We start from the raw sequence: 114,025 nt of genomic DNA on the forward strand, positions 1-114,025 counted from the left end.
TTTATCTCATCAACCGTTTTTGTAGAGGTATGATTACAATTTTCAAAAATGCTCAAAATGCGTTCAAAAATTACACTGTACCATTAATGAGAGTGAAAATACAGTGCGTCACCTAATAAATAAATCAAAATTTTTATACGGTCCCTTTGTCCTCTAACTTTCAATTAGAAAATTGTTGCCCTGTGTTTTCTGAGTACAACAAAAAGGGATTCTATGTTTTTACCTGCAATATTCACAAAGATATTCGAATTCCAATATTCAAAAGAAAAGTTGGGAAAGGACAGTTTAAATGAGGGACAAGAGCGCTTGTGTCCGTTAGTTTTTGCCGTAATTTCCCAACTTTCTCCGAATTGAATTGAAATAGCTTAGCGAATAATGATTGCACTTGGAAACATGAAATTTTCTTTGTTTGTATCAACAGATACAGGGCAACAACTTCTTTTTTGGAAGTTAGAGGACAAGGGGACCGTACAGAAAATTCGATTTTTTTTTGTTTTTTGACACAATGTATTTTCTCTCTCAAAACTGGTACAGAATAATTTTTTAATACATTTTGGGCATTTTTCAAATTGAAACCATACCGCTACGACAAACTGTTAATGAGATAAAGGCCGCATAAGCACTTATAGGACACCCTGTATGCAAAGAGCATGATAATTATTCGCATCGAAATACATAAAAGACATCAAAAATACAACCCAGAAAAGTATATAACAGGGGTCTTCAACGCATGGCCCGTAGGAAACATGTTATCCTTGGCAGTTTTTGTCTTTGTCTGTCGACCATTTCTAGAAAATGGTTGGAAACATTGAAAGACTATTAATTCTAGAATTAATAAAATATATAATTACAGAATATTACCGAAAGCAATAATTTCGGATTATAGTGTTGAAAATTCAGAGTTATTAAAGAAATTATTCTGGAATTGGTCAGAATTCATAATTTCTGAAATAAATAATTTCGGAATATTTGAAAGAAATTATTTCAGAATTAGTGAAAAAAACAAAATTATTACATATTCTTTTTTTTTAAATAACGTGATCATCACGTATTCTCAAGAGATCTTTACGATCTGTGCAGGGAAGAATTATTTCATAATTAATAAAATAATTGTTGCATAAATATCGAAAGAAATGATTTTAAGACCTATTGAGAAGGAAATAATTTCAGAATTTGTAAAAGAGATAATTTCAAAATTTGTAAAAGAGATCATTTCAAAATTTGTAAAAGAGATAATTTCAGAATTTGTAAAAGAGGTAATTTCAGAATTTGTAAAAGAAATAATTACAAAATCATCCAAAGGGATTTCAGATCAAAATTAATCAGACACTCTCTCAGAAAAATTAGTAAAAAAAAGATTATTTCAGAACTAATCAAAATTGATAATTATTACAAATAAATAATTTCAGAACAAATAAAAGTCTTAAATTATTTCTGCCCATGTTTGACTCGATGACTCATTGGCCTCTTCTGTTAAGATGTCATTGTAAATTACACGTATATGCCTTTCTAAATCTGGATTCTTCTTCTCCTCCAACAACAATTCAAATGATTTCTAGGATTGAGGGGAAAAAACCATGGGGGAACACTCTTAGCCGAAAAAAAGCAGAATGGTTCAGTTTTTCCTCACTAGATGATGTTTTGGTGATTTATACATCAGTGGTTCTTCACCTTTTTTCCCATCCCGTACCCACAGTGCATTACGATTTATCTTCTCGTACCCAACGCTGGATACATTTTTTAATTTGTTACTACAATCAATTATTACATTAATCATTAATTATTTTATTTTTATCAATTATTTTATATACAGTATTATTTAATTCCCTTTTTGGCATTATTAGTATAGTCGAGTACACTTATAATATACCCTGGATGTAATATATATACCGTGTATATAACATATGGTTGTCCAATCTTTAAAATTCTGCCCATTCACGCTTATATATTTTTAACTTCGCTATAATACATACCCTGCTTAAAACATACACTTTGGCTATAACGTACCAAAAGAATGGTCCTAACCACAAAAATAATTAAGATATTACTGCTGCAAAAAAAAAAAAAAAAAAAATCTAGAAGAATACCGTCAGAAGCAGTATTTTTTATGGAACATCCATTGCATGTGGCCGATGTTTCGACGTTTTCTCATAAAAAGGAGCTAAATTTCTGCAATAAACGGGAAATTTGCGTTGCCAAAATAGTTACATTTCTTATCAACAGAATTTAAAACTCGAAATTTTATCGCCACTTGTTGGTGAGAAATGTGTGTGTAACTATTTTGACAATAAAATTTATTTTGACATTTACTGAAATCCTGTCTTTCTGTGCAAACTGCATCGTCTTTTTGAATTATTAAATTGATATTTGACATGATTGATTTTTGCTTTTGTTACTTTGTGATCACTTTATGAATGACGGTGAGAAAAGAACAATTGTTGTAAATCCACTCACTATTGAAAAGATATGCTAATTTAAGTGTTATTATTGATTAATAATAACGTATATATAAGATTTATAAATATTAGTAGGCTTTTATTTTTCCGAAAAAATTGTACAATACTGTTAACTTCAAATGTAAAACCATTAGCATAAACTCAAAAAAATAATTTAACATTTCCAAAAATATCTGTATGTTGTTGTATATGTTGTTTTCTAATAAATTTTATTCATGCTTTATTAGATTTCAATTATGTGCTGCAAAAGCTTATTTGTGTTCGCACAATCTTAACAATGCATTTTATGCATACGTCCTCTTGCTGCGTAAGTTAATTTCAAAACCTCGCTTATGACATTCACACGTCGGTTATAACCACTGAGCTATATAGAAACCTTTCCTTATTAATCAAGCTTTCCTTATAGCTCAATGGTTATAACTAGAGCCCGGATTATATGCAAGTGCATATGCTTTTGCATATTTTGGCCTTTTCTAGCATTAATGCATAAAATCAAAGAATTTTCAGCATAAGTGCATATTTTTGAAGGTTTATTTCTAGAGAAATGTCAAAGTGTAGAATTTTTTCTAGAAATGTCGAAATTTTTTGTTACTGGTATTTTCGTTATTGAGCAGCTACAACAAACTGAAAATTAAAAAATATGTAGAATTAATTAATAAGTTAATTTCAAAACCTCGCTTATGACATTCACACGTCGGTTATAACCACTGAGCTATATAGAAACCTTTCCTTATTAATCAAGCTTTCCTTATAGCTCAATGGTTATAACTAGAGCCTCATATTCATATATATATATATATATATATATATATATATATATGCATATGAGGGAATATTTCTTTTTATAAATGAATACATATGCACTACGAAATAGAAAAAAAGATGTATTTTAAAGCACATCTTTTTTTTGCATGGTAATTTTTTTAATACATATTTTCTCATTTTTTGTACATACTTCGGAATTTTTGACTTTTTCAAAATTTCTATTGCATATTCTGGAGTATTTAACGCATATTTTGCGATTTTCAGTGCATATTTTGGCATTTTAACTGCACATTTTGTATTTTAAGTGCTTATTTTTGCAATTTTCAGTGCATATTTTTACATTTTTCAGTGCATATTTTTACATTTTTCAGTGCATATTTTTGCATTTTTAAGTGCTTATTTGCATATTTTTAGAGCATATTTTACCACTTTTTTAGTGCATATAATCCGAGCTCTAGTTATAACATACACTTCTGGAATCACCCACGGGGTACGTTGCAACCGAACTCGACTATAGATAATTTTGGTTTCTTCCTTTTTTTTCTGCCTTGAAAAAATTAGGGCTTTACTACACTAAAAATAAAAATATTTTTTGTGAACATTTCTCGTAACTTAAATAATAAAGATTCCCTGCATTGCTCTAAACTTATTGATTCTAGCCAGAATAATAATAAATATATGTTTTTGTGATACTTGATTACGTTTTTTTTTTTTATCAAGCATGATACTTACGAGGGCAGCAAACTACTTTGAGTATTAATGGTATTTTTCCTCGTTGAAATCGAAAAACATCGTTAACCGAAAAAGAAACTTTTGCAACACACGAGACATTTCTGCAGGCGATAATTTAAAAATCAGGTGTCTAGATGTCAATGTGACCTATATTTTTTGAATAATTGAGAAATTCAATATTTCCCAGCATCTCAATTTTCATGAATAATCAGTCAACAAGTTTATAATTTCTTTTTTTCCATCTCGCTCCCCCCGAAAATGTCTTGCCGCACCCCCGGCTAAGAATCACTATTATACATGTGCAGTGAAACCTCGATATAACGATACTCCGAGGATCAAGAAAAAATATCGTTGTAGAGGGGTTATCGTTATATCAAGAGGCAGCAGTTTACCATTAGAGTATAGACATTTCTTAACAAGACTTGAAAAACGAGCGTGGGAAGAGGAGTTATCGTTATGTCGAGTATCGCTGCAGCGAGGTTTCACTGTGTGTGTGTGTGTTCATTTTTAGAATTCTGCCCAACACTTCATCACGACGGCTTATTAAACTGCTCAAAGCTGATTTTGTTTTCATAGATTTTTTCCAGTGATTTTAGGCTGATTTTGGGCAGCTGATTCCGAATCTGTATTGGTTTTGTAAGATTGGATACAGTTTTTGCTATGAAGTGAATATTAGATTTTTCAGTACTAATATATAAGCAGCATTCAAATCACATTGAGACTGGAGTTATAAATAAACACAGCAAATAATTGGCAAAGATATTTCAGTGATTTTAACAGTGATTTTCAGTGACTTTGGGACGCCGATTTGAAACTGGCATTGGTTTTGTCAGATTGGCTCTTGGGAGCATTAAATTTCAATGACTTAAATTGCATAAGCAACATACAAATCACATTCGAACTGTGCAGAATATAAATCAACAGTAAACTTAATATGAATAAATAAAGACAACTGATATCTGATCATGATATAAATGTTACATTTATACGTTGCTACGTTAATACTTCGAATAAAATAGAAAAATAATGAAGAGATATTGAGAGAGAAAGTGAAAATTCTCTCGACGCAAAACTTAATGGCTGCCGACTATGTTGAAATGTGGAGAGAGAGGGTGGATCTTCATTATCTCAAAAACTAGAGCTATAATTCAGCAAAATCAACACCAGTTTTGAAATCAGCAGCCCCGATATATTCTAACTAAAATCATTAAAATTCCTTGGAAACATGAATTTTTAAATTTTTTTATGAGCAGTGTTATTATTAGCTTTCAATTAATTAAAACGGCTGGAGGGACCCATTCGTTCTCCCTTCCACATGATATCCACCAATGTTTGTATGTGTGAATCTCAGACATCCCAGGACTACGGAGGCCATAGTCCGAGAACCACTGCCTTAAACCAAGTAAAAACCCCGAAAATAAAACGTTGTGAAGAACTCCAGATAAGGCCACTTGTTCCTCTTTACTACATATGTTACGGTGAAAGCCCGAAGATTAGTAAAACCTAGGCTCCACCGGTAAGGCCCGGGTTTTACAAAGGCGAGTTGGTAGAAGCCCTAAATAAGTTTGTAAACGTTTTCATTTCAGACATTTACCAACTCGAAGCCCGTTTTTAATGAATAAATCAACTATCATGAACTCATTAGTTCCTTATTAATTAATAATTATAATTATTTAATGAATGTAAATAATTAATCATAAATAAATAAATTAACTGCCATGAACTTATTCATCATTATTATTATATTATTTATTCCTGACGCCGATTAAGCAATTATCAGTTTTTATTAATTACCTAATTTATTTACTCCGATTATTAGTGATCATCATAACCATCGATGGTCAATCCGTTCATTGAAAACGGGTTTTGACTGTTCAAATTAATTAATTTTCATAATCAATCAATTAATTGATTAATGATAATTGGTTAATTAATGGTGACGAATTGGCGAAGAGTTTTGGGCAAAGTCGGAATAGCACAAATGATTCAGACGTTGGCCGGCCATCTCGTGAAGTGGCCGGAGATCCCTCGCGAAAGCTCGATATTTTGATATATGATTTGTTGGCAGGAGCCAAATATATTTTTTAATCACCAACGTGTTATACTTATCAATATAAAGCAGCTATATTGGATTGGATCCATGTGACAAGAGAAAAAAAAACTATAAAAATAATTATTCAAATTGTTTTTTCTGCCAAATTTTGGAGAAAAAAAATGATTACCGCATCGTGACAGCCGTTTGATGGGTTTCCATAACTAACATGGACATAATTATCACGAAAAAATACGCCAACTCGACGATGATCCCGAATCATGTCTTTTGTTTCGGACTTTCGCTAGAGATCACCGGCCACTTCGTGAACTGGTGAGTCGGGTCAATATTTAACGAAATTGGTCAATTCGCGAAATTGTCAGTTTCGGGCTTTAGCAGTAACACGCATATATATATATAATATGCGGCAAAAAATGTGAACTATTTCATTTCCTTTCACCAATTGCGTCTCCATTGTCCTTTCAACTCGCGTGTCAAATTCCGTGCTGAAATTTTGGGTACGATTTTCTTAAGAGTGCTACGTAGGTACAGGGTCGCTTAAGTGATAAATCACCCTGCATATATGTTGAGATGAATGCAATAAACAAACGATGCTTAGGTACTATGCATAATCACCTGTAAAAAAGGAAGTTTAAACAAGCGAATTGCTTTAGGCCCTGTTGGAAGTACTTTTCAATCCCCACAGACTAAGGAGCGTTTGTTGCATTATGCGTGTGCACTTGTATATTACATTTGTGTATTATATGCTTGCATTTGTGTATTATATGCTTGCATTTGTGTATTATATGCTTGCATTTGTGTATTATATGCTTGCATTTGTGTATTATATGCTTGCATTTGTGAAAGAATAAGAAAAAAAAGTAAATTTATGAGAGAATTGACCACTTATCAAAATGCTCGGAGATTATGCATAATGACCGGTTTATTATGTAAAATAATAACCGGATTTTTCACATTCACCGTAACATATATAAAAATAATTACCATACTTCACCCTTGCTGATTCTTAAAGCTCTAATAGGATTTTAAAGATGAAACATAGAAAAGACAAAATTGTTTCTTATGGCTCTTTATATAGACAAAAAATATTCCATGCTCATTTTGTATTAGTCCTCTGCGTGCTTTGGTTGTCGATATGGGCGTGGATCTCAACCTAATAAGTTACACCATTCATATTATTTACCACTTGTTGAGACAGTGGAAACGGGTGTTGTCATCGTGGTAGTCCCTGCTGTTAGATTTCCAGATGATTCAGTCTTTATCGAGTTAGAACTAGTTGCTGCATCTGTAGTGAGTCTGGATGATTCGGTATTTGCTGACGAAGAAGTTGCCACCGTTGTATTGGTTGTAACAGTTTCGGCTGGTTCTTTGATTGCGGGAGAAGATCCGTTTGGTTTTGATGTCATCGCAGGAAGGGCTGATGTTGCGCTTGATGTCGAAGCATTTATCGAGGAAGACGCAATAGTAGTTATGCGACTCTGATGGTTTTCATCTCCATTAATACTTTGTTCATTATTTGTTGGCATAGGATTCGACATTGACGGGGACGGGCTACTCATCAGAGGTGGATCGTTTTGCACATCATTTAAAATTGAAGAGTCAACAGCGGGCAATGAATTCGTTTTGTCTGTAGTCGTTTCATTTGGTACAATTGGTGGTAGGTTAGCACCCATGATATCCCGAATTATTTTCTCAATAAAAGTGGCTAGCTCTTTGTATTGCTGTTCGGTTAGGGTAAATGATTTACCATCAACAACTGGTTTGATGCTTGTAGGTAAATTTGGAATATCTCCGGTCGAGCTGGGAGGAATGGGAGAAGTAATTGATATGCCGTCATCAATTGGATTTGACGTCTCTGCGGTTTTATTATTCGTATTCGTCTCTAGTATTTTCAATATCTGTGAAAGTACCGTAGCGTTTGTTGTTGTTCGAGTTGTTTCTGCTGTCGTCGTGGATTCTACTGTTGAGGGAGTCTTGGATGTTGGTGTGCTGGTCTCTTGACTTGCATTAGAAGTGCTTTCGGTCGTAATGCCACTTATTGGTTCTTCAGCTAATGTTTGTATAATAGAACCAGTGGGTTTGTGTTCAGTGGTTTTAACGTTATTAGGATTAAGCTGCTGATTAGGTTGCATGGTCAAAATTTGCAATGCGGTGTTTACCACTTGAAGCGCTTCGTTCACAATAGAAAAGAACTCTTTCTCAGAATTTTTTGTCGGACTCGATTCAGGTTTTGTTGTTTGGATATTGGTTGGAATAGTTGTCGTTTGAGGTTCAATGGGCTTTGAGGCTGTTTCATTTATGACAGAAACGTTAGTAGAAAGATCATCCATAACCGTGATGTCTGCTTCGTTCACTTCACTTTTCAAAGTTGTTACGGCACTTGTTGGCATCACATCCATTATGGTTGTTGAGGTATCATTATCCGAAGTGGGAAGAGGCTTCTCCGATGAGGACGATCTATTGTGGGAATGAAGTGACTCCAGAAGCATATTCAGAATTGAATCGACGATCTCTTTACGGTAGGTGTTGCTGTCGTCCTCGGTGCGTTCTTGGACAGAAGCTGGGCTGTGTGTTACTACCGCAGGCGTTAAATTTTGAGTTACGGGTACTGCTGTTACTGAAATCGGTGGAGAAATTGCGGTATCAACTTGCGTAGTATTAACGCTGCCACGGTCACCACTCCTTTCGATTATACCTGCTGCAATTGTGAATAATGTATGCATTGGCGAAACGGTAGATGGTGCATGAACTTTTGATACGCTTGGTGGTGTACTTACTGGTTGTGGTTTATCGATTTCGGTAGAGATTGGAGCTGGTTTTAATGTAGATGAACCATTATTTCCTTCTTGGAGGATTTTTGGATAAAGGCCATCTGTAAAATAGTGCGACCATAAGAAAAATTATTATTTTTTGTAGCAATAATGAAAGAACTATAACTAATGTCTTATTAATAGGCCACACAGAATATAGTAAATAAATAAAAATCATTTAAATACTACAATGTCTACACATTTTCTCCCATGCTTTGAAAGATGTTATCGTAAGGGTTTTAATGAGTTCAAAACTTCATTGCTTAACATTTTAACTTCATAAATAGTTGGTGATAATTTTCCCAAGTGAGGGAAAAACTTTTTACCTTAGCAACATTATAGAAATTATTTATATACCCCCCCCCCCCACGTATCTCCGCCCATGACCATGAGAGAGAAAAATTACTGAAGAAGGGGGCGATGGAATAGAAAGTTTGAGAAACTATGGTATAGATCGAATAGAATCCGAAAACGGGTATGGGGAGTATGCATGACCCTCGGACCGCTTGCCAAATGCGGCCTCTGTGAAGTTTCATCCTGCCCGTGAAAGTTGTTTGATTAGAAAAATATCATTTTGAATAAATGAACACCAGAACTCTCTGCCGCGGACTTGGCAGAGATCTCTTCCTACCCAGCTTCGTTGGTAGGAAAGTATCAATGCATATCACTCGATAGATACTTAGGCCGACCACATATCTTCCACATAAATATGGGATATTGTCGAAAAAAAAGTAAAGTTGCCAATAACAACCACAAAAATTGTCAAAGGATAATTAAGTTGCCAGTTACAGCCAACAAATCAGTCAAAGGCAAGTGAAGTTGCAAATAGCAGCCAAAGAAATTGCCAAAGCCAAGTTGGAAACTATCGCTAAAATTGCTGAAAAATCACCAATCACTTAAAAGGATGGGTACCGATAAGGGAACTTTTTGGAGTAAAACATTTTCTCGCATTTCTAGAAAAATAATGGGCAAATCAATCGGAAATTTTTCGGTCGCGCACACTCTATGTCTTTACTTACAATTTCCAGGGAAAATTCAGTTACAAGTGTAATTAGGGCACCGACAAAAAAGTTAAATAAGAAAAAAAAAGGTATTGACCAGTATCAGAGAAAGCTGCAAATGGCGTCGTGAACATTCAGAAGGATATGCGCAATACCGTCATTTATAATTTGAGTTACTGGCTCAGACTACCTTGATTCCACAAATTCGTAGGCACTTTGATTATTTTCTGTAATTTGATAATTTCGTCCAGTTTCTTCATTTTGACATCATCACACATGTTTTCGCTCGTTCGCATAGAGGTGTTGGTCTTTTTTTGAAATAATCAAATTATATAAATAAATCAAAATACCAATTTGTGGAAAATTTCCACAGGTAGAAAATTTCATATAGGTAGACCCTCACCAGGTAACTTGGATTACATCTCACGATATCGCGTATATCTTCCTGAATTTTTAGCACATTGAAGTGAAATTTTCATATAATTCGCACTTTATATCTGGTGACCAAATATTTTTGCGCATGCGCAAATAAATATTTTTTACTAAAAAGAGCTCATATCTCCTTAAATAACGAATTATCACATTTTAAATTCCTACACCAGGTTTCGCATGCGTAGCATCAATTTTTCTGTAAATTTCACAAAAATTGGTTAAAAAAATCCGCACATTATAAGCAACAAAAATTGGAATTTTTGCAGAAAACATAAACATCATTCTCCCGAAAATGCACATAAGTATTGAACAAAATGAGTGCAATATTCTGTGCAAGTTTGAAACAATTTGCAGCAGTTTCTGCCACACAGGGGTTGATCAGAAAACTGTTTTTCTTCTTTCCTCTTTCTTGATTTTTGTCGGTCCCTAAAAATGCACTTGTGACTAAATTTTCACTGGAAATTTCGAGTACAAGCACAGGGTTCACGTGACAGAAATTTTAGAACGATTTGCCCTGTATCTCTCTAGAAATTCGAGAAAACGTCTGGAGTCCAAAAAGGACACAGACGTTTAGAAACATAGTGCATATTCGTACGCCATCTATATGTCATTTTTTAAATTCCTCTCAAAAAAAGTTATTAAAATGAACGGACGATGATTGAGGGATGTACACAAAGACCATCAGCGAGCAGTTTAAGGGTTAAGGTTCCTGCCAGTGCGTATTGAACGCAACGGTTCTCAAAATCAATGGGAAGTTGTAGATAAGGTGAGAAATACTAGGAAGTTTTTTCAAATGTTTTCAAGTATATTATAAAACTCCAGGTTCGATTTCCGCTCAGTAATGGCAGCCTGAAGTTGGTTTTCTTTAGTTCCCCATTTTTGAGGCCATAATGCGAGCTCTTCCTCTTTGAAAGAATCTCTTTCCAACGAACAAAAAAAAACCTTACAACATTTAAATTTCACTCAAGAATGCTCTTTCATTGCCCCTGAGTTTCTCTTTTCAATCTTCCATTAAGACAGAAGGCAGATGGCAGCACCTAAGCCCGAAAGTGCATGAAACTTAGATAAATGCGCGGTCAGGTATCATAATAAGTAATAGCGACACAGAAATCCTTTTCGTGGGAGTGAGTACTACCCCTACTACTAAACCATACACGCACCTCATCCATATTCCTTTGCGGAACCTCTAAAGAATTGGTAAGTCGGAATGCGTGTGGGTGTGTTGTGAACCTGACGTGAAGTTTTGTTTCTGTTGTAATACTTGTTATGTGTAGTGCTGCCATCTGCCACCAAGTTTTTCTCACTATGATTGAAGCGTGGGGCTGTTGCTCTCTGTGGTGAGACTTTTTAACAGGGAGATCCGGGGGGGGGGTGAGCACTGATAAATTCCGTCTATAGACCAGAACTGCTTCACCGCATACCAACTCCGGCCATATATCGCCCTATGGCAATTTCCAACCAGTGGAGTTAAAAGGGAAATGAAGGCGCCACCTTTCGGTGGTCATCCTAGGCTCGCTAGGTAAAGGACTTGTTCCTGATGTACTCCAGGATTCGAACCTGTGAACCAAACCTTCATAGTGGAAGACGAGCATCTGACCTCTGCGCCACTCGGGTGCTGTAGACTAGATTCGCTTATGATCAGTAAAGTAAAACGCACGCAAACCATACGATTACTGTTCACAATGCCGGCCAAGCACTCACCTATACTGAGTCGACCCGTGGACCTTCACGTTAAAAGAGGACCCTCATGATAATAAGATGTAATTGAGAAAAATTCCGAGAGTAAGTAGACAAACTGGTAGCCAGGCATTTCCAGTCAGGTTAGAAAAATTAGGTACAAAAAATCAAATATGTCCAGAAAAATCCCTTTGAAGGAGGGCCATGTTGCTACTTTAAGAAGGTCTGGAGTCTTGATTGTGCAAGTAGCACCTACCACAACCCCCCCCCCTCCCGCCCAACCACTGAAAGCTATTCCTGCACCTCCAACGGACGCTTCTTTCTGAAAGTCTTCCTGACACCCGTTTGAAATATCGTTCCTTTGCTGAGAAACTAGTCTCAACGAAATTGATTCTATAACATATGTTTCGGCATGAATGCATGATAAAGAACATGATAAATACATAATAAAGAACGTGATAAATACATGGTAAAGAATAACATCCATCTTCCTGCACGCATTTCCCGTCAAATGTTCTGTAGAGATTCTGACGACAGAAGCAACCAGGTTTGCAATCGTCGGTATCGCAAAATATTGTTGGATCGAGTACATTATCACACGAATGTTGGCATAATGGCATACAAGCGTAGTGTATTTCATTCCGATTCCTGCATGTCTCTGAAACAATTAAAATTTTGCGATGTAATAAAATACAACAAATAATGTATACGCATCTTGCAACAATGCATGGAATTCAATATCACAAACTGCACCGGTGTTTCCGCTGCAAAAGATTAAGAAGTGATTGGTTCTTGTAACAAGACCTCTTTGAAGCGTTCTGATTCTAGAAAGTACCTTGAGGCCAAATGGAGAAATGTCGAGCAAAGACCAGGGAGTGGCCAACTTCTCACTGTTTAAGGGCCAACATAATGGGCATCTGCAACGTCGCAGGCCTCACCAGGAACAACACTCCGATGTATAAGCCGCAACAGTAAAATAACCCATAAAACTCGCGGATTTGTGTCCGCTATAAGTAATACGCTGAAAACGGGCAATTTAGTCATTGAAATTTTACCCTGCTCCACTTCGTCATAACCATTGTTTTTCTGGTTCCCATCAGTTTCCGGTTCCAGTAGATGCAATGAATCGAAAATTACCGTTCCTTTTGCAAATTTAGTCCATTCAATTACATTCATAGTTTGAATTTTACAGGTGGAACATTTTTTCCTAGTTTCTTGCAATTACAGTCAAACCTCGTTAATGAGTCACTCTTGCGAGAGCAAAAATATGACTTAGTAAGCGGAGTGACTCGTTAAACGGAGTAAGCCATAGCTGTGCCAATTCCTGCCTTCCTACGGATGTATTCATGCAGGAAAAGCCAAATTTTAGTTATTTAAACGTGCTCAATCAAGAAAATTGATTACTCAAGTTTCTTAATTAATTAATGTTTATTTGCTACATAATTACGCGTTTGAAAACACAAAAATAGTACCTTTTCGATTTTTCAGAATTCGAAAATTTTTCCACATATTTATGGTAACCAAAATATTGTCTTCTTGTATAGCAGTTTACTTTTTCTGGAACATTATAAATTGGAAGGCATCTTTTCAGGAGGTAATTCTTCGCCTCTCTCATCGGATATGTTTTTACTTTCCGAATCTCGAAATCTTTTGCGCTTTGTAACCCCATCGTGAGCTGCCGAAATAATCAACTCCTCAGGTGCCAGGATACTGTTCAAACTTGTACGGGGTATTCCCTTCATCTTAGCGAATGCAACTTTTGTCATTCCCGATTTTTCATACTCAACCACTAACGCTGCTTTGTTTTCAATGGTGAACGAATTTTTTTTTAATTTTGAGAACATTCTGACAGTAGGACGAGAGCGGATACAGAAAACTATGTTGTGTATGTCTGGTGAAAACTAGAAAAATAAACCTCATGATTTTTTTTCTGTAATGAACACCAGGGTTAATAGATGCTCTACAATCGTCTAGCCAAGATTTGTTTCAAACGTCAAAAAACAGCCAAAAATATTGAATTCGCCCTATAAACTAAACGTTTTTTACCCTTAAAAAAAAACCCTGGCGAATTTCTGCCATGGATACTGCTTTTTCAGCTAATGCTGCCCAAAAACCGCAACTTTATAAAAAAAAAAAATTCTTGCTGAACCATTCCCAAATAAGAAATAGCCTAATGTTGACAGAAGGATTCTGTTAACAAGCCTGTAGTAAAAGGTATGGATGTGGGAATGGAGACGGCTTCACTGGCTTCTGCTTGAGAAATGCTATAGGTATAATAAATCTTTGACACAGCAAGAGTGAACGACGAACTTCCGTGTATATTGTACGCAGTTTCGGATTTGAATGGTAATTTTCGAAAGGGTGCTTTCGCAAAAGTGACTTATTAAGCGGAGTAGAGTGACGCGTTATCAGGAGTTCAATAACATTAGTACCCCATAGAGGACAACTGAGACTTCCAAAAAGTGACCCGGTAAGCGGAGTGACGGGTTAACCGGGTGACGCACTAACGAGGTTTGACTGTATTTTCAAAAAAAAATTATCGTGTCTGGGTACGTAACTCTTTTGATCAACAGCACAATATGAACCCGACCATCCTCGATGATGCATTTTTGCTTTTTGCAATTATTAAAGTCTGCTCAACCTAGTCGGTTGTCATTTCGAGGTGTCATCAAGAGGTGGCATCAACTTCGAAAGAAGTTTCGTCACTGTGAGCAGAACATACACTCGTGCGCAAAATTAACAGATTTAGCACATTATGTCGAATTTCTGAAAAACTTGTGGGCAGATTTTAATGAAATTCGGTACGAATACGCACTTATAACACAGAGATCATCATTATTATCATCGTTATTATCACAACACAGAAAGGGATGTACCATACAAAACTCATAGTACGCACGCAATATTGTCAGTAAAGCTCATCATTGCAGGAATGTCCAAAATCCACGTGGCGAGATCGAACCGGAAATTAGTCTAATGTGGGGTATGGTCCCCATAAGCGGGTCGTCTGGCATAAAACCCTCTCTCATGAAGCCTTCGGGCAATAGTAATCCGTGAAACTCGAGATCCAGTGGATCCAGATCCATCCGTCATGCAGTTCACGTGAGAACTGTGATGCTGTAGCAGTCCTGTGGCACCGCGCCGGAAGTGCCAAATAACGATCCCCGTTGGTCATCGTGACTCTTCGACGACCTTGTCCAGGTCGTCTCGATATGGATCCGGTGTCCTGAAGCTGTTTCCACAAATTGCAGACGACACTTCGAGCTCTGTAGCCACCTGCACTTGTGATTGCCCTTCCTCCAATCTACCGAAGATTCTCCATCTCATTCCGTCATCCATACGTTTGTGACCACTCATTTTACCTGATAGCATATAAAATATACCAAACTATTGCGAGAAACACAGCGAATGTCGCACAGGAGTACGAGCACACGAATCGTGGAAAACGCCTAGTGCCCTTATCATCCCGTCCGTGGTCACAGTTCTGCTCACATGCACATGTACGCTTACGTATTCGACTCTGCATATTTGAATACTTCTTTGGTGGCATTATTAGCACCTTTGGTTCAGTACTTTTTTGTGAAAATAGACACACGCAATGTGCAAATTCTCTTAATTTTACACACGAGTGTACATTCAGCTACAAATACAGAGGTCACAGAAAGGCAACTTATCCAACGAGGTGGCAAAAAAGAAATGGAATGAAAATGCCCCATTACAAACTTTAATAAGAACAATACATTTGTACGAAAAAAGTAGTGTGATGAGAAAACCATAGGTGGCCACTAATTACTATCGTCTCTAGAAATAACGAATGTAAATATTCTATTAATTATGTCTGATGGGGAAAATTATGGCTTAAATAATGATAATGGGAGCAATTCAATACACAGTAATTTTACCTAGTCGTGAGCAGCACAAAATCACTTCACGGGCCAGCTGTTGGCCCCCACGAGCTAGACCAAAGGTTTGCCGCTGTGGTGGTCGAGTGGTTATAGTGACGGACTGGCGATGCGAGGATCCGGGTTCGAACCCCACAGTGGTGGTCGGCTGAAGTTGGTTTTCTGTGGTTCCCAACTTCAAGGCGCAAATGCGAACCGAACTCCCCGTTAAAAAGTCTCGCCACAGAAAGCAACAGTCCTACAACGATGAATCATTCAATCATAACACTTCACTCATAGTTAGAAAAACTGGTGGCAGATGGCAGCACTACACATAACAACCATTACAGAGAAACAAAAAACTTCACGTCAGGTTTCACTACACGTACACGCACATTCCCGCATGTACCGATTCGTTGGGGGTTCCGCGGGGAAAGGGGGGGGTGTGTGGTGTAGTAGTAGTAGTAGGTAGGGCCTCCAAAAATGGCTCGGGGATCCATGATGTTCTTAAGTCAGCCACCTCGTTGGGCAATTTGCCTGTTTTGGCTTTGTATTTGCTCAACATTTTTGATAATCTGGGCCACTTCACTACTGGTTTGAAAACGTCGTGGGCAGCTTAAGTGATCTGTAAAGGTTCCACGGGCTGATTAAGTGGCCGGTAAATCTGCCACGGTCACTAAATTACATTACTGAAGTGATCTAGAAATGTTCCGCGTTCACACGAATTTCTATTTTTAAATGGTAACAATCTTTAGTACGCATGTTTCTTGATGCCAGTTTCTTTTTCCTTTCAATTACGCAAAATTAGTCAACACCACGAAACATATATATGTATATACATATACACATCATCATTACTTCACTAATTAATACATCACTTACTGGGCCTTTCTGGTTCAACCACTTTTGGACAATCATCCTCTTCTACGCATTTACCATCACTTGTTTTGAATAGACCAGGACGACAAAAGCATCCGGGTTTGCAGTCGCTCTGGCACCTGCGTTTTTCCAACTTTTTGTTCAAAGCATCGCACGTGTTCAAACATTCGGGCATACACGAATAGAAATTTTCGTTCATCTTGCATTCCGCTGAAAATTCAAAGAAACAATTGTAAATATTTTCTTACTGTCACCTTGAAATATACGGGTCGTCCCAGAACTCTACCGCTAGAATGAGAGGAATGATAGTGCACATCAAGACAAACAATTTTTGTAATGAAGAATAGGGTTATAAATGACTTTTCAATTGCATATTAATTTGCAGTTTGAGCCACTGGCGTATTTCACGGCTAAAATTACCAGTTGGTGATGAAACCGGGACCTTGTAAACACCCACCTTAAATAATATTCAAACTGTAGGAGGTGTTGGTCTCGTTCAGTGTCGGATTGCAAACCTGCAATACAATATAAATATTGTGCAATTACTTTGCATAAACGTCAAGTCATTGAAAATATTGGGAGGTGGGCTGTATTGTATAGTTTGGAGACAAATCCAAAGATATACCATATTTTTAATACGTGTTAGAAGTTTGGGCAGGGCAAACCGTAAAAGTATACGACAGGTGCAGCGGCACTCACTGTAATAGCAAATAGTGATTGAGAAATTAATATTGTACAGCAAAACAGGAGAGGGGGGCGGGGAACGCGAATTTTTTTCGTACTGAGCGCCAGGTCTGGTGAGGGTGGCTATGAGTTTGTGCACCAAGTTGGCTACTCTGTACCGTTACGATGTTTACGGTAACATACGCATTATGTCCGAACTTGCTGCTGTGTTGATGACACGCAATTTCAATCCACATATCTGCTGGCATCGGTTGCGGATTTATCAATCACTCGATCACTTCCGTGATTCTTGCGTTCAGTTCCTTGATGTCGGTTGCACGTGAGGTGTAAACTTTATCTTTGAAATATCCCCAAAAAAAGAAACTAAGGAAAGGGCTAAATATGACGACTGAAAGGGAATACCGTGAAAAAAAAGGGACAGTACATTTCCCCTCCACAATCAACTGTGATTGAAAGGGTTTCCCCCCTCTCACACAGTGTTTGAAATTTAGCTGTGGCTAGATTGCATATTTTGGTGATTTCAGAAATTTCGTGGAAGTACAGGGGTTGGAAAAAATAATATGAACACCTGCGAAATGAGACGGAATCTTTATTAATAAGCTGTCGGCCCCCCTTTTTCATTAATTACAGTTTGTATTCGTCGTTGGATGGACAAATACAAGTCATGCACCATAGTCACGGGGATACGTAGCCACTCCTCCTGCAAAAAAGTCAACAATTCAGAACGTGTCATTGGAGGTAGAAACCTACAACGCAGTTTGGCCTACAAAATACCCCACAAAGGTTCAATTATATTAAGATCAGGGGACTGAGCGGACCACACGAAGTGTGGCAGTTCATCATCGTGTTCATCAAGCCAGTCTCCGACAATTCCAGCAGTGTGAACGGGCGAATTATCTTCTTGGAACACAGGTCGAGCATCAGGGAACAAATATTGCACCATTGGATGAAGATGGTCGGCCAGAATACTGACATAAATCGCTGCATTAACCCGCTCATCCAGGACAACAAGTGGGCCGTTACCACGGTGAGACATCGCGCCCCACAGCATTACTGATCCCCCCCCCTCCATGTTAACAGCAGGAAGGAGACAAACAACGCCATAGGCTTGTGCTGGCGTTCTCCAAACGTAAACACGTCTGTTAGTCTGGAATAATGTGAACGACGATTCGTCTGACCAGATGACATTCTCCCATTGTTGTTGTTTCCGATTCTTATGTTCGTGACACCATGTTCGCCGTTTCAAGGCATTGAATGGTGTCACCAATGTTTTTGGATTAGTCGCTCTACCTTGTATGTTTGCTGCATGCAGTTCACGGCGGATAGTTTTTGTCGATACACCTTCCTGTAGATGTGTTGTTGATGCTGTTGTGTCATGTGCTTTCTGGCCACAATCCGCTTCAAAACCCTTCCGTCTCTATCAGTCATCTTTGACTTTCGGCCACTAATATGCTTGGCAGATGATGTCTTTCCTTGTTTGCTATAGGCTGTCATTGGGGCCATTCAAGTATCACGTCAGCATCGGGGGGGGGGGGTTCGGATTTGCTGACTTTTGATGACAGGGGGGAGGGGGACTAAAGGTTGCTTACGTCATCAACCACCCTCTTTTGAAGATATGAAATATTCTAAGCTGCTGACGAAATTTTGCTGGCGGGGGGGGGGGTGGTCAAAAATGGCTGAAAATCTGCTTACGTAATACTTGAATGGTCCCATCACCATCGACACAGTACTTCTCCCGACACCAACAAGGGTGGCCGTTTTCATTACTGTGGCCCCGGAAAGACGGGCTACAACAATCATGCCTCTTTCGAAATCTGCGAGGTCAGTCATACCGAAGTTTTAACTCCCCAATATACATCGCATCCAAACGCTATCGCTGCTACGACTAGACCGATGTGTGCACATCAGTCGCCCACTTATCGCCCTCTTATCGCCCACTAAGTGGAACTCTTCCACACTAGAAGGTGGGCGTATACGACAGGTTCCCTCGAGTGTTGTTTTTTGCCCAAGTATTCACATTATTTTGTCCAATCCCTTCATGTATCCCCCCAGATAAGTGGGTTGCTACTTTAGATTGCATTGTAAAAATCGTTTGACTTCATGCGTACTGTTATCCTTCTCATTTTTCAGCATCCATTATGTGTCCATACAAGAATAACATCAAATATTTCACATTATTAATACGCTTGAAACAATGGTAGATATGCTTACTCTCACTGCTTTCAGGCGGCATCATTGGTTCATCAATTAGTTCATCGTCAGTTACGCAATTCTCTATCGGAACACACATTCCATCGTCTCTTTTATAAAGATCGTCTTTGCAGAAGCAACCAGGAGTACATTCGAAGTCATGGCATTTAGGTGGTTTCGATGATAAGAAAGCGCAGTCTCTCTGGCATTTTGGAATACACTTGTAGTGACGTTTGTTAATTCCGCACAGCGCTAAATGTATAATAAAATGTTAAAAATGGCGAATTATTGCCAAAAAGAAACTCCAATGGGTGAAAAATAAAAGGGCTATTTCAAATCGCTCAATAATTGTTGTCATGTAGTTTATAATGTTTAAATATAATCGTATTCCTTGATTTTAGTGAAAGAAAAGTTAAAAAATAAGCTTCGTCAAAGAGCGGGAAGAACGTGACAATTTAACAGTTTTATAAATATGTCGGGGTGGCCGAAAATATGACAATGTTACGTAAAATATATGCCATGCGATCACCTGGATCGAAGGGAAAATGTACGTCATTAGCTTTCTGTGTATTTTTGAACTTATTTTCAACATGGAACATTTCTAATTTTGCTAAATTTACAGTAAAAGTAAAAAAATCAGCCGAATGGCGCAGTGGTAATGTTGCCGCCAAGGTTCACGGGTTCGAATCCGGGTCACAAAGAACACCTGAAACAAGTTCTTTACCTATCGATCCTGGTGCGATCAGCGGTATATATGACGCCTTCATAACCCGCTCAACTCCACTGGTTGCAAATCGCCTATCGTATATGCATATATTCAAATGCATATATCGCCATATATGAAAGGAGTTACTGTGCTGTAAAAAAAAAGAGTATTCCTCCGAGTGTATAGGTGGCATATGGCAAAAGAATATTATTATGCTTTTTGATAAACATTCAAAGGTTGTTATCCGCATATGAATTTTCGAAATGTTCCGTTTTGTAAGAAAACTAGTGGAAAATCGATCGTGGCCTTTCGATTAAAATTAGGGCTGGTCAAGTCTGAAAAATGGGAAATTTCTACGTCACCTGTTCATGCCAGAAAGTATTACTTAGACCAGGAAGGTACTCTTACTACCATGAGAAACACGATCATTCTACAGTGGAACCTTCCATAACGGACACTTCCATTAGCGAACACCTCAACTAATGGACAATTTTTCGAATCATGTCGACGGGATTCAATGCATTTTATTATGTTAATGAACAGCGGACAATATTTCAAGTCCCGTGAGTGACCGTTATCGAGAGGTTCTACCAAAAATTACCGAAATGAATGTGAACTAGGTGGATATGTTTTTTAACAAAAATTTCCCATTGGAATAAACCTTGTTGCATAATCAGATAGAGCTCATATCAAAGATTTTTAAACCGTTAAAAATAATTCCGAAAAAAAACCACAAAAAACCCGGAAATATTTCCCTTTGAAAATAATAATAAGCTCCTCATTTGCCTTACAAGCGCAGACTTACTGACAATACTCAGAGTTATTACATTAGAACCTTCCATAATGAATACCCCCAAGGAACTAAATTTTCTGTCCCATAGATGTCCGATACCCAGAGGTTCCACTACGTCACTCATTGCCACCCTCCATTCATGGTAGTAAAAACGAAAATTCAGGAATCTGCCACTTTCACTTGTAGCATGGATGATATGTGGCCGATCTTTCTTATTCTATTACTAAATGACAAGTTTCGTCTATGAGAGGAGGGGTGTGTGATCAGGGTTGATCACCTCCCCAAGAAAAATTCGAGTACGATAATATTGAATTCAATAATGAAAATTACTCGTTATCAGTGTTTTTGATTAAATAACAATTTCAAGAAATCGACCAAAAAAAAAAAAAAAATGGAGAAAACTGGGCCATTTTTTTTCAAAAAACTTGGACGGAGGAAAAACAAGAGTAATCAGGACTGTCCCGGAAAATGCCAGACAAAATGCGGTTCTTATGGTCACCCTATCAACAACAATGTGGTGGGGGGGGGGAATCACCCTATCAACAACAATGTGGTGGGGGGGGGGGAATCACCCCTATCAACAACAATGTGGTGGGGGGGGGAATCACCCCTATCAACAACAATGTGGTGGGGGGGGGGGAATCACCCCTATCAACAACAATGTGGTGGGGGGGGGAATCACCCCTCCCAACAGCGCACTCTTGAACCGCCTCTGCTAAATGGACAAAGCCTCTTGGAGAGCCAAAACTTTCCCGTCAATATGCTGAAAACCACAATGTCCTCTCTGACATTATGGAATCAGTGTTGCCGCAGTTTTATATTTCCAGTCCTCTTGTATATTCAAACAATGGAGTGCGATTTTTCTTAAAAAAATTCAAGTATACTGACCGATAGGATGACTATCGTTGAGAGGCGCATGATGAGCATCTGCTTGAAGATTTCTGCACTCTTCTGGCGTAACGCATCTCCCGTCGGCACTTCTGTAAAACCCGTTTTGGCAAAAGCAACCAGATTTGCATGATGTTGGTATTATGCAACTAGTCGAATAAGCATATAAGTCAGTACACGTTTGTTCGCACGATTCAAAACAACTGACTGCCATTTCGTTCATCTTACATTTCCCTGAAGAGAGCAAATAAAATTTTAATTCATATTATAATGTTTAGTTACTCCAGAAGTGCAGGGTGTCTAAAATTTAAGGTAGTGTGTTCCGAGCTGTCTTCAGCCTCTACAGGAGAATTATGAAAGTTTAGCAAAGTAGCATTGTTTCTAGATCTGAAAAATATATCCCACCCACGTGGATATTTCGCTAGCTATCTTGAGATTTCAAATGATTGCCAATAATGATGGTCGAACATGGTTTTTCTCGGAGTACAGGACAGAACCGACAATATCGAACCTCGGATAAAACAGTATCGTTCTAGCGGTGAATTTAGGAACTTGTTCTGCCGTACAGTTAACCCTCGGTTTACGAACGACTTGTTTCGAAAGGCTTGGTTTGCGAACAGTTTGGTGTGAACAATGAAAAATGATTCGGTTTACGAACGCACAAAAATAATTTAATCTCGCGGGAAGGATGATATTTCAGAAGTCTGTGGTATCGTGGCTCTTATTTGAGAGAACAGTTAGGTAGGGAATTGAATTTCATTTGCATAACGCCGCCTGGCAGTCAGTGGTTAGGGACCTAGCCTCCGACTAAGCAAGTGTGGGCTGGAATCCTGGTTCGGGGATGGATGTCTACTAACACTAACGAATTCCCTGGACGGATCATGCTGATCCCTTGGGGATACGTGTGAGGATCACGTTAGTTATCTAATAAAAAATAAATAAATAAAAATGTTCCCGTCCCCCCAAATACGACTCCTATTATCGACTCTGTGAACCATTGGCCAGCAGGTCATTTCATACTTCAAGATGCTCAACACATCGGAGAACTTTTTCAAAAATGCTTTACTATGATTTTTGGCATAAAACTAACACTCTCCTCAATGACTTCTCAAAACATTATTTTAATATTTTACATCGCATATCGCAAATTGCGCATTGCATTTACTATCGCTAACGAAACTTAACAGCAAATATTTCACAGAACTATGAATTTGGCTTGGAGAATATTGTGACTAGATTTTGTTGCGGGAAAAGATTTTGAGGGCTTTGACACTGGGATTATAGATGATATTAATGAAAAACTTCCCTGATACACGGTACAACAGAAACGGTGACATGACCGCAGAAAAAATTGTTACCGCAGGGAATCCCCCCTATCGAGGGGTTAGCGCATCAATCTCTTGATGAGTATAAAAACAAGCCTGATGTTCGGAATCGGCAATAAATTGTAGGTCACGGTCTAATTAGCCCTCGTGTGAAGAAAATGACCGTCGTGCGACAAAAATGATCAAATGATATTAATGAAACCGGACATTGCCCTGTAGCATCGTTTTCATTTCGTCTCTTCCATGCTATGTTTATTTTTCGGTATCTTATTATTTTAATGATTTTCATCAGTTTCACGTTATGCACAAGAGCTGCTGCAAAAAATTCCCACTAGAAGACTCCGGGTTGACAGGAAAGGTTTAATTGATTTTGAGTTGATTATTACGGAGAAAGTTGTTTCGGTATTCGAACGATTCGGCTTACGAATTCATTTCAGGAACGCATTAAGTTCGTAAGCAGAGGATTGACTGTATTTTACTTCCTTCCATTCGAGAAAGATCATGATGAAGGCAGCTCAGGATAGCACTTTTCTTCAGGCAACCTGCATGTTTTGTTTAAGAAATTTCCAAATATATCGTAAAAAAAGGTTGGAAACTCTCTCACTTTCATTTGGTTGGCATTTATCATAAGTAACACATTGCCCATACTGATCTTTCAGCAACCCTTCTTTACAGAAGCATCCTGCATGGCACTCCATTGGACAATTCATTTTGTCATTGAAAAAGTTTTCGCAAGTGTTTTTGCAGTACGGCATGCAAGTGTAGAATTCTTCTAACTCGTTACACAACGGCACGGCGGGATCACCTGCAAGACAATCACAATAACATCCTATTTTAATCTATATTATAGTCTTATGATATAGAGTGCCCTAACGGGTACGCAGAGAGAGAGAGGGGGGGGGGGTTAGGTGGGGTGTCTCTGGATGCAGCGTCAAAATATATTAATGGCTGTAGTTATCTATGATTCAAATACCTCCACCCCCATGTTACGTATCAAAGTACTCGTTTCGTTGATCTCCGTAGGGACCTGTGTAAATCTGACACTGCAAACCGACTGAGGGTAGCCTGGAATTATGGTTTCATTTAATAAACCCGGTAATTACCTAAGTAATACAGATAACATCCCTGTAATTATCAAAAACTTATCGATGTTACAATAATGAATAACATCTTATCTGTATATTTTTGGCTATTCACGGCCGTCGTTCCAGGCCCTCGAGACATATCAGTTTTATAATCAGGGCAGAGTGGTACAATGGAAATGTTATTGCCCAGAAACACCTTTTAACTTGAGATTGTTTATCTTAGGGAAAATTGATGGCATTAGTGGATGAGTTCCGATGCCCAAGATTCTCGGCCGTGAATTGGTTCATTTATTGCTACGTTGACATTAGCATGATAATATGTTGAAAATTATATATTATAAGTTTATTGTTGTTGGTTTTAGGAAAGTTTCTAACTTTGTTCAATGACGTTAACTGGAATCTGAATGTTTTTATTCCGGCATTCAGCAGTGGACTGAAAATGATTGATGATGATGATCAAGGCCAAGATGTTGATGACATTTGCATTTTATTGGCATTTTTTGCATTTTTCAATACTTTTTCACTTTTAGGGCATTTTTTTTACTTTTTTAAGACTTTTTTTCAGTTTATAATTTTTAAAAAAAAATAAAAAATTGAGTAAATTGACTGATGAAATTTAAAAAAAATGCATTACTTAACTTGTATCTTCCTTTATAGATGACAAACAAAGTTTTTGTAGAATCAATTTCAGGTAAAAATTTAGTATTCAGCTCATATTCCACAAGCTACACTTAACAATAAATGAAAGCGAGTTGAAGAAATTCTGATCCTATACGGGTTGTCGAAACAGAGGAATTTTCATTGTATAAAAATGCCAACATGATATAGTATTTGCATGTACGTAATTTTGAGATCTGCAAATTCGTGTTGGATGATTCTGATCCATAAGAAAATGCTGCATGCAGTAGGATTTCGTAAGCTGTTTTACCTTGGGAATATCGAAGAACTGATGACGTACATAAGATCAATCTTCAGCATTCTGGTTTCTACCATTCAGTCCTTGCAGAAAATTATGGAGCTTATTGAGATGCTATTGGTGAAGTCAGTGTGCTAAAAGTGAGGTAGGATAATTTGCTATCATGAAATTTGAAAAAAAAATCATTTGAGAAAAATGGATTTATTGCCTATGGAAAATTTTTTTGATGTCTTACGGGAACGTCTAAAGTTTTGAAATTGAATAGAAATTAACACTGTGAGTAGATCAGACCCTGCCCCAGTCCCCAAATATCCCCAATAACACATGTTGACGCTGAGAGAAATTTATCCTTTCTTTTCTATTTTGTATTATAGTAGATTTGCTAACCCATTCATAAATTATGAATTGTTTATTTGTCAATTCCATTGGCAGTTTTTGATGAAATATAGTGTTGAGAATGAATGCGATTTTCAATAGATACAATAATTGTTTTTTCTTCGACCTGCATCGATATAATGACTGGTTCTGTTTTTAAAGAAATTAGTTTTGTTACAAGCATTTTTTTGTTATTTTGCAAATTTTTTTTTAGGTTTTAAGGCATTTTTTCGAGTTTTTGAGCCATTGGTCATTCTTGAGGTCATTTCATTTTATGGTCATGAATTACGTTCAGGATTTTTTGGTCAACAACGTCCAGGCCTTGATGATGACATTCAGATGTTATGAGTGGAAGTACGTCTCAGATGTCACAGTATCTTACCAGGTCATCACTGGTTACGTGTGAGGTCTGAGGACTCTACAGCTTCTAATTTGTAACAAATATCAAGAACGTAGAAAAAACAACCGTGTATAGACTAGAGTATGCAACAATATTTCTTACCGACAGGGCATTCGTGGATAGGTATACACCTGCCATAATCATCTCTTGTATAGCCCGCGATGCATTCACAGCTGCTCCTATCACAAGTGATTTCTCTGCAATTAGTAACTCGTTTCGTACAAGTATTGCATGCATCGCTGCAGCTCTGGAGCGATTCGTTCGGACCACAAGCTTAAAGAAGAACGGAGAAATTCACAAATAATATAGAATTTGATTTCTTCTCTCGAACCTACTATACAACTATATAACACTATCAAAATCATTATTAGAGTTGGTATAAAAATATAATACAATTGGTTCTCAGCAGCATTTTATATGAGCAATTTCACGAATAGTACCGGAAAAAATGAAATTTCTATGGTTGATTGTAAAATTAAAGAATGAAAAATTATCAGCAACTAGAGAATATGGTGATGGGAGTTCAGCAGAATCGAAAATTATGGAAATTGAGAATTTTACACTATATTATACAAGAAATGCCAATTGGTTAACGACGTCTCTGTCTATCATATCCAAAGGAAATCCACCCATAAAAAATGAATGAAAGTTGGAATAAATTTTTTACTGCCACTCTAAGTTTGGCAAAAAAGTGGAAATATTTCCTTTTAAAAACAAGCTCCTCGTATATTTTTTGAGCATTTTAGAACAGCAATGTTAATGACAAGGAACTTACGGCTTTTGCATGAGCTTATTGGCACGCACATGCCGTCTTCAATTCTTCTGACGTAATCTTTTATACATGTGCAACCTGGTATGCATTCGACCATAACGCATTCTTCTGAAGAGTTGAAGTTCTCGCATGTGTTGCGGCATGTCGGTATGCATGGGTTGAACACCTCGTTGGGATTCGGGCAGTCTATAGATTTGAGAGTGAACATTAAATAAAAATATCTTGATTGACCAATGTGTCAGTTATAATATACCTAACTCGAAGAATCAGGTGCACTCACCAGTAGCAGAACGGCAGACCGGCATCTGCACGATGCCGGTCCAACGTCGGAACGTCGAATGTATATCGAACGTTGGAAAGAGGTCGGAAATTTTTACGTGTTTGATATCGTTAATAGTTGTACAGCTTGCTTTGAGAAATACCAACACGCAATAACTTATGTAAGTGATGTTACGGGGGTATGTTATATAAAAAAATGTTGATGACTAATTTAAAGTACCGTCAGTACTGATAAGGTTAAACACACAGTCCAAAAAATTCAAAATTTTGTAAAACTTTATAATTGGTTTTTTATTTTCCATGCTTACCCATGCTACAGCTTTCTTCAGGAACGCATTGACCAGTAATGTCACGGTGGAAGCCTTGGTAGCAATCGCATCCAGGTGTGCATGAATAAACCTGGCAATCACCTTTGCTGTAGCAATCGTTGCAAGGATTAACGCAATGAGTTTTACCTTCATTTGGCGGACATACAACTGGAATTGAATTTGATTTCAATTACATTTGGCTTTCAGAAGATCAGTAATTAATATATTTAGAAAGAATACGGTTAATAAGTAAATAAGTTATTATACTCCTGAATATTTCCACGCTCAACTGTTTGCATTCAGTTAGCTCATTGATATCAACCGACTTGGAAGGTAAAAAAGATTCAAAATGATAATAATATATACAACTTTATTCAGCATTATAAATCATCAACAAAAATAACCAGGATGGTCAAAATATGATCTCACCTTCTTCGCAGTGCTCCTGAGGAATGCACGTGTTGTCTTTATTCCGGAAATATCCATCGATGCAGTCACATCCACTATAGCAGGGTGGACGTTCATACAGACAATGTCCTCTTTGAACGCACGTGTTACAAGGATTGACGCATTCCGAAAACTGTTCGAAGTATGATTCGCAGTATGATTCTGGAAATTAATAAAATTCATTTTGAAAGACACGTCTTTTTGTATCAAATTAAATGAATGTATGGAATCTCCTGTATTTGATAAACACAAAATGGCGATTCTCTGTTCAATTAAGCTTGAACAGGGCACACATCATATTCCACACAACCTTCATCAAACAAACTCAAATCCTCATTCACCATTCATTAACACCATTCCTGATACTGTACCTATAGAGCAGGCATCTGCAACCCGTTTCTCGCGAACACCACGGTGCTCCCTGAAGCAACCAGAGTGCTAGCTGCTCGTATCCGATTTCATGCTCGCGAGCACTTTATCAATTTTCCAACTAAACACCTTGTACAAATTGCATTCAAGGACTGAAATCATCCGGATTTCATGTATTCGTAAGCCAAACTTGCTATCAGGGTGCTCTTCTTCTAATGATGGGCACAAGCAGTGCTCGCGAGTAGAAAAAAGTTGAAGACCTCTGCTATAGAGTGTGAATGTTGGAGTGGTGTTCGAAATTCGTTGGTGTCCTCATCCTCCTAAGCAGATCACGGCCCACCGCTCTGTCTCAATGAAGAGATACAATATGAGCAGGTGATCGGAGAAGACTCGGGGGTATGCTGAAAATGTGCGTGTGGGTTGTGAACCTAACATGAAGTTTGTTACTGTGTGATACTTGTTATAGTGCCGCCATCTTCCGTTAATTTTTCTAACTATGAGTGAAGTGTGACGATTGAATAGATGTACCGTTGTAGGCCCGTTGCTGTCTATGACGAGACTTTTTAACGAGGAGCTTCGTTGGTCTTATGAGGCTCATGTTAAGTAATAGTTGTTCAATGAAATTGTCGTAATTGCGTTTGTTGGATGCACTAGAATCCACACATTCATATGGACAGAAATTATAGCGAAAAAAAATAATCAACAGTTTCACGAAAGCCGTTCAGGTGATTGCTCACCATTATCCTCATTGTTTCGCCACCAAAGTTGAGTGACCGTACAAGTAAAGGCCTAATCCTATACAGGCCCGGGAGCGAATGTTCACTTCCGCCCTCCCACCTTTGCTAATAACATCATTTTTTCATTGAACGGTGAGGCAATCTTCCCTGGTGCTGCCCTCCCCCTAGTATCAGCCAATGGATAAAGGCATATCATTATGGTTTCTTATAATCCGTATTTGACGTCTGGTTTATACAGCCGACGCTCTTTATAACGACACTTGTCGTTTCATGGAAAACGTATGTTGAAGTATATTGTATTGCATCGAATTCATCAAAAATACAACCCGGGAAAGTACATATAGTGTATATAACAGGCAAATGTGAAAAATGGTTGTTCAAAACCTTTTGAGCATTTCTTAAATTGAAACTACGCCTCTACGATGGACGGTTTATGACATAAAGGCCGCATTAGCATATACAGGACACCCTGTATAGTAGAAAGATACATCATATGAGTGGGGGAAAAACATTAACAGGAATATAGAAAGAAATTTGTGAAAGAAACAAGCAACACTACTACACTACACTAGCGAAGGGAGAGGAAAGAAAACACAGATAATTTGTTTGAATTTATTCTACGGGTAAATACGCAATATTACGTCCGTGATCGTAAAGGGGGGGGGGGAAGGTTAAAACGAAAAGTTGCAATTAAAAAATTCCGTTATTATACCAATTTAAATTTTATCACGTGCATATAATGAAATACGATCTCGATCAAAGAAACTATCATACCTGGAAAAGGATTAGCCGAAACAGAGGCAAGGACGATTCCTATACATGCGGCGTATAGAGTATGACTGTAATTTGGCCCGAATATATTGGCTCCATACATTTCGATTCTAACTTCAGAGGGACAATTATCTACATTAAGCAACGTTTACAACGGGAAATGTATCGGTGGATTGATTCGATAGCGGAAAAAACGCCACATTCTCTTGTTATGTGTATATGTTATTTTCTATTAAACTGACAAAGCGGAATTTATCGCTGACTTTAGCGATTTTATCCGGTGACCAAGGAGAGAAAAAAAATCTAAAATCTAAAAACAATTTTTTCCTCTACTTTTCATTATCACCCGTGAAATTTACGTCATTTCTAGACACCACTGTTAATGAAATGGCATCGTGACTATCCAGACGTAAACTCATTTCATTTTCGGAACTCAATTTATCGTTTTATACAACTATCCACTAGAGTTTGAGAGGAGTGTTCTATGCATGGGTATTTCCACATATAATTATATGGATTTTAACTGTCAGGAGAGGAACATACGAAAATTCTATTGTGGCATTAATAAATCGTTTATATGATTTTGATGTGAACAATAATATTTTCTCGCAATGCAATGTATCACTTATTCATTTTTACGTATTTATTTATTTATACAATATTGTTGATCCAAGGCCTATATACGAGGACGCGGTAGATTACACATATGCTTTGAAACATTAGGCAAGAAATCGGAGATCGTGAGGGAGTTAACAATAGTGAGGGGAGTTTGTTCCATTCAACTATGGTATTGGGAAAGAAACTGAATTTAAAACAATCTGTAGAGGCAAAAATAGGTTTTAATTTTTTGGGGTGGTTAAGTCTATTGGAAACATAGGAAAGCCTAGACAAAATACCGGACGTATCGAAATTTAAATTACCATGAATAAGAAAGGAAGGAAAACATCTAAAAGAAAATAAATATCTTCACGACATCCAGTTTTCTGTATATCTTGCGTTAACAAGTGGAGAGCGACATCATGCCATATGTTCAAGTATTATTTACTAACATTTAAAATGCTGCCATTTCCTAAATGCTCACTAGGAGTGCTGCTGTGACGAGTTTTGTTAAGCATGTACCATCATAGTCCAATCTATAGCCTCTGGAAAGACCAGATTTAGCTGGCAGTGGAGTCGACCATATCACCCACCCCGTTTTACTGTGGTTGACGATTATCCGGCCTAATATGGCGGAAGGGCAGGCTGGATAACAGAAAAGCCGGATAGGCTGGAGTTCTATAAATAAAGTAGTACTCACTTCCTAACCCACCCATTTTATCATCGTAACCATCTTTTTAAAAAAAAAATACTAAAACCCTCTCTTATTTATATTTTCTGAACTCGAAGTACACAGGCGAGTACTTAATATATGTTTGTTATGTACTTCTGAGCTGTTTAAAAAAATCACGACAGAAAAAGGAAATCCAAGAATAAATATGTTGCACGTTTCTAGATAAACCTAATAATTATCTAACTTAACTGCACGAAACAAAATCATTTAACACTGTACGGCCGTGCTTTTCAACGGACCCCGTATATAGAAACATTTTCGGTTACTATTATTGCATGAAGGACGTATTTAGTGCTGTGAAATTGTAATTTACCTTTTTAATTTTCCATGATATGCAAATTTAAAAAAAAATAACTCATTTTGAATTTCATGGGGAGGCAAAGTGGAAATTGACTTCTGCTGCAGGGAGTCCGTGGTGCCTTGACCTTCACTAAAGGGGGTACACTACATCAAAATGGTTGGGCAACACTGCTGTACAATACAAATACACACACTTTCAAAATGAACAAAACATAGACATACAGCAAACGTAGGCTAAGTTCTTAACAAAAATCATTTGAATTTATTCTACTGTTCATTGATAAATGATTGCAAAAATGTGAGAAGGTAATATATATTGTAATTCATTAATGCATTATTTATTATATTGTTTTGCCGCTGTGGTGGTCGAGTGGTTATAGTGCCGGACTCGTGATGCGAGGATCCGGGTTCGAACCCCACAGTGGTGGTCGGCTGAAGTTGGTTTTCTGTGGTTCCCAACTTCAAGGCGCAAATGCGAGCCGATCTCCCCGTTAAAAAGTCTCGCCACAGAGAGCAACAGTCCTACAACGGTAAATCATTCAACCATAACACTTCACTCATAGTTAGTAAAACTGGGGGCAGATGACAGCACTAAACATAACAAGCATTACACAGAAACAAACTTTACGTCAGGTTGCACTACACGTACACGCACATTCCCGCATGTACCGATTCGTTGGGGGGTTCCGCGGAGGGGGGGGGGTGCATGTGTGGTGTAGCAGTAGGGGCTCGGGGATCCATATGTTCTTAAGTCAGCCACCTCGTTGGGCAATTTGCCTGTTGTGGCGTTGTATTTGTATTTGTAAACTAGGCTGGATAGTACGGAGGCCGAATAGTCGAGAGTCTACTGCACTCCCAAATGAATTATTATACGTAAAAAAGATGAAAAATCAGTTTTATTTTTGTCTCTCTACGACATGGGTTCTCAACATTTTGCGTTTCATGGACAATTTGCGACAGTAAGATAAAGGTCCCTGGACCTCTTATTGAAATAATATTAGGTAAATAGTAATGTAAAAACAATAAATTAATTATTTTTCGGATGCAAGCTAACGGACTCCTCGTAATCTCTTCAAGGGCGCGTTGTCTAAGGTTCCCCCCTCTCTACCAGTTATTATTTTTATTCTTGATAATTTTTTAATCTATTGTTATAAACAAAATTGTTTTGTAGCGATAAATTCCTTTACGACATTTTTCGCACACACGTAAATCTCAATTGTTAATGACAATTTAGTCCACATTTAATAGCACCAACATTCGAGAAGCTATCCTCACTTAGATAACACAACCATAAGCTTTTATGGGCAGTGCATTTTATCATAATGATTTGTTTTATTCGTTTTATTTTAGCGTGTATTTGTTTTCTCGTGATAATTGCCATTTTGGGTTGCTATATATTTTTTTATGTCATCCATCGGCATCTTTTTTCAGCCACCTTGTTGTGGCCTTTTAATTTGTTTCAAGGAATGAATGCCTAAATTGTACCTCGCCAGAATAACTGAAATGCTATATAATACTACTTGCATTATGCGGATCTACAATGTATTATTATTTATGAAATCAGAAATTTAATATTAATAATGACAATTTATTATTATTGATGGCAATCATGAATTTATTATTTATGACACTCATGGATTTATTATTATTTACTGCAATCGTGAATTTATTATTACATATTACTGGGGATCTCCCCCCCCCCCCCCCCGACTAATAGTCATGTTTGCATTTTTGTGCTGAAGTAGGAGGGGCGACGGGGGCAATTGGCCCGGTTGGCAATCTTGCGGAAGCGGCGCATTATAAGCGAAATAAAAAACACTTGGGAAAGGGGTGGCAAATTTCCTACCTAAAAATCCTAGTTACGATCCTGATGTGTCTGGAATCATATCACATTGCTATTACATTGATGATTCATTGAATGCCAACTGGAACATTACTGTCACATCTGCCACACGATATTTAATTTTTGTATTTTTCGCCGTAAATATTTAATCGAAATATTATTTCGACATGGTAAATTCGGTTGCTCGATTGAATATCGGCGTAATAAGTAAGACAGATGACCATTCAGATTGAATACAGTTTATTTAGACTATTAAATATTGTTGATAATATACATAAGCATAAGAAATAATTAATTAGTGTCTTTGGATTAGGTTGCTTTGCAAGTTTTGCCCTTGTCGTAACCTTCTTCAACGCATTCGTCCGGCCTGACGCATTCATCGTAGTCATTTCTCACAAAGCCGTGTTTGCAATCACATCCAGGTAGGCATACGTCAGGGCACTTCTCGTTCTTTTTGTTGTAATTGTCGCACGTGTTCATGCAGGTCGGCTTGCATTTATAGTATTTCTCGTTCTTTCGGCAAACTTCTGCGGGGGAAAAAAAAATTCAATACATCAATTAAAACGTCATGGTCGCAATACTACCCCCCCCCCCACCCTCTAGAAAATTCATTCTAAAAACCCCACTTTAAAAAACCTTAACATTATATTAGAGAATTCAAATATATTAACATTATATTATTTCATCAGTCCAGCTTCATATCGCTTTGTGAGGAATTTAAATAAACTGATACTACCTCATGCATATTACTACAAGTATTGCTGCAAAAAGTAGGTGTCCTAGCGTATGGTACAGAATTCAAACGTGAAACATCTAACACGAAAAGTGCTGAAGCTGTGAACTTCTTGAAATCGAGAGGTTAGTTGGTTTGATAATGGCCAAAATGTATGTAATTATTATTTTAAACTTAGAACGCGCGATAATTATAACGGAATTATAAGAAAGCTTCAATTAAAAGTTTGACATCAGTATAATATATTCAAAGGTAAAATGTTGAAGTTTAGTCTCTCATGATTGTATCAAAATAATATCTAAAGTATATCGAATAATTAAATAAAAACTAAAAATGATAAATTTAACACCAAATCTTCAATTAAGGGGTCTCGTACCTTTTAACATTGTGGAAAACTATTCTCTAATAGAAATATCATTAAAAATACTATTTAACCATCGATTTATTCCCAATTCTTTACACATGTTCTTTATTGTATGTGCTATCCTATGCTGGTATAAAATTTTACATATCTTAGATACTTAATTTTTTGTGAATTTTCCAAAAAAATTGCATTAGAACAGCTTGCATGCATGATAAAATACCATGGCATCAATGTAGTTGATTAAAAATAAAGAAAACTGTTCAATTCATGAAATAAAGCAAAAGATTGAGATTTCATTGACTCAATCTTATTTAAAATTAAATTTTAATTGTAAAAATTTTTGGAATTTGAAAGTTAAGTTTTAAAATTTAATTTTAAATAAGATTGCGTCAATGAAATCTCAACCTTTTGCTTCATTTCATGAATTGAAAAGTTTCCTTTATTTTTAATCGATTTTTATTCAATTACATTGATGTATTTTATCATGCGCGCAAGCTGTTTTTAATAATTTTTTGTAAACTTTCAAAAAGAAAAAAAATTCAAGTATCTAAGATACGTAAAACTTTATACCAGCATAGGATAGCACATATAATCAAGAGCATATAAAAAAATTTAGAATAAATCGATGGTTAAATAGTATTTATAATATTTCTATTAGAGTATAGTTTTTGCCATGCTAAAAGATATGACACCTTTCAAAAGAACTCTTCGATTAAAAGAAACTTGCTCCTATAAAACAATTTTAATTGCAATGAATAGTTAATTTTTTAAATTTGAAGTATTTCCAAAAAAAGTGTCTATGTGCATTTTGAGTAGACATGTGAAAAAATGTTTTGCATTTTTCAGGAGTCTTTTTAATTCTGAAACTTAATATTTAAAAAAAAAAACATTGATCCCACGTTAACATTTTATTTTCGGAATTTTAGTTGAAAATATTTATTTCTACGTGTTCACAATTCACCATTTAAAATTAGAAACTAAAATTTATTTTATGGAAATTTTATAAATGAGTGCACAACAAGAGACTTTTCATAATGTGAAATCGCATCAGAATTTTTATAAGTTTTCGAAGTTTCCCTCATAGATTTTAATAAATATGAAAATTTACAAAAATTTTATGTTTACAGCAGCAACTAGTTTCGATTTGAATTAGAATTGATAATATGAATGTAGCTCAGTGAATAAAAAATATTTTAATGACATTGTTCTTTTAATTTTTGTACATTGCCTGTGTACCCTTTTATGTTAAATACAGATTCTAATAAGTCATATAAATAAAAAAATGAAAAAAGTCACTGAAAAGTCAAATATATATTTCCTCATTTTTCAAAAATATTTGCTTGGGAGAAAAAAAAAATACCTAGAAATATGTGTTGGTAGAGAATTTGTGAAACCTCTATCTTTTTTATAATTATTAAATTACCTCTTTTTTTTAATTTTAATATTCATTAATTTAACATTCAGTGTTTTCCGTATACCATACTAGGTAATAATTGCTTAGGTGATAATAATAAGTCAATTTTTCTTTCCAATTGTCAAAAAATACATGTTGGTTGCGTGTTTTAAATGCGAAACGCGTACGCGGTTAGGACCCGGGTTGTGACGTCACGAAAATATGTTTCAGGCTTGTAGTATCTAGGAGGCTTTGCCCCTACCCTAAATCAGAAGATAACATTCTCTAGGTTCCTTTCCCACGCTTAGAAATCCCACAACGCACTCATGTTACTCATAACAGATATAATCAAGTTACCAATCAAGTATAACCAATCAAGTTCTAACATAACGTGGCACATTTGATGTATACCAAAAAAGATTTCATAAAAGATCTTCCAAATGCATCTTTTGTGAGAAAGCAGCAAGTGATGTTAAACACATTATATATAAATGCGAGGCTTGGAAGAAAAACAGAGAGGATATCAATTTTAAGAATGAAATCATCACCATTGACTTCACTCTTATGAAATAGTAAATAAAATACTAATAAAAAACTAAAAGACTGCATCTCTTATAAAGCAAATAATGGAAAAAAGTGTAGAATACTATATGCTTAATTCATAGCTACACACACATCGTTCATTGGTAGTAGTGCGCTGACAATATGCTAATGTAACAATATGCTGACAATATTCTAGTGTAATAATATGCTGATTATATTAGCATGTTGTCAGCATATGCTAATCTTTTTCTTTAATGCAAATTTCTTATTGTGAGCCCGAGAGGAACCAAATTGCTGCTGGCGGGGACATGTTAATAGTGCTCTCTGGGGTTGGATGTTTATATATATGTTTTTTCAATGTTTTTTTTTACACTGATAAAATAAATGCTCCCTCCGGGGAACCCCCGTATAGCGAATCATATTCGCCGGGCCGGGGTAAGTTACTCATAGCAGATATAACTTGCTACGACGCAGTCAAGCAGTCAAGTTTCAACCATCGCTTACTTGACATTAAAGACGCCCCACCATAACATGCTCAAAACACTTTTTTGATTTCTTAACTTTTGAATCTATCTTGAAGAGGGGTAACCGTATCAGAGATTGGGGGAAGGGGGGGGGGGAGGGTTCTTGTTCAAATCGCGTTAGATTGTACGTATTAACAATACTTGAAATGAATCTTTATTTGCATATGAATAAAATTCTAGCATTATGCGGTTTAAAGTCGTGCAAATACACGATTACTGCATAAATATGCAATTAGAATTGCAAAACAAATGTTATAAAAAGTTTATATACTGAATTTACATCTTTTGGACAGACTGGAAAGTCCATTGTAATTGAGCATTGCGTTCATTTTTAATTATAATTTGTCGTATATCACGGCCCGCGACAAAAATCATCGGTGACATAGTTTTTCGAGAGAAAAGAAAAAAAATCCACCATTGTTACGTCACATTAACAATAATTTTGTGTAATTAAGAAAAAAAAAAAGGCTTCTTTTTTTTACCGTTTTTGCATTTCGCCATTCTGACGCATCGGCCTTCTCTGTCCCTGCAGAATGAAGGTTTACAATCACAACCAGCAGTGCACGGCTGAGACAGATCACAATCAGTGTCGTTCCTGCAGCTTCGACATGGTTTCACGCATAGTGTTGGAAGTTCGTGTATACCGCAAACCTCTGAATTATAATGATATCAACAATATTGTTAGAAGCAAAACAGAAAAATATATATATATTCAAATTTATATTCCGTACTTTTTTTTTGTTCAGATGTCAGAACCGTTGATAATGCAGTGAAAGTCCGTTATAACGATAACGGCTTATAACGAGAAACTCGCTATTACGGGTACGTAATTCGAAAGGGATCGTCAAAGAGCTAAAACATACAAAAAATATATTCGCTTATAGCAAGTTAAATAAAAATTATAACACATTCGCTATAGTGACAACGGAAATTATCCGAAAGCATGTTTTCCTTTCCCTTTATGCAAGTATTATACATATACTTTTATAGCACATATTTTTTAAATCTCTAAACCTTATGCATGGGTGTTTATAAATGGGGTATGTCAGTACCTCCTCATAGATAAGACCACATGCTGTATCTTATCTTCTTGTTATCTACAGTATATAAGGGGGGGGGGTAGGATTTTATCTGTAGGTGTGTTGGTTGGCCACGTTGGGCTCTGGCTTTGACATTGATGTTATTTCGACTTGAAAAATCCTTCCCATCCCCCTACACGCCCCCTCTCCCCTTTCTTGGAATCTTCCAAAACTGTACACAGGACAAACAGGTCTTAATCGTTTTCTCTGCCTAAAATGCTATTGGACACTGTAGAAATCGCTGCATTCCAGCAAGTGTAAAATCTTGTAGCAAAATCAACATTGTATGTGTATAAGCATTTAACATTTTAGATGCATATTTCAGCAAAGGTAGTTCAAAATGAAAGGAACGATAAAGGTAGATTTATCTACAAGTCGATCCAACTTGAAACATTTTTCAAAAAATCGTTATGAAACAACGTTGCAAGCGCGAAAACGCTTTAAACGGGAAATCTCGATGAGTATTATTAATAAGAATTTGGACCACGGAAGTAAGTCGTACTGCGCGGGAAAACATTCTATGTTGGAACGCTTTAAGTGGGATACACTGTATTTTTTCCCCCCATTTAAGTTTCTACAGTGCAAAAACTAAAGTTCATTTATAATGAGAAGCCCGTTATAACGGCAATTTTCCCTCTGATTGTGAACTATCGTTATAACGGACGTTTACTGCATTTAACTTCTGCAGTATATCGTTTCAAAGATATTTGCACAGGGAAAGCGAAAATATTATTAACATTTTCAGAGGCATCTGGAGTTGCGTTATATCGCTTTAAACAACACAAAATTATTCCAGAATTTACGCTTGACATATCGACGGCCCGGTTCAAAAGGCAATACCTCAAAATTCCCTGTTTTGAAATATCTCTATTGTAAAGATTCACTTAGCAATTAGCAATATGTAGAGGCATCTTCTATGTTCTCATGGCGTGCATAATAATAAAAAAAAAATTCTCTACTTGTTGCTTTTTTGAACTGGACTGTCAGCATATTTATCAGAAGGATTTCGCATCCAAGTGTCAAAAATACGAATGGATGGCCTTCGAATTATGGGTTTCAGTGTATCTGGTGTTCAAATTTTGTCTCGGTCAGAGCATTATAACGCACTCTGTAGCCACGTGAAAGTTTTCTTTCAACCACGTACATCGAGAAATGACACATACCAGGGTTGCATTGGTCATACGGTACGCATTTTCCGTCTTTCCTCATAACCAGGCCTTCTTTGCAGTAGCAGCCCGGTACGCATATCAACGGGCAGAGTATTGATGACCTCTTGCCGTAGTTTTCGCATGTATTCGTGCAAGTCGGCATGCACCCGTAGTACCGTTCATCTTTGTTTTTGCAGACTGGCTTGGTGTCTATCGCTGTTAATGATAACAAAATGAATAATTACCACCACAAGGAATACGTTGGAGCAAAGTGAAACTGAACTAGGACCACAAATAGCACTTACCGGTTTCACATCGATCGGGTCTAACACATTTACCGTCTTTCCTTCTGACAAAACCCAGTTTACATTCACACCCGGGTCTGCACACCAGCGGGCAAGCTGTCGATAACCTGTAGTTTTCGCAGGTGTTCTTGCATGTTGGAACGCAATTGTAATACTGTTCGTCTTTGCTACATTTGGGACCATCTGGGGAGTGGAAAAAAGGCAATTCATCACTTAAGAAATGACAAACATTGAAGCCTAATTGGGAAAAAGTATGATTTGGTAACGATTCGTGCGGGTTGAATAAAAATTGAGCAAATATTCACCATCGTTATCATCACAGTCATCTGGTAAGACGCATTCGCCCTTGTTGTTTCTCACGTAGCCATCGGCACAGAAGCAGCCTGGAACACATTGTAGGGTGCAGGCGATCCTCTTCCAGTAATTTCCGCATGTTTCAGGACAAGCTGTTCCACAATGCAGGTACACTTCGTTCTTCCTACTACAGGTAGGCTGACCTGTACATAACAAAGTGATTATCATAGAATGCCATTATTAAATTTAAAAATAAATCTATCTCTATATATGCATATATATAATTAATTATTTTAAGATATATAAATACCAAAATGTCCGCGACAGATTTTATAAATTATCATGAAAAATAATATGTCAGTGTGTGAGAGAGTTTGCTTTTCTGTAAAATAAATAATTGTTACTATCCCAAGTAATTTTTAAAAATTATTTATTTCAAACTTTTACGTATAGATGGGTTACAGTTACAGTGCATAATGGGATTTAGAACCATTTTTTAGCTACTTCCCGAATTTAATATCGGCAGTTTTTGCTCCTTAAGCTTCATTTAAAACGATACTAAATTTCAGCTCATCAGTTGCTGAGATGAAATGTGGTTGACCCTTTTTGGGGTCATTCAAGTATTACGTCAGAAATAAGGGGGGGGGGGTTTCCGATATGCTGACTTTTGATGACAAGGAGGGGGTGGTTTGGATAATGGTAACGTAATCAACTACCTTTTATGAAAATATGAAATATTCTTAATTGCATCTTACCCGGGCGCCAAAAACGAGAAAAACCTTTCGTTTGTGGGAACCTGAACTAACATTCTTCTTATTGACAAACTCTCTATAAGGCCACTTTAGTTTAGTGATCTCTCTCTCTCTCTCTCTCTCTTCAAATGTTCCACAGATTCTTCAATGGATCTGGAAATGTGGCCAAGCCGCTCAAGTACTCTGGAACTGTGTCATGCATCATTCAAGTGATCCGTAATTATGCCGCGAATCACTTAAGTAATTTGGGAATGGGCCGCGGGCAACTTGAGTGAGATGTAGAACCGCACTGGATGCCGCTTAAGTGCTCTAAAACAGTGCCACATCTCACTCGAGATCTCTAAATGTGCCACGTATCGCTTAAGTGTTCTGGAACTGTGTCGCGGGTCACTTAAGTGATCTATGAATGTGCCACGGGCTTACTTGAGTGCTCTGAAAATGTGGCAGTTCATTTTTAAAAAATTAGGTTCAGGGGGCAGGCTACATACTATAATTCACAGTAAACGTTGATTGAATTTTTGGTTTAAAAGTTTACTCTTCTCTCTCTCTCTCCAGACCAGATAGCATCTGTCTGAGTGGTGCAGTGTTAAGATGCTCGTTTTTCATTATGAAGGTTACCGTCATGAGTTCGAATCCGCGGGCAATGAACAACAGAAAAAAGTTCTTTACAACCTAGAGAAGAAGGTTATTTCACCTATAGCTACTGGATATAACAGCCCGACGCATGCGCCATCTTTATCCCTTTCTGTAGTACATCCAATGGTTACAGGTGAGATGGCCTACCCGAGTGGCGTCGCGAGCTTCACGCGAAGGCCTTCTTGTCTAGCTGGAGTTTGCTTGAGGTTACCACCGATAGATGGCACCTTCATTTCTCACCCAACTTCATTGGTTGGAAATTTCCGGCATGACGATATATTACCGCAGTTGGTGTGCAGTAAAGTAGACCAGATATTAGCTGTAAACAAATATTTACGGATATCATTGAAAAATTGATGGAATGGACTGTGAAACCAAATGTACGTACCGACTTCACATTTCGGGTAAGGAACGCATTTTCCGTCTTTTCTCATGACCAATCCCTCTTTACAGTAGCATCCTGGCTTGCAGATGGCAGGGCATCGCTTTTTCTTACCGTAGTTCTCGCAAGTATTCGTGCAACTTGGAATGCAGCCATAGTATCGCTCGTCTTTACCGCATTTCGGCGTGGATTCTAGATCAATGCATGGAACGGAAATAAGATTTTTAATGAGAGAAGAGATTATCATTATGAACGAAATGAAAAGTGGCATTTGCCAATTTTGCGCCGTTCCAAGTTTCAAATCGGAAGGGGGGTGGTGGAGAACAAAGATTTTCTCATTGCGAGCATCGATTTTTGCACAAATTACCCACTTTCGTTTGGCGTTAGTTGAAAACGGTGGTTCTTTTTTAACAACGAGTGCTTTCATTCCAAGGGACGTGAGCTTGTAATAAAATGGGGCGGGGACGCGAGCTTCTCTAGAACACATTCCAAAAATAACTACTACTATTAGTACATTTTGTAAATATTCTTCTAGAGCACACAGGGGTTTTCCAAAATTTTTTATCCTCGGTGCTCCTTTCCATAATCAACGCTTATTAACGGTTCCCCGGAGTTAAACAAAGAATCTCTTCAAAACATATTTGCACGACCGCGGTGGCCCCTCACAAAGGTCGGACGTGCACGAAGAAACCGCCGAACACAGTTTGAGAACCCTTGTTCCAGAGAATTTCTAAACGAGTTTGGCGCATGACGGAAAATGTTGTGTGCGCGCGTATACATGCATTATCTGGTATTTATGATGACAGAGATTAAATGTTCAATGCCTTCAGGCAAGTTTGCCAGATAGTTTTTCAGACTGCAGTGCCGCTGTTCCATAGGTATCGTTATAGGCTTACAGTGGAATGGTCCCGTGTTCGATCCTGGTATTTCAGGGGTATGAGAACGTGAGTTGAAGTGTACTTGTGGTGAAGTGAAATTATTAAGAATCACTGTATTATAAAGATCACTGTTTAGTTAATCTTCTAACAACCTGATCTTTTTTTGTCTTTTAAACCGAGCGCAACTCCTCTCTATCGCCATGGGCAATTTACTACCGATTGAGTTGTGCCGAAGGTGTGAGTATGCATACCTAACAATCTGAGTGCGTATAAAGTATTGTGTGTGAATTTTTAGCGGTGCCATCTATTTATATCGAAAATTCGTAGTGAATTGTTATGTTTGAATATTAGTAATGTTGTAGGCCTGTTGCTCTCTGTGGTGAGAGTTTCTAAATGGGTGATTGATCACGCATGATTCGCGCTTCGAAGTTGGGAGCTACAGAAAACCCAATACAAACTGATCTGATAATATCACTGTACATAAAAATTCTTTGTGGCTGCATGAAGCAGTGGGGGCAATGTACTCACTTCTTTCGCAGTACTTAGGTCTAACGCATCTGCCATCATTTCTCCTGACAAAACCTAATCTACAGGCACAACCCGGCCTGCATTCCATCGAGCATGGAGCTTTAGGATCGTTGAAATTCTCACAGGTGTTGTTGCAGGTCGGTACACAACTGTAGTACATTTCACCTCGGCTACAGAATGGGCCACCTGGAAATAAAATGATAAACAACATTGACAAGCCAATGATAACATCGATTCTGACTCAATATAATTTAGTTTCTATCCAGAAACTGCAAATTAATGCTTTTTAGAAAAACCGATAATAGGTACATACCGTCTTCGTCACATTGGGCTGGCAGCACACACTCTCCTTTGTAGTTCCTATAATAGCCGGGCTTGCAGAAGCATCCTTTAACACACTGTTTAGTGCAGGCAGAGGGTTCGTCGTAATTTTCACACGTTTGCGGACAGGCACTTCCGCAATCTAGATGAACCTCATTGATTCCGTTGCAGGTTGGTTTGTCTTCCTCTACATGACATGAACAAACATTGATTTATTATTATGTAACTACTTATTATTTATATTAGATTGTACTGAAATATAATTTTTTACTAATTTAAATCAAACTTTGACCCAGCAACAGCTCGTTCGCGAAGTGGGCAGAGATCCCTGGCCAAAGTCCGATAACAAAGACATGATTGCGGTCATCGCCAAAAGTTAGTGTATTTTTTTGTGATAAAATTATGTCCACGTCAGCTATGGTAGCCGATCAAACAGCAGTTACAAAAATGTAATAATTTTCTTCTTCAAAATTTGACAGAAGAACTCTATATGTCTATAATATTATATAAATAGAGCTTTTCCTCTGTAATTTCTCTGGATTTTTCTCGCGTCACATGGAGCTAATCTAATGCGGCTACTATATATGCTATATACAGCCATGTATCACACGTTGGCGATGAAAAAAAAAATGAATTTTTGACGCCTACCGGACCTTCCTACATCAGTACATCGAATTTTGGTCAGGGATGTCCGGTCAAAGCCCAAATCATTTCTGAAAATCGGACTGCGGTCAAACCTCTCTGTCGTTTCGCGAATTGGCCTCACTTGGAGCTTTGGCAGTAACACAATAGTAACAAAAATAATTTCAGGTTTCGTAAGAAAAAATTATTAATAGATATATTTAATTTTCTTTTGAATGTTTTCACCTGATTCTAATACTTAAGAAGTGAATTAATAACAATAAAATTAATAAATAAGTTGAATGAAGCTCACGTTTGGGGCATTGGTTAGGTTTGATGCAAAGACCGGCCTTGTTCCTCACAAGTCCCAGCTTACACGCGCATCCCGGTATGCAAATGAAGGAACATTTCGGTTTCAGATCCTTGTAGTTGTCGCACGTGTTACGGCAAGTCGGTTTGCAAGACACAAACTCTTCATCTCTGCCGCATCTTGGTACTGATTAAGAAAAAAGAAAAAATTACCGATGGATAATCATTTATTTAGATGCACCCATTTTATAATTATTATAAGTAAGGCCCGGATGTTGTTGCTCTAAAAAAATCTTGAAAAATGACTAGGAAATGCCATAAAAAATAGTTGGCTTTAAAAAACTGGTTGCGTCGGAAAGAAAAAGTTTTGACAATATTAAAATCATATGTAAATTTTTTCTCAACGTTTACATTTCATCAAAAATAACAATTTTTCTTATAAACGAGAGAAGGAATTCATGAATCGGTTAGAAACATTGATGTTACGCCCCCCCCCCCAAAGGTGGGAATGACAAAGATCCGATTCTCATCATTTCTTGTTTTTTCACAAGAAAATCACTATTCAGAGGCCCGTGAAGAATCTGACCGGAGCGCCCTGTTGCTAGATGTGGGAGCCATGAGTGGTGTAGGGGGGTGGGGATAAAGGAGGTTTTTTGCAGTAAAAATTGAAAAATGACCCCCCCCCCCCTCCGAGAAAATCCCGTGTATGCCTCACGAAGAAGAAGCCAAAAAAAAAAAAGAGCATATTTTGCTTTATTTTTCGGGAAATTCAAGAATATTTTTTTCATAAGTGCTCAAAGTGCAATTAGTATTATCACAAAAATTAGAACTTTTCTTGGTTTTAATTTATGCAAAAAATTGACACGCTTTTGAGAAAAATAAAATTTTAATTGGTCGACGCGTTTCGGCTCTACAATATACGTAGGTAGATGAATGAGCCGTTATTAGGACCTACTGGTCAGAAATTACGCAAGTAGCTCAGTGCACGCAAGTCAGTCGTTGAAAAGGGTGATGTTTATGTTTAGTCGTCCGGAGAGTTCGCCTTTGCATTTGCTGAGGCTGAGTGGTCTTTGGATGCGAATTGGGGAGCCATCTGTTGCAAAGTGTTGTTGTTTCTAACCTCAGTTGGATTTGTAGCATTTATTCTTTGGATTTCGGAATATTCTTTGGATGCGAATTGGGGCGTCATCCGTTGCAAACTGTTCACAACAGAAATTTCAACAGTTTGCAACAGATGACGCCCTAATTCGCATCCAAAGACCACTCCGCCTCAGCAAAAACAAAGGCGAACTCTCCGGGCGACCAAACGCAAACATCAACCCTTCAACGGCTCACTTGTGTGATTTCCGACCACGAGGTCCTGATGACATCTCTCCATTGTGGAGCCGAAACGCGTCAACCAATTAAAATTTTATTTGTCTTAAAAGCGTGTCAATTTTTTGTATAAATTAATTAGTATTCTTATGATTTTTTCAGTCTTTTCCATTGTCAAAAAAATTTAAAAGTGAAAAATATCGTGAAAATGCAAAGAAAAAAAATTCTCCAAAACTAAAAAAAAAGTCCGAACAATGAAAAAGCAGAAATATGCAAAAGATGCAAATGGCATCAACATCCGGGCCCTGATTTTCTGCCCTCATATCATTAGGGAAATAATGTGTAGTGAAAAAAAAAAACATTCTAAGAAGTTGATAATTGCTTACATTTAGCTGGGCATTCTGAAGGCTTAACACAATTTCCATTGAAATCTCTCACGTATCCCTCATCACAGAAGCATCCGGAAACGCATGAAAGCACGCATACATCATTTAGTCTGTGGTTGTCGCAGTTCTTTGGACATGCTGAACCGCATGATTTGAACACCTCGTTCGCCTTGTTGCAGACTTCTGGCTTGGTATCTGAAGTAACATACGTACAAAACTTGTTTATATAGAATCTTTAGAATTCTAACTTGGAAAACGTGAACTTGGATACAAATTCAGAAAAGAAAAATGTCAAAATTTGTTAGTATCATAAAAAGTGATCGATACTCAATTACGGTGGTTAGAGGCATATATACGAACTGTTTGTAAAATGTGAAATAGAAGTTAGTTACTTGATTTAGATGAACATCTAGCCAGTTTTTGCCAAATATATACAGGCTACAAGATTCCCCGAAAGACTGGTTATATTTTCTTATGAGATGGTGATTATACAAGAAAATTTATCTCTGCCTCCACGGGGATTCGAACTACGGTCCCCCGGACGAGTGCTCTACCAGCTAGGCTATGGAAACAGATAGGATATTCCTATCTTGGAGCATATATATATATATATATATATATATATATATATATATATATATATATATATATATATATATATATATATATATATATATATATATATATATATATAACAAACAGCGTTAAATGCGGGTAAAGCGGGTTTCCCGCATTTAATGCCATTGTTTTTCAAAATTCCCTCAGTTTTTAAAATTTGAATATCTTAGTGAATATTGCGCTTAGAAACATGGAATGTTTTGTTGTTGGCATCAGGAGATACAGAGAAACAACTTTCTAACTGGGTTTTGGAGAACACGGGGACTGTATAAAAAGGTTTTTTAATTTTAATAATGATACAACCCCTGGAAACATAAATGCCATATCTGAGTACTACACGTTATTTGGAAACTCTTTCTAACTGGAAGTATACATCTAGGATCAACGGTTTGTCAGTAAAATGCCATAACCCCTGTTTGCTGTGCACCCTGTATATAAGAATATTTGTTGCCCACACATTGAAATTCACTACACTTTTCACTTCTTCCGCGAACCTATGCCAAAAATCTTCGGGGACGTCGGATCATCATGCTTATGGTATTTCTTCAGGATTGTTTATTTGTCTTACCGCTCGGACATTTGGCTTCTGGAACGCATTTTCCACTGTCATCTCTGTAGTAACCACTCTTGCAGTCGCATCCTTTGTGGCAGACTTGGAAGTTGCAGTTCCCTTTCAGCTTGCAATCGTTGCAAGGATTAGCGCAACGTGAATATACTTCATTCTTCGGACACACATCTGTGGAAAATATAGAATTATATTACAATATCTATCTGTACTCTCAGTAACTATTTGTAGCATTTCAATTGATGAATGCGTTCGATTTCAGGGATTAGAATATTAAACTTCATTTATCATCAGAGCCATCTGACGTTATTTTAAATTGCACAATATGTGATTATGATATAGTGACAGGTTTTCTACTAACCCAATGGGCAGTCCAAAGGTCTCACGCATTTTCCCTTACGGTTTCGTACTAATCCTCGGCGACATGCGCATCCGGGTACGCACTTAAGACTGCAACCAGCTTGCAGCCTCTTGAAGTTTGCGCATGTGTTTCGGCAGGTAGGTTTGCATGCGTAGAATTTTTCACCATCTTCACAAACTGGAGCTGAAATTATGAAATAAACATTTTTTAAACATTAGTCTTTTGCATGGCATGTTGAATGAGATACGTTGATTTCAAAGTGATGTAATCAGACACAAAAAGTCTCACCTTTAGATGGACATGTTTTTGGCTTTATGCAATCACCATTGTAATCTCTTACATAACCTTCCTTACAGAAACAGCCAATGGTGCACATTTTTACGCATACAGAGTTTTTACCAAGATTCTCACAGGTTTCCGGGCACGAGGTTCCACAAGTTTGGAACTCTTCATTTGGCTTAGTACACTTTGGCTCTTCCGGTTCTATAATGAGAAGGGGGAAAAAACATCAAAGAGATTTGTATGATTTATCATGTAATTCAGTCTTCCTCAGCCCCCCATCTCACCGGCTAGGGAAAGATACCTTGCCTTCTTAAAAGCCTTTGGAAATGACAAGCCCCCGATATTTTGTATAGCTGATTTTTTTTCAAAATGCAGCAAATTTTCATATTTCCCCTTACTTTGACTACACCAGCTGAAAATCGCAATAAATCCTATTTGTTTCAAAAAAGAAAAAGAAATGACATTTTACAAGGGTTTTAGTGAATGCTACCGAGACTGTTGATATGCATTGAATGTGACACCATGATTGAAAATTCTCACCTTTTGGACAAAGGTCCTCACGTACGCATTTGCCTTCTTTATTTCTGAAGTATCCTGGCAGACAGTCGCAGCCTCTCTCACAGATCAAGAAATTGCACCTTCCTTTGATTTCGCAGTTGTTGCATGGGTTCACGCAAGAAGTGTATCTTTCATTTTTCGGGCACCCGTCTTTGAACAAAACAGAAAAATAATTAGTAAATTAATATTTTATGACATATATAAATACAGTGGAACCGCTTTATAACAAACTCCAAAAGACCAAAGAAATTACTTCGTTATAACGAAATATCGTGGTAAAGGAATTTCCAATTTTACGAATTTTAACATTCGTTAGAAAAAATTCATCGTAGCGGAATTCGGTTGTAAGGGAAAAAAAAATCCTTATTTACATTCTAGATAATAAAAAGAATGAATTTGTATTCCAAAAATAAGTTAAGGAAACTCCTATCAAATAGGCAATGAATTTTTTTTTTTTTTGAATGGAATTGCAAGGAACCGAGATTATTTTCCGCTGAACACAGGTTTCCGATTAATAAAGGTTCAATTGAATATAACGTGTAAAATTGTGTAACGATCTCGTGTGAGATTGAAATAAAATAAAAACAATTAACCTAAGATAAAGTAAATAATTTTTTAAATATAGATAAAATAAATGAATAATTAGTCTATAATTACTAAATACTGCAAGATTTTGACACCATTTATATAAAATTTCGGCCTACACTGTTTTTTTTCTAAAATAACGCTCCCTTCTTCAAAATTTTTCAATTAAGGTGTCCATATCTGTCGTGTCAGGTTCGGTTTGTACGGATACATTTATCGTCTATGTTTATGCAATCCTCAGCATCAGGGCCGTAACTGAGAATTTTGTGAGGGAAGCGGGAGCAACATGATTTTTTTTTACAGCCCCTATACCCCCACTGTAAAATTCGATGATTTTATAATGGTGGTTTTGTCCCCATCTAACATTTAAAACTTTGCCACCAGGGCAGTTGCACCTTTGCTTCTCTCTCTAATTCTATCCCTGCTCAGCCTTGCGATCACGGAATGTACACAGCTTGCATACAATTTTATAAGTCTTGCATATCATTTGGAAATTCAACCCTTACACTGATTTCTCCTGTGGAAAAGCCTACTTTTCCGAAAAAGTTTGCTACAATTTCAGAAAACAACTACTTTACTACATATGACTTATTAAAACCGCAGTATCAAGTACAGAAACGAATTCGCATTTGCATATTTTGCATGTTCTATTGGTCTCCAAACACTCACAGTGTTTGTGTGACATTTTCCGTTAAAGGGCACAGTTTTCCTTTCCTCGATAGACAGGTTCCGATTAATCCAGGTTTTTTAGTCTGTATTTTGGCATTGAAATCACGGGACAACGGTTCTTTTTTTCCGTTGTAGACAGGTTTCCGCTTAATACAGGTTCCGTTAAAAAAAGACAGGTTTTATTGTACTTAACTTATTTGAGGGAAATAATCCAAATTTTTTTTGCTTAGGTATTGTGGAAGCTGAGAAAACAAAAAAACACTGTCTAAAGTATACAGTGTTCAAACGCATGCAATGCTTGAAACGAATGCTTGAAAGATTTCTCATCCAAAAGCATATGCAAATTTCAAAGTGTTTTCTCATATATGGTAACTGGCGCATTTCAGAAATGAATATCATAAAACGACGAATGTTTATGAACAATATCTCGAACGAATTTCTTTAAAGACAACTCCATCCACATCTTGAAAATTTAAAAGTTTCGTCATTTTTCTATGGGATCCCATAATTGCTATGTCCTTTGAATTTGAAATTCCACCTTGGTCCTTGAATGTTGAACGAGTATATGGAGACATGCCGTATTTTAATGCCACATTGTTTTTATTTAATCCAGCATCAACTTCAGAAATGATCCAAGTTTTTCTTTAATCGAAAACTTTCCTTTCGAGGCCATTCATTTTATACAAATTTTGAAACAGAAGAAATATGAAACATTCCCAACGCGTAGCACCGGTCTAACAAAGATTTTAGCTCTTTCTCACGCATCATATTCGTTAAAATTACAGTTTCCTCTCTCACTTATTCGTCGGTGCAACGGAACGAGAAAAAAAAAAGACGAATAAATGAGAGAGGGGGTATAAGTGAATAGCATTATTTACCCATATCTTTGACCTCCTGCTCCTAACCAGATCATGACGGGGACTGGGTCACCGTTCAGTTAGGATGATGATGTCTCAATGAAGAGATTTTAGCAGGTGGTCGAAGAAGGCCCGGACCATGCTGGTAAATGTGCGCGGATGTGTTGTGAACTTAAAATGGAGTTTTTATTTCAGTATTATGCTCGTTACAGTGCTGCCATCTACCATCAGTTTTTATAACTACGAGTGAAGTCTAATGATTGAATATTTGTACCGTTGTAGGCTTGTTGCTCTCTGTGGAGACACTTTTTAACGGGGGATCGGCTCGCATCACCTCGAAGTTGGAAACCACGGAAAATAAACTTCAGCCAACCAGCACTGTGGCGACGGCGGGGTTTGAACATGGGTCCTCACCATGCGAGTCCGTCACTATGACCACTCGATTACCACAGCGGCAAAAATGTCTTTGATAAGTGAGAGAAACGTGTAAGTGAGAGGGTGTATAAGTGAGCGATTACTCCACATCCCACAAGCCATAGAAGAACAACCCTCCTTCCTCAACAATTCAGCAAGTTAATTCTCTGAAACTGATTATTTCGGATGTCATTATTGAAACATTCTTTATTATTTTGTTGATTTTTATAAACTTGTTTCTGAATTCATTATAACTGATTTTCATTTCGAAATACCAGAATTCGTAATGCATTGTTTCTATGTAAATTTGATTAAGGATGAAAAAAAGTTTTCGTTACAACTATATTTTTTATATAATTTTTACAAATGACAGAATATTATCCATCGAGTTCGGAAAGATGAAAACAAACCCATCACGAGTACATGAGAAGAAATACGTAGATCAGTACCAGGTATAGTTAAGATAAAATTAGAATAACAATAATAAAATAAGATACTGATACAAATTTTCATGAGTTAAAATTTTCAAAAACTCACTAGGAACACACTTTTCTGGTCTGACACATTTCCCTACTTCATTACGTACGAGTCCCTTCTTGCAGAAACATCCAGTATTGCATTGGGTCAAGTTGCATTTCAGGTCCTCGTCGTATGATGTGCATGTTTTTATGCAGGCGGGGCCGCAATCATTGTATTCTTCATTCTCATCGCACTTGTATTCAGCTGAAAAATATGTAGCAAATGAAAAATTGTCATTATATTATTTTATGAAACACAACGCTGACCATTTTACGCGCAGAAAATTTTACAATAATAAGCAAACTCACGAATGTCACACTGTTCTGGGGCTACACAGATGCCACAGTCTGATCTGACTAGTCCTTTTTTACAGAAACATCCAGGTCTACAATCGAACGTGCACGCGATTACCTTCCCAAGATTTCTGCATGTTTCCGGACAAGATGTGCCACATGACTTGTATTCTTCGTTGTTGCGGCAAAGCTCTGTTTATTAGGAAAGAGAACAACAAAAATGGTTTACTATAATAATTATTAACATTAACTATTAGTAAAACCGGACATGTCTCCCCGTTAATATTTCTTAGGAACCTCTAACGTATTGGAGACGCGTCGGAAAAACGACAATCCCTCCCAAGGGTCCCAGGGTGAACAGGACCCACAGACTGGCGCATCAGCCGCAACAGGAGTCCCGAGTGGGCACAAACTAACCGCCCTAGCCACTAGCAGAGGACGACGAAATGCACGGCCCCGAGACCTCATCTAGCCAGCCCTCCGCAGCAAGCAACGATCCCTTCTGCGCCATTTATTGAAAGGCTAAAATTTTCTCAATGAGCAATACAGTAGAGAAGACGGAATCCGTGGTAGACCGGCCCATGGCCTCATCACGGGTCCTCTGTGAAGTTCGCTTTATCTGGACTCACAAACAACAACAAAAAAAAATAAAAAAAAAAGAACACGGCATCACGGCTGGGTTGGTACATGATCTGAGCTCCCACTCAGCCGTTACACATTAAATATTAGGTGACCCGCAATTATTTACTGAAAAAAGAAGGGCATTGAAGATGATTGGGGGAGTTGGGAACTAGGGTGGCAAAAAACATTAGAGCTGACCCAAAATCATTTTTGAAGTAATTGTGAACAATGGATGTAAGGGGACAATTGCCTCCCTCCGCCCCCCCCCCGCCCCCGATAGAAGGATTTAGGTTGGAGAGCAATGTAGACGTGCGTTGTGCTTAGTTAGCAATTACATTTTCGCGTCGGTTTTTAATAGAGAATGTGTTCACGATCTTGTGGCGTGATTTTCAGGATGGATCTCAGGTAACTACACTGAATATTCTGCTGAACGAATCATCGATAATTAAAGGACAATTCAAGATGAAATTAACTGAATTTATATTGAAACATTAGAGGGAAAACGCGATACATGAGCCGCGTTGTTGTCAGTTTGTCATTAAGATTATACTGCATTGCGCGCGCAGCCATCCAATGCAACGCGCTCGCTAACGGTATGCTGCTGCCATCTAGTGGCTTCAACAGAAAGTGATATCCAAAGTACGGGTGTGTCATGGGGTGATAAAGTTCTCAACGATATTCAAGTGAAAGATGTGGCAGTCTTAAAACTTTTAAAAATATTTTATGCCAGCAAAGCACCAGAAGCATATGGTTTTTAGTAAAAGACACCACTCCGCAGTTTGAGGTGTCGCAGGGAATTTTTCTCTGACATCTATATATATAAAATTGATTTTCTGTGTGTCTGTGTGTGTGTGTTCTCTATACAAATCTACAATTTTAGATCGATCGTCACCAAATATTGCATATATACCAAATGGGACCCGACTTGAACGATAAGCCACTTTGAAAGTTCGTCAGAGCAGGGAAAATGCCCAAAATGGGCTAAAAACGGTTGGGCAACAATGGTTTTTGGACCTCAACAATCACTTTCCGAACGTTTACTTTGGTTACCTTGGTTCCCTAGCAATGCGTTTCAGACGTGTTTTATGCCTTTGCAATGGTTTGTCACTTCTTTAATCCTGTTAGCATATGTATATGTATAATAGTTTATGCCTTTGTAATGGTTGGCCACATTTTCAATACTCTCAGTAATGAGGCTTTTTGAATATACGTCATAATCATCATCAGCATCGCTTTGAGGGTCAGGAGAAGGGTAATCCTCATAGAAATCAGTGTTAAAATTGCCGATTTTACTGTAGAAATGCGTAAATTTGGCGGGGTTTTCCACCACACATCAATAATTTTAAAAAAATTTATTGAATTCTAGATTTTTGAAATATTCAGTTCGCTTAGAGATATACGAAGCCCAGGAGATTAAATATGAAGTGATTAGCCAGACCTACTTTTGAGTTGGATATCCATGCAATAACATTGGTTTCAACTTTTTACTTATATCTTCTGAAGTAAGAAAATTAATGTCTCCTAATTGTCTAACTGCATAAATTCATATAGTTTAGATTGTTTTAAGATTAATTATGGGCTCATAAAGTACATCGAAGAAATTCCACAGTTTTACTATTTTTTGAAGCAGAACCGGCAGATGAATAACTAGAACTTTAGGGAGGGGGGAATCGAAATACTTGGCACCCATTGAAAAAGAAAAAAATATATATATTCATTTCTACGTTTCTTTAAATCTAGATCTGTTTATTTCATGAGTCGCGCAGTAAGTCGCCATATTGGTTCAACTTGAGCACGGTTTGTATGTCCCTCAAAGAAAGAGGGAGATATTACCTGATCCAAAACGCTTCATTGAAGAAAACCCGGGCAACGCTGGGTATTATAGCCAGTTGTTAATAAATGGAATAGATTACCTATGGAAGCCGTGAATTCTAACACAAATGACATGTTTAAAAAGAAGATAAAGATGATAAACATAGTGGGGTAAATTGAAAAGCTACCCATACTTGAATTAGACAACCATAATTTTTGGTGTGTATTATATTATAATACAGAGCAAGTATGTTACATATATCTGCACTGTATTATAATATAAAGTGCAGTATATTATATACACTGGGGAAATAAATTACGAGAATTTGCATATTTTATCGAATTTCATGAAAAGAACTGAACTGAATGTAAAACCACTGCTTCTAGACAAAAATGCAAATCTTGTACGTCAAATACGTAAGCGTACACGTGTGTGTAGGCGGAGCCAGTAGGGAAACAGGCTTTATAAGCGCGCGTAAGTTAAGACGCTTTTCGTTCGCTAGCACACCTCGGCGAATTTCTTGGTGTTATTTTACAGCAATCGGTTAATTTCAAATTGTAACAGTAAAAATGAGTAACCACCAACGTTTAGATGATGGAATGAGGTGGCGAATTGTGGGGAGGCTAGAAGCACTCCAATCTCAAGTCCAGATTTGTAGAGAGTTCAATTTAACGCCCAGCGTCGTGTGTAACTTATGGAAACAGTTCCAGGATACCGGATCCATCGAGAGAAAGCCTGGGCAAGGTCGTCCAAGAGCCACGACGGCCAGAGAAGATCACCATCTGTCGATTATAGCGAGGCGTAACATTAGTGCTACAGCTTCTCAGCTCTCTCGTGACTTGTATGCAGCCACAGGAACCCGTGTATTAAGGGTGACTGTTTCCAAAAGACTTCATGAGAGAGGGTTGTTTGCAAGAAGACCTGCTGTTTGCGTCCCGCTCACTTCTACGGACAGGAGAATCCGTTTATCATGGTGCATAGAAATTGGACTATGGATCAATGGGCGACCGTTCTCTTCACTGATGAGTCCCGGTTCAGCCTAAGCACCGATTCTCGCCGTACGTTCATATGGAGAGAACCAGCAACCCGCTACTTACCCTCCAATGTCCGCGAAATCGACCATTATGGCGGAGGAGGTTAATGGCAGGCATCATGTTGGATGGCCGCACACCTCTCCATGTCTTTGAAAGAGCCACTGTGACTGGTGCGAGGTATAGAGATGAGGTTTTGGAGCTCTATGTTCACCTTTTTAGCGGTGCAGTTATCCCTGAGTTCATTTTAATGGACGATAACGCGAGGCCACATAGAGCTCTTCTGCTCGACGATTTTCTAGAGAGTGAGGATATTCGCCGGATGGATTGGCCAGCCAGATCTCCAGAGTTTAACCCTATAGAGCATGTCTGGGACGCTCTGGGGAGGGAAATTGCAACTCGTAACCCCCCTCCGGGAACCAACCAGGGAATGAAAACAGCGTTGCTGAACGAGTGGGACCAATTGCCACAGGAAAATATAAACTGCCTTATTTCAAGTATGAAATCACGCTGCGAAACCTGTATATCTGTAAGAGGGGACCATACCCCCTATTAACCCATTTTTTTCTTTATTCTGCAACCGCTGTTTCATACCTTCCGACTCAAACGAGTGTTACGCCCGATCATGCGTGTGTATTACAATTATTGAATGGTTATTTATTTTGTATTGTATCAGTGTATGTACATATCAAATTTCATTAAAATCGGTACAGTAGTTCTAGGGATAATCGACCTGGTCTGCAAATTCTCTTAATTCACCAGTGTATTATTAGTTTTTTTTTCGTGATACATGCTCTTATATTGGGATGCTGTATTTTAGTTACGTTTGGCATTTTTTATGGGCTTCTTTCTTTCAGCCACATATTGGGCAATTCGCTTGTTGTGTAATTTGTACTTGTATTAATTAATAACAACATCATTGGAAGTGCAATGGACCTCAGAAACCAGGTCTAATTTTGCTGTGAGACGAAATAGAGTAGAAGTCTTCACAGTCGGCGTAAAATCAATTTTTTTTACCGAAACGTTCACGAGTAGTCCTCAGTTCCGTTGTGCATTGGCATTACAAGCGTATTTTATAGGACTCCAAAATAACGCTTAAGACAGTAACTGTCACAACTTACGGAAAAGACTTAAATCAACAGATGCCACATGTCATATTGAAGAATACTTTCATCCTTTGATAACTATGCACGTGAAAAGAAGATTTGTCAAGAAAGATCAAGCTGAATATTTTCTTCAGCCAAACGTTATTTTTATATAAAATCAACTGTTTCTGAGCTATGACAACGGGGAAGATTTGCCAAAGATATCTTGCTCATACACATACTTCAATCAATAACAATGAAGATCTTTATTGATGTCTAGTAACTGATGATTATTTTTAACACGTATGTAAGCACACAAAATCTGACCTGTTAGGTTAGGTTTCCTCTCATCCCAATCAGGGCGGTCATCGATGAGCCGTTGCATTTCTTTAGGACGAGGACGACGTGAACCAAACCAAAGTCGACCACCTAGATATCTAGCACGACGTACCCAGTAGTCGTAGAGATCTATCTCCGTAAGTATTATTTTCCACCATCGAGTAAGATAATCATTTTGCGCGGGTTCATCAGAGTCATCGGGAACTATACCAATCCGCCACCATGGTTGTTTAGGTCGTTTTCCTGCAACAAAAACAAGTAAAAATTAAGTCTCACGCTGAAACAAACTTGATAACAACTAAAACTCGAAGCATCATGTTTAACGGACATATTAAAAAAGAGCCGCACCTGGTCTTTTATCATCAGGAATATAATCATCTTCCCATGGCCAATTTCGCCTATTCCTAGGTCTGCGTCGTCTTCCCGGTGTGAGGTCATCGTCATTAGGAAATAATGGCCTGCGGCGTCTAAATGGCCAATCGCCATCATAGTCATCAGGTGTTTCAGGCCAATCTAGAGGTACACGACGTCTCCCTGGTTCATCGTAATAATAATCGGGTAACCGTGGCCTACGGCGTTTACCCGATTTATCCTCACGGGGTCTTCGCGGTCTGTCTCCGTCATCACCGGGCCATCGCGGTCTATCTCCTGGTCTTCGAGGTCTATCTCCAGGTCCGCGTGGTCTGTTTCCATCATCACCGGGCCTTCGCGGCCTGTCTCCTGGTCTTCGTGGTCCGTCTCCGTCATCACTGGGCCTTCGCGGTCTATCTCCAGGTCTGCGTGGTCTGTCTTCATCATCACCGGGCCTTCGCGGTCTATCTCCAGGTCTTCGTGGTCTGTCTCCGTCAGCAAGAGGTTTTCGCGGTCTGTCACCATCGTCACCAGGTCTTCGCGGTCTGTCTCCGTCTTCACCGGGCCTTCGCGGTCTATCTCCTGGTCTAGTTGGTCTGTCTCCGTCATCACCGGGCCTTCGTGGTCGGTCCCCGTCATCACTGGGCCTTCGCGGTCTATCACCTGGTCTTCGTGGTCTCTCTCCGTCATCACCCGGCCTTTGCGGTCTATCTCCTGGTCTACGTGGTCTGTCTCCATCATCACCGGGTTTTCGTGGTCGGTCCCTGTCATCACCGGGTCTTCGCGGTCTATCTCCTGGCCTTCGTGGTCTGTCTCCGTCATCTCCTGGCCTACGTGGTCGGTCCCCGTCATCATCGGGCCTTCGCGGTCGGTCCCCTTCATCACCGGGCCTTCGCGGTCTATCTCCTGGTCTGCGTGGTCTGTCTCCTTCATCACCAGGCTCTCGTGGTCTGTCCCCGTCATCTCCTGGCCTTCGTGGTCGGTCCCCGTCACCACCGGGCCTTCGCCGTCTATCTCCTGGTCTTCGTGGTCTGTCTCCGTCATAACCAGGCTCTCGTGGTCTGTCTCCGTCATCACCAGGCCTTCGTGGTCTGTCTCCGTCATCTCCTGGCCTTCGCGGCCTATCTCCTGGTCTTCGTGGTCGGTCATCACCGGGCCTTCGTGGCCGGTCCCCGTCATCACCGGGCCTTCGCGGTCGGTCCCCGTCATCACCGGGCCTTCGCGGTCTATCTCCTGGTCTTCGTGGTCTGTCTCCTTCATCACCAGGCACTCGTGGTCTGTCCCCGTCATCTCCTGGTCTTCGTGGTCTGTCTCCGTCATCACCGGGCCTTCGTGGTCGGTCCCCGTCATCACCGGGCCTTAGGGGTCTATCTCCTGGTCTTCGTGGTCTGTCTCCGTCATCACCAGGCGTTCGTGGTCTGTCCCCGTCATCACCAGGCCTTCGTGGTCTGTCTCCGTCATCTCCTGGCCTTCGTGGTCGGTCCCCGTGATCACCAGGCCTTCGCGGTCTATCTCCTGGTCTTCGTGGTCTGTCTCCGTCATCACCAGGACTTCGGGGTCTATCTCCTGGTCTTCGGGGTCTGTCTCCGTCATCACCGGGCGTTCGTGGTCTGTCCCCGTCATCACCAGGCCTTCGTGGTCTGTCTCCGTCATCTCCTGGCCTTCGTGGTCGGTCCCCGTCATCACCGGGCCTTCGCGGCCTTTCCCCGTCATCACCGGGCCTTCGCGGTCTATCTCCTGGTCTTCGTGGTCGATCCCCGTCATCACCGGGCCTTCGCGGTCTATCTCCTGGTCTTCGTGGTCTGTCTCCTTCATCACCAGGCTCTCGTGGTCTGTCCCCGTCATCTCCTGGCCTTCGTGGTCGGTCCCCGTCATCACCGGGCCTTCGTGGTCTGTCTCCGTCATCACCAGGCTTTCGTGGTCTGTCTCCGTCATCACCGGGCCTTCGTGGTCGGTCCCCGTCATCACCGGGCCTTAGGGGTCTATCTCCTGGTCTTCGTGGTCGGTCCCCGTCATCACCGGGCCTTCGTGTTCGGTCAACGTCATCACCGGGCCTTCGGGGTCTACCTCCTGGTCTTCGTGGTCTGTCTCCGTCATCACCAGGCCTTCGTGGTCTGTCTCCGTCATCACCGGGTTTTCGTGGTCGGTCCCCGTCATCACCGGGCCTTCGGGGTCTATCTCCTGGTCTTCGTGGTCGGTCCCCGTCATCACCGGGCCTTCGGGGTCTATCTCCTGGTCTTCGTGGTCTGTCTCCGTCATCACCAGGCCTTCGTGGTCGGTCCCCGTCATCACCGGGCCTTCGTGGTCGGTCAACGTCATCACCGGGCCTTCGGGGTCTACCTCCTGGTCTTCGTGGTCTGTCTCCGTCATCACCAGGCCTTCGTGGTCGGTCCCCGTCATCACCGGGCCTTCGGGGTCTATCTCCTGGTCTTCGTGGTCTGTCTCCGTCATCACCAGGCCTTCGTGGTTGGTCCCCGTCTTCACCGGGCCTTCGCGGTCTGTCTCCGTCATCACCAGGCCTTCGCGGTCTATCTCCTGGTCTTCGTGGTCTGTCTCCGTCATCACCGGGCCTTCGCGGTCTATCTCCTGGTCTTCGTGGTCTGTCTCCGTCATCACCAGGCCTTCGTGGTTGGTCCCCGTCTTCACCGGGCCTTCGCGGTCTGTCTCCGTCATCACCAGGCCTTCGCGGTCTATCTCCTGGTCTTCGTGGTCTGTCTCCGTCATCACCGGGCCTTCGCGGTCTATCTCCTGGTCTTCGTGGTATGTCTCCGTCATCACCGGGCCTTCGTGGCCTATCTCCGTCATCACCAGGCCTTCGTGGTCTCTCTCCGTCATCACCAGGCCTTCGTGGTCTGTCTCCGTCATCACCAGGCCTTCGTGGTCTGTCTCCGTCATCACCGGGCCTTCGTGGTCGGTCCCCGTCATCACCGGGACTTCGGGGTCTATCTCCTGGTCTTCGTGGTCTGTCACCGTCATCACCGGGCCTTCGCGGTCGGTCCCCTTCATCACCGGGCATTCGGGGTCTATCTCCTGGTCTTCGTGGTCGGTTCCCGTCATCACCGGGCCTTCGGGGTCTATCTCCTGGTCTTCGTGGTCGGTCCCCGTCATCACCGGGCCTTCGGGGTCTATCTCCTGGTCTTCGTGGTCTGTCTCCGTCATCACCAGGCCTTCGCGGTCTATCTCCTGGTCTTCGTGGTCTGTCTCCGTCATCACCGGGCCTTCGTGGTTGGTCCCCGTCATCACCGGGCCTTCGTGGTTGGTCCCCGTCATCACCGGGCCTTCGCGGTCTATCTCCTGGTCTTCGTGGTCGGTCCCCGTCATCACCGGGCCTTCGTGGTCTGTCTCCTTCATCACCAGGCCTTCGTGGTCGGTCCCCGTCATCACCGGGCCTTCGGGGTCTATCTCCTGGTCTTCGTGGTCGGTCCCCGTTATCACCGGGCCTTCGGGGTCTATCTCCTGGTCTTCGTGGTCTGTCTCCGTCATCACCAGGCGTTCGTGGTCTGTCCCCGTCATCACCAGGCCTTCGTGGTCTGTCTCCGTCATCTCCTGGCCTTCGTGGTCGGTCCCCGTCATCACCGGGCCTTCGCGGTCTATCTCCTGGTCTGCGTGGTCTGTCTCCGTCATCACCAGGCCTTCGTGCTCTGTCTCCGTCATCTCCTGGCCTACGTGGTCGGTTTCCGTCATCTCCTGGCGTACGTGGTCTGTCTCCGTCATCTCCTGGCTTACGTGGTCTGTCTCCGTCATCACCGGGCCTTCGCGGTCGATCTCCTGGTCTTCGCGGTCTATCTCCTGGCCTTCGTGGTCTGTCTCCGTCATCACCAGGTCTTCGTGGTCTGTCCTCGTCATCACCGGGCCTTCGCGGTCGATCTCCTGGTCTTCGCGGTCTATCTCCTGGTCTTCGTGGTCTGTCTCCATCACCAGGTCTGCGTGGTCTCTCGTCATCACCGGGCCTTCGCGGTCGATCTCCTGGTCTTCGCGGTCTGTCTCCGTCATCACCAGGATTTCGTGGTCTGTCCTCGTCATCACCGGGCCTTCGCGGTCGATCTCCTGGTCTTCGCTGTCTATCTCCTGGTCTTCGTGGTCTCTCTCCATCACCAGGTCTGCGTGGTCTGTCTCCATCACCAGGTCTGCGTGGTCTGTCTCCATCACCAGGTCTGCGTGGTCTGTCTCCATCATCACCGGGTCTTCGCGGTGTGTCACCTTCAGGAGTCTTCTGGTCTTTCGGAACTTTGCGTCTTATAGTATAGCAAGGTTTTTTGCCAGTAGGTTTTTCTCCAGGCCTCAGCACCCTTTTCTTTGGAGTTTTATCATCGTCGTCGTCATAGTAATAGTAGTAGTCGACGTAATCAGGTGTCTGTTCTTTCGGAGTCTTAGGTTTCTTTCGCCTGACAGTGATACCAGGTTTTTTTCCATCTTGTTTTTGATCAGGTTCCCAAACAGGTGGTTTTTCACCGGGTTTCAATTTCCTCTTCTTCGGAGTCTTATCGTCATCATCGTCATAGTAATAGTAGTATTCCACGTAGTCAGGGCTGTCACCTTCAGGAGTCTCCTTGTCTTTCGGAACTTTGCGTCTTATAGTATAGCCTGGTTTTTTGCCAGTGGGTTTTTCTCCAGGCCTCAGCACCCTTTTCTTTGGAGTTTTATCATCGTCGTCGTCATAGTAATAGTAGTAGTCGACGTAATCAGGTGTCTGTTCTTCCGGAGTCTTAGGTTTCTTTCTCCTGACAGTTATACCAGGTTTTTTTCCATCTTGTTTTTGATCAGGTTCCCAAACAGGTGGTTTTTCACCGGGTTTCAATTTCCTCTTCTTCGGAGTCTTATCGTCATCATCGTCATAGTAATAGTAGTATTCCACGTAGTCAGGGCTGTCACCTTCAGGAGTCTTCTTGTCTTTCGGAACTTTGCGTCTTATAGTATAGCCTGGTTTTTTGCCAGTAGGTTTTTCTCCAGGCCTCAGCACCCTTTTCTTTGGAGTTTTATCATCGTCGTCGTCATAGTAATAGTAGTAGTCGACGTAATCAGGTGTCTGTTCATTCGGAGTCTTAGGTTTCTTTCGCCTGACAGTGATACCAGGTTTTTTTCCATCTTGTTTTTGATCAGGTTCCCAAACAGGTGGTTTTTCACCGGGTTTCAATTTCCTCTTCTTCGGAGTCTTATCGTCATCATCGTCATAGTAATAGTAGTATTCGACGTAGTCAGGGCTGTCACCTTCAGGAGTCTTCTTGTCTTTCGGAACTTTGCGTCTTATAGTATAGCCTGGTTTTTTGCCAGTAGGCTTTTCTCCGGTCCTCAGCACCTTTTTCTTTGGAGTTTTATCATCGTCGTCGTCATAGTAATAGTAGTAGTCGACGTAATCAGGTGTCTCTTCTTTCGGAGTCTTAGGTTTCTTTCTCCTGACAGTGATACCAGGTTTTTTTCCATCTTGTTTTTGATCAGGTTCCCAAACAGGTGGTTTTTCACCGGGTTTCAATTTCCTCTTCTTCGGAGTCTTATCGTCATCATCGTCATAGTAATAGTAGTATTCCACGTAGTCAGGGCTGTCACCTTCAGGAGTCTTCTTGTCTTTCGGAACTTTGCGTCTTATAGTATAGCCTGGTTTTTTGCCAGTAGGCTTTTCTCCGGGCCTCAGCACCTTTTTCTTTGGAGTTTTATCATCGTCGTCGTCATAGTAATAGTAGTAGTCGACGTAATCAGGTGTCTCTTCTTTCGGAGTCTTAGGTTTCTTTCGCCTGACAGTGATACCAGGTTTTTTTCCATCTTGTTTTTGATCAGGTTCCCAAACAGGTGGTTTTTCACCGGGTTTCAATTTCCTCTTCTTCGGAGTCTTATCGTCATCATCGTCATAGTAATAGTAGTATTCCACGTAGTCAGGGCTGTCACCTTCAGGAGTCTTCTTGTCTTTCGGAACTTTGCGTCTTATAGTATAGCCTGGTTTTTTGCCAGTAGGCTTTTCTCCGGGCCTCAGCACCTTTTTCTTTGGAGTTTTATCATCGTCGTCGTCATAGTAATAGTAGTAGTCGACGTAATCAGGTGTCTCTTCTTTCGGAGTCTTAGGTTTCTTTCGCCTGACAGTGATACCAGGTTTTTTTCCATCTTGTTTTTGATCAGGTTCCCAAACAGGTGGTTTTTCACCGGGTTTTAATTTCCTCTTCTTCGGAGTCTTATCGTCATCATCGTCATAGTAATAGTAGTATTCCACGTAGTCAGGGCTGTCACCTTCAGGAGTGTTCTTGTCTTTCGGGACTTTGCGTCTTATAGTATAGCCTGGTTTTTTGCCAGTAGGTTTTTCTCCAGGCCTCAGCACCCTTTTCTTTGGAGTTTTATCATCGTCGTCATCATAGTAATAGTAGTAGTCGACGTAATCAGGTGTCTGTTCTTTCGGAGTGTTAGGTTTCTTTCGCCTGACAGTGAAACCAGGTTTTTTTCCATCTTTTTTGTCATCAGGTTTCCGAACAGGTGGTTTTTCGCCGGGTTTCAATTTCCTCTTCTTCGGAGTCTTATCGTCATCATCGTCATAGTAATAGTAGTATTCCACGTAGTCAGGGCTGTCACCTTCAGGAGTCTTCTTGTCTTTCGGGACTTTGCGTCTTATAGTATAGCCTGGTTTTTTGCCAGTAGGTTTTTCTCCAGGCCTCAGCACCCTTTTCTTTGGAGTGTTATCATCGTCGTCGTCATAGTAATAGTAGTAGTCGACGTAATCAGGTGTCTCTTCTTTCGGAGTCTTAGGTTTCTTTCGCCTGACAGTGATACCAGGTTTTTTTCCATCTTGTTTTTGATCAGGTTCCCAAACAGGTGGTTTTTCACCGGGTTTCAATTTCCTCTTCTTCGGAGTCTTATCGTCATCATCGTCATAGTAATAGTAGTATTCCACGTAGTCAGGGCTGTCACCTTCAGGAGTCTTCTTGTCTTTCGGGACTTTGCGTCTTATAGTGTAGCCTGGTTTTTTGCCAGTGGGTTTTTCTCCAGGTTTCAGCACCCTTTTTTTTGGAGTTTTATCATCATCGTCTTCATAGTAATAGTAGTAGTCGACGTAATCAGGTGTCTGTTCTTTGGGAGTCTTAGCTTTCTTTCGCCTGACAGTGAAACCAGGTTTTTTTCCATCTTTTTTGTCATCAGGTTTCCGAACAGGTGGTTTTTCACCGGGTTTCAATTTCCTCTTCTTCGGAGTCTTATCGTCATCATCGTCATAGTAATAGTAGTATTCCACGTAGTCAGGGCTGTCACCTTCAGGAGTGTTCTTGTCTTTCGGAACTTTGCGTCTTATAGTATAGCCTGGTTTGTTGCCAGTAGGCTTTTCTCCGGGCCTCAGCACCTTTTTCTTTGGAGTTTTATCATCGTCGTCGTCATAGTAATAGTAGTAGTCGACGTAATCAGGTGTCTGTTCTTTGGGAGTCTTAGGTTTCTTTCGCCTGACAGTGATACCAGGTTTTTTTCCATCTTGTTTTTGATCAGGTTCCCAAACAGGTGGTTTTTCACCGGGTTTTAATTTCCTCTTCTTCGGAGTCTTATCGTCATCATCGTCATAGTAATAGTAGTATTCCACGTAGTCAGGGCTGTCACCTTCAGGAGTCTTCTTGTCTTTCGGGACTTTGCGTCTTATAGTATAGCCTGGTTTTTTGCCAGTAGGTTTTTCTCCAGGCCTCAGCACCCTTTTCTTTGGAGTGTTATCATCGTCGTCGTCATAGTAATAGTAGTAGTCGACGTAATCAGGTGTCTCTTCTTTCGGAATCTTAGGTTTCTTTCGCCTGACAGTGATACCAGGTTTTTTTCCATCTTGTTTTTGATCAGGTTCCCAAACAGGTGGTTTTTCACCGGGTTTCAATTTCCTCTTCTTCGGAGTCTTATCGTCATCATCGTCATAGTAATAGTAGTATTCCACGTAGTCAGGGCTGTCACCTTCAGGAGTCTTCTTGTCTTTCGGGACTTTGCGTCTTATAGTGTAGCCTGGTTTTTTGCCAGTGGGTTTTTCTCCAGGTTTCAGCACCCTTTTTTTTGGAGTTTTATCATCATCGTCTTCATAGTAATAGTAGTAGTCGACGTAATCAGGTGTCTGTTCTTTGGGAGTCTTAGCTTTCTTTCGCCTGACAGTGAAACCAGGTTTTTTTCCATCTTTTTTGTCATCAGGTTTCCGAACAGGTGGTTTTTCACCGGGTTTCAATTTCCTCTTCTTCGGAGTCTTATCGTCATCATCGTCATAGTAATAGTAGTATTCCACGTAGTCAGGGCTGTCACCTTCAGGAGTGTTCTTGTCTTTCGGAACTTTGCGTCTTATAGTATAGCCTGGTTTGTTGCCAGTAGGCTTTTCTCCGGGCCTCAGCACCTTTTTCTTTGGAGTTTTATCATCGTCGTCGTCATAGTAATAGTAGTAGTCGACGTAATCAGGTGTCTGTTCTTTGGGAGTCTTAGGTTTCTTTCGCCTGACAGTGATACCAGGTTTTTTTCCATCTTGTTTTTGATCAGGTTCCCAAACAGGTGGTTTTTCACCGGGTTTTAATTTCCTCTTCTTCGGAGTCTTATCGTCATCATCGTCATAGTAATAGTAGTATTCCACGTAGTCAGGGCTGTCACCTTCAGGAGTCTCCTTGTCTTTCGGGACTTTGCGTCTTATAGTATAGCCTGGTTTTTTACCTGTAGGCTTTTCTCCAGGCTTCAGCACCCTTTTGTTTGGAGTTTTATCATCGTCGTCGTCATAGTAATAGTAGTAGTCGACGTAATCAGGTGTCTCTTCTTTGGGAGTCTTAGGTTTCTTTCGCCTGACTGTGATACCAGGTTTTTTTCCATCTTGTTTTTGATCAGGTTCCCAAACAGGTGGTTTTTCACCGGGTTTTAATTTCCTCTTCTTCGGAGTCTTATCGTCATCATCGTCATAGTAATAGTAGTATTCCACGTAGTCAGGGCTGTCACCTTCAGGAGTCTCCTTGTCTTTCGGGACTTTGCGTCTTATAGTATAGCCTGGTTTGTTGCCAGTGGGTTTTTCTCCAGGTTTCAGCACCCTTTTTTTTGGAGTTTTATCATCGTCGTGGTCATAGTAATAGTAGTAGTCGACGTAATCAGGTGTCTGTTCTTTGGGTGTCTTAGGTTTCTTTCGCCTGACATTGAAACCAGGTTTTTTTCCATCTTTTTTGTCATCAGGTTTCCGAACAGGTGGTTTTTCACCGGGTTTCAATTTCCTCTTCTTTGGAGTCTTATCGTCATCATCGTCATAGTAATAGTAGTATTCCACGTAGTCAGGGCTGTCACCTTCAGGAGTCTTCTTGTCTTTCGGAACTTTGCGTCTTATAGTATAGCCTGGTTTTTTGCCAGTAGGTTTTTCTCCAGGCCTCAGCACCCTTTTCTTTGGAGTTTTATCATCGTCGTCATCATAGTAATAGTAGTAGTCGACGTAATCAGGTGTCTCTTCTTTCGGAGTCTTAGGTTTCTTTCGCCTGACAGTGATACCAGGTTTTTTTCCATCTTGTTTTTGATCAGGTTCCCAAACAGGTGGTTTTTCACCGGGTTTCAATTTCCTCTTCTTCGGAGTCTTATCGTCATCATCGTCATAGTAATAGTAGTATTCCACGTAGTCAGGGCTGTCACCTTCAGGAGTCTTCTTGTCTTTCGGGACTTTGCGTCTTATAGTGTAGCCTGGTTTTTTGCCAGTGGGTTTTTCTCCAGGTTTCAGCACCCTTTTTTTTGGAGTTTTATCATCATCGTCTTCATAGTAATAGTAGTAGTCGACGTAATCAGGTGTCTGTTCTTTGGGAGTCTTAGCTTTCTTTCGCCTGACAGTGAAACCAGGTTTTTTTCCATCTTTTTTGTCATCAGGTTTCCGAACAGGTGGTTTTTCACCGGGTTTCAATTTCCTCTTCTTCGGAGTCTTATCGTCATCATCGTCATAGTAATAGTAGTATTCCACGTAGTCAGGGCTGTCACCTTCAGGAGTCTCCTTGTCTTTCGGAACTTTGCGTCTTATAGTATAGCCTGGTTTGTTGCCAGTGGGTTTTTCTCCAGGTTTCAGCACCCTTTTTTTTGGAGTTTTATCATCATCGTGGTCATAGTAATAGTAGTAGTCGACGTAATCAGGTGTCTGTTCTTTGGGTGTCTTAGGTTTCTTTCGCCTGACATTGAAACCAGGTTTTTTTCCATCTTTTTTGTCATCAGGTTTCCGAACAGGTGGTTTTTCACCGGGTTTCAATTTCCTCTTCTTTGGAGTCTTATCGTCATCATCGTCATAGTAATAGTAGTATTCCACGTAGTCAGGGCTGTCACCTTCAGGAGTCTTCTTGTCTTTCGGGACTTTGCGTCTTATAGTGTAGCCTGGTTTTTTGCCAGTGCGTTTTTCTCCAGGTTTCAGCACCCTTTTTTTTGGAGTTTTATCATCATCGTCGTCATAGTAATAGTAGTAGTCGACGTAATCAGGTGTCTGTTCTTTCGGAGTGTTAGGTTTCTTTCGCCTGACAGTGAAACCAGGTTTTTTTCCATCTTTTTTGTCATCAGGTTTCCGAACAGGTGGTTTTTCGCCGGGTTTCAATTTCCTCTTCTTCGGAGTCTTATCGTCATCATCGTCATAGTAATAGTAGTATTCCACGTAGTCAGGGCTGTCACCTTCAGGAGTCTTCTTGTCTTTCGGGACTTTGCGTCTTATAGTATAGCCTGGTTTTTTGCCAGTAGGTTTTTCTCCAGGCCTCAGCACCCTTTTCTTTGGAGTGTTATCATCGTCGTCGTCATAGTAATAGTAGTAGTCGACGTAATCAGGTGTCTGTTCTTTGGGAGTCTTAGGTTTCTTTCGCCTGACAGTGAAACCAGGTTTTTTTCCATCTTTTTTGTCATCAGGTTTCCGAACAGGTGGTTTTTCACCGGGTTTCAATTTCTTCTTCTTCGGAGTCTTATCGTCATCATCGTCATAGTAATAGTAGTATTCCACGTAGTCAGGGCTGTCACCTTCAGGAGTCTTCTTGTCTTTCGGGACTTTGCGTCTTATAGTATAGCCTGGTTTTTTGCCAGTAGGTTTTTCTCCAGGCCTCAGCACCCTTTTCTTTGGAGTTTTATCATCTTCGTCGTCATAGTAATAGTAGTAGTCGACGTAATCAGGTGTCTGTTCTTTGGGAGTCTTAGGTTTCTTTCGCCTGACAGTGAAACCAGGTTTTTTTCCATCTTTTTTGTCATCAGGTTTCCGAACAGGTGGTTTTTCACCGGGTTTCAATTTCTTCTTCTTCGGAGTCTTATCGTCATCATCGTCATAGTAATAGTAGTATTCCACGTAGTCAGGGCTGTCACCTTCAGGAGTCTTCTTGTCTTTCGGGACTTTGCGTCTTATAGTATAGCCTGGTTTTTTGCCAGTGGGTTTTTCTCCAGGCCTCAGCACCCTTTTCTTTGGAGTTTTATCATCGTCGTCGTCATAGTAATAGTAGTAGTCGACGTAATCAGGTGTCTGTTCTTTGGATGTCTTAGGTTTCTTTCGCCTGACAGTGAAACCAGGTTTTTTTCCATCTTTTTTGTCATCAGGTTTCCGAACAGGTGGTTTTTCACCGGGTTTCAATTTCCTCTTCTTCGGAGTCTTATCGTCATCATCGTCATAGTAATAGTAGTATTCCACGTAGTCAGGGCTGTCACCTTCAGGAGTCTTCTTGTCTTTCGGAACTTTGCGTCTTATAGTATAGCCTGGTTTTTTGCCAGTAGGTTTTTCTCCAGGCCTCAGCACCCTTTTCTTTGGAGTTTTATCATCGTCGTCTTCATAGTAATAGTAGTAGTCGACGTAATCAGGTGTCTGTTCTTTGGATGTCTTAGGTTTCTTTCGCCTGACAGTGAAACCAGGTTTTTTTCCATCTTTTTTGTCATCAGGTTTCCGAACAGGTGGTTTTTCACCGGGTTTCAATTTCCTCTTCTTCGGAGTCTTATCGTCATCATCGTCATAGTAATAGTAGTATTCCACGTAGTCAGGGCTGTCACCTTCAGGAGTCTTCTTGTCTTTCGGAACTTTGCGTCTTATAGTATAGCCTGGTTTTTTGCCAGTAGGTTTTTCTCCAGGCCTCAGCACCCTTTTCTTTGGAGTTTTATCATCGTCGTCTTCATAGTAATAGTAGTAGTCGACGTAATCAGGTGTCTCTTCTTTGGGAGTCTTAGGTTTCTTTCGCCTGATAGTGAAACCAGGTTTTTTCCCATCTTGTTTTTCATCAGGTTTCCGAACAGGTGGTTTCTCACCAGGCTTGAGTTTCCTCTTCTTTGGTGCTTTATCATTGTCGTCGTAATAGTAGTAATAGTAATCATAAGCAGGTGTCTGGTAATCTTTAATAGGATTTTGGTCGTTGTTGGGTCGCTTCTGTTTAACAACAAATCCAGGTTTTTTTCCGTCTGTTTTATCACCTGGTTGTTTTCCAACCGGTTTCTCACCGGGCTTTAATTTTCTTATTTTCGGGGTGTTGTTATCATCGTAATAATAGTAATAGTAATTATACAATTCTGGATAATCTGGTTTATCTTGGTCATTAGGTGTCTTCGGATCATTCTCAGGCCGTCTTCTCTTAATTACGAATCCTTGTTTCTTACCATCAGGTTTCTCCCCAGGTTTTAGTTTTCGTTTTTTGGGTGTATTATCGCCATCATCCAAATAATAGTAATAGTAGTCATACACCGGCTTGTCTTCAGGTGTTTTTTTGTCTTTAGATGTTTTTCCTGGTGTTTTTTTTTCAGGTTCTTCCCGTGGTTGTGGTTTTTTTGTTCCAGGTGTTTTGCTGTTAGTTTCTTTTCCTGGTTGTATTTTCTTTTTTTTAGGCGTGCTGTTATCATCCTCGTAGTATTCGTAATAATATACAACGTCTGGACCGGGCTTATCCCCTTTATTAGTTTTTTTCCCTTTCTTTGGACGTCTACCTTTGATGATGAATCCTGGTTTCTTCCCATCGGGTATTTTTTCTCCTGGCCGCACCACTCTTTTCTTGGGTGTTTTATTGTCACCGTCATCATAGTAGTCATAATAATAATAAACCACACCTGAATCTGGTTCATCTTTTCCAGTAGGTTTCTTTCTCCTTCTGACGATGTTTTTGCCCCCTGGAAGTTCACCGTCTGGGTAATCGTAGTAGTAGTAGTAGTAATAAACTACGGTTCCGTTATCGTTTTTGGTTTGAGGAATTTTCGCGTCTTCGAGAACTTTTCCCTGACCATCAACCCAAAGTATTTTAGATGTTTCGTTACCAATGCGTTTTGTTCTTTTGACAGTCGGTAACTCGTAATATCCATCATCGTCTTCGTATACTTCTGGTTGATCATAATAAACGTAATACGTATAAACATAGTCCGTTCCATTGACGTTTTTAGTGCGTGTGACAATCTCCTCGGTTGCATCAGACTCAGTGTAGTCGGTAAGTCCCATCAGATCCCACCATGGTTCTGCAATAACAGAATAACATAGAGGTTACAAATATAGTGTTGAAAATAATGTCAATGAACATTAGCAATAACATATGCAAAAGGGGAAGGCAGTTTGAGATTCTAACCCTTCCCCTTTGAAACGAGATTATAGTGTTAGCAGGGAACACACACACCCATGTGTGACATTAATGGACACCCCCCTCAATAACCCTAGCATATTAACGTATATCGATGCGAGTACGGGAGAAATTTAGTGTTTTAGTGTCCTGTGATAAGGCCGCAATGAGTAACAAAGGAAAGCACTTCGTTTCATTTGGCGGAGTTCAGGATGAAAGTCGCATACTTTTTTTGCCTACCAGTTTTTTTTTCTTTCTTTCATTTTCGAGCGGGGTTGCAGACACTTTGGTTTGTTTTTATTTCATTGTAAATTCCACAGTTTTGTTTGCTAATTCACCAAAAGAATGTGCAAGCACCATCGAGCTTACATTACTGGAGGGAGCATCCAGCCGTCGCGACGGCAGCGACATCCAATGCAAGTAAATCACATGACTCGGTGAGTAACGCAGTTCGTGCCTGGCAATTTCCTCATTGGAATATGCAGTGCAATTTATGAGGATCCCAACTGATTAACCTCTAAAAATTAAAAATTTAAAAAAGTTCATTATTATTTGTCACGTATATACTCATTGAAATCAATAAACTTTATTGTTTCTTTTTTCTGAAAAAATGCCGACGAGCTGCTGTGCATATGGCTGCACAGAAACTAATGTGAAGAACTCTGCTATATCTTTTAGTTGGTGAGTATTATTTGACATAACCTGTTAAACTTATGAACAGATTGCATTTCGATATTGTCATATAATAGTGCTTTTAATGTGTAGTTCTCATTCATTTCGATTTTATTTACATATACATTATGTATATGACATAAAGCGTAAACTGCATATAGTTGTAAGTTGACCTAAGTAATATATATATATAGAAAAATGTAGATGATGAAAATTTAATTTTTGTGGAAACTCACCAATACCAGCACCATAGGCAGTTGTTAATATGCAGTGTAGTGAAAAAACATTGTTAAAGTTCCATTTTTTTAAATGAAAAACTGAAAACAGATTAATTATGTAAACTTGAAAGCGAAAGCAAAATATATGAACAATGAAAATTTCAAAAATCAATTACTCGAAGAAATGAAAAAAGTCATAGCCAATGTCTAGGGCTCTCCTCGGGGGGGGGGGGGCGGACACCCTCACATTGGCTTAACACAGAACGTTTCTGAGAGCATCCCTTGGCCTCCATAGCCTAAATAGATGCCCGATCCCCGACGTTCTGTTGTAATTCAATTCAAAAATCAAAAGATAAAGCCAAAACGAATGTTTTTTGTCAAGTTGAAGATAACAGCAAAGTAGCAGTCAATATAAAAATGTATAAAATATAGATGCAGAAGGTGCAAGTGCATGCCATGCGCAAGGCCCAACTATGGCGGTTATATTTAAAGCGAACAGCCATAGTTATTGTTGTGAGAAGGAAGTTAGTCCAAGGTGTAAGTTTTGGACTTTGTAGGCATTTGGCATTTTGGCTTTATCTTTTGATTTTTGAATTCAATGGTACTACAGCGGAACGTCGGAGGATCGAGCATCTATTTAGGCTATGGAGGCCAAGGAATGCTCTCAGAAACGTTCTGTGCCCCCCCCCCCCTCCCGATGAGAGCCTTAGACATTAGCTACGACTTTTTCATTTTTGAATATTCGGTTAATTTCTTTTTGAAATTTTCATTGTTCATATATTTTGCTTTCTTTTTCCAGTTTACATAACTTATTTGTTTTCAGTTTTTCATATATAAAAAACAGAACTTAAAAAAAAAATACACACACACATATATATATAGAAAATACAAATATGCATATGTATAATAATAAATATGTCATATTTGTAAATTTGTTAACAAAGTTTTATGCTTTAAAAAATTGTGTTCTTTCAATGAGTTGACAAAATTTTTCTTACAACGTAACAAATAACATGGCACGTTGAACTATTAAATTTTTAATCGGGAAAAATTATAAAAACTAATCAAAAGAAGGAATTTTAAAACCAACTGAAACCTATTTATGTTTTTATTAGTCTGTACCTAACCCCTATAGCACACTATAGGGGTTAGGTACTGAGGTAAGTTACTCATATAAATGTGGTTGTAATCATCGTTGACAAGTGCAATCATTATTTATAAGAAACAATTGATCATTCTAACTTCCTCAAAGGTCCAGAGCGCAAGAAACTGTGGACTAGAAATTAAAAGGCGAAAAAACCTTGTCCCAAATGATCATATTATGATATGCCCCAAGCAATTTGAAGAAGAGTGTTTTGACAGAAAAAAATTGGGGGAACATGGCTAAAGCGTACTGCTATACCAACAATATTCAACTTCCCTCATCACTCGCATCCCAAGAAAACCTCCAGAGATCCGCCAAAGAAGAGGTCCTATCCCGAGCATGTTCCACCTGCAGAGTAGTGAGTGTGTTTGTATAATGTATTAATTAAATGGATGTTTTCAATAGTACAATGTATCACAGAAAGGCCTACAACAATACAATTATCTAATCATTACACTTCACTCATAGAAAAATTGATGGCAGATGGAAGCACAACACACAACAAGCATTACACAAAAACAAACTTCACGTCAGATCCACTGCACATACACACACATTCCAACATCAACCAATTCGTTAAAATTTCCCTGAGAGGAATATGGACGAGGTGCATGTATGGTTGAGTAGTAGTAGTACAATAGATCAAAAATTTAAAACTAAAATTTCTCTAGGAAAAACAAATTGTGATCGACTATTTTTTGAGGTTTCAGAATAGGAGTGGCTTTATGGCATTTCTTAATACAACTGCCATTTTTATTTCTGTGAAACTATACAGGTATTTGTTTATCTTTGCAGCGATAAAATCAGTGAATGTGAAAAAAATCCTGTGGTATCGAAAGCGATGAAAATCAAGAAAAGTAGGCTTGCTAATAGTGGTGATTTCGAAGATGATAACTCGTTCTCACCGACCAAGATGAAAAAGATGTGGCAGATTGCAAAGACAGTCATTTTGATTAATTAGATTGCAAAGACAGTTACAGAATAAAAGGCTAGAAGCATTACAGAAAAAAAAATACAAGACTCAATAAGAAAGTTGCTATTCTAATATGCTGCAAGAGCTGAAGCAGAAGAATTATATCAGTAAAAATGCAAAAGTTACTTAGTAGCATGAAAAGTATATATTTACTTGCATCAGAAAAAAAGAAGCATTTTACTTTGTTTTCGAAGAATGAGCAATTTCCACGCAAAGAATTTTCTCAATTCAATTATTTATTTTCTGTTGTTGTTGTTAATAGATGTTTGATGTGAGAAATACTGGAGAGCTCTCTCTCTCTCTCTCTCTCTCTCTATATATATATATATATATATATATCCAATAATTTTCTGTCTAGCATTGGTTCCAATAATATATATATATATATATATATATATATATATATATATATTGGAACCAATGTTAAAACTGGTTTTTAGGAATGGTCATATGCATCAATAGTTTGCGCAATATTTACAGAGAATTAGTGACAGATTCAAAGTGTTTGTCGTATATATTGTCTTATAAGGTAAGCCAAGACCATTTGGAGACTGTTTTTAGTGCAACCAGAAGCAGCAGGGATAAGCACAACAATAACCTCACATCCTCCCGATTTGGAGCAGCATATAAAAGACTGATAATTCATTTAGAGTTAAAATAATTTGCCTCGGCTAATTTTATTAGTAAAAAAAAAACTTTTTCTACTACTCTTCTGTAATTGTATTAGCCAAGATGAAACAACAATTTTGAATGTTAGTAGTACCTCTAAAGATGATGTAATTATTTGTGGACATAACTAGAGAATCTGATAGAGGTGGTGATGAAATTGGCAGAGTAAAAACACACAAAACTTGTTCTGTTTAAAAGACAGTAAATCAGCAAGGTCAACCAATAGGGAGATGCTCCAGACGAACTTTAATATGATTGCAGCGTGGGCTAAGGAATGGAGCATGATGTTTAGCATTGAAAAGTGCATGGTCGCTCATTTTGGTTCGAACAACCTACGGTTCACTTACGTGTTGAATGGTACCACTATCCCGAATGCAACTAGGGTCAATGATTTTAGAATTCTCATTGACGAGCGGCTTAGGTTTTCTGAACATTGTTCAGCGGTGGTCAAAAAAACGAATAGAATGCTCGGTTTCATTTTCAAAAAGGTCTTTTCGCGTTCTCCTAAAGTCATTCTTCCGCTTTTCCGAGGCTTAGTTCATCCTGGACTAGAGTATACTGTAAAGTTTTAGAGACCGTACCTACAAAGGGACATACACTTGGTTGAAGAGGTACAGAGAAGAGCTACGCGTGCCCTTATTGACACAAAGGGCGTTATGAAGAGAGACTTCATTTTTTTAATATGTTTACATTGGATGAACGCAGGTGTCCGGGATATATGATCGAATTATTCCAAATTTTCAACGGGATGGATAGGATGGATCGTGATTATCATACAATACATCGTCAATCAACTGCTTCAACAAGGGGGCACCAGTACCGATTGGTGAGGGAAAATTCCAGATTGTGGCGTCTCAGGGAATTTTTCTATATTAGGGTTGCTAATACATGGAATAGCTTCTCCCCAGGGGAAGTATAACACAACTGACACGTTTAAAAAGAAATACGGTAAACATGTTGGGGTAAATCTAGAAGCTGTCCATACTTAGAATAAGACAACCATAAGTATTCTTTATGGGCATTGTATAATATTTTATAATGTGTATATACTGTTTGTAATTGCATTTTGAATTGGGTTGCTGCATTTTGGAAATATATGACATCCATATTTGTTATGGACATCTTTTTCTCAGCCACCTCGTTGGGCATTTTGCCTGTTGTGGCATTGCATTTGTATCTATATTTTTCTTGCATCGTGTTTTTACAATATATTTTTCAGCATCTAACCCCTAACATTTGTGTAATAAGTTTGTGTGAGTATCATCTAATAAAATGTATTTCACTGTTGTGTTGGCTTTTTTTATATATCCTTAGGGAGAAATTTTGAGATCACTTCATAAGTTGATGATAATTGCAGATATATATATATTCAGATTTAAATATTCTGCTGCAAATCTATCACAGACTGATTTTGTGAAAGATGTCGGACACATAAGTTGAGGTGCGATTGCATAAATTATGTAAATGAAAAACTTTTCAAGGTGATTGGAGGAAATTCGGAACTATTTAACTCAGATAGAGACAACCATTATATTTTTTTATGGGCAGTGTATTCTTTTTATATATAGCATTAATTATTAGCTTTTTTCGTTTTTTCGTACGTGATATATGCTTTTATATTGGATTACTGTATTTTGGTTGTGTTTGGCACCCATATATTTTATGGGCATCTTTTTATTTCCAGTCACCTTATTAAGTATTTTGCTTGTTGTGGCCTTGGTGTTTGTTTTCGTATGCACAAAATATTTGAAAAAAATGTAATTAAAAATGCTTTTTAATTGATTGGTTCTGGGGAATGCGTGTTTTGATTAATGCATGTTTGTGTAATTTTTTTCTTAACTTGGGGTTTGCTTTTTAATCCAAAAAAATCTAAGTAAAAATGTGATTCAAATGCCTTCCATAAAATTTAGTGAAGTATAAATTATCAGGCTGGTGAACTTGTCATTTTATTCAATTATTACGGAATAGGGAAAAAAATTGAAGTTTATGTTTGACTTCTGAATTATTTCCTACAGTTTTTTCGTTAACTTAATTTCTAAAAGTCTCAAAACATATTTGTATAACATTAAAAAATCCAGAGACAGTGAAACTTCCTAACAAATTTTCCAGGAATTTTATATGCAATTTATGTATATATTGGGGAGGGGGGTATTTCCTTATAAAATCAAAAAACAAGCTTGTATCACTGTATATATTGTTCAATTTCTTATTTGAACCCTAATGGCCCTTTTAAATATTACGAATGTTATAAGAAAATAGCGGGGATTGCGCCCACATTCACCGAGTCACGTGATATTCCGACAAATGATGCTGCCGCCACCGTTCGCAGCACTGCCAAGACAATCACCGCGGACGTCATACTCCCTTCCAGCAATATAAGCTCGATGGCAAGCACGCGAGAAAATAAAAGTAAACATATGCATTAAAAAGAAATATCGCTATTCCACCTTCGCCGTAAACTTCGCCAAGAACACCGGCTGTGAGGAAATATGTTATCTACGTAACATAATATGACCAATCATGCGAATATAATTTTCTCTTTACCCCCTATGAATGTAAAAGTTGCTAATATGCTCTCACAGGATTTGCTTATGGTTGGTGCTGTGTATGTTTCGTATTTTTAAGAACTTAACGTACCAAAAGCTAAACTGTAGTGAATATGCCACCAAAGAAAGGTTTGACATATAAAGGTTCCGTCTACTGGATGACACTCTGCTTTTACTGTGATTTCGTGGTAGCTATATTCTTTCCAAATCACCTGAGTCATTGAATTTTCACAGATGTATATTGATCAATTTACTATTCTAAAAATATTAATCCACAACGGACGTTCTACCTCTCATACAGTACTTTTAGTCTATCTTGGTGTGGTCAAACCAAGCGAAATACCGACGGGCCAACTCCTAAGTAATGCTGGATTGGGTGATACACACATACCCGTGTGTGTACATAGGATGATAAACACCCGTAAAATTTTACTTCCTTCTCTATGAACCGAAATTTGGAACGCTTCCATTACTTTCGTTGACGGCAGCACTTGGCGGTGACATTTTGACTCCCCATCCCTAACGAGGCGATAGAAACTCTGTGGCTGCCTCAGGTTCCAGATGTGGCATTCATAACTTTTTGTATACCATAGAAGACACTTTTGAATTCTAATGCGCCACTTACTGTCTTTTTTAGGCTTTTTATTCTTCCCAGGAGTCTTAGAGTCGGGCTTATCATCGTCAGTAAACAGGGTTGATATATCCATCCATAATCCTGGAAAGTGATAGAAATAAATATGACATGAAAAATATACATAGCATCAGAGATATACATAATTATATTTCCGAGTACATTCATTATAGTTTTTTCCCTTTTAATTGGTCTACAATATATCTTGGTTCAAACTTACTTGTCAGAATATCAGAATCCCGGGTACTTGGTTTCTTGCTCTTCTTATCATCATCATCATCCTTATCGAAGAGACTGAAGATGTTCCACCAGAGCTCTGAAAAAGAAAACACACAGTTATAGATCTGAAACATAGATAAAATAATTTTTATTAAAAATCATCGCTAACATTTTAATAATTTTATCAGAAAATTGTGTATGTGTACTCATACTTTTCTGATTTATTTTTAAGGTGTTGTTGACATTTCCAGTACGATCATCGTCACCGTAGAAAAGAGCCAAAATCCCAAGATAAAGTCCTAGGAAACAAATAATCAAAATAGTTTTGTTATTGTCTAAATGTGATTATAACAGTTATGCAAATTGACACCGGTTACAAAACGCACAGTATTTAGTTATTTCGACTTATGAAATAGCCATTAAAGCTTTAGATGATTAAACGAGCGTAAAAATGTCACAACATACTTTCCTCCTTCTCCTTCAAAACTGCAGTGAAATTTGCGGATCCAGGCTTGAGGTCATCTTCACCGAAAAGATTCAATATGTCCCACCATATTTCTACAAATAATTTTAAGACAAAATTGGAACACTGTACTGTGTATAAATGGGCACTTGATAAAAGCTAAGAAAAAGAAATGAACAGAAACTCCATCACGTACTTTTCTTCTTGACCGTTAAGGATTTTTTAGGATTTTTCTTATCCTCAGGCTCTTCGAAAAGGCTCAAAATATCCCACCAGAGCTCTGTAAAATTAATAAAACAAATTGTTGGAGAAAAAAAAACTTATCAAGTGGATTATCATAAAACTACACCTAAAATTATTATATTTTTTTTCGACGTATCATTTAGATATAGTAAAAAAAATCTCATAAATTCATCAATATCGAACGCATTATTTTATTCTGAACTCGAATATTCTCTGGTACACCATATCTGTAAAAATGAGAAGCAACCGATTTAATAAACTACAGACAGATTTCTATTCTACCTGTTTTTTAAAAATTATATAAACATGCATGACGGAACAACTGCTCAATTTTTTTAAAATCACCAAGAAAATTTTGAACTTAATGAATATGGATTCCAAAAGAAGAAAAAAAACATATACATAAATATGTATAATAGATTTATGCAATAGATTAAATAATGGATACAACCTAAACAAATATCCAATAACCGTATTTTTGGATTTAAAAAGAGCTAGAAAGAGCTTTTGATTACGTTGAGCGACGTATCCAAACTAAGAGACTTTACAACTTTACTCAGCTGACATAGGTGGCAATATATTGAAATGGTTCGAAATATGTTATTATAATAAACATCAAGCAGTGAAAATATCATAGCACCTCATCTTTTGGCTGTCACTTGCAGAAGTATGTCACTCTAAATATGCGTTGTAAAAGTTTCTTTTTTGATTAAGCGAATCGTACTTGTTTTCCATTATCGTTGAGAAAAAAGTGTCATTATTTGTCTAAACTATTTCGTGGTTTGTTTCCATTAGTATGTCATGTTATTAGCATGTTGCTCTTAGATTTGATACTGTCGTGAAGGAAAAACGTCAAAAAACTCAATCAAGTGCAAAGAAACATTAATGTGCAGTTGTTGCGGCTGGAATCAATAAGTGAAGAACTCAATGAATAATAAAAATATAAATTGAAATTGAAAAAATTGAAATTGAAAATTGAATCTTTATTCAATGAATATTTTTCCCAAATTTCAAAAAGTGTTTAAAATAGTAACTTTTGTTTTAGTTTCGTTTTTGAATTAATTTTCCAAAAAATAGAGTTCAATTAAATATTAGCCACAGCTGAAAAGGGCATAAAAAATAGGAAGTAAAATAATTCATTGAAACTATTTAATGGATAATTACTGAAATTAAAGAAAAACGAGTTTTCTAACAGGTAAAAAACGCATTCTCCGAGATGGTGCGGGAAGGTAAGTCGTATTGCACTGCGAGTGCGCTAAGGAGAAAAGTTCAATCGCTGAATCACTTGATTGAAAAATTAATTCAGTGTTCTGAAATAACGAAAAGTCCCTTGAAGGTCACAAAGTGGGTGTATAAACATGCTCATTTTTTGTGTGCATTTTTGTCTTGTTATCAACCTTTCTTATGTATTTTGTTACGTGCTACTATATGGAAATGCGTTTAAATTCATATATTCGTCAATGGATAAAATTTTTCACGTACGTCTCCTCTTCAGTTTGAAGATATCAGTAGCATTGGTTCTGCCTGGTTTTCTAACGTCGTGAATATCATCGAAAAGACCTAAGATGTCCCACCATGGCCCTGTTACAAAATAAAAACCATACACGATGCGATGTAATATTTTCATCTAGAATGACAATAATATGCAAAATTTTCAAATTCTGTGACACTATTTGAAAATATAAAAAAACTTTCAAAAAACTAAAAAAACTCACTTAATTCTTTCAAAGGTAAATCTTCTAGTGTTTTCTTAGGCCGTTTGCGTCCCTTATCGTCAACACTGAAAAGTCCTAAAATATCCCACCACGGTCCTGCAATAAGTGAGAATAAACTAGCGTTCATACCATGTAGTATATGATATGGTTTTATGTGCATAATGTAAGGTTTTATGTGCATAATGTAAGGTTTTATGTGCATAATGTAAGGTTTTATGTGCATAATGTAAGGTTTTATGTGTACATGAAGTGTTCATGAAATGATAAATATTGTTGTATTATATAAAGGTTACTTAACCTCTGTCCCAAATTTGAACCACCATCCGGCTCACGAAAGATGTTTAGTAGAAAACTAATTTTTTTACAAAACACACAACGCGATAAATACTTACATTTTTATTCAAAAAAGTACGAAATCCATGCGGGATATCAACAAGGTGTGAAGGTGCCAATTGTAGCCAAAAAATTGTCAAAGGCAAGAGATGTCACCGATTGCAGACAAAAAAATTGCAAAGTCTAGTAAAGTTGCCAATTACAGTGAAAAAATTATCAAAAGCAAATAGAGTTGTCATTCACAGCCAAAGATGTTGTCGAGAGCAAGTAAAATTGTCAAATAAAGTTGTCAAAGACAAGTAAAGTCGCAATCACAGCCAAAAAGAAAGAAAAAAAAAACCTGTCGAAGGCAATTACAGCTACCAAGTATCGCTAAAATTGCTAATTGCTAGGAATAGAGGACTACTGCAATTGCGTAATGCGTAAAAATAATATTCACTAAAATAAAGTATTCAACGTTTTGATTTCAAAAATACAAATAAACCTCTTTGAAAACAAGGGAAAATACGGAGCACTTTATAAAGAAATTGGGTCGGCCGAAATTATAAGGAATATCACGTAAAATACAGGTCGTATGGTCATCCTATGTATATAAGTTTCTGGCCCGCGAATGGCAGAAATACTGCGTATGTTGCCCACGGTATGTATTATATCGTTCCTCCTCATGCCAGAAGCATGAATGAGCAAGTTTTCACTTTTTGGGTTTATCAGCTGGTTGGACCCTTTATTATGCCCCCAAAGTTTTGCTAGAAACACGATTATTTATCCCCTATTGAAACACATGTTACAAAGCATTTTAAGGAAATGACAACTCATAGAGCAACATGGGTAAAGAACATTCAAGTATGTAGGTAGTATGCCATTCAAACTTCATTTTTTGAAACTTTTGGAAATTTGCCAACGTTTTGGAAATTTGATCATACATGCTTCTGGCATGAGGGGGGGGGGGCAATATTAATATATATTCCAATTCCGTTGTAACACCCCCCCCCCCCCCCCCAATTTAATACCAACCCTGCTTAACTCCCAAAATTTTTTCAGGCAACAAATCTTCTATGTATAGGACTACAAACGTTAATTTTTGATTCGATATAATATAAACTCGTTATAGCGCCCAGAAATCCGCAAGGCAAATGGTGGTATTACATCGGGATTTGACTGTATATGTTACAGCCAAAGCCTGAAGTGCGACTTTCGATAAGTGGCTGGAGATCTCTGTCCAAAGTTCGATGTGCTGATTAAGACGATCCGGTATGCGCCAAATTCATTTTTTTCCTCGCCAACATGTGATACTATACAGGGTTAATGGACCGACAAACTCATAGGGTTGTTAGTAGGCATAAGAAGGAACAAAAATTGCAATGGAACACGGTGTCGCAAACTCGTTGATAGGGTGAAAATCACGAAAAACGCACCCAGGTTTCGACGCCACGCTGGAACGACAAAAAGTGCAATAATAACTGCAAAAAGATTTATTTGATTAATTATTACAAGAGTTGTTGGAAGCGGCGGGCACTGACGTCATTACACAGTCTACAACGTCGTAAAAATGATTCCCGGACGCGCTCAAAGATACCAAAACAGACAAGTAACTGCTACACTTGCTTACTACCGCAATAGCGCTAATTTACGTCGTCCGCACCGCGTGATCCTATCCCAGCACATGAGTTTCGGATGCTGCTTACGTCAGATATGGTGACTGAACCCACGAATGCATTAAGCGATCAACTGACACCCAACTTTCGTGTCCTCTGGATTCAGAGCCTGTATTCGTTTTTCGAGATTTTCACCCTCTTAACGTGGCGACACCATGTTCCATTGCAATTGTTGTTCTTCTTGATGCCTATTAACAACCCTATAAGTTTGTCGATACATTAACAGAACACCCTGTATATAGTAGCTGTATTAGATTAGCTCCATGTGACAGAAGAAAAAATAAAGAGAAATTTAGGAGTAAGATTTATAACAATAATAATATAGGATGACACTATACATGTTTGATAAAATATATTTTATAAAACTTGAAAAATTAAACCAATAAATGTATCATCAATTGGTTGTTTTTGAAATTTTTTAAAATATATTTTATCAAACTTTTATGGTGTAATCCTGGCCTTATAGCATTTCTGCCAAATTTTGAAAAAAAAGAAGATTATCGCATCCTGACTGGGATTAAAATGGGTTTGCTTTAGCTAACGTGACCACCAATTTGACAACAATATACACCAACTTGACGATGACCCCGGAGTCATTTATTTTGTTATCGGATTTGGGCCAGGGATCTCCGGCCAGTTCACGAACTCTTTGGTCTAAGTCCGAAATTCGGACATTGGTTGGTCTATTTAGAACGGTAATGTCCAACGGGGGGGGGGGGGGGGGGGCGATAGCCCAGGTTGATAATTTACACGTCTAAAGTACCAAAGGATAATTAGATGTGTCGCGCGTTCCATACCCGGGGTTCTTCCTTGTCAGAAACTTTCCTGACACAGGGGTGGTACAATGGAAACAGCGACATGACCGCAGAAAAAGATTGCTACCGCAGGGAGTCCCACATCAATGGGTCTGTGAATCAACCTCTTGGTGAATATAAAAAATATACCGTTCGGAAACAGCAATAAATTGTAGGTCCCGGTATAATTAGCCATCGTGTGCATGCAGAAAATGACCGTGGCGTGACAAAAATCATCAAAGTCAATTCACGAACTTTCCAATTTCGGGCTTTGGCAGTAACATGTACATATAAATCTATGTCAGAAATCACTTACTTATCTGTTTCTTCAAACCTGGAGCCTCGGGCTCAAACAGACCTAAAATGTCCCACCATGGCCCTATGAAAAAATAAACCCATATTAAAAACTGTGAAATCCACAAATTTCCAATAACGTGTATTTAAATACCAATGCTATACTTACTACTTGTTTTCTTCTTCATACTTGCAGTGATATTCACCGGGCCGGGTTCCAAGAAAGGATCCCTATCGAAAAGACCTAGAACATCCCACCATGGTCCTATTGACGGAGAGAGAAATAATGTCGTTCAACAAACAGTTAAAGCCACGCACTGCATATAACACGCATTTAACGTGTTAATTAACATGGTTGAAAGTGATTTTCGTATCTACTTTATAATTACTTTTCCACTGTTTTTTTAATCTTGACTTGACATCTTCAGGACGAGTCTTGGTTGTGCCATCGAATAATCCGAGGATATCCCACCACGGTCCTGAAAGGTGAAAACAGTACAAATCATTTCAAATTCGAAAAACGCACACACTGCATTTCCACACTGATCCTGCAAAACAGTTATGCATCGCGTTATCAGACATCCTCCTTCAGGAGAACATGTCCGTCCGTCCTCCCTTTTCGATGTCATTTCAAGCGTACTCCTACGTTTTATAAAATATCGCCTTTTTGCCCTCCTTTTCAGGTTTCCTCTATTACAGTCGAATCCCGTTATAACAAATTCCAAGAGACCGGAGGAATCACTTCGTTAAAACGAAATTTCGTTATAAAGGAATTCCAGGTTTTTGCATTGTTCTTGTGCAAACTTATCTGGGGGATTCGAAAAGTGTTCGTTAAAACGAGATTTTCGCTATAACGGTATTCGTTAAAACTGGTTTCGACTGTATTCTTTTTATTTCTGGGAAAATTTCCCATTCTGAAACATGTCGCAGTTTTGTTTGTTTCTCCGCATATTTTTTTATACGCTTTGACCAATCACCGTCAGAGTGATTTCCAAGTTCCCTTCAAGCAGGGCAGATGCTACATACAACACGCTTTCTCTAGGCTAATACGAAAAGACTAGGTTAACACGAAAAACAGCTCTGGAATAATGAAACCACATCCATTTTAAGAATAATACTGTTTGCTCACCAACAACTAATGCCGTATACTGAAGTGGGAAAAAAAGCAATACACACTCCCAAAAGAATAAAAACCTTCTGAGGGTAGAGAATGAAAACCTCTCGCGTTGCTTCAGGCAAAGTAATAAAGCCGCCCACACTGTGTGAAAATTTCATTACAAGTTGTCGAGAAGGATCGACAACTGTTCCCCTTTTTTCTTTTGCTTTTTTAGTGGTTCTGTATTGGGTTCGAAAAACTACTACGGTAACAATTTCTTTTTGTTTGTATAGTGGTGCCATCTGTTGTCGAAATTGAAGAAAATGACCTCCCTATAGGTGCTCGCTCGCAAGCGTCCTCCTACCCCGGTTTCTGAATCTAGTAACCCTACTTATGATGTAAAACACTGTTTATTCAGCTTTTTTTTAGATGTACGTTCTCTATCAAAGTGCATCAACTTCTGCCATCTGCCTTTGAAACTAGAAATGCGTGAAATAAACATTAAAACAAACGAGCATTCGGGAGGAATTCAGTAATTATAATTGCAATATATTCCCAATTTGTAGGACTACTTTGAATTTTTAACACCGTATTTTTTTTTCTACGCGTAATAAGGGATAAATACAGTGTGTGTCAAGTTCAAAGATTTAAATTGAATCAGTGCAACGTACTTCTATCGGGTTTCTTATCTTTCTTCTGTCGACGATCACCAAAAAGGCCGAGAACGTCCCAAATCGGTGCTGCAAAAACGATCATATAAAAATTATTAGGCATTTCTCAAACATTTTTCGAAGCTATATCACAAAATACTTAGCAATCACTACAAAACAGCAAAATTCGAATATTTTCGAACGTGTGGTTGAATACAAAATTAATTTCGCGGTTTTTATTATCATGTTTAATTGAGGAGCTTATTTTCACGAAAGAGAACATTTCCATTTTTTTTGCCCTAATACACTTCTTAACTGTTTATGTGAATCTTTGGAATAAACTCTGTCAGATTATGCAGCTCGGAATATTCCAACGGGAACATTTTTTGTAGAAATTGTAATGTTAATACAAGATTCATTGAAAGACTGGTTATTTGTGGAGAGATGAAGCTTACAAGGAAGAAAATTCATCACTGCCCCCACAGGGACTCGAACCCCGGACGAGTGCTGTACCATCTATAAGCTATGGAAGCAGATAGAATTTTTCAACCTTGGAGCGTATATATATATATATATATATATATGTTGAAAGGCTCCGTACATGGACGGCGGCAGCAATCAACTAAAAGCTCGTGAATGACATAGGCCAACCAGATGGCCTATGCCATGCATATAGCAATGTCCTCTCCACTTGTTAATACAAGTTCCTTGTAATCGTCATCTCCACAAATAACCAGTCTTTCAATGAATATTGTATTAACAAGTTGAGAGGATATTTCTATATGCATGTAGCCATCTGGTGGCTTATGTCATTCACGAGCTATTAGTTGATTGCTGCCGCCGTCCATGAACGGAGCCTTTCAACATATATATATACGCTCCAAGGTTGAAATATTCTATCTGCTTCCATAGCTTAGATGGTAGAGCACTCGTCCGGCAAGCGAGAGACCGGGATTCGAGTCCCCGTGGGGCAGTGATTGACCATTGAAGGACCGGACACACCCCGCTTCCCATCTCAGAGAGATATCGAAGCTTTCCCGGGGGATGGGTGTATCCGGAAATTTATTAATTTATGTGAAAATAACAATAATATCAGTCCGTAATCGTAATAGTCCTTATATAAATAATCAAAGAATAATTTTGATTTGGGCAGATTAATTTAATTTTGGGGCAGCGATGAATTTTCTTCCTTGTAATCTTCATCTCCACAAGTAACTAGTATTTCAGTGAATCTGTTGTATTAACAAGTGGCGAGGACATTTCTATATTGCAATTTTAGTCGTTTCTATCAAAAGGGGAACTATCCACCATTTTCATACACTTCGGTATTTTTCATCTCTCGATAACGGACACCCATGGGACCGCTAACGAGGCTTAACGTAAATTTTGTCCACTAACGAGGATCATCCTTTAATCGTTTAATGGATAGTGAGATATACATTGAGTCCCGTCGATTGATTGAAAAATCATGTCCGTCAGTGGAGGTGTAAGCCTAGTGAGAGAGTCCGTTATGGGAGGTTCCACTGTAAGGCGATCGTGTTTCTTATGTTAATGATGATGTGCAGTAAAGGTACCCTTCTGGGCTAGTTAAAGCCTTTTGGAATAAACAGGTGACGTCAGAAAATTTGCAATATTTCAGACCTGACCAGCTCAAATTTCCATCAAAAGCTAATATAAAAATCTCTTTCAAAACGGAACATTTCCAAAATTCAAAATGTGGATAACTGTGTTGAATGGTGATAAAGTAACATAATATTTAATTATTTTCCTAACATTTCTACATGCTGCCAGTTGGGATATTTTCTACTTTTGTAAAGCAAATGCATTCCGGAGAAGTGCGTGTTTTATTTCCACTGTAAATTTAGCAAAAGAGGAGAAATGAAAGAGACCTCTCTTTTCTCAGCCCAAGATATTATCTAAGGTTAACTCAGAAAGTGAAGTAATTTTGTTTCCGCGGGGAATCGGTACCAGGTCCTCTTGCATATCGGACAAGCACGCTGCTATCTATAGCAGAACCCTGCCTTCCTTATTTCACGCACTGTGTCGTGAGGCGAAGTAGAAACATTGGTGAAGGGCAGCGTGAACTACAGGCATTAGTAGCTTTTAAAATATCGGTTTCCTTGATATGTTGGGCTGAGGAAAAGAAGTAGTCTATCTATCTCTACCGTCTCACCTGAGGGTTGGGGATATTTCCTAAAGTTAAAAGAGGCTACTACTGTATCTACAGCAGCGCCTCACGCCACAGCGCGTGAAATAAGGAAGGCAGGGTCGTGTCTCCAGTGGTGTAGATGCTGACACAAAATAAAGTGTTCCAGACTCTGCCACGAAGCTGGGCTGGAAGAGATCTCGGCAACGGGATAAGTCCAGCGGCAAAGTTCTGGCGCGTTCATTCATTCATTCAGTGGTGTAGATGGTAGCATGCGCTTGTCCGGTATTCCGGTATTCAAGATTGCCTGGGTTTGAGCAGCACCTCCTAGAGACAGGAGGCCTCCGCACGGGTTGCCATAAACGTCATTCAGACTACCTAGTCACCTTTGCCACATTTTGAAACACAGCATCCTATTTCGTTTCTTCTTATTTTGGCGTAGAAACTTCCTGATTGGCTCACAAATACCGCCAAGTGAATGGATGTGGGCCGTAGAAATCGCCAATTCTGAGTCCGATCATTTCTTTTCCGCATAACGATGATACTGGCACGAGCAGGGAATTTTTTTCCCCCTGAATATCCTGAGGGAAAATGGACTACTTACTGACGTCACAAGCAGACTGCGGAGGCCTTCTATCTCTAGGAGGTGGTGGTTTGAGTCGGAGATGAGATGACTTTTGTTTTCGAGTTCACCTGAGAATATAATCCAGAAAATATCTATTTCCTCTTTAAAATTGGAAAAATGTTCCCTTTTGAAAATAAAATCCTCAATTCATATTTAAAAAAATAGAATAAATACCGCATTGAGCTATTATGACATGAGAGATTCCAAAAAAAAGAAAAATAAATTGATTGAAATCATTATGAATCCCATATCTATTCTCAAAGTACAGCTCTTTCTAAAATCAATCAATGTAATACTTTAGTTCAAGAAAATATTATGCAAATATTTACGTACCGCTCCTTTTGACATTTTCTTTTCTTGCCGCGTTTCTGGATGACGAAGGACGATCAAAAAGGCCTAATACATCCCACCAATATCCTGGAGGGAAAAGGGATGATTATTAGAGCCCGGGTTACATGCAAATAACACTGGTTATAATAACCAGTTAATATTCATGATCGTCAAGAATTTTGGTAAGTTTGATAAGTTTCCCTAAATTTATGACTATCACCAATCATTATGCATAGCATCCAAGCGTCTCGTTGGTAAATTTGATAAATTTCCCTGAATTAATCACTTTTGCTCATGATTATGCATAATACCCAAGCGTCGTGTTTTTGTTAAAAATGTTAAATCGTACTATATGATATACTGTACGTAATAATTCATACATGCATTTTATCATTATAACGGGGAACAATCGTGAAATTTGTTACCTTTAATTATATCGGGGGTCTACATTCGTCACGAATACTCATTTGGATTGTTTTTTTTCTTCATATTTATCAAATACTCCGATTACTAATTATTATTAATAGTTATAGATAAATGCGATAAATTTCAAGTATTTATCAAATTTATCAACGGCGCTTGGGTATTCTGCATTTTCTGTAGTAGAAGAGATAAATTCATCACAAACATACATTTTAATTGTTGGAGAGTATGTATAATAACCTATTTACCACATTTACCGTAACGTATGCATACGTGGAGAAAATTTTTTTGCAAATGAATATGCACTAGGAAATAGAAGATATGCATTTTAAAAACCATATCTACTTTTTTTTTCACATAATTTTTTTAATAGGCCTACACATTTTCTCATTTTTTTTGTACATATTTCGGAATTTTTAACTATTTCAGGATTTTTTACTGCATGTTTTGGAGTTTTAATGCATATTTTGGTATTTATAAGTGCATATTTGCATATTTACGAAGCATATTTGGCTACTTTTCTGTTGCATATAATCCGGACTCTAATGATTATAATATTCTGGATGAAAATTCAAAGATAAAACTAAAATTGTTAAGAAATCTCTGAGAGGAGAAATTTAACAATTTTTTTGATACCACATTACTGTATTCAAGAAAATATGCTTATTGCTAAAATGTTGTCATTCAAATATGATGATACGTAAAGTTATTTTAAATGTTTCCTTCCCTCTTCCCAAAGTATACCATTTACTTGACTTTCTTTTAAATTTTCCAACTTGCATTTTAATTGTTTACACTCGATACATTTCTGTGGGGGAAAAAATGCAATTTTTATACTTACTCATCTTGTGAGTCTTGATATCGACACGTTTGCGTGGTCTTCTAGTACCAAAAATATTCCACCAAGGTCCTAAAAATACAGTAATAGTGACATTACATGCGTACATTATGGAATGACTGTGAATATTATAGATTTATATTGTCATATCAAATTTGTTTTCTAAAGAAATATTTCCTTTCAGCATCAAAGAAATTCGCAATCCGATCTGGAACCAGGCATTGCCTATTGTGGCCTAAATCTTCTGAACATTACACGCATTTCCCGAATCAAAATTGTCAAAAGTTAGAAAACAAAAACATTACAGTGGTGGTAACTTTAGTTTAAATCAAGCGATATTTGGCAAAAATATTTCGAATTAACCTGATAAGATGAAGTTGTGATACAAATGTCGGTTAGGATTAGATTTATTAGCATTTTATCAGGATAGAATAACTATGGTAATAAAAAAAAAATTAGTCGCTTGAGAGAGAAATCATCGCTTTGTAGCATATTTCATCGAATTTATGTAGTGGCTGTATTTGGAACGTGAGTATGCAATTTATGACATAGCAACAGCGATTTCAGAATTATATGTATACAATTATTTGAAAAAATAAATAGGAAGTGTATGTATTGAGTATACGAAGTGAACACTTAAGTCCCTGGGTCGTAAGTTAATGGCGAATCATTGATCCTAGAGGAATACTTCCAATCCATAATAACAAGAAAAAATATCCAAATAACGTGGCCCCTGGTACGCTGTTCGTATTGCAAGGAGTTGTGTTTAGTTATTGAAATAAGAATATTAACTTTTTTTACGGACACCCTGTGCTCAAATACCTAATTAGAAAGATGTTGCCCTGTCTTCCCTGGAGTCAACAAAAAGAATTCCACGTTTCTAAGTGCACTATTCACTGAGATATTATATTTGGACACAAAAACCGGAGAAAATGGAGAAAAATAACTGCGTAAACTAACAGATAAGCTGATTGTGCGGTTCTCTCTCCCTTCGTTTCAGTGATTTTTTTTTTTTTAAATTTAGACACCTCAGCGAATATTAAGCTTAGAAACGTGGATTTGTTGCTGTTAGCCCGAGGAGGGACAGAACAAAATTTAAATAGTCCCGTTTTTAGGACAGGGTGACCAAATAAAAAATATAATTATCTTCTAATAACTACAGTCGAATCTCGTTATAACGAACTCCTATAGACAGGAGAAATCACTTCGTTATAATGAAATTTCATTACAAAGGAATTCCAGGTTTTTACATTGTTCCTGTATAAACTTATCTGAGGGGATGAGAAAAGTGTTCGTTAAAACGAGAGTTTCACCATAACGATATTCGTCAAAACGGGATTTGACTGTATATATATCCATTGCAACATGGGTGACGTGTATATCTGAGGTCTACACGTTAATTGGATACTTTTTACAATACGAAGTATGCCTCTAGGATCAACGGTTCTCCAGTAAAATGCGTCAAGGGAATGAGAAGAAATCGCCCTGTATATTTACGCATATAAAATTGATGTTCTGTATACAAATCTACAATTTTAGATCAATCGTCACCAAATTTTGCATGAATACTAAACGGGTATAGGCTACTTTAAAAGTTTGTCAGAGCTGGACGAAATAAATAACTGTCGGGCAACAATGGTTCCTTGAGCCGGAAAATGACTTTTAGAATGTTTACTCTGATTACCGTGGTTCACTAGCAATGCGTTTCAGACATTCATGTGCCCTTACAATGGTATGTCACTTCTTCAATGCTGCCAGTAATAGAGTTTATTATTTTATAATGGTTTGTCACTTTTTCAATCCTCTCTGGGCGGTATTCACCGACATGGCACTTTTTTTGATAAGAGATCTACACGGATTGGTTAAATTCAGGTTTCTAACCAATCTATGTTGATCTCTTATCCAAAAATTGTAACTACAGGTTTAAACCATGTCGGTGAATACGGCCCTCGGCAATTGAAAAAACCCGGGCAGCGCAGGTTATTATAGCTAGTTGGCAATAAATTATGCTTCTTGTACATATTTTTTATTTTCCGTTGTTTATTTCCTATAAATTTCCTGAAAGGCTGCTTATTTTAAATTACGTGAAGGCAGTTTCAAAATTACAAAATACATTAGCACTTGGTTAACTCGAATTTTCCAAAATTCGAACTTTTACGTGGTCCCCAATGAGTCATCTATCTATTAATCTTTAAAAATTTGTTGTTCAACAACTGGATTTAGTCAGTTTAGCATTTTATTTATTTTTTGATGCAAAGTCTGACTTCAATGAGTCATCTATCTACTTTATTGTTAAAATTTCTTGTTTAATTCGAACTTTTTCAATACTTTCTGGGATGATTCGAAGTTATCGAAATAGTGATTTTTGTATTTGAAAATTTAGTTTGGAAAAAATTCTACATGAAGTCAGACTTTGCATCAAAAAATAAATAAAATGCTAAACTGACCAAATCCAGTTGTTGAAAAATGGATTTTTAAAGATTAATAGAAACTGGAAAATTCTGTTTTGCCTTCTCTCTCATTGGTAATTTTTTTTTTTTTTGGATCCTTCAGAAACAACTCCCCGTGTTCCACAGAGTATGCCACGAGGCTTACAAACGTAAGTAACATCAACAAACATATACTGTGCAAGAAACTCAAAATTGCAATACAGCGAAATACAAAAGAAAGGAAAAATCAGATCAGTATGTACAATAACAATATATGAATGCAATTCGAAGCGCAATATTGCACCAGTGAATGCCATATGGTATCAATGCAATGAAAAAAAAAAAAAATTATACACATACATGAATAGAAAAATATACGCCCACACATAAGTATATATATATATGCACACACATACACATGTATGTATATACACATATACATACATACATTGGTAATTTAATGCCCATTTTAATGCCCATATTGTGCCGCGGGACTGCGTATCACGTAATATCGATTGTGCTTTGCAACCTATAGATCAAAGTGTAACATTCAAAATCCGAATCTTTTTGTCGTCATTAGTACGGATTGTATCGGAAAGTTCAGTTTGTAATACGTCAGTGAGAGTATATTCCCCTGATAGTATAAGAATGATAAGAAAAATTTATGAAACAGTTTGATAACGGATGATAATGATCTATTTACGTAAATCAGGATTTGAACATGGTCAATAAATTCTGCATCGATGCTCATTCCAGAATAGTGGAATAATGTTGCAGCTACGATCAATTACATTATAGTTATAAATTATTAAAATTTAGGAAATAGTTTTTTAAGCGATGCTAAAGCTCTAATAATTGATAATTGTTATCCTATGCGAATGTTGATGATTAAGTTGCAATTTGTAGTCATTTCGCAGATGTATGATAAATTAATTGGATAATTTGGATTTTAGATAATTCGAACTTTCCCCCCCCCCTAATAACTTTGGATTTCGAGTTAACCAAGTTCGATTGCATGTGGCAGGAATAAATACATGATTTACATCATATCACGTATTATCCTATCCTACCATTATAAAAAAAATGGGGAGGAGGAACGTCTGAAATTATCGCATTAACCTACGAATGGGTTATGTAATAAGTCATATAATATATATATGGCACATTCAAGTGTTCAGAATGGAACGTGTTCGTTAGTCGACAAGTCTTGTAACTATTCTACATATTAAGCCAAACTTCCTATCCATATATTTCGAGATACATGCACTCTGCAACATCGTCATGTCAAGTTTTTGATGTTGTAAAATGATAGAAAAACAAAAAGTATATAATTAAGGCTTCTATATAAATTTTAATCTTTCTTACGTCTTAGCTCCTTCTTTTCTTTGGTGCCGTTAGTAGGAGGTGGAGTTGGAATCTTACTGGTAGTGTCGGTAATACCAAGAATATTCCACCACGGTTCTAAAGTTATAAAAAGGAATACTTATCATTAGGGCTAGAATTTTTGTGACCTGTGATATGATGACAGAATGGGTTGCATAAAAAATGCATTTATGCCCTAAAATAACTTAAAATATCCCATAAGAACCTAAAAACATGTCTATATAAATAAGCTGACCATATTTACTCGAGGAAATGGCGGGAAATCGCCAATCATTGTCCAAAATGACACCAAAAGCACACAAATGAAATTGTCAATTAATGCTCAGATCACCGAAAAATCACCAAAAAACGATGTTAAAATCTATCCTTAAAATTGTTCATTATTGCTGATATCGTCGAAAAATTGCCAATTGTGGGAAATGAAGCTAGTGAAGAGCGAGCATTAGTGGGGGTGGGGGGGGGGTTCCCTCTTTATTTTTCTGCTGAAATATGCGAAATAATGCTCTAAGATATGTAGATATGGCTTAAATTCTGAAAGTCGTGAAACAATGCCTTAAAATTGCTGAAAATCATGAAACAATGCTCTATCGCGTAAAAATAACGAAATATGCAGTCAAAGACATCCTAGCCCTACTCAAGTACAAGTACAAGTACAAGAAACAACGCCACAACACGCAAAATGCCCAACGAGGTGGCTGATGAAAAGATGTGAAGAAAAAGAGTGAAAAAGAAGAAACCCGTGACAAATATGGATGCCATATATTTCAAAAATACAGCAACCCAATTAAAAATGCAATTACAAATAATATATATACATGATAATGTATATATATATATGTATATTGTTTCATCACATCACTTGAGTGAGCCCGAGATGTAATTTAAGCATAACACCATGTAGCAATCCGTTTTAAGTGAGATGTTCTAATTTTATGAAGTAAATTTTCAGATGTTCTAATTTTTTGAAACAAAGACGAAAAATAATTTGACATTTTTTGGGACGCCATCACTCTAATTTATGCAATTTTTTTCCCACCGATATGCTCAAGAAGAATCTCTAAGAAGATTAAAAAACGCAAATCTAATAAATAAAGAACTCTCTCTCTCTCTCTCTCTCTCTCTCTCTGTTGCTGAAAAAAATTCAATAGTAAAAATCATATAGGCCTGCTGGAAGGACCTTACAGTCCCTTGGGGTTACATAGTGCATGTGATATATGTGTGTGTATTTTGCATTTTTGTCTTAGAGTAATTAATGTTTGTATTTGTATCTACTGATTTGTTGTTTGCTTAAATAAAAAAAATGAAGGTTACAGCCATATTGTAAATCAGTATGGCTGTATATCAAAGATGCTCATTATCCCTTTGAGCATCTCTTTTTAATGAAGTAGATTTTCTGATGATTTTCAGCCGGTGCAAGCTAAGAGGGTATAGGTACGGGAAAATAGGTAAAAAGTGTTCCATTGAGAAATAAACTCAACAAAACATTTGGGCTTGCCAATGTTAAAATACAGTAAGCTTTCACGAGCAGGCGAGATATCTCGTCAATGCCACTCAAAGGGTCAATAGCCTAATATAAACAAGTGCTCGCGGTGCATTTTGTATGCCAAATTTCTGTGCGAAAATGTCACTCTCAATATTAATATTCGATTTCCCCCGAATTATGGAATATATTGGTATTCAACTGGTTTTTTGCCAAACCCATTTCGGGATACTAAGAATAAAAATTATCATTCGATATAATCATAATCATTATCATATCATAATCATTCTGAAAAATTTCAAATTGAATGTTTTACTTACTCTTCGAATCTTTTGTACCTTTTTCTGGACTTTCATCTCGGGAACCACCACCCGTGAGATTGAAAATATCCCACCATGGCCCTGAAAATTAAATTATCAACTATAACAGAAGAATATAAAGCTATAGGGAAGTAAAGTTGTGAAATTTTTTAATTCTTCAATTGAAACTATTCAATGAAAAATTTCCAAATTAGTATCGTATTGATCTTACTACTTGTTTCTTTTGCATCAGTTTTCTTAGAATCTTTCTGTTTACCATCATCATCATCATCATAAAGGCCTAGGATATCCCATACTGGCTCTATGGAAAGTACAATAAAAGTCAAAATATAAGCGCCAAGAGCTATGGTACATAAGTCGCTATGTGATAAAGTCGTTTGGATCTGGAAATTCGTCTCCAACATTTCGCTTCCGGAAATTTCGTCTGCCCTGACCGTATGGCGACCAAAAGTGAGGAAGTGAGTGACTTTATGCGTGAATAAGTGTTAGTGATCATATGAGTGACCAAATGGGTGGCCTCATGAGTAAGTGAGTGTGAGTTGTGAGTGACTGCATGGTTGAGTGCATGACCATATGAATGATCAAATGAGTGACTGTGTGACCGTATGAATGGCAAAGGGAATGTGCGAGTGACCGTATTTGTAACCATGTGATTGTGCGAGTGACCGTATTAATGACCCAATGAGAGACCGTATGAATGATCAAGTGAGTGACCGTATGACTCGTGAAGTGAATGGCCGTATGAGTGGCACATTGAATGACCATATGGGTATGTGAGTGAACATATGGTCAAACACTTGATCATTCACATAACCAGTCTTATGGTCACTCACTTGGTCACTCGTCTTGATCACTAGTGCGGTCACTCACTTGGCAACTTATATGATCACTCATCCACTCACTTGGTTACTCATATGGTCACTCACCCACTTACTTGTTCACTAATACGCTCACTCACGCATTCACTTGGTCACTCACGCATTCACTTGGTCACTCACGCATTCACTTGGTCACTCACGCAATTACTTGGTCTCTCATATGGTCATTCGTCCGGTCATTAACATGATCATTCATACGGTTACTGAATTGGTAACTGATATGGTCACTCACTCATTCAGTCATACGCTCACTCACGCATTCATTTGGTCATTCATACGGTCACTTGATGATTATTCATATGGCTTCATACTGTAGTCCACCCACACACACACACACGCACGCTTCGTCACTCACACGGTCAGAGCCGACGAAATGTCCAGGTAGCAATGTAGCGGGGACGAAACGTTCCAGGGACGAAATTTCCGCAAACCAAAATCGTTTAGTCTGATTTTGCAATGATTTGGTCAAAGTCTTTTCTACGACTCACTTTTCTTTGGCGGTGTCTTTGGTGTCACATCTTTATCATCACCGAAGAGACCCAAAATATCCCAGAATGGTTCTAAAAGGGGGGGGGGGAATAACACACAGTTACACATTGTAATTGAAAATCGAACATTAAATGTTTGTGTCTATATACATTACTTTAGAATTAATATCGATTTTCTGAGTGATGTACTCTGTGATGTTACTGCCAATGGCCGAAGTTGGCCATTTTGCGAACAAGTCAGCTCAGCTGACAAGGCTAATGTCTGAAATTCGGGCTTTGGCCGGCCATTATATGTCGATTCCTACACACCCCAATATCGATCTCTGTGATTCGGGGTCATCGTCGCGTTGGCGTATTTTATTTTTTTTAATAATTATTGCCATTTATAATTAGCCATTGCAAACCGTAATGATTATGGTTAGCTATGACAACCCTAACGCGTTAAAAGGTCTCGCCGCAGATACCAACAGGCCTACAACGGTATACCATTCAATCACTACATGCATAGTTAAAGAAATGTATGGCAGGTGGCAGCACTACATATATCAAATATTACACTGAAACAAACTTCACGGAAGGTTCACATACACACTCCAATATGCGAATTCGTTAGAAGATCTGCAGAAAAATATAGACGAGGTGCATGTCTGGTTTAGTATTAGCAGCAGCAGTAGTGTGGCAACCCTAACGATCGATTTACACCTTCGAAAGGAATCTGAATACTGTAAAACTTCTCTTTTGCGGTCACCGGCCAGCGGGACCGAAAATTTCGCCCGTAAAAGAGGGGTGACCGTTTATTAGGGGTTTGAACTGCATACTTTATTGTACAAGGGGAAATAATTATTTGGCAGCAAGAGAGGGTCGACCGCATCTAAGCGGTGTCCGATAAGAGGGAATTCACTGTATCTATATCTTAGTGATCCACATATAGGAATGTATAGGGTCCACATATAGATGCTGGTCAAATTTCGATGAAAGAACGAATTTCGGACATTGACCGGATCAAGTGGATCGGCCAGTTCGCGAAGTGGCCAACATCAAGCTTTGGCAGTAACATAAGTAAATTATATTCATACGCTTCTCTTTCTCCTCAGGCGTCTTCCGTGCAGATTTTTTCGGCTTTGAACCACCTCCGAAAAGACCTAAAACATCCCACCACGGAGCTGGAAAAAAAAATTCAATGCCATGTGATAAAATATTAAAACATAATAACTTGGCTAGACAACACTTTTGTGACACGTTTGCATTTTTATGCAAGGCGTAGCGCAGAGGAGACATTTACGCATGGCCCGCGGGCCAAACGTGGCCTTCGAAGCTTTTTGTAGTGGCCTGCCGACGAAAAGGCTCAAATAGCTACAGAATGTATTAAGTTGCTGGGTAAAAAGAACCATCAATTAAATAATGTATACCAGAATTGGTGAAAGAAATAATTTCTCAAAATTGATTTTAGCAAACATTTTAGAACTAATGGAAGAAATAATTTCTTAAGTTAATTAGAAATAACTTCAGAATTAAAAAATAATAAATAATAAATTTAGAATTGAAAGAATTAATTTCAGAATTTGGACAAATAATTTCAGAATATAAAGAAATAATTTTAGAATATAAAGAAATAATTTTAGAATATAAAGAAATAATTTTAGAATATAAAGAAATAATTTTAGAATATAAAGAAATAATTTCAGAATAATTGGAAAATAATTTCAGAATAATTGGAAAATAATTTCAGAATAATTGGAAAATAATTTCAGAATAATTGGAAAATAATTTCACAATTGAAAGAAATCATTTTAGAATTGATGAGGAATAATATTATAGGATTATAGATATATAGAAGTAATTTTGGAATTATGGAAAGAAATAATTATTGAATTATAGAAAAAAATTTAGAATTTTGGAAAAAATAATTTTAAAATTGTAGAAAGAAATAATTTTAGAGCTAATGAAGGATATTTCCAAAATTAGTGAAAACGATTTGGAGAATTATTCAAGAATATTTCCCCAATTAAAAATAATGATAATAAATAATAAATAATATAATTCCTTGTAAAATATTTCCGTAACTATTAAAAAGATATTTTCAGAATTGAGAAGAATGTAGTCGGGCCCCGCTCAGCCAAATAACGCCCAGCCCGTATTATGTGATTATGCGGAGAACAAATCAGTTGCCGTTTAACACCGTTTTAGATGAATTATCAATAACAAAACTTCTGGGATAAATCAGACATAAGAGAAAAGCAAATTATATTAAATTACAACGATCACAATACATACGTACTTATACAAGAATGACGTCACTCTCCACTACATACGTGCTTACTAAGATTTTTGCTTTCATCGTGAAAGTTAAGAATTTAACTTTAATTTACCTCTGTTGAGCCCATAGAGTGCCTTATGTGCTCAACAGAGAAGAAAAATAAAATAAAACAATTAAATATACTGGAAGGCAGCTCACACAACTTCTGCCCAATCTAGAGTTTTTTCCAAGTCTTAACTATATATAAACTGAAGAGCCAAAAAAACTGGTACAGGCATGCGTATGCAAATAAAGAGATATGGGACCAATCAGAGTACGGCGCTGCGATCGGCAACACCTATATAACACAACGAGTGTCTGGCATAGTTGTTATATCGGTTACTGCTGCTACAATGGCAGGTTATCGAGATTTAAGTGAGTTTGAACGTGGTGTTATAGTCGGCGCACGAGAGATGGGACATAGCATCTCCGAGGTAGCGATGAAATTTGGATTTTCACGTACAACCATTTCACGAGTGTACCGTGAGTATCTCGGGAATCCCGTAAAAAATTAAATCTACGACATCGCTGCGGCCGGAGAAAGATCCTGCAAGAATGGGACCAACGACGACTGACGAGAATCATTAAACGTGGCAGACGTACAACCCTTCCACAAATTGCTGCAGATTTCAATGCTGGGCCATCAACAAGTGTCAGCGTGCGAACCATTCAACGAAACATCATCGATATGGGCTTTCGGAGTCAAAGGCCCACTCGTGTACCCTTGATGACTGCACGACACAAAGCTTTACGCCTCGCCTGGGCCCGACAACACCGACATTGGACTGTTGAGGACTGGAAACGTGTTGCCTGGTCTGACGAGTCTCGGTTCCAATTGCTTCGAGCTAATGGACGTGTACGGGTATGGAGAAAACCTCATGAATCCATGGACCCTACATGTTAACAGGGGACTGTTCAAGCTGGTGGAGGCTCTGTGATGGTATGGGGCGTGTGCAGTTGGTGTGATATGGGACCCCTGATAAGTCTAGATACGACTCTGACAGGTGACAGGTACGTAAGCATCCTGTCTGATTACCTGCACCCATTCATGTCCATTGTGCATCAGCAGGACAATGCGACACCCCACACGTCCAGAATTGCTACAAAGTGGCTCCAGGAACACTCTTCTGACTTTAGACACTTCCGCTGGCCACCTAAATCCCCAGACATGAACATTATTGAACATATCTGGGATGCCTTGCAACGTGCTGTTCAGAAGAGATCGCCACCCGCTCTTACTCCTACGGATTTATGGACAGCCCTGCAGGATTCATGGTGCCAATTACCTCCAGCACTACTTCAGACATTAGTCGAGTCTATGCCACGTCGTGTTGCGGCATTTCTGCAGGATCGCGGGGCCCTACACGATATTAGGCAGGTGTACCAGTTTTTTTGGCTCTTCATTGTATATTATTTCACCAAACACCGACTCTGGGCATATCACAATTTACTACAGTTGATTAGTTTGGTTGGAAATGAAGGCGCCATCTATCCGTGGTAGCCTCAAACTTTCCCGGGTTTGAACTTGTGACCATGACGGCAACCTTCACGGTGGTAGGCGAGAATTTTACCCATACAAGGATGACGTCACTCTCCGCTACCATACGAAGGTTTTAACAACTGGCTGTTGCGAAGATATATTTTGGAAAGAGAGAAAATTCAGCTGCTCCGGCGGGGAATCGCACCCCCGTCCTTTCACTTTCCGGGTGAACGCCCTAGGTGGCAGAGTCAGCAATTGTGAGCTTGAGTCTGGTCTGGCCGTCCATGTACGGTCCCTTTCAGTGTACACGAACTCCAAGGAAAGATTGAGAGATTCGGTGCTAGGGCGTTCACCCGGAAAGTGAAAGGACGCGGGTTCGATTCCCCGCAGGAGCAGTTGAATTTTCTCTCTTTCCAAAATATATCTTCGCAACAGCCTGTTGTTAAAACCTTCGAGAATCTTACCACCACGCCACGCGGGATCCAAGTCTTAACTGGCTACATAATTGCCATGATTTTCGATTGTTGCATCTGATAAAAAATATGCGCATAGCACTTGATACGCAGTTGCCGTGTTGAATTCTAATATACAATTAAGCGGGTAAAAATTTTTGAAATTATTAAATTATGCGGGAAACTTTTGCATTATCCCTATGGAAGAAATTTCGGTTCAGGAGAATTTTTTTGGAGTAAGCAAGTTATTCTCTCTCTCTCTCTCTCTCTCCCCGTTTATTCGTTACCCGATTAAGCGGAGTCGACTGTATTTCCAGAATTATTGAAATATTTTCAAAATCACAGTGAAGATTCATATTTAGTAAATAATTAAGTTCAGAATTAATAAGAATAATTATTCAATGAAAAATAAATAAATAATTATAAATTATAATAAATAAATAATAATAATAAATAAATTATAATAAATAAATAATAATAACAAATAAATTATTCAATAAAAAAATAATTTTAGGATTAATAAAAGTTCATATTTAATGGGAAAAAACAATTTTTCAGAATAAATAAAAATTAATAATTATTGGAAAAATAATTTCAGAATTATTTAAAATTTGCATTTGATTAAAATGTAGTTTCAAAGTTGATAAAAAAATAATTTTATAAATAATGAACAAATATTCTCACAAATAATGAAAACAAATTTCAGAATAAATAAAATTCTCCAAGAGCAATTTAGAGCGGGTGGGGATGGCTAGTTTGACTCGGAGCCATGAGCTCCGTTGGGCACCCACGTTACGACGTCACTGTGAATCTAAATGCCATATTATGACTGATTGGCCATCGGGCTTCGTGTAGTTTTTTGTTTTGGCCCGCAATATCTGAAAGGGTCAAGACCCCGTCATAGCGTATTGTACCCATCAATTTCCATTGAAAACCCTGCCAGAATTAATGCATGTATGTGCGGTATACCTACGTTCTCTACAAGCTCAAAGTAATGTCACCGATATACCATAAATGGTTGGTTCTTCTGACGATTTTTCATGCAAAAGTCGAAGATTTTCGAGCAATTCGCATCTGCACCATATGTAGATTCACGGTATATATACAGTACTAATTCCCCCACATACCACCTCTGAAAGGTTTTAGGTGTATAACGCAGGCTTTTACGCAAGCATCAAGACAGGGTTGCAAATTCATATTGGCGTATACAATGCGCGTCACTCTGTATATCATGTGTATTCTTTTATCAGTAAGTTTTCGTTATCTACCTGTGTTCTGGCCACCAGAAGTTTTAATTGGACTTTTAGGCTTCTTTTCCTTTGAGAGCTTGGTTTTGACGGATTTAGCGTCATCACCATCGTCACCGAAAAGGTTAAAAATGCTCCAATTGTTCTCTGCAAGGAAAAATAAAATCGAATTATAGTTTTTTTGGTGAATTATACGCCATTCATTAAAAAATAAATAACGCTTTGAATTATATCAGTTGATAATTAATTAAACATGGATCGAATAATAGTTATCAATGATTATTTACTTTTCTTATTCTTTACTCCTTCTTGTATTTTGGCTCCTGAACTTCCAGAACCTGTCTTTTTTCCTCCTGAATCTCCAGCACCTGTTATTTTTACTCCTGAATCTCCAGAACCTGCCATTTTTCCTGATATATTTCCGGTATCTGAAGGTTTGGATTTTCCCGAGCTTGACGATCCAGACGTTGAACCCGAATCGGAGGATTGTGATCCAGATGTTGAACCCGAACTTGAAGATTGCGATCCAGACGTTGAACCCGAACTTGAAGATTGTGATCCAGATGTTGAACCCGAACTTGAAGATTGCGATCCTGAGTAATATGAGCCACCGTAATAGTAATACGGATAGTCATTGTTTGGTGAGCTGGATCCTGAAGATCCAGAACCAGCAGAACCAGATATTCTACCACCAGCAGAACCAGATATTCCACCACCAGCAGAACCAGATATTCCACCACCAGCAGAACCAGATATTCCACCACCAATACCACCGCTTATAGAGTCTGAAAATATATTGATCCTTTTAATGGATTTTTTTAAACAGAAGAAACAAATATGCTGTTCTACAATAAAATTGCAAATTGAAAAAAAAAGTAACCAATTCGTATGGATTTGATGCTCCTAAAACGGAATGACGGAAATGAGAGACAAAATAAATAATTAGCTCTAGTTTTTATTTTACGATTGAGGAGAATTATAATGCAGAGTAAATGTAATGTTAAATAAAAATCCCCTCCTACCAGTAATAGCCGAGAGAAGAAAGGTATTACATAGAAGCGGTCTCTGATGTGATTTGTTTCGCTGCTGTGTAAGTGAATATTCCCACTTTACTCACGTTTTCATTGTGTATTATTACTTGTTTATAGCTTGGTGATCTCATTTTCGCGTTTTAGAGTGCCTCGAGTTTGTGTGAACTGTCCTGATAACGTTTGCTATGTTCATTTTGTATACAAATGGAGGGGGGGGGGGGAATGGGGTAACCCTCTCCTCCCTTTCCCCTTATTAATTATGATGTATTTTTGCATTAATAAATGAACTGAAAGTTAAAGTTGAAAGTCTGTCCCAGAGAAAATCTTGCGTACGCTACTCGCTATATATGTGTGTGATGAAGTAACCTCTTCGTAGTCAGAAACAAGCGATCACGCCACTGATGGAAGAAGCATATCAAAGATATTTTGGTTGTCGAATCCAAGATAAATCATGGCCACCTCATATTGTTTGCAACACTCGTGCCAGCAACTTGTGGAATTGGATTGATGGTAAATGTCGTTGAATGTTTTCTTTTTTTTGCGCTGCTTATGATTTGGAGAGAACCGAGAAATTATTCAACAGAGACTGGCTTTCTGAATAATGTCGCAAAAGGAGAAGTGGAATATAACCTATGCGACCATCCTTTTAGTCATTTGATCTGTTGCACATGGAGAAAGTGCAGCTTCTCCGGAAGCTCCAAAAGATTATCAATTGAACTGTGATGAAAGAACACGTGATGCGGGCTATTTTCCGTCAAATGATTGATTTTTTCCTGGTGATGAACGTGGTTAGAGATTTTGTCAGGACATTGCTGCCATTGAAAAAAGTATGAAGGATAAGGAGCCCGGCAATGTTAGGAGATCACTGCTTAACAAACAAGAGGGCACTCTAGTGATACAATACAAACGGCAGGCCAAGAGTAAGTGCCATCTTGAAATCGCAGTAAATTTAGTTATTTAGTAGTTTATTGTGTACTTTGGCCCATATACAGATAATTTATCATAAAAATTTCCAACAAGTGTGAAAGTTTTTCGCCAATTTCACTTTGTAACCACGAGTTGTGTATTTTATTAATTTTATTGTCCTTCTCCTAAGCAGATCATGACCCATTGCTCTGTCTCAATGAAGAGATTTTAGTAGGTGGAAAACCTGGGCCATGCTGGGAAAAAATTACATTGTCTCCAATTTTAATTAATAAAGCGGTGTGATTTAGCGGTATGGTAATATTCTGTTCCCTTAAAGTCACAGAAATGTAGCCTCATTTGAATGCATTTACAAAGACCATGGAAATTTGTTGAACACTGTAATTGAATGCACCAAATTTTCATTGAATCTATGAAGAGTAAGTACGGAAACGGGACGATTATTTACATTTTCTTCCACTTCGCCCAGAGGAGGACTTTCCTTGAGATGAAGATTTAGGAGCTCTTCCGGAAGGGATCCTGATGCCTGATGAAGAAGATCCTTCATTATAGCCTCTCCTACCTTGGTACTGTTCTTCGTCTTTCGAAGACAATCCTATTCCTCCTCTTCCTGTTTCAAGGTGGTCAATGAATTAGTAAATGGTACTGTTTAGAAGAAAGATATACCCGATAAATATTCCGGAGACAATATTTCTCTTTGAATTTCTCTCACCTTTTGATCCAAATCCTGCTTCATAATTTCCACCATATCCTCTTCCAGATGATCCTCTATTTCTTGATGATCTGGAAGAAGACGGCTTGGATCTTCTGGAATCTCTTTTGGATGACCTGTCATTGTCGCTGCCGCCACCACTAAGGAAACCAAATATACCTGGAAAAAAAAGTTTAGTATTAAAATGTTGCGTAGGGAGACCGGAGCTTGTTGGTAACCGTTAGCAGTTTATTGTTTTTGAGGGCAGGCGTGGTTTTAGTTACGACAATTTTGATTATATCTACGGAAACTACACCTATTCGGTTACATTATGGTATTTTTTCATTTCTGAATACCGAACACTCAGACGGTGAGAGTACTTGAAAGTCATCAAGTCAAGCGTTGCCAACCAGCCCCACTAGCGGGGAAGGCTGGCACCAGGGCTATCTTAAGATCATTTATATCTCTCGGAGTAGTGGGGAGGGCACTGTGTTGCTCGAGGAGTCATGGTGACGGACTTGCATCGCAGGGACCCGGGTTCGAACCCCACCGGCACCACAGTGGTGGTCGGTTGAAGTTGGTTTTCTGTGGTTCCAAATCTAAAGACGCGAATGCGAGCCAATCGAGCCAATAGAAAAGTCTCGTCACATAGAGAAATAGATATTTTACGTTACAAAGATTCCGTCATTACACTTATATTATTATTATACTCTTCGTGAGGACCAGGGTTGAAACCCTACCGTCACCACAGTGGTGGTTGGTTGAAGTTGGTTTTCTGTGGTTCCCAACACTAGAGTTGAAGTGGGTGGCCGGTCTACTGAGAGAGTGATCGAGTAAACAGTGCACGACATCGTGAGTGAGTGATCCTAGGGAATAAGTGAGCAACATAATTAGTGAATGATCTGGTGAGCAAGTGAGCATCCTCAGGGAATAAGAGCAACACAATTAGTGACTGATATACAGTGGAACTTAGGTTAAAGAGCTTAATCCGTTCCGCCAACGTGCTCGTTATCCGAATTGCTCGTTATTCGAATCAAAAATCCCCCATAGGAAATAATGGAAACTTGGATGATTCGTTCCACAATCATTCGTTCACATGAAAATGACTAATAAAAGCGTCATTCGTTCAATAATGCAACACAATAATAATATAATAAATAACACAATAATAATATAATAAATAACACAATAATAATATAATAAATAACACAATAATAATATAATAAATAACACAATAATAATATAATAAATAACACAATAATAATATAATAAATAACACAATAAAATGAAATAAATATAAAAATGCCATAAATAAACATACAATGCGATAATGTTTACAAATAAACTTACTCTAAACCAGCGGTTCTCAACCGGTGATCCGTGGAGCCCCGAAGGGCTCCGTGTGACCTTCCCAGGGGCTCCGCGGCCACTCGAGGATAATAAAATAAATCAATAAATTTGATAAACAAAAAAAAAAGAGGCCTAAAGGGTACCGCCGTATAAATAATATGCAGTCGAATCCCGTTATAACGAACGCCAAGAGACCGGAGGAATCACTTCGTTAAAATGAAATTTCGTTATAAAGGAATTCCAGGTTACCTATCATTGTCCCTATATAAACGTATTTGAAGGATTAGAAAAGTGTTCGTTAAAAAGAGATTTTCGCTATAACGGTATTCGTTAAAACGGGATTCGACTGTACTAAAAAGGGCTCCTCGAGTTAAACAGAGCTCCGCCATAGAAATTATACACTGAAAAGGGCTCAGCAAGTCAGAAAAGGTTGAGAACCGCTGCTCTAAATGAGAAGACTGTGGTTTCGTTTAGGGCAGTGATTCCCAACGTGGGCGATGGAATGTTCCGGGGGGGGCGGTAGAAGCTACGGATATAACAAAGTACCCTATGGGTTAGATTGCGTTGGGGGGTCCTCATTTCTTTATTCGTCTTCCTCAGACGAGGTCCCGTTCATAAGCTCTTGCTGTGACCCGCAATGGAGATTCATCAGTTCGCCTGTAGATATGACCATGTTCTTCCACTAATTCTTGAATGAGGGGTTCATGAACCTCCACTCCCAAGGACACAATCTCTCCTTGTTCATGCGTTAGCCCCCTCAAAGTCATGTTCAATAATACAATCAGTCCACAGTTTTTTCCAAGCACAATTGAAAAAATGCTTTAAGCGCACCTACGCGTAGTTACGATGCTACATCTAGTTTCATATCGTAAACAGTGACGTTCGTACGGGTTTTTTCGAGTTAGGCACGCTGCCCGGAGACTGTCGGGAAGCATATTACCTAAAATTTTTCACAGCACGTGTGTGGACGAAAGCGAAAAACCAGCTCAGTTGGGACAACGTGAAAATAAATAAAGTTAAAATGTTTTGCTCGTAATGCGATTCATCGATCGTTAATCGAATCAAAATTTGCCCAAAATTTTTGCTCGTTATGCGAATTGCTCGTTGACCGAACCACTCGTTAAGCGAGATTCCACTGTAATGAGCAACCTAGTGAGTGAGTGATAAAATGAGCTGGTGAGAGAGAGAGTAAGCAAGCGAGAGCAAGCTAGCTTCTAGTAACAGGCCGGTTTCCTCGCATTTTCACTTGCTCTCTCGTTCATTTTCTCATGTCGAGCTGATTCCGGTGAATTGATTGTCGGAGAAGCTTCCCCCAGCGGTGAATTTTCCGGACACGAGTGTCTGTATGCACTAACATCATAGTCTTACACCACATAAAAATTCATTGGAATAAATATTGTACAGCGTAAAATATTGGCAGTATACTTACGCAACGCATCTGCCGTTACGAGAATGAAACAGAAGAAAAAAGCGAGCAGGAAGGCCCTGCCACGCCAAAGCTTCATGATGAAGCGGTCAAGGCGATCGCTTCACAGCGTTGAAACTCTAATATATCAGTTCCTCCACTTTTATATAATTTAATGCGTCAGCCCCTCTGAAACCGCTAATTGCCTGAAGCAATTTACATCTGGAGAACAGATAAAAAAAGAAAATTGTACAGCGAGAAATTTATTCAGTGGGTTTGGAGAAAAGCAAGCAAATTCAGCTTGATGTTTTAATGAACTGGTCAAGCTGATGATATTCAATGTTGAAGAATGTAGACACAGATGCCTGGGGACTAGTTGCCGTAATTGCCTTAAGTTAAACACGTGTGACGATATATCGTGATAAAGATCTCGAGAGAAATAAACATTATTTTCTCTGCGTTCGAGAGAAATGATTCCGGAGCGGTTTGATGTTTGCTTAAACGCTAAAATTAGTGACGAATGTTCCGGGGCGAAGGCAACCAAAAGTTTCTGCGCTAACATTGATATCTATGATAATAATCATAAATTATACTGTAGCATATATTACATTAAGTTGAAAAATATGGATACTATACAGGGTGATTCAAAACTCAAGGTACAAACTTTTAGGGAAAGTAGAAAACACAAAAACAAAACAGAATCACATAGGAATGCATGACTGGAAACCCCGATGTGATGAGCTGTAGGATAAACGAAGACGAAGAAATGACAATAATGCGTGGGGGGAAAACTCTTAATTTAGCGATACTTTACACGAGGACAGTACGTGTGCACGTTAAGCTTCACAGCACGCTTCACAACGGCGACGCACTGATTGCCGAACCCTTTCAAAATTACCCTGTATTTCGCACACGTTTGCAGCTGCGACGGGTTTAGTGTCAGAGTCAACGGGCGTCTCGTAGACCATGGTCCCCCACAAGAAGAAATCCAAGCTGAATATCGCTAAACAAAGAGCTGGCCTGTCATTTCTGCATCTTCATTCATCCTCCAGCTGATCGGATTGGGGTTTCCGGTCATACATTCCTATGAGATTATGTTTTGTTCTTGTGTTTTCTACATCTCCTAAAAGTTTGTATGTTGAGTTTGGAATTACCCTGTGTACAGAATGCATAGCAAACAAGGGGTATGACAGTTTACAGGCGAACCGTTGATCCCAGCGGTATACTTTCAATTTAAAAAGTTTCCAAATAACGTGTAGTACGCCCTACTCAGATGTCACTCATGTTTGAAAGGCTTGTATAGCTAGCTATTAAAATAACAAATTATTAACTTTTTATACAGTTCCCGTGTACCCTAAAACCCAATTAAAAAGTTTTTGCCCAGTCTCTCCTGATGCCAACAAAAATATTAAACCAAGTTCATTGCATCAAATGTGCAATGAATTTGATTGATGGCTTATTTGATTTCCCACTTCTGAAACATGATTTTTTTTTTGGTGTTCTATACTTGGTTTCTTTTCGTTGCTTTGCGTTAATTATACGGTCGACGTTCGATATAACGACCCCTTTCATCCCGTCAAAAACAGACGTTGTATTGGCAGGGAGTTATTTCGAAATTAAAGCACATACAAGTATGATACTCGTTATAAAGTATGACAACGTTCGGAACTGATCCTCCGATCGTTGTAATGGAATGTTGGTTATTACTTGGGTCGTAATAAAGAGCCTCGACTGTATCAAGGTTTAAATCAAGGTATTTGTATTTGTATTTGTATTTTAGTGCCTAAAACTTAATTCATTTACTGCCTTAAACATGAATTTTTTATTGTGTTTTAATCTTTGTTTTTTTTTGGAGGCCTAATCTTTTGTTTTTGGTATCGTGATCTTTTTTTTGGGCATTTTATGCGTAACGTTTTCTTCGTGTCCTCAATTTTTCGGTGTCCCATCAATATTTTTTGCGTAGATTTTTTGGTATCCTATTACAGTGGACGGTCGTTATAGCAATTCCACGTTATTGCGACCATTCCACGTTATTGCGACCATTCCATTACAACAACAGGTGTGGTTAATTTCCAAATGCTATAATGATATACTTATATATTTTTTCCCTTTTGATATAACGTATGTTTTCGATGGAACGATAGGGGGTCGTTATAACGAGCATCGACTGTATAAGGAAAACCTTTGGTTAACCCCATCGCCATCATTTTTGTAACTTCACTTACCACTCTGTTTCATTTTCTCACATCGGGTGGCTCACTTCCACTTCCCACGTGATTAATTTTTTTAAATTTTATTTTAAATTTCATTGCATGATTTTTTTTTTCACTTGATATCTCGATAGGAAAATATAGAGGCAAGTGAACGTATTTTGCTGTATGTAGCAAAAAAGAAGTGCAGACTTTGGCCGTAATATAGTGGTTTCGTAAGTGGAACGTACATTTTGTAATATGTATTTATAATTGTGTTCTTTTTACACATTTTTATTGCAATATTGTAACAAAATGAAATAATTCGCTTCAATTCCATTAATATAACACACAATTTTCTGGAGAAGCAGAACTTTGATTTTTTAAAACTGTCGATACAACGACCTCTCAATATAACGTCCGTATCTCATGGAACGAGGGGGGGGGGTCGCGCGCGCGTGTTATAACGAGTGTCTACTATAATATTCTTTACTTAAATTTTTCGGTATAATATTGTTATTCTTTGCATAGATTTTCCGGCAGCCTAATCTTTTGATTTAGTGTTCTGGTCTTTTTTCCTTTTAGTGTCCTAATCTATTTTTTAGCACACTAAAATACGATTTTTGTAAAGGAAAAACCTTTTGATTACAGTGTAAAAAAAACGAAATCCAAACGATTATCAATCAAAATACAAAATATTGTTTTTGTAGTAAACATTCAATGTGTTACCTCCGATGTAGATATTTGAGAGTGAAGAAGAAAAGCCGTTGCCAACTATGGGGTTTTTTTTTTCCATAAAAGTTATTTGTCGCATCAGAATAATCCTCAGTGTTGTTGCGAAGTTGTGAAATGACAATTGAATTGTTCCCCGCGTAATCGGATATCCCGCTCAATAAGATATTATGCACGGTTTACGGAAAATTCATCGCCGGAAAATTCACCGACAACAATTAACCGCTAGGAAAATTTACCGCCATGAAATTCACCGCGGGGAAAATTCACCGCCGGAAAATTAACCGTCGGAAAATTTACAGCTAGGAAAATTCACCGACAATAGTTCGATGCGAGTCAGAAAGCGAGGGAGTGAGCGATCGAGTTTCCGAGTCAGTGAGTGGGGGATTGAGCGAGTGAGTGATTGAGTGAGCGAGCGAGCTACTGAGTCCATGAGCGAGTGAGAGAGGTAGTGAATCAATCATTTGTGACACTGCTAGAGGTTAAAACTAACTAATTCACTCACTTCCTCACTCAGTTACTCACTAGGTCACTCTCACATACTCACTAGGTCATTCACTCACATACTCACTAGGTCATTCACTCACATACTCACTAGGTCATTCACTCACATACTCACTAGGTCATTCACTCACATACTCACTAGGTCACTCTCACATACTCAGTAGGTCACTCTCACATACTCAGTAGGTCACTCACTCACTCACATACTCATTAGGTCACTCACTCACATACTCATTAGGTCACTCACTCACATACTCATTAGGTCACTCACTCACATACTCATTAGGTCACTCACTCACATACTCATTAGGTCACTCACTCCTCTCTCACTGACTCAGTAACTCAATCGCTCACTCCCACGCTAACTGACTCGCATCGAACTGTTGTCGGTGAATTTTCCTAGCGGAGAATTGCATGGCGGTGAATTGTTGGTCAATGAATTTTCCGCAGGTGATATCCGAATAAGCGGTGTCCTTACTGTTGTTAGGAACAAGTACTATTTTTAAGTAAACTGCGAGCTCAAATTGGAAAGTGTATCATTTTAAAAACGCAAGATGTAGATGCTAGGATAATCGGATAGGCGAGTGTTAACGATGTTATCCGTGAAATTTTAGTTTGCTTTTGGGACGTTGAAATGACACTGCAAAGTTAATGAGGCGTCGTTTCGTTCTAGGTATGTTAGACATCAGAGATAGAGTGATTTCGTGCACGACGACTGAAAGAAGAAAGCTTAACCTTATAATAGAGACGTCATTTTTGGAGAGATTTCATAACTGGATTTTTTAACTATCTTGTAGCAGATAATTTAATCAAATCGAAATCTAATTTTTAAAGGCAATAACGCAATTTAAAATAAAAACAAATTTGCTCAACGCCGACATTTTTAAAACTTTTCTTCAAGGCATTCTATGGTTTCCTTTATAATTTATTTTTTCGGTTTTAATTTGTTAAGACTTGAACAAATTTGTTTTTATTTTAAATTGTGTTATTGCCTTTAAAAATTAGATTTCGATTTGATTAAATTATCTGCTACAAGATAGTTAAAAAATCCAGTTATGAAATAACTTAATTTATAAAAATACGTCTCTTGTTTCAGACTTTTGTTAGGACTTATGCTTGTGTTTTTTATGTGTAATCTTTTTTATTGTTTCCACTGATTTTTGCTGCTTTTTCCCATCAACTCTATTGATTGTTTTAATTTGGAATGACATGCAATGATTTTTTAATACTTTTAATTAATTTATTTTTTACTTATATATATATTTTGTATATATTTTTATAACTTACTAGCTATAATACCCGGCGTTGCCAGGGTTTTCTTCAATGAGGCTTTATGAACCACGTGATATCTCCTTCTTTCTTTGAGGGACATGCAAACCGTGTCTAAAGATAACCAATATGGCGATGTCCTGCGCTACTCATGACATAAACAAATCTAAATTTAAAGAAACATAGAAATGAATAGCCCCCCCCCCCTTTTTTTTATGGGTGTTAGGTATTTCGATTCCCTGCCCCTGAACTTCAAGTTATCCAACTGCCAGTTTCAGCTTCCAAAAATGCTTAATTCAAGCTGTGGAATTTTTCGATGCACTTTACGGGGCCCATAACTAATTTGAAAAAACATCCTAAACTATGTGAATTTATGCAAATAAAAATCAAAAGACAATACGGAGACATTAATTTTCATGATTGAGAAGATATAAATAAAAAGTTTAAATCAATGTTATTACATGGATATCCAACTCAAAAGTAGATCCGGCAAATTATTCATATTTTTAATTTTCTGGGTTTCGTAACTCCAAGTGAATTCAATATTTCAAAAATCGAGAATTCAATTTAATTTTTAAAATTATTGATGTGGCAGGAAACCCCGCCACTAAATATCCGTATTTATGCAGTTAAATCGGCAATTTTAATACTGATTTCAATGAGGATCACCCTTTTCCTGACCATCAAAGCGATGATGGTGATGATTATAACGTCTATTCAAAAAGCCTCATTACTGAGAGTATTGAAAATGTGGCAAACCATTATAAAGGCATAAACACGTCTGAAACTCATCGCTGGGGAACCACGGTAACCAAAGTAAACGTTCGAAAAGTGATTGTTGAGGCCCAAAAACCATTGTTGCCGGACAGTTTTCTGCCCATTTGGGGCATTTGCCCTAGTCTGACGAAATTTTAAAGTAGCCTATCGTTCAAATCGGGTTCCATTTGGTATATATGCAAAATGACGACGATCGATCTAAAATTGTGGATTTGTATAGAGAACATACACACACACACACACAGACACACAGAAAATCAATTTTATATATATAGATATACGTTCATATATTGAATTTTATTTGTGTAGGACTATACATATTCATATTATTTTATTGTTTGTTTTGTGTTCGGGTATTTTAAACTTACTTATGGCGTCATATGCTATATATTATCTCTTCGCAGATGTTCGTGTGTGTGAATGTTATTGTACTTTTTAACTAATATTCCCTGCTGTTCTTTATAATTTTTATTGATTGTTTGGATTGTGCACCTGTGAACTAAGAGCCTTCTGCCCTTACACAGGTTTGTATATTAAATAAATAAAATAATTAAAAACTTTTCAAATTAGCAACTTTTTTAAATACAGGGTGATTATAATTAAAGTTCCCATATTCCTGAGTATTTTTTCTCACCTGAATACAGCCAAATTTTGAGAATATCTTTAATGAGACCATGGGAGAGAGATTTATGAAATTAAAAAAAAAAAGAAAAAGAGTTCAGTTTTCGACCAAAAGGTGGATAAGTGGTGCTTATTGGACTGTCCTTTTTTTTTCAATGGTCCACATATAGCGTATATATATCAAGCTTCAATGAAATACGTCCACTAGAATGGGCGCTGCATAGGTCTGAGTAGTTTTAGTATACTGACGCTACTCAGACCTATGAAGCGCCAGTTCTGATGAAGGTATTCCATCGAAATTTAGTATATATGCTATATGAACCATTGATAAAAGGAAAATCCCATTGAAAAAAGGAAACGTGCCACTTATTCATCTGGTGGTGAAAAATTGATTTTTTTTTTAAATTCCATAAATCACTCTCCATAGTCTCATTAAAATATCCTGAAAATTAGGCTGCATTCGGATGAGTATTCTTTTAGAGAAACTACTCACAGAGTATGGGAACTTCAATTATAACCAACCTGTACATAAAATCACAGTTTAAAAGAGGAAAAAAATTGTAGAAAATGAAAATAATTGTGAATTTCAATCACCTCGAAGGATTTTCATTCTATTGTCACGAGGTGCATTTCTTTCCGTATAATAAAGAGAGGCTCAAAAAATTTTTACCAAGTTGAAAATTTTCACAGGTAAAAATTATAATTTAATTAGGTGGTGAATAATTCATAACGTAATTAATTGAATTGAATTTCTATGTTTCTCCCGATCATTATTTTATACAGGGTGATCAACGAATAAGCCCTTATTTCAAAATTAAATATCTCTACAACAAAGATCAATAGAATTATGCGGTAAACGGTACGTGTATTAGCAAAACTGTAAGAATGTTGTACAGAAATTTCGAAAATTTAGTTTTTTTTTAAATTTTAAAAAATTAAAAAAAACAAAACAAAACTGGAGATTTTGGGGTTCCAAAAATCCTCATTTGTGTGAAGAGAAACCACTGCATTCGCCTAAAGTTACTGCATGGGCTGCGTTATGCGCCATGTGTGCTGACAAATTGTTCCAAAATTGTAATGTAACGTTCAGTAGTAATCGTTTCTCGCACGAAGAAGGGGCCGATAATGCCTCTGGCGCATACCGCAGCCCATGCAGTAACTTTACGCGAATGCAGTGGTTTCTCTTCACACAAATGAAGATTTTCGGAACCCCAAAATCTCCAGTTTTGTTTTGTTTTTTAAAATTTTAAAAAATTAAAAA

General features: G+C 38.3%; 2 protein-coding genes across 6 annotated transcripts; both read right to left on the reverse strand.

The window, feature by feature from the left end:
* Nucleotides 1-7,059: 7,059 nt before the first annotated feature.
* On the reverse strand, nt 7,060-29,962 carry LOC149088611 (uncharacterized). The gene is made up of 11 exons (XM_089248271.1): nt 29,735-29,962; nt 27,837-28,016; nt 27,408-27,575; nt 26,824-27,006; nt 26,151-26,321; nt 23,877-24,077; nt 21,948-22,181; nt 19,582-19,812; nt 16,690-16,896; nt 12,393-12,584; nt 7,060-8,878 (listed from the first exon to the last, which is right to left on the reverse strand). Exons 1-11 carry the CDS (start codon nt 29,832-29,834, stop codon nt 7,182-7,184), a joined length of 3,564 nt encoding a protein of 1,187 aa, XP_089104397.1. The 5' UTR covers nt 29,835-29,962; the 3' UTR covers nt 7,060-7,181.
* Nucleotides 29,963-33,427: 3,465 nt separating this feature from the next.
* On the reverse strand, nt 33,428-106,828 carry LOC149088612 (uncharacterized). Of its 5 annotated transcripts, none has more exons than XM_089248277.1 (42): nt 106,697-106,828; nt 103,939-104,097; nt 103,675-103,836; nt 101,559-102,056; nt 101,293-101,418; nt 96,873-96,959; nt 95,797-95,868; nt 94,642-94,731; nt 94,431-94,511; nt 92,613-92,708; nt 88,822-88,890; nt 87,561-87,644; nt 84,478-84,546; nt 83,100-83,189; nt 82,880-82,975; nt 82,733-82,795; nt 79,635-79,730; nt 79,402-79,500; nt 77,873-77,956; nt 77,679-77,771; nt 77,426-77,512; nt 77,215-77,310; nt 76,989-77,078; nt 68,844-70,043; nt 56,673-66,155; nt 56,313-56,567; nt 51,451-51,627; nt 51,161-51,346; nt 48,081-48,248; nt 47,547-47,741; nt 47,259-47,441; nt 46,901-47,068; nt 45,715-45,909; nt 44,019-44,201; nt 43,077-43,271; nt 42,764-42,949; nt 41,364-41,549; nt 39,599-39,790; nt 39,294-39,476; nt 39,004-39,204; nt 37,244-37,414; nt 33,428-33,731 (listed from the first exon to the last, which is right to left on the reverse strand). In XM_089248277.1, exons 1-42 carry the CDS (start codon nt 106,770-106,772, stop codon nt 33,514-33,516), a joined length of 16,488 nt encoding a protein of 5,495 aa, XP_089104403.1. In that variant the 5' UTR covers nt 106,773-106,828; the 3' UTR covers nt 33,428-33,513. The 5 variants fall into 5 exon arrangements, with proteins under 5 accessions (XP_089104403.1, XP_089104400.1, XP_089104402.1 ...); XM_089248274.1 differs by having other exon boundaries at nt 56,673-66,587; nt 66,924-70,043; XM_089248276.1 differs by having other exon boundaries at nt 56,673-66,065; nt 66,738-70,043.
* Nucleotides 106,829-114,025: the final 7,197 nt, after the last annotated feature.

This window comes from Pholcus phalangioides, unplaced genomic scaffold, assembly GCF_987345545.1.
Source record: "Pholcus phalangioides strain wild (caught in Gottingen) unplaced genomic scaffold, Ppha-v1.0 ptg000003l_1, whole genome shotgun sequence".
NCBI lineage: Eukaryota > Metazoa > Arthropoda > Arachnida > Araneae > Pholcidae > Pholcus > Pholcus phalangioides.

What these genes read in the sequence shown, in the direction of transcription:
- LOC149088611 (XM_089248271.1), bottom strand. Translation starts at nt 29,834, where the DNA reads ATGTATGGAGCCAATATATTCGGGCCAAATTACAGTCATACTCTATAC. An exon ending in TAAATGCCAACCAAATGAAA is followed by an intron (nt 22,182 to 23,876) that starts GTGAGAGAGTTT and finishes TGCTCTCTTCAG; the next exon opens with GGAAATGTAAGATGAACGAA. An exon ending in CAACGATAGTCATCCTATCG is followed by an intron (nt 19,813 to 21,947) that starts GTCAGTATACTT and finishes TTATACATTTAG; the next exon opens with CGCTGTGCGGAATTAACAAA.
- LOC149088612 (XM_089248272.1), bottom strand. Translation starts at nt 106,772, where the DNA reads ATGAAGCTTTGGCGTGGCAGGGCCTTCCTGCTCGCTTTTTTCTTCTGT. An exon ending in AAAAACATGTCCATCTAAAG is followed by an intron (nt 47,442 to 47,546) that starts GTGAGACTTTTT and finishes TCATAATTTCAG; the next exon opens with CTCCAGTTTGTGAAGATGGT. An exon ending in GTATGACCAATGCAACCCTG is followed by an intron (nt 37,415 to 39,003) that starts GTATGTGTCATT and finishes ATTATAATTCAG; the next exon opens with AGGTTTGCGGTATACACGAA.